Genomic DNA, 144,179 nt, shown 5'->3' on the forward strand with positions numbered 1-144,179 from the left:
TGGAGGCGCGCCATGACCCTCAAGGGCAAGTCGCAGTCCGTATAGTCAGTTTTAGCCATGTTAGATTTTGAATGATGGGAACTTAAACCTAAGGGCTCGAGATCAATCCTACAACCCGATTTAGTAGAATTCGAGGTCCCATAGGCTAGGACTCGGTCTAGAAGCCTTTATTCCCTCGTTATGGACGAGATTCTATATTTGGTTATGAATAGGTTACAGCTAGGGGCTCAAAATCAGGATGGTGCTCGAGGGTCGTTTTTATTTTACATTACACTCGGACTTGAGGTAAGAAAACAACATCCAATACATGATGTACATGATTAGGGCTTGGCTCGAATGTTTAATATAGATTTGAATAGGGCTTGGGCCCCTGTAAATGTGCATGATTATGATTATGCCTGTGCATGATGAATGCTATGTATTTGGATATTTATTATATAATGAATGCCTGTCTGCATTACCTGATTTAGAAAGGCTTGACTTATGAGTCAAGGACGACAATAGTGGTGAGTGTTGGTCGAAAAACATTGACCTATGAGTCAAGGACAGCAATATCGCTGGTCGAAAAGCATTGACTTATAAGCGCCAGGTATGTTGGGCCACCTCCAAGGTTTGATATACCAATGATAGGGCAATGGGCCTCGTGGTGACTTATTAGTCCCATATCCTAGGGCGCTGAGCCCCAGTATGATTTATTAATCAAATACTTTGGGCAATTGGCCTCGGTATGATTCATTAATCATTTAATTAGGGCAGTTGGCCCCATATGACGCTGTAGTCATTTATATGAATGGTATGCATTCATGAGTAGGGTTATTACTGCTAGGCATGATTATTATGACTTGGTAACATGTTATTGACTGCTTATGAGGGTGTTTACGTTTTCTTGATGGGCCTTGGCTCACGTGTTCTATGTGGGGAAGGTAAGGGGAAAGGGAAGCTGGGCCAGCCATGAGTATGAGAGCTTCGATGGCAACGTGTACATATGAAGCCGCTTGACCACCATGGCCAAGGTTGTTGAAAGAAACTAGGGTTAAACCCTTTTTTTTTCTGCTTAGGTCGGTAGGTTGTAACTTTTGAATTGTAATTCCCCTTTTGGAACTGTAAACAAATTTGTAAACATTTATTATGGGATCCCATGCACAACTTAACATTTTAACGAATATCTATTCCTTTTGACCAAAATATTTAACCTTAAATCGTTAATCATGTTTAGTTGCACGTTTATGGCCAAATGACTCATTTAGCGAGTTTAGCACTATTTAAAATACATAGGGTAATGGTCTTGGCTAACCAGGGCATTACACAGGGGAGACAATTCATACTGCCAAAACTCCATTCTTGTATAAATAGTCTTTATGTAATGTTAAAGGGAAGTTGGACTGTAGAACAACCAACAACATAAGTTCGTCGAAAAATATGAATCTTCAAGCTTAAATATCAATAAAATGACTAAGTGGATGTAGGTCATCTTATTGGGGCCGAACCACTATAAAATACAGTGTTATTTATTTATCATATCTCTATCCTTGAATCCATGCTCTAATTCTCTCAAGTTGACAAAAAATGGTGTCAACATTGGGGTAAAAACAATTTAAATTCTCGACCCTCGAGTACAATTGTAGATAATTTATTGAATGGTTTGTTTGCTCTATTTACTTCACTTAGCTTTTCAGTTAACACATTTTTACATACAGTGTTTAATAATAATGCAAATTGGACTTACAAAATGTGTAAGGTTTTTCTAATTTTTTTTAACGTAATGTAGCATTATGCAAAATTCAATTTATTACCTTGTTTTATCCACCGTATGTGGGCCTAAGTATAGGAGGTTTAGGTCTTTTCTGCTCAAGTTTGGGCAAATTGAGACTTATGCTTGAGTCTAGGTGACTCGAGTCTTGAAAGCTCATAATAATTTTGGCAATCTAGAACTTAGTGTTGCTCAGCGGGCACTTGGTCCTCGAAAAGTAAATTTGAGTTCTTTAGCTTGTGTGCCCAGTCTAGGAGACTTAGGTCTTTTGTAACGTCCCAAATTACCTCATAAGGCTTAGGGCCTTGACTAGGGGGCAGGATGGAAAATTATGTGTTTATGTGATATATATGTTTATCATTATATGATTATGTGAGTTATATTATCATACGACTTATATGCATGTTTAGGTGTATTAAATATGCATGTGGGATTATTTTTGATTAAAATGGAAATTTTTGTAATTTGGCTCGTTATGGGTATATTTGGCATATATGTGATATATGTGCGGGACCACATCATTATGTGGGTATATTTGGGTTACTCGGCACGAGACGGTCCTAGAGCGCAAGTTAGCAGGAAAGTAACAACGGGACCAATAGTTGAGTCAAGGGGTATTTTGGGTATTTAGTACATTACCGAGATATTGGGTAATGGGAATAAATATTTGAGGATATATTTGGAGTTAGTGAGATCAGGAGGGAATTATGGGGATTTTGACTATTTTGCCCTCGGGATCGTTTTTGGGTACCCCGAGCCTTAGGATTTGCTTAAGGTTACTTAAGCTCGAAGTAACCTCTCAGAACTATAAAACTTAGAAAATAGTCTTGTTCTCTCTCCCATTCTCTCACTTGACATCCGTTAGAATTTTCGAAGGAAACTTTAGTTTTAGGGCTAGGATTCAAGCAAGGTTAGAGTCATATCAATTCTAGGGAAGATTAGAAGCTTGATAGCCGGATGATTTTGCTGGGAAACTACTTAATTAGAGGTAATCCAAGCTTTAAGTTCTGAGTTTTGAGTTTCTTAAGTTTGATAGGATTTTTGTGGTTTGATGAGTTTTGATTCGTTTGTAATTCAAATTTTGTTACCTGGGATGTACTGATGATGCTATTGAATTACGAGCTTGGGTACTGTTTAGATAGGATTTTTGAGGGATTTGGCTTGAGGAAAATGGAGAAACATCAGAGTTTTCATGTCGAGTAGCGGTCCTGTTCTTGGGGCACCGTGGCTCAAATTGGTTGAAGGAGAAGCAGATGCCTCAAGGTTTTTGGCGCTCAGGTGCCTGTTAGGGCGCTCCACAGCGTAGGTGCAGGTAGGGATGAGGCTTATGCCTCTAAATTGAATGGGCCGTGGTTCAAATTCTTGGGGGGCTACGACGCTAAAGGGATTTTTGGCCTTTGGGAGGTTTTGAATGCAGGAACTCAAACCTAAGGGATCAGGATCGATCCTACTACCCGGTTTAGTAGGATTCGATGTCCCGGAGGCTAGGACTCGGTTCGGAAGCCTTTATTTACTCGTCATTGACCAGATTCTATACTTGGTTGAGACTAGGTATTGCTAGAGGCTCGGAACCAGGATCGTGCTTGAGGGTCGTTCATTCCTAACTAGTACTTGGACCAAAGGTAAGAAAACTGCACCCGGTATGTGATACATATGATTATGGCTTGGCCTGAATTGTTGAATAGGGCATGAATGCTTGAGAATGCGCATGATTATTATTTTTCATGTGATTGTTGATTAGGCATGCTGAATGCTTTGTATTTGGATATATAATAAATGATATATGCTTGTCTGCATTACCTAATTGAGAAAGGCTTGACTTATGAGTCAAGGACGATATTAGCGCGCTGAGCGTTGGTCGAAAAGTATTGGATTATAAGTCAAGGGATATAATAGTGTGTTGAACGCTGGTAGTTTTGGATAGGCTAACCAGAATCGCATCATACGCTTGACCGACATATTGGTCGTAGGAAACTAAAGCGCCAAATACGCTGGGCCAGATCTAAGTCTGGTTATATAGAGGATAGGGAAATGTGCCTCGGGGTGACTTATTAGTCCCATATCCTAGGGCTGGGCCCTGGACATGACTTATGAGTCAAGAGCGGCATTAGCAAACTGAGTGCTGGTTGAAAATCGTTGACTTATAAGTTAAGGATGGCAATAGTGTAGAGCGCTGGTTTAAAAACATTGACTTATAAGTCAAGGGTGGAAATATTACACTGAGTGCTGGTTGATATGGTTATGCCTTATTAGGAGCGTAAGATACGCTTGATCGACCTATTGGTCGTGGGAAATAATGTATGCTGGGCCAACTCCAAGGCTGGTTATATAGAGGCTGGTATTTATAGGAGGTTGATCCCTGGGTAAGGGTTGGGGTCATCCCGTGACCTTTTTGATCCCTCAAATCATATATGTTACATCAATGATTTATATTTACATTTTATATTACAGTGAAGTGGGGTCTAATCAAAAGGTAAAGACGAGTAATGGGCCGCATGGCCCAAATCAGACGTGGGATGTCTAAACACGCACATTTATACTACATAACCGAGAATTCAGGAATAGAACAGACACGTGATGTCTGGTATTCGCACGTTTATATTGCGTGGTTGACTTTATAAATATCTGAGGGTATATCAGACCTCTGATGCACCACGAGCTTAATGTGGCGCTAGCCCGTTGCTTCTATTATGTCGACACAATGGCTCTAAGCAAGGAGCAACTAAATGATCCATCAGCTCTGGTTAGTTGTTTAGGGGACCGTAACAAACAGCCCCAGGTGGACGGTTGACACATGGCAGATCGATCTAGGCCCTTTTCTAGCTTGCCAAAGTGCGTGCGGATATTCAGGGTGCGCATTTGCCCCCCAAGCCCCTGCTCGTGACCTATGACATCATCTTTGATCTTTACAGTGGGGGCTTTTAAACTTCCTTTCCGACTTCCCATGTCCTGCCCACCACTTGGGTGTCGGACACGTGGAACGCCGTGGTTGGCGCCTCTTCGGATTTCAAGGATTGTATTAAATGGCCTAGCCACCTTTTTGCCGCCGTTTTGTCTTTCGAGTTACTACCTTCGTATCTTGCATTAATCTGATCAGACGATCCTCATTTCCTCATGCCTTTTATGTATATATAAGGTTGGCAGTCTTCAGTACTAGTCACCCTTCATTTGAAAATTTTCCCTTATTTTCTCTCTAATGAGTTTCACAAGCTCTTCTCCTTCTTCTGGTCATAATCCCAGAAATCTCCACGTTCTTGCCACAAGAACCTTTAAGAGGTCCAACCCCAAGGATTCCACTAGGGCTCCTATTCCTACGTTGTCAGCAACTCTCATTCGGAATATACTTTGTAAGTTCTCTATCCGTTGTATGTTTTGATTTCACCATTTTCTTTTGTTATGCAAATCTAATTCTCATAGTCGTAAACAATAGGGTGTTTTTGGCTGGTTTTTGGGGCATAAGCTCTGATTCTAAGCATATTGAGTATACCTAGAAACATGTTTAGGAATGCGATGTTTCACAACTAGGTAATTTATGGGTAACCTTCTGGTCAACTTTCTGGGTAAATTTAGGAAATGCCTATTTGGAAAATGGAAGGTGAGAGGTTTTTTGGGCATAAAACCGGGTAGCTTAGGGGTCACGCTTCCCAGGTGGTTTTCCCCTCAAAACTTCTCCTCCAAGGCAAGCAATAACCTGATCCTCCCATCACAAGGATCCCTGGGTATTAGGGATTCGTTGGAAACTCGGGCGCGTGGCTATGGCAGCGCGTGGCATCACACCCCGCGGGCTGAGATTACCTTAGCCCGCATATGAAAAACCCCTCTTCTCGCGCTGCTTATATTTTCTTAGCTTTTAGGTCACCCACTAAGTTTTATTTTTCTCGTTCTTGTTCGCTAGGCGATCAGATGGGGCCCAAGAAGAATGTGCCCAAGAAAAATGTGACCAGCTCGTCGTCCTAGCAATCCAGCAGGGGAAAAGAGGTTGCGGTTGAATCCCCCATCCTTCCGTTCGGTCCCATGGTGAAGAAGGAGGTCGAGGTGGGACTTGACGCTTACTTCGAGGCGGAATGGATAGTCTCGAAGATCACGACCCAAGGGAGGGTCAATAAGATTATGCTCTCCCATAACATCGAGATTGGCACTGGCGCTCTTATCGCCCCACCTCCCTTTGAGGGGGAGAGGAGCTGCGCACCACTTGAGGAGGAATTTGCGGCCTGGAGTGATAAGCACTTGAGGGCCGGGGCCTTCCTCCCCCTCGACTAGTACTTTGCCGACTTCCTCAACTACGTGAAGCTGGCGCCATTTCAACTCCCCCCAAACTCATACCGTTTGCTGGTCAGGCTGAGATATCTTTTCCTGCAACAGATGTGGGAGGTCCCCACCCCTTTGGATATCCTCAATTTTTTTGCCTCAAGGCCAACCCAGATCAACGAGGATGAGGCGACAGGTTCTACTACCTGACCCGCTTCCCGAACTCTCCTTCGGTCATCGAACTGCCCAGCCATCCCAATGACTTCAAAGACCAGTTCTTTTTGTCGAATGGGTTTCGCAACTTCGAACACCATTACTTCAACCGTCCTCGTAAGTTTTCTCTCTATTTTCAGCTCGCAAAATCATCATATTATTTTATTCCTTCTTTTCGCGTGTATACTGACTGGAGCATCACCGTGCAGCCATTTTTTCGAGGACGGCCAAATCAGTGACCCTTGGGGGTCAATACGATACTTTGGCGGGGCTTCCGCCTAGTGAGAAGGACTACCGCCAGCTCGTGTCTGATGAGATGATGCTTGCGTGTAAGTTAATTTCTGTGGGCCAGACTCTGGCCTTGAGGAGGACGCGGGCTAACTACCTAGTAGCTCGCGAGATGGTGCCTACCCCCGAGGGGGATGCCACAGACGGCGACGGCGATGGCGACAAGCAGGATGAAGAAAATGAGGTGCCGCTCGTGTGAAGAAGGTGAGCTCCTGAGGCTGCTCGAGGCCTCGATGTGGATCAGGCTCAATCGGGGGCATCGGCCGACCCCTCCGGCCAAGGTAACCCATACCTGTTTAGGGATCTAGACAGGGCTGCCGCAGACCTTAGGCTTGTTAGGTTTAACCCAAACCAGCTCGTACACCGTCACCCAGACGACCCGGATCATAGCATAACCCTGCTCCAGTGTGTAGATCAACTAGTATTACGCCATGACATGGGCCATCCTAGGGGCACCGTAGTAGTAGACAACACCTTGTCCTTTAGGTCGGCCTTTTTTGAGGAGTACGGGACCAACCTTAGGGGGGAAACCTTCCTCCGGACTATCTGGGCCATTGGTCAAGAGACCCCGGCTGACCAAGAAGACTCCTGTCTCCGGGACAACCTCCAAGTTCCCCGCCAATGGGAGAAGTCAGATCCCCGCAGCCACAGAGAATATGCCTCCACCTCTCCCGCGACCTCCAGCCCCTACTGGGGAACAGGAGGCACCAGATGGAACTCCGTCAGTCCCCGCTCCCATCGTGCGTATCCCGGTTAAAGCCCAAGACCTGGAGAAAATCATAGACACCTTCTGAGGGATGGTCTATGAGATCGCATGCTACACGGTGGAGCATTATTATAAGGCCAACCCGAGGGACTTGAGGGAGATCGAGGCGAGGAGCCCCGAGAATGTCATAGAGTCCGCGATGGGGATGAACCTCACGGTAAGCTTACTTAGTTAAATTCCTTTGCTTTCTTCCCAGCATGTGCCTTACTCTCTTTATTTCTTTGCAGGCGGCTTTGGCTCTACCCCGCAGCACAGCTCAGTCCAGGGCCAGGACTGACGAGCTTAGATGCGAGCTCTAGACTGCTCAGGTCGCTCTTGCATCTGCTCAACAACAAGAGCAAAGTGCCAAGGTTGCCTTGATGGCTACCAAAGAAGGCGAAAAGGCTGCGCAGGCCACCTTGGCCGCTGCGAAGGCCGAGCTCGAGGAGGCTAGGGCTAAGCAGCTGGAGGCCGAGACCGCCACTGTGGCAGAGAGGGCGTCCTCCAGCTCTTCCATGGAGGCCATGCTCTACCATTGCTGGGCCTTCAACCAGGACAGTGACTTCTCTTTTCTGGCCCCCGAGGTGTGGGAGCCATTCCTCGAGATGTTCAAGGCCCGTCTTCAACAGGAGCCGCCTTCAGAGACTGGGGAGACCTCCACTGCCAGCGAGCAAGAAATCGAGGGGGTGACCTCTTCAGAGTGTCCTGGGGAGTCCTAATTTATTATTTTTGTTTAGAGAACCTTTTTCTCTTTTTTTTTTGTAACCTGCCATTTTTGGCTTGACACGAGGTTATTTTCCCCGAGACCATTCGTCTGTAATCTTAAATCTCTACTTTTCACTTAGTCCTTGATCTCGACTATATTTATATATATATATATATTATATACATGCCTATAACTCGTTCATCCAAAACTAAGGGAAGAGACTTTTAGGTCGAGGTAGACATTTAGACTTTGGTCGTGACCAGAATTGATGCTGATTTACATCTTACTTGTTAAACGTCAGGCCCCAGACCTGGTTGTATCCAAAGTTTTAATTTAAAACTTAGTTCGCGTTAGTATGATTGATACCTCATGCTTTTTAGAAAAAACACTGGTTAATCAATTTAACCAACTTCTAAGTTTTAGGACCTGGTTGTGTCTAGGATATTAATTTTAAAACTTAGTTCGCGTTAGTTTTTTTGATACCTTGTGCTTTTTAGAAAAAACACTAGTTAATCAATTTAACCAACTTCTAAGTTTTAGGACCTGGTTGTGTCCAGGATATTTAATTTTAAAACTTAGTTCGCGTTAATTTTATCGATACCTCGTGCTTTTTAGAAAAAACACTGGTTACTCAATTTAAGCAACTTCTAAGTTTTAGGACTTGGTTGTGTCCAGGATATTTAATTTTAAAACTTAGTTCGCGTTAGTTTTATTGATACCTCATGCTTTTTAGAAAAAAACATTGGTTAATCAATTTAACCAACTTCTAAGTTTTATTACCTTCTTCTCGGGATATATGCCCCCCAAGTAATCAGAAGGAGAACTTTCTTGGTTACTTTGAACACGTTCTTTCAAATCTACACGTACACGGAAACATACAACGATATAAGAAATATACTTCTCATTTTTTAATAAAAAAGGGTGGCTTTTATAATTAAGCCTTACAAAAGTACGACTATTGATAATATTTCTTTAGGTGTACAGCGTTCCATGTCCGTGGGACTGTTTCTCCATTAAGCCAAGCTAGTTTAAAGGTCCCTTCCTTCAAAACCTCTATTATTTGATAGGGTCCTTCCTAGTTTGGTCCCAATGCTCTGTCCTTGGGATCCTTACCAGCTAAAAAGAGTCTTCGGAGCACCAGGTCGCCTAAGTTAAAGATGCGTCTCTTGACCCTTGAGTTAAAATAACGAGTGATTTTTTGTTAATAGTGCGCGAGCTGCTGCTGTGAAGCTTCTCATTTTTCGTCAATTAGGTCGAGGGACGCGTTAAGTAATTTATCGTTCTGCTCTTGGCTGAACGCCCGGACTCTGTGCGTAGCTATTTTTGTTTCGACAAGAAGGACAACCTCACTTCCGAAAGTCAGGGAGAAAGGAGTATGCCCCGTCGAAGTTCGGTGTGAGGTCCGGTATGCCCACAGCACCTGAGGGAGTTGTTCAGGCCAAACTCCCTTAGCTTCGTCTAGTCTCTTCTTAAGGCTCGCCTTGAGCGTCTTATTTACAACCTCGACCTATCCATTGGCCTGTGGGTAGGCCACTAAAGAGAAACTCTTAATTATGCCGTGTCTTCCACAGAATTCGGTGAAGAGGTTGTTATCGAACTGGGTTCCGTTATCTGACACGATCTTCTTCGGCAGCCCGGACCAGCACACAATATTCTTCACCACAAAATCGAGGACTCTCTTTGATGTTATTTTCTCCAGGGGCTCCGCTTCTGCCCACTTCGTGAAGTAGTCAATAGCTACTACTGCATAGCGAACTCCTCCTTTTCCCGTGGGTAGGGCACCAACTAAGTCAATACCCCAGACCACAAACGGCCATGAGGATGAGATCATCTTCAGTTTGACTGGTAGAGATCGGGTGACCATGGCAAACCGCTAGCACTTGTCACACCTTTGGACGTAAGAAATCGAGTCCTTTGATAGTGTGGGCCAATAATATCCTTGCCTCAATATCTTCAAGGCCAGGCTTTTCCCCCTAGCGTGATCCCCACAAAAGCCTTCATGCACCTCCTACAGAATAGTTTTGGCCTCACCTGACAGGACACATCGCAGAAGAGGCAAAGAAAGACCACGTCGGTACAACATCCCGTCTACGATTGTATACCTCAGAGCTTGGTAAAGTATCCTCCTCGCGTCATTTCGCTCTTCAGGTAACTTTCTTGTTGTAAGGTATTCGACTATGGGAGTTATCCAGGTTGGCTTGGCGTCGATCATCTCGACCTCTCTCTTGTATTCTCCTCTACGCTTGGCCTTTCTAAGAATTCCACTGGTGTCAGGCTCAAGGTTTCGGCCTCCCTGGAGGTGGTGAGTTTTGCTAGAGCATCCACATTGGTGTTCTGCTCCCGAGGGATCTGTTCGACTAGGCTGAACTCAAATGCGGATAAATTCTTCTTTACCTTGGCCAGGTAGGCCACCATCTTGGTTTCCCACGCTTGGTATTCCCCTGACACATGGTTTACCACGATGGATGGCCCTGGCCTTCAGCTCTCAAGCCACCCTTAGCCCAGCCAATAAAGCTTCATACTCAGCCTCGTTGTTGGACGCTTCGAATCCGAATCATAATGCGGAGTGGAAACGATGTCCTTTTAGGGATATCAAAATTATTCCAGCTCCGGACCCGTTCTCATTAGATGAATCGTCCACAAAGACCTTTCACAAGGCCTGCACCAGTTCTTCCACCGGTTCCTCTTAGAATCCAGTGCACTCTGCCATGAAGTCAGCCAGAGCTTGGATTTTGATCAAAGTTCGTGGTACGTATAGTATCTCAAATTGGCTGAGCTCGATAGCCCACTTCACAAGACGTCTTGACACCTCAGGTTTCTGCAGTACCTGCCTTAAAGGTTGATCGGTTATGACGTGAATTGAATGGGACTAGAAATACGGCCTAAGCTTTCTGGAGGCCGTGATAAGGCATAACGCCATTTTTTCCATCAATGGATATCGAGATTCGGCTCCGAGGAGCCTTTTGCTAATGTAATAGACTGGCTTCTGAGACCGGTCCTCTTCCCGCACTAGCACGGCGCTAGCCGCATCTTCCGTGACAGCTAGGTAAAGAAAAAGAGGCTCTCCTGTTGTTGGTTTAGACAACACGGGCGGCTTAGCTAAATGTGCTTTTAGGTCAAGGAAGGCACGCTTGCACTCATTGGTCCACTCGAACTTTTTATTTCCCCGGAGCAGGTTATAGAATGGCAAACACTTGTCGGTTGATTTGGAAATGTACCGTTAAGGGCTGCCACCCTTCCTGTCAGACTTCGAATGTCTTTTCGCGACTGGGGCGATGGAATTTCGAGTAGCGATCTAATTTTATCGGGGTTCGCTTCTATTCCTCTGGAATTGACTATGAGACCCAGAAATTTTCCTGACGCAACCCTGAAGGTTCATTTTTGGGGATTCAGCCTCATACCATACTTCCTCAAGATCCTAAAACAATCCTTCAGATCGGAAACATGGTTATCGGCAGTTTTTGACTTGACCAACATGTTGTCAATATATACTTCCATGTTTTTACTGATCTGATTAGTGAACATTCTATTGACCAATCTCTGATATGTAGCTCCTGCATTCTTCAGCCCGAAGGGCATGACCTTGTAACAATAAACGTTGGTTGGGGTCATGAAGCTAGTATGCTCCTGATCCACATGATTCATAGCGATCTGGTTATAACCCGAGTATGGATCCATGAAGGACATGAGCTTGTGCCCGGCAGTGGCATCCACCAATTGGTCAATCCTTGGTAGGGGAAGCAATCCTTAGGGCACGCTTTATTCAGGTCGGAAAAGTTGATGCAGGTCCGCCATTTTCTGTTGGGCTTCGGGAATAGAACAGGATTGGCAACCCAGATCGGGTATTTTGCCTCGTGGATAAAGCTGCATTTTAAAAGTCGAGCTACTTCCTCTTCTAGGGCCTCAGCTCGGGTCATGCCCAGGCACCTCTGTTTCTGGGACTTCACAGGCATGTTTTTATCCAAGTTAAGGGTATATATGATGACGCTTGGGCTGATTCCTATCATGCCTTCATGAAACCAGGCAAACACGTCTAGATTTTCTTGTAGAAATTTCAGCAGCTCCGCCTTTCTCTTATTACTAAGGTTCTTCCCGAGCCTAACCACCCTTGAACGGTCTTTAGGATCGATGTTCACCTCTTCGAGCTCTTAGATGGCCTGGAGCTCGAATCTATCTTCGCCTACTCTTGGGTCGATATCATCACTCAAGGTGGTACCTACGCCATTAGCTTTCTGAGGTTTTTCTATCCCAGGATTAGATCTTATTTCTTGAGATTCCTCACTTCCACCCTGAATGGTCATTGTCTGCTGCCCGGGTTATGATTTTCCCTTCATTGAAATGCTATAGCATTTCTTGGCAGCGAGCTAATCACCTCGGATCGTACATACCCCCATAGAGGAGGGGAATTTGACTGCGAGGTGGCAGATAGAAATTATGGCTTCAAATGCCATCAACATAGGCCGACCCAGAATTGCGTTGTACGCGGTGGGACAGCCGATAACTACGAACTCAAGGAGTTTGGAGACAGTTCGGGGTCCCTCTCCCAAGGTTATTGCTAATTCGATTGTCCCTATCGCTGCCGACCCTTCGCCAGAAAACCCATACAACATCACGGAGGTGGCCTTCAGTTTGGCTACTAACAACCCCATTTTTTCTAGCATGGATAAGAACAGCAGGTTCACTGAACTCCCATTATCAACTAGTATTCTCCTAACTCTCTGATTGGCGAGCTGGGCAGTCATGACTAGAGGTTCGTTATGTGGGAACTAGACATGACTAGCGTTTTCTTCGGTAAAACTGATTGGTTGCCTCTCCAATTTCTGCTATTTAGGTAGATGCTGTTCTGGGATAAATTCAATTCCATTATGAGACCTCAGCTCATTGACGTATCTCTTCTGGGAACCTCTACTCGTCCCTGCCAGATGAGGGCCTCTAGAGATGGTGGTTATCTCTCCCCCTATTATGAGAGGAGGGGTATCCTGATTCACCCGGGCCCCGGTCTGGTTTATGGGAGCCTCCAAAGCTTGCTGACTAGTAGGGACTTGATTTCGCGCATACTGAGCCAAAGGTCCGGCTCTGATGAGTGTCTCGATCTCATCTGTCAAATGCCTACAATCATCTGTGTTGTGACCGATGTCATTGTGGAATCGATAGAACTTGGAAGGGTCTCTCTTGGCCTTTTGATTTTTCAAGGGTTCTGGCTTTTTCCAGGGGAGGGGGGCAGAATTTGCTAGGAAAATGTGCTCCCTAGTGTTGGTGAGTTCGGTATAAACCGCGTAGATCGGCTTGAACTTTTCCATGGGCTTGTTCTTCTTTGGACCATGCTGGCCGCCCTCGCCATTCCCCTTTCTCTTGACCCCACCCCCTTGGTTATTCTGGGCAACATTCTGAGTCATTTTCACGACGTCCGTTTCCGCTCCAATCGGTTGGTCAGGGATTTGGCTGGTCCCCGCGATCAAAGCTCGTGCTTCTTCCAAGTTTATCCATTCCTGGGCCTTGTTCAAGAATTCATCCACCGTGCTGGCACCTCTCCTTTGGATTTCTTTCCACATCCCGCCCCTAACAAGGATTCTAGTTCTCATAGCCATGAGTTTGGAACTATCGTCCGCATCCCTAGCTCAGGCTGCAACGTTTGCGAACCTACTCAGATAAGCTTTTAGGGGTTGCTCGGGCAGTTGCTTCACATTCGCTAGGGTGTTTTCTTTGACACGAGCTGCTTGAGAGGCTCGGAATGCCCTCTTGAAGTCGGCAGAGAACTTCTTCCACAAGCTAATCTACTGTTTCTTACATTTCTTGAACCACTGCCTAGCTGGCCCGATCAAAGTCGAAGGGAATATAAGGCATATTAGCTCAGGGCCTATATTATGGGCCCTCATCAGGGTATTGAACATCCCCAAGTGATCCTACGGGTCCCCGTCCCCATCGTATTTGGATAGATGGGGCATCCAGAAACCCGGCGGGTATGTCATGGCTGGGAAGTTGGGGGAAAAGAGCTTGAGCTCGTCTCCCTAGTCATATCCATCTTTGTCCTTTTTTGATAAGAGTTTCTTCATTAGCTCCTCCATCTGAGCTAACCTTTCGAGGGTCTGGTCCTTGATCCCCTGGTTGTTCGAGGGATATTCAACAGCTCCTGTTCCATTGTACGCGTTAGGCGGGTTATTATCCTTCCAAGCTTGAGCTTGGTTTGGTGGGACATTCCCATTGTCACGTATTTCGGAAGGACCATCCTCTCGGTGAGTATAACTTTCATTTATGGTCATATCCCCCCTCTACAAGTTGAGGCGATCTCGAAGGTCGGTCCTCAAGGCGGCCCGAGGGCTTTATGCCGAACATAGATGCTTGCGCAGGTCTCCACCGGATCTGCCACTTCGGTAGCTCTCGGTCCAATAACTCCCATTGGAAAAGCTTAGAGACTCCTATCGAGGGTGAGGATCCAAGACATTTCCACACGCTCGCGGAGGATGGGTAGGAACGACGGGAGGAGGATTCCTTCTACTGCTCTCGCGTGCAGGAATATCTCAAGCAGGACGAGGAGGGGATGTGTATCTTATTGGCGAAGGGGGATGCCTAACTGGTGAAGCGATCCTAGTCCCGTCTGGCCGGATTAAACTAGCTCGCGGTCGCTCTATCCCACCGCCTTCAGCCTCCTACGCCCGACAGTCTGCGCGAGCTTTCCCCAGACCACCTCCGCGAGCTGCCATGAGCCCTTCTGGGTGCGTTCGATGGTGGAGCCGAACTTGGAGTTGAAGTTCTGACTGATCGACTGACTTGCTGATTGGTCCCTAGGTAGTAGGGCGTTACATCTTTTGTGTCCAAGTTTGGGCAACTTAAAACTTGTGCCTGAGCCTAGGCGACTTTGGTCTTGTTTGCTTAAGTTTAGGTAACTTAAGACTTGTGCTCGAGTCTAGGAGACTTGGGTCTTAGAGACCTTTTACCATTTTGGAACTTGGGAACTCACCCTTGCTTCGCAGGCACTTAGTCCTCGGGAAGTAACTTGAGTTCTCCATCCTTAGGTGATTTAGGTTTATTTGTTCCTACAAGCCTTGTGACACTAGGCTTACTCTAGGGCGCCTGTATAGGCTCCTCTAACCGAGTTCCCTAGGTCGTGTTTCTCAGGAACTCTCGCAAGCTTTATGACACTAGGTTTACTCTAAGGCGCCCACAATAGACTCCTTAAATTGAGTATCCTAGGTCATTCTTCACGAGAAGCTATCTTGCAGGGTGACTATCCCGCTTATGCCTCCCAAGTGATCAGAGACTAGTCTATGTTCACTTGTCTAGGGCAGTGAGCGAGTACATCCTCAGGCAGTGAAGAGTAAATAAATAATAACTTAAAAATAAAGGAAATTTTTCTGAATTTCATCTATCGTGTTTTGCATACACGATTTTCATTATGTGCCCATAGGCTACATATGATCCATAAAAAAACTAGAAAATAAATACTGCTTGCATCAGTGGTAGTACATGTGAAGGTGCTCAGAATTCCATGCATAGGGTATCAATTCCCTGTTCAGTCAGGCCAACTTGTATGTTCCAGGACACACGGTGCTCTCGACTTGGTATGGACCTTCCCAGTTAAGGCCCAATACTCCAGCACTTGGATCTCATCTTGCAAGGAAAACTCTACGCAACACAAAATCCTCGACCTCAAATTCCCCTTCCTTCAAATTCCACTTTTTGTTGGTAGGACGCCACACACAGCTGTGAAGCTTCTTAGATCTCCTCAACAAGATCCAATGATTCTTGAAGTAAAGTGTGATTCGTGGTCGGGTCATAAGTTTCTCATTGGTGCGCGAGGATGGTGGCCTAAACTGGGAGCATGGCTTTATATCCATAAGCCATGGAGAATGGCAAATGGTCGGTTGATGTCCTAGCAGTGGTATGATAACTCCATATACTCTAGGAAACTCCTCGAGCCAAGTGCCTTTCGCCTGTTCTAGCCTTTTCTTCAAAGTGGCTTTAAGAGTCTTGTTGACCGCTTCAACTTGTATGTTTGCCTGAGGATGGGAAATGGAAGGGAAGCTCTTCATAACTCCATGCTTTACTTTTAAGTCAGTAAACAACTCACTATCGAATTATAGGCCCTTGTCGGAGACTATCTTCCTCTAGAGCTCGTAGCGAAAAAAATGCTTTTGATGACGAAGTCCAATGCATTTTTGGAGGTGATCATAGTGAGAGGTTCGGCCTCAACCCCCTTGGTGAATTATTCGATTGCCACAATCGTGTACTTTACTCCTTCCTTTCCTGTGGGCAAGGAGACGATTAGTTCGATGCCCCAGATTTCAAAGGACCAGAGACTTGTCATCTGAGTGAGCTCATTTGGAGGAGCCCGGGGGATGTTGGCATACCGATGAAATTTGTCTTATTTTTTGACATAATCCATCAAATTGCTGTTCATCGTGTGCTAGAAGTACGGTCGTCACAAAATATTTTTGGCTAGGTTGATCCCCTCACTGTGGTCACCACAAAAGCTCTCATGCACTTCTTAGAGGATGAACTTGGCTTCTTGCTCGGACACACACCTGAGTAGCAGCAGTGAATATCCACACCTATACAATTTCCTGTCCATGATTACATACCGAGGAGCTTGGTAAAGTAGCTTTCGAGCCACTTTCTTATCCTGCAATAGTTCTCTGGAGATAATGTACTTTGCTATGGGCTCGACCCAATTGTCCAGGGGTTGGAGCATTTCCACTTCCTCGGGCGCTGTGATGCTTGAAGAGGCCAAGTAGTTGATCGGGACCACATTGAGCATTTCCACATCCTTGGTGGTAGCCAGCTTGGCTAGAGAATCAATGTTGGAGTTTAGTTCCCGTTGAACTTGTTGGATGGTAAACCTTTTGAAGCTATGTAGCATATTTTGGGTTTTGGCCAAGTAAGTAGCCATCTTGGTTCCTCGAGCCTGATACTCTCCAAGGACTTGGTTCACAACCAGCTGAGAATCGGTGTATATCTCGAGTCCCTCAGCTTTAAGCTCCAGGGCAACTCGCAATCTAACTATCATGGCCTTTTACTCAACTTCGTTGTTCGAGGCATCGGACCTGAATCTCAGGGCACTGTGAACTATATGTTCCTCTAGGGACACCATGATTAATCCTGCTCCGACCCCGTTCTTATAGAGGACCCATACACATACTGCTTCTGTACTAATCGGAGACTGTTACACTGTGTGTTTAAATTAGAGCTTAAATCATTAAGCAAGGCATTAGGACTTAAAAGTGTAATTAAAGTTAACAAATATTTAAGTGTGTTAAATTTTTTGGCCAAAAGGTATAAACTTTTCCATTGAAACTTAAAATATTTACAAGGGATCCCAAAAATAGTTTAAACGAAAAGCAGTTACAACCACAGTAACAAAAATAACAGGCCTAAGTGGTAAAACTTGACTTATAAAATGTTATATTATTTTATAATATAATGTAATATTATATTATTTTATAATATAATGTTTTAGATTAAATAAATGTGACATAGAGTGTCACATATTGTAACATATAATAGAGAGTTACATTATTTGGATATATGTGAAATATCCAAACATGTAACATATTTGGTGTTACAAATTCATCACAAATTTGTAACTCCTAAATATCACCCATTATTGTGTAGATTTGTTGTTACACATTATTGAGATGAATTTCTTAAAGCCATATGAGAAATGGCTGATAGAGATGTGATTTTAACTCCCATATTGTGTATGGAAGTTACAAAATTAAGTGGGAATAAATTGGAACGTTTTGGAAAAAACTGAAAAACTGTGTTGCTGAAATTGACTGAGGGCCGCGGTGCCTGGAACAAGTGCCGCGGCCCTAATGGCTGACAGCTTCATATAATTTCGGTTTTTATCCAACTTTGAACGATTCCAACAGCCAAGTAACTCCCAAGTCTCTATTTTAATTCCATAAAACACCCAATTAATCATTGGTAACAGCCATGGGGTTGGTGGAATTTGAAATTCAAAAGGTGTCTCTAAACTCTATAAATAGGAGCCTAATGCTCACTTGTAAGACACACCATTTCTATCCACTAAAGCACTTGGCTAGAAACACCTTGAGGCTTGATAATTCCATAAAGCATTTCCAAAATCTGAGAGAGATCCCTTAGTGCTTGAGTTAGGGGGAAATAAGCTTTTGGACAAAGGTTTTAAACCTTGTTCAAGTTGGTGATCCCCAATCCTCTTCACTTAGGTTGTATAAGTGAGAGTTTGTTTGTGGTTTATGTTCTTCCTTTTATTCTATTGTTCTTCTTCTTATTCTCTTGTTTTATTTACTTGTATATTTTGTTTAAGAGTTGTAATCTCTTCATTTAGTCCAAACACTTTATTTTATTTATAACTTTTGTTTTGAGTTGTATTTTACTATTCTCTTCTTCTTCACCATCTTCTTCATTTCCTTTGTTTTATTTGTATTTTCAGTTATAGAGTTGTAACACTTTATTTAATCAATCTTGTCCATTGTAATATTTTGCATAGAGTTGTAACATTATCTTACCATTTCCATTGAGGCAATATTATTTTTCCTAACAGGCCTAAGTGGTAAAACTTGACTTATACCCTAAGTCCCTCAAATATATCCCGACTGTGGCGGCCGAGCAGGCCGAACATGTAAGCGCCGCTCCAAAGTCCTCCAAATCATGACTGGTCAACCTATACCTTTGCCCTTACCTGCACCATGGAGCACCCGTGAGCCAAGACCCAACAAGAAAACTCAACAATGCATAATAATAGCCGCATTAAATATAAGCAACAATTAACATTCTTCATAGATAATTAATGCACTCATTCCAATCATATAAATCATACACATTTCAAAACTTTTAAATATGCTCAATTCAAACACATAAACCATTTACATGGTCCAACCAAGCAGCCTTGCCAAATGGCCCAACCGAGCATGGTGCGTCTGTTAGGAGTGTGTCCTAAAAGCACGTAAAAGACATTTGTTTTTTGTGTGAATAAATAAATACAATGGTTTATTATTATTGTTATATTTAGATTGTTAAATTATTGTTTGAATAATTTTGTAAATATCAGAAAAATTCCATATTCATTATTGAGGATGTGATCTTGTATTAGTACGAGAGAATTAAGATCACATGAATGAATAAAAATAGTCAACAACAACAAATTAAAGTTATGGAATTCTTTGATTGGAGTTGTAAGTACGGTTTACTAAGTATCATAATGATACAAATAATCTAGATTCAGATTATTGATGTGGTAAGACATCTCAGTAAAGGTGCTTTATATAATATGATTATATATTACATGAACCGATATGAATTAAAGTCTTTATCCAAAAACTATTTAACTATAAAGACTTGTAATTCATATCATAACTGTTATCCCCATTTACTGGAAGGGCTTTGGGCCTTCGCCCTGGCCCACGGCCAGAGGACCGACTCGGCATTTGGGCCTGGCCCAAGGTCCCTTGGTTTGAATATCACCCAAGGGGACTGGTACGGACAGGGACTCTAGACTGGACCCGTTTGGAGGGGTCCGGCACGTCCCTCCGGATTCATCTTCATCTTGAACAATCCCAGCGATGTCCAGGCGCCCTGACCGTCGCGGCCTACACATTCCTGTCCCGGAGCCTGGTATGGTCCGGGCCCGAGGTAAATGGAGCGGGCCAAAGGTAAACAGACCTGGGTCACCTCCTCCCCAATTGAAGGGCCAGGCCTCCAGGATCCTGAAACCGCCTCATTTCGCGTGGGCATTGTCCCCCACTTTTCGCCTGCAGAAAAGGTCGCCTCGGGATTGCCCACTGGTGTGTCAGGACTGCGCAGCCAAGTACTCTGACCGGTCTTGTCTCCTGAATCAGCCTCGTGACTCGAAGTGGTCAGAGCCAAAGCGCCGTTTTGTCGAGCGAAGGCTTGTGTCTCAGGTCAACCAATTGGGCCTTAGCTGGTCTGAATTTTGTGTATTGAATACCTTTTTGTATTGGGCCTCCACTAGAAAGGCCCCTTGTACCCATTTCTCTGATGGGCCTGGGTCGGATCCGGCCCAAACCTGGGGTTCCCCTCAGCTTATAAATATAAGCTGTAGAACAACGTACCAGGGAGGAAGAAAAAAAAAAAGAAAAGGTAGAAACTCTGTTGAGATATAGTTAGAAAACTCCATTGTAAAAGCGTCTTATAGCTCTAATATACAGACTCGTGGACTAAGGCTAGTTAACGCCCCAACCACGTAAAAACCTCGTGTCGATCTTCTACTTTCATTATTAGTATCAGTAAATATATCGTTCATTAATATAGTTGCCGGAAATCTCGGTTAACAGTTTGGTGCTTTCATTGAGAGCTGAAGGAAGCTAGCGCCAACGTCAGGCCTTTACTACGATGGTGAACACGCGTCACACCACCTTCGACCCTACCAACCCAGAGCAAGGTAACGGAGACCCGCTGCCTTCTCAGCACATTCCTCAAGACCTGCCTGAAGACGTGCCTCCTCAGACGTCTCACCAAGATGAGTCGTAAGACTACGAGGGTGAGGCAGAATACGAAGTAGAAAACGAAGAAGAGTACTACGAGGAGGAGAACGAGGGGAAGTATCACGATGAAGCCGCAGACCCCGGGATCCCTCGCGACGATCAGCAAGACTCAGAGGTGATTAGACTAAGGCAGCAGATCCTGGATCAGGAAGCCAGGATGGCTGAACAGGCGGAGGCACACCGCCGTGTGCAAGAGTCTCTGCGGGCCCTGCAAGCACTGATGGCCGCGCGGGGCCCGGCAACCAACCCCACGGCTGGCCCGCAACAAGAAACGCAACAACCCGCTCCCCAAGAGCAAGCCAGAGGCCCCAGGGGTGCTAGTCCGATCCGTCCCCCAGAGCCTTTTCCCGACGCAGCTCAGAGAGTCCCGGACAAGGAGCGATGGAGGACCCGGGAGAAGACCACCCCCGTCGAGAAAGCCGGGGCGCGTTCTCAACTGTTACCTAGGAAAGAGAAGGTGCGCCCCGTCCCAGGATGAGGCCACCCAATCGATCCGCAAGGAGCGTGGCCACAGAATGGGCAGCCCCGGCACCCCCCAGGGCCAAGCGGGCGGGAAGTGCTTCGGTCAACAAGAACTGCCGGGACCGATCTTGCCGCGAGGATCGTCACGCTCTCAGCTTTGAGGACGACACTTCCCGGGTAGATTTACGTAACGGACTGAATGCCCGGAAAGAGCGGGCCCGCAAGGAAAAATCCTCCCTCAAGACGACGACCTCAGGAACGACATCAACGACAGGAGGAACGAGAGAATCCCCCTGGAGGATAGCACGGCCAAACAGCTCATGGAGCAAATGGCCGCATTAAAAAAGGTCACTGATTGCTTGGTCCGCAAGCAGGAAGGCGCGGACACTGACTCTGACGAAGAGGATAAAGAGCAGTGCGCGAGGCACATCCTAGATGCCGTACTGCCCAAGGGGTTCAAGATGCCAAGCCTCACCGCCTACACTGGAAACACCGATCCTAGGGATCATCTGTCCCGGTACAACCGACTCATGACCGTGGCTCACGTCAGCGACGATGGAAAATGCCTCTGTTTCTCCATCACGTTGGGCGGTCCCGCCGAAGAGTGGTGGAAAAGGCTTAAACCGGGGTCCATCCAAACATGGTCCGGGCTACAGTTGGCGTTTCGGAAACAGTTCGTGGCCGCCATGAGGATGGACATGCAAATCAGCGCCCTCGCCAATATTAAGCAACTCCTCGCGGAGATATTGAGAGCCTATATCCAGCGCTTCACTGAAGAAGCCTCCAAGACCAAGGTCGATGACGGGCAGCGCCTGGTGGCACTGCAGTCTGGGATCCGGGCCGGGTCCCCACTCTGGGACGACATGCAGCACAGTAAAGCCGCCACTTTCGAAGAATTCATCAGAAGGGCCCAAGGATTCATCAACTGGGAGGAGGCTCAGATCCAGGCCTTCGGATGGCCCCCGGCTCTTCACCCCATCCCTTAGACGATTCCGGGAGGTGCGGGACAGTTCCCTGCGCAGTCCTACGCAACGCCCCCCATAGTCCCAGGGGCGGTCGTCGCGCCCGACATCAGTTACACGCCTACATTATACGACCCTGCCGCTTCGGGGTACGCCCCGGCCCAATCAATGCACTTCTCTGGTTATGGTGTCGCGCCGGCGGGGCACAGTATGGCCCCCGTTGTAGCCCAGCAATCGCAGACCGGAGTAACCGAGGCAAGCGTGAATCCCTCCCGGGGGAAGCGGTCCGGCAAAGGCCAGAGTCGGCCGGAGCTGGCCAAAAAAGGAAAGAGGGGCTACGAGCCCCAATATTCAGAATACACCAACTTGGTGGACACCCGGGAAAACATCTACCTGGCTACAGAAAGAGCGGTCCACTACCGGAAGCCTAGCCCCATGTTTAAGGGGGGAAGGAATCCCAGAGATACCAGCAAACGGTGCGCCTATCACAGGATGTGGGACACACCACCGACGAATGTCGGCAGCTCAAAGATGAGATTGAAAACCTCATCAAGCTGGGGCACCTCCATTAGTGGGTAAGAATGCCCGTGGGCGTTCCGGGCATGTCAGCAAGCCCCGGAAAATCCACGACGCCGGTAACGACTCGTGCATACCCGCCCCAGGGAGGGTATGCACAAGGACCCCCAGCGCAGGCCCCTCAGGGGACCATCGCCGCGCAGGCTCCCGGCCCTGGAATGCCCTATCCTTCCGCAGCAGCACCCTCTCGAGTGGACGGGCACGTGGTGACCATATCGGGCGGACCCCACCTAGGAGGACCTTCGAAGAATGACCAAAAGCGCTATCTGAACGAGCTGGACCACGACCAAGAAGTTTGCGCCTTTGTCCAGGTCCCTGCTCAGCGCCTTAAACTGATGAACCTCCCCATCACGTTCACAGAGGACGACGCCCGCAACGTCCATTTCCCTCACCACGACCCGCTGGTCGTAGATGCTCAAATTGCCAACAAGTTGGTATCCCGCGTGTTGGTGGATGACGGAAGCTCAGTCAACTTGTTGTTCAAACCTACCTTTGCCGCCATTGGCCTGACGGAGACTGATCTGGCGTCCTGCCCGACCCAAATCTTCGGCTTCAACAGAGATGCGCTTCTCCCCATGGGAAAGGTCCAGCTGCCGGTGACGCTGGGGGATGAGTTGCAGCACTCGTTCAAGTTCTGCACCTTTGTTGTGGTGGACTGCCCAACTGCTTACAACGTCATCTTTGGCCGGCCCGCCCTGGTCGAGTTCGGGGCCATCACCTCCATCCGCCATCTATCCATGAAGTTCCCGTGCAGCAACGGAGGAATAGGGACTGTCCGGGGAGACCAAAAAAGTGCTAGAAAGTGTTACCATGTCTCTGCCCATCCCGTATATATGGTCCGGGAAGAGCCCATCGAGCCGACCTGTAACGCCCTACTTCCTTAGAGCCGTTACTAAGTGAGTTTTAAGACAAAACAGTGTGCAAAGAACTCGCTAACCGAGGTTTTGAAACAAAAGTGTGACTAATTAAAAGTTAAGGCTGTAATCTTAGAAAAATGCGTTGTTTCAATAAAACTTATAGTATTAAACATTTGGGATCCCAAAATAAGGTTTGAAAACTATTTACATCTTAAAATAAGTTTACAATTGATCAGTTATAAAAATAACAGATTATTACAGCCATTTTCGAATAAACCCCCAACCAAAGCAGTCGGGCAGGCCAAACATGTACGCGTCGCTTAACGCTCTCCGTACTCATGGTTGGTTGACTCAGACATTGCCCTTACCTGCAACACAGAGCACCCGTGAGCCGAAGCCCAGTAAGAAAACTCATGCAGAACATAACATATGCAATGTATACAGTTTATCATAACAGATGATCCACAAATAAACAAGTCAAGCATTAGACTAAGCAAACACGGCCATGCCGCCCCAGAAACCTTACCAAAGCCCTGGGGTATCGGTTCTCACCGTAAGGATAACTCATGTATCCACCGGGCCCTGCCCTGACTATAGCATCCCATGTGCTAGGTGTTACTTCCGGCCCCGCTGCCGTACCCGGCCTACGCCGTTCTCGGCCCTTGCCGTTCAATTTACTATAATCACACATATAGTATAACACAACAACATTCCAAAAAATATTAATTCATTTAAGTCTACACCCTTAACATGTAATGCAATATAGGGCCATGCCCGGAAATCATCTCATCATGCAATATAGGACCGAGCCCCGCAATCACACTATGGGCCCACGCCCTATCCTACGGGTGATATAGTTTTCTTACCTGTATTCCGAGCCTCCTGATGCACTCACGCCGCGAGCACGGTCCTCTAGCACGAGCCTCTACAATACCCTAGTCACAACACACAAGAAACACCCTCAACACTAATCAAATCCAAAAACCGCTTCCCGGGACCAATCCCACACTCTCGGGACTGCCAAATCCCTAAAACAATTCATCGGAAACACCCCCCGAACCCCCGGAGCAAAAGCTCAACAATGAAAATTTCCAACCCCTGAAAATGGCCTAGCGCCGCGGCGCCCAGCAAGACAGAAAGCCACCCTTGCCTGGACACAGCCTCGCGCCGCGGCGCCCAAGAACAGGGCCGCGGCGCTCCTTCGCGAACCCAGAAAACTGGGTTTTCTCTTGCGTTTCCACCGAGCTAAAACCTTCCCAAATCAAACCAAACCAATACCCAAACCCCAAAATCAATTTCAAACAACAAATAGACCATCTAACAACCCATAAACATCATTAAAGACATCCAAACACACAATCAAATCCCCAAAATCCACATCCTTGATTTCAATTTCAGAAAAATAAAAACTCAAAGTTCAAACTTAAACCATGCTCAAATTTCTTAACCCATAACATAATCAAGCCTTAAATGTGTATAAAATTCCTTACCTCATATGGAGAATCCATCCCTAAGCTTCCTTCATTTCCTAGGTCTCCAATTCAGCTCCTCCACTCATCTTCTTCTTCTTCATGCCCTAGCTTTTCCCTCTCTTTTCTCTTCTCTTCAAACTCTATCAAGACCAAAATGACTAAGCCCCAAACCGTGTACCCCATATAACCCAGCTGCCATTTATCTAATTCCCAACCAAATGACCATTTTGCCCCTCCTTGCCTATCCTTTCCTACCTAAACCTCAATGGCACTTAAGTCCTTTCATTTCTATTTCATTTCTACCATTTTCTTTCTAAAACTTGTTACTCTCAGCAGTAACTAATGGTTAAATCTCCAATAACCATTACCCGCTAAATCTCAACTTAACCATAAAATTCCCGAGGTACCCCTAGGCTCCTCCCGAGCCAGGTATAGAAATCCCGTTGTGACTCTTGAGTTAACTAGTTCTCTAGGACCGTCTCGGCACGTGCATCACAATAATAAAACCACACTCACGTGGTACAATTCACAGAATACAATTATCACATATCAATACAGTTATGCCCAACATGGCCAAAATTACAATTACGCCCTTCTAACACGATCCGGGCCTACATGCATACTAATATACGTAGTCATGCATCTCAGATAAACAAATAGCCAAATAACATGCTTTAAATCATAACCATGCATTTAACCCATAAAATCACACATAAATCCCAACCTGCCCTCCTGGCACACTAATCAAGGCCCTTAAGCCTTATTAGCGATTTTGGGTCGTTACACGACCCTCCGCCCAGTTGAGAAAGTATTCCGGGAAGAGGACGATCTGGACCCGCGAATAGGAGACGAGCGCGTCCTGGAGCCAATGGATGAAATAGAAGAGGTATGCATCAACGAAACCGACCCGGCCAGGGTCATCCAAGTGGGAAAGAGCCTGCCGGCGGACATTCGGGCTGCCATTATCGCCCGAGTCTAGGAAAACCAGGATCTTCTGGCATGGTCCCACTCCGATATGACCGGGATCGACCGCAATATCATCTACCACGCATTAAGTATTGACCCAAACGCGACCCCGGTCTGCCAGAAACGCAGACCTTTGGGGACGGAAAGGGCCGAGGCCCTCAAGCTGGAGGTGGAGAAGTTGTCTTCCATCAATTTCATCCGCGAAGCGGTATACCCCGTATGGCTGGCCAACCCGGTCTTGGTGCCGAAACCTAATGGGACCTAGAGGACTTGCATCGACTTCATGGACCTCAACAAAGCGTGCCCGAAGGACTGTTTCCCGCTCCCCCGAATAGACGAAGTGGTGGACGCTACGTCCGGTTACGAGATCTTAAGTTTCATGGACGCCTACTCGGGCTACAACCAGATCTCCATGCACATGGCGGATCAGGAGCACACCAGTTTCCAAACCGACAAGGGCATCTATTGCTACATAGTCATGAATTTCGGACTCAAAAATGCTGGAGCAACTTACCAGAGGCTCGTCAATCGAATGTTTCGGGCCCAGCTAGGGCGAAACATGGAAGTATACATCGACGATATGTTGGTTAAGTCCAAGACGTCGCGGGACCATTCAGACGATTTGGCAGAGGCTTTCACAGTTATCCGAAAGTACGAGATGAAGCTGAACCCTAAGAAGTGCACTTTCGGCGTAGCTTCCGGGAAGTTCCTGGGCTTCATAGTGAGCTTCCGAGGAATCGAAGCCAACCCAGAGAAGATCAAGGCACTGATCGACATGGCCTCTCTCCGGAAGCACAAGGACATCCAAAGCCTGACGGGGCGAGTGGCCGCCCTGAGCCGTTTCGTTTCTAAGGCCACGGACAAGTGCGTCCCTTTTTTCAACGTCCTTCGGGGAAGCCAGCGGTTCGAGTGGTCACCCGAGCGCAAAGAAGCCTTCCAGAAGCTGAAAGAGCACCTGGCCAAGGCCCCCATCCTGGCAAAGGCAGTCGAAGGAGAGCCTTTGTATCTATACCTGGCCGCGACTGAGCATGCCATCAGCGCCGCATTGGTACGAGAAGAGGAAAGGACACAACTCCCGGTATACTACGTGAGCAAGCGGTTACTAGACGCCAAATCTAGGTACCCACTAATCGAAAAGCTGACTTTCTGCTTATTGATGGCATCCCGGAAGCTTCGACCCTACTTCCAGGCTCACGCCATAAAGGTCTTAACCAACCATCCCCTCTGGCAGGTGTTGCAGAAACCTGAGTCGTCGGGGAGACTCCTGAAGTGGGCAATGGAGCTGAGCCAGTTTGATATATCTTATGTGCCCCAAGTGTCCATTAAGGGATAGGCCCTGGCCGATTTCATCGTCGAATGCTCTGGGGTCCCCCCAGAAGAGAGTGTCCCCGTGGCGCCCGTTTGGAAAGTCTTCGTGGACGGACCCTCGAATGAGAACGGGGCCGGAGCCGGGATCATCTTGGTGTCACCGCAGGGGCACCAGCTACAAAATGCCCTCCGTTTCCAGGTCAAAGCCTCGAACAACGAGGCGGAGCATGAAGTTGTCCTAGCCGGCCTACGTCTGGCCCGGGAAGTAGGGGCAACGAACCTCAAAATTTACAGTGATTCTCAGCTAGTAGTCAGATAGATTTCGGGGGAGTATCAAACCAAGGGAGAACGAATGGTGGCATACGTGACTCAAACGAGGGAGATGCTCCAAACGTTCGCGGCGCATTCCATCCTCCAGATTCCCTGGGAGAAGAACGTGTTTGCGGATACATTAGCAAAGCTGGCAACCGACGCAGAAGCCGAACTGGTACCCGTCAACCATCTCCCCCTCCCAAGCATCAGGGCTCCCACCGTCAATACGGTCGACCACTCCACTTCCTGGATGGGGCCGCTGATCCGATACCTGTCCATCGGGGAGGTTCCGAACGATCGAGCCGCGGCCAGGAAACTCCTATACCAAGCCCCCCGGTACGTCATGATGGACGGGAAACTCTATCGCTGAGGTCTGTCTATGCCTTACCTCAGATGCGTGTCCGGGACTGAGCTGGGACCCATCATGCATAAGGTCCACGAAGGCTTTTGTGGAGATCACACGGCCGGGCCCAGTCTGTCCAAGAAGGTTCTGCGCCAAGGATACTTCTGGCCCACCATGAAGAAAGACTGCATAGACTACGTCCGTAAGTGCGAGCAGTGCCAGAGGTACGCGAAGATCCCTCGGGCCCCCCCGACAGAGATAACCTTGATGAACAGCCCCTGGCCCTTCGCAGTGTGGGGAGTCGATCTCGTGGGATCTCTCCCGACTGGGAAGGGAGGGGTAAAGTATGCCATTGTGGCTGTAGACTATTTCACGAAATGGGTCAAGGCGGAGCCCATGAACACGATCACGTCCAAGAAGGCCTTAGATTTCGTCGTCAACAGCATAGTGTGTCGATATGGCCTCCCCTACAAAATTGTGTCCGACAATGGGAAGCAGTTTGACAGCTTCCACTTCACGAATTTTTGCGAAAGACACGGTATAGTGAAGAGTTTCTCGGCAGTCGCCAGACCGCAAGCGAACGGGCAGGCCGAAGCCGTGAACAAAATCCTAAAAAGGACGCTGAAGAAAAACCTCTAGGCCTGTAAGGGCAAATGGCCCGAGGAACTCCCCCGCGTACTGTGGGCCTACCGGACGACCGAGAGGACGTCAACCGGGCACACCCCTTACTCAATGGTTTATGGATGCGAAGCCGTCATCCCAATTGAAACGGCCATCCCGTCCCATCGACGCGACACATATGATCCTACCCAGAACCATGCCTTGCTCCAGGAATCGCTGGATCTTATCGAGGAGATCCGGGAAGAGTCGCAAGTGCAGTTGAAAATGTACCAGGGCAAGATCGCGCGGCATTTCAACTCCAAAGTCAAGAGTCGCAAGTTCGAAACCGGTGATCTAGTCCTGCGGAGGGTCTTCCCTGCCACTCAGGATCCGGGAGTTAGGGTTCTGGGCCCTAATTGGGAAGGGCCGTATGAGATCCAGCACTAGGTCTGCCTCGGAACGTACCGCTTAAAGCGGCTCGATGGTTTCGAGGTTCCGCGAGCCTGGAATGCAGAGCATCTCCGCAAATACTACCAGTAGTCCTAGAACTCGTCCCAGTTTAGTATTTACGTTGTAAGCAATGTACGCCTCAGGGCTAATTCCCTTTTGAACAATGAAAACGACGTGTAAAACGTCGTAAAGGGCTATTGTCACCAAGAAAATTTACGCCTCAGGGCATATTCCTTTCGAATTTCTTTCCCAAGTGACCCCAGACCCGTCTCCGCTCACTTCCGGGGGGTGTCATCCCAGGCACATCCGAAAAAGAGGACTGAGCCCATGGCTGGTCCCACCCTGGACGAACGATGTCCGGGGGTATATAATAAAAGAGGACTGAGCCCAAGGCCGGTCCCACCCCGGACGAACGATGTCCGGGGGCATATAATAAAAGGGACAAAGCCCAAGGCTCGTCCCGCCCCGGACGAAAAGATGTCTGGGGGTATATTAAAAAAGAGGACCGAGCCCAAGGCCGGTCCTACCCCGGACGAACGATGTCCGGGGGTATATTAAAAAAGGGACCAAGCCCAAGGCTCATCTTGCCCCAGACGAAATGACATCCGGGGATATTAAAAAAGAGGACCGAGCCAAAGGCCGATCCCACCCCGGATGAACGATGTTCGGGGGTATATAATAAAAGGGACCGAGCCCAAGGCCGGTCCCACCCCGGATAAACGATGTCCGGGGGTAAATAATAAAAGGGACCGAGCCCAAGGCCGGTCCCACCCCGGATAAACGATGTCCGTGGGTATATTATAAAAGGGACCAAGCCCAAGGCTCGTCCCGCCCCAGACGAAACGATGTCCGGGGGTATATTAAAAAAGAGGACTGAGCCCAAGCCCGGTCCAACCCCGGACAAACGATGTCCGGGGGTATATAATAAAAGAGGACCAAGCCCAAGGCCGGTCCCACCCCGGACGAACGATATCCCGGGGTATATAATAAAAGGGACAAAGCCCAAGGCCGGTCCCACCCCGGACGAACGATGTCCATGGGTATATAATAAAAGGGACCAAGCACAAGGCTCGTCCCGCCCCAGACGAAACGATGTCTGGGGGTAAATTAATAAAGAGGACCGAGCCCAAGGCCGGTCCCACCCCGGACGAACGATGTCCGGGGGTATATTAAAAAAGGTACCGAGCCCAAGGCTCGTCCTGCCCCAGACGAAATGACGTCCGGGAATATTAAAAAAGAGGACCGAGCCCAAGGCCGGTCCCACCCCGGACGAACGATATCCGGGGGTATATAATAAAAGGGACCGAGCCCAAGGCCGGTCCCACCCCGGATAAAAGATGTCCGGGGATATATAATAAAAGGGACCTAGCCCAAGGCCGGTCCCACCCCGGATAAACGATGTCCGGGGGTATATTATAAAAGGGACCAAGACTAAGGCTCGTCCCGCCCCGGACGAAACGATGTCCGGGGTTATATTAAAAAAGAGGACCGAGCCCAAGGCCGGTCCCACCCCGGACGAACGATGTCCGGGGGTATATAATAAAAGAGGACCAAGCCCAAGGCCGGTCCCACCCCGGACGAACGATGTCCGGGGGTATATAATAAAAGGGACCAAGCCCAAGGCTCGTCCCGCCCCGGACGAAACGATGTCCCGGGGGATATTAAAAAAGAGGACCGAGCCCAAGGCCGGTCCCACCTCGGACGAACGATGTCCGGGGGTATATAATAAAAGGGACCGAGGCCAAGGGCGGTCCGTCCCCGGATAAACGATGTCCGGGGGTATATAATAAAAGGGACCGAGCCCAAGGCCGGTCCCACCCCGGATAAATGATGTCCGGGGGTATATAATAAAAGGGACCAAGCCCAAGGCCCGTCCAGCCCCGGACGAAACGATGTGCGGGGGTATATTAAAAAAGAGGACCGAGCCCAAGGCCGGTCCCACCCCGGACGAACGATGTCCGGGGGTATATAATAAAAGTGGACCGAGCCCAAGGCCGGTCCCACCCCGGACGAACGATGTCCGGGGGTATATAATAAAAGGGACCAAGCCCAAGGCTGGTCCCACCCCGGAGGAACGATGTCCGAGGGTATATAATAAAAGGGACCAAGCCTAAGGCTCGTCCCGCCCCGGACGAAACGATGTCCGGGGGTATATTAAAAAAGAGGACCGAGCCCAAGGCCGGTCCCACACCAGACGAACGATGTTCGAGGGTATATTATATAAAGGACCGAGCCGAAGGCCGGTCCCACCCCGGACGAACGATGGCCGGGGGTATATAATAAAAGGGACCAAGCCCAAGGCTCGTCCCGCCCCGGACGAAACGATGTCTGGGTGTATATTAAGAAAGAGGACCGAGCCCAAGGCCGGTCCCACCCCGGACGAACGATGTCCGGGGGTATATTAAAAAGGGGACCAAGCCCAAGGCGCGTCCCGCCCCGGACGAAACGATGTCCGGGGATATTAAAATAGAGGACCGAGCCCAAGGCCGGTCCCACCCCGGACGAACGATGTCCGGGGGTATATAATAAAAGGGACCGAGCCCAAGGCCGGTCCCACCTCGGACGAACGATGTCCGGGGGTATATAAAAAAAGGGACCGAGCCCAAGGCCGGTCCCACCCCAGACGAACGATGTCCGGGGGTATATAATAAAAGGGACCAAGCCCAAGGCTCGTCCGCCCCCCCGGACGAAACGATGTTCGGGGGTATATTAAAAAAGTGGACCAAGCCCAAGGCCGGTCCTACCCCGGATGAACGATGTCCGGGGGTATATTAAAAAAGGGACCGAGCCCAAGGCCGGTCCCACCCCGGACGAACGATGTCCGTGGGCATATAATAAAAGGGACAAAGCCCAAGGCTCGTCCCGCCCCGGACGAAACGATGTCTGGGGGTATATTAAAAAAGAGGACCGAGCCCAAGGCCGGTCCTACCCCGGACGAACGATGTCCGGGGGTATATTAAAAAAGGGACCAAGCCCAAGGCTCATCTTGCCCCAGACGAAATGACATCCGGGGATATTAAAAAAGAGGACCGAGCCAAAGGCCGGTCCCACCCCGGATGAACGATGTTCGGGGGTATATAATAAAAGGGACCGAGTCCAAGGCCGGTCCCACCCCGGATAAACGATGTCCGGGGGTAAATAATAAAAGCGACCGAGCCCACGGCCGGTCCCACCCCGGATAAACGATGTCCGTGGGTATATTATAAAAGGGACCAAGCCCAAGGCTCGTCCCGCCCCGGACGAAACGATGTCCGGGGGTATATTAAAAAAGAGGACTGAGCCCAAGGCCGGTCCAACCCCGGACAAACGATGTCCGGGGGTATATAATAAAAGAGGACCAAGCCTAAGGCCGGTCCCACCCCGGACGAACGATATCCGGGGGTATATAATAAAAGGGACAAAACCCAAGGCCGGTCCTACCCCGGACGAACGATGTCCGTGGGTATATAATAAAAGGGACCAAGCCCAAGGCTCGTCCCGCCCCAGACGAAACGATGTCTGGGGGTATATTAATAAAGAGGACCGAGCCAAGGCCGGTCCCACCCCGGATGAACGATGTCCGGGGTATATTAAAAAAGGTACCGAGCCCAAGGCTCGTCGTGCCCAAGACGAAATGACGTCCGGGAATATTAAAAAAGAGGACCGAGCCCAAGGCCGGTCCCACCCCGGACGAACGATGTCCGGGGGTATATAATAAAAGGGACCGAGCCCAAGGCCGGTCCCACCCCGGATAAACGATGTCCGGGGATATATAATAAAAGGGACCTAGCCCAAGGCCGGTCCCACCCCGGATAAACGATGTCCGGGGGTATATTATAAAAGGGACCAAGCCTAAGGCTCGTCCCGCCCCGGACGAAACGATGTCCGGGGGTATATTAAAAAAGAGGACCGAGCCCAAGGCCGGTCCGTCCCCGGATAAACGATGTCCGGGGGTATATAATAAAAGAGGACCAAGCCCAAGGCCGGTCCCACCCCGGACGAACGATGTCCGGGGGTATATAATAAAAGGGACCAAGCCCAAGGCTCATCCCGTCCCGGACGAAACGATGTCCCGGGGGATATTAAAAAAGAGGACCGAGCCCAAGGCCGGTCCCACCCCGGACGAACGATGTCCGGGGGTATATAATAAAAGAGGACCGAGCCCAAGGCCGATCCCACCCCGGACGAACGATGTCCGGGGGTATATAATAAAAGTGACCAAGCCCAAGGCTGGTCCCACCCCGGAGGAACGATGTCCGGGGGTATATAATAAAAGGGACCAAGCCTAAGGCTCGTCCCGCCCCGGACGAAACGATGTCCGGGGGTATATTAAAAAAGAGGACCGAGCCCAAGGCCGGTCCCACACCAGACGAACGATGTTCGAGGGTATATTATATAAAGGACCGAGGCGAAGGCCGGTCCCACCCCGGACGAACGATGGCCGGGGGTATATAAGAAAAGGGACCAAGCCCAAGGCTCGTCCCGCCCCGGACGAAACGATGTCTGGGTGTATATTAAGAAAGAGGACCGAGCCCAAGGCCGGTCCCACCCCGGACGAACGATGTCCGGGGGTATATTAAAAAGGGGACCAAGCCCAAGGCTCGTCCCGCCCCGGACGAAACGACGTCCGGGGATATTAAAATAGAGGACCGAGCCTAAGGCCAGTCCCACCCCGGATGAACGATGTCCGGGGGTATATAATAAAAGGGACCGAGCCCAAGGCCGGTCCCACCTTGGACGAACGATGTTCGGGGGTATATAAAAAAAGGGACCGAGCCCAAGGCCGGTCCCACCCCAGACGAACGTTGTCCGGGGGTATATAATAAAAGGGACCAAGCCCAAGGCTCGTCCCCCGCCCTCGCCCGGACGAAACGATGTTCGGGGGTATATTAAAAAAGAGGACCAAGCCCAAGGCCGGTCCTACCCCGGATGAACGATGTCCGGTTGTATATTAAAATAGGGACCGAGCCCAAGGCCGGTCCAACCCCGGACGAACGATGTCCGGGGGCATATATTAAAAGGGACAAAGCCCAAGGCTCGTCCCGCCCCGGACGAAACGATGTCTGAGGGTATATTAAAAAAGAGGAACGAGCCCAAGGCCGGTCCCACACCAGACGAACGATGTTCGAGGGTATATTATATAAAGGACCGAGCCGAAGGCCGGTCCCACCCCGGACGAACGATGGCCGGGGGTATATAATAAAAGGGACCAAGCCAAGGCTCGTCCGCCCCGGACGAAACGATGTCTGGGTGTATATTAAGAAAGAGGACCGAGCCCAAGGCCGGTCCCACCCCGGACGAACGATGTCCGGGGGTATATTAAAAAAGGTACCGAGCCCAAGGCTCGTCGTGCCCAAGACGAAATGACGTCCGGGAATATTAAAAAAGAGGACCGAGCCCAAGGCCGGTCCCACCCCGGACGAACGATGTCCGGGGGTATATAATAAAAGGGACCGAGCCCAAGGCCGGTCCCACCCCGGATAAACGATGTCCGGGGATATATAATAAAAGGGACCTAGCCCAAGGCCGGTCCCACCCCGGATAAACGATGTCCGGGGGTATATTATAAAAGGGACCAAGCCTAAGGCTCGTCCCGCCCCGGACGAAACGATGTCCGGGGGTATATTAAAAAAGAGGACCGAGCCCAAGGCGGTCCGTCCCCGGATAAACGATGTCCGGGGGTATATAATAAAAGAGGACCAAGCCCAAGGCCGGTCCCACCCCGGACGAACGATGTCCGGGGGTATATAATAAAAGGGACCAAGCCCAAGGCTCATCCCGTCCCGGACGAAACGATGTCCCGGGGGATATTAAAAAAGAGGACCGAGCCCAAGGCCGGTCCCACCCCGGACGAACGATGTCCGGGGGTATATAATAAAAGAGGACCGAGCCCAAGGCCGATCCCACCCCGGACGAACGATGTCCGGGGGTATATAATAAAAGGGACAAGGCCCAAGGCTGGTCCCACCCCGGAGGAACGATGTCCGGGGGTATATAATAAAAGGGACCAAGCCTAAGGCTCGTCCCGCCCCGGACGAAACGATCTCCGGGGGTATATTAAAAAAGAGGACCGAGCCCAAGGCCGGTCCCACACCAGACGAACGATGTTCGAGGGTATATTATATAAAGGACCGAGGCGAAGGCCGGTCCCACCTCGGACGAACGATGGCCGGGGGTATATAAGAAAAGGGACCAAGCCCAAGGCTCGTCCCGCCCCGGACGAAACGATGTCTGGGTGTATATTAAGAAAGAGGACCGAGCCCAAGGCCGGTCCCACCCCGGACGAACGATGTCCGGGGGTATATTAAAAAGGGGACCAAGCCCAAGGCTCGTCCAGCCCCGGACGAAACGACGTCCGGGGATATTAAAATAGAGGACCGAGCCTAAGGCCAGTCCCACCCCGGATGAACGATGTCCGGGGGTATATAATAAAAGGGACCGAGCCCAAGGCCGGTCCCACCTTGGACGAACGATGTTCGGGGGTATATAAAAAAAGGGACCGAGCCCAAGGCCGGTCCCACCCCAGACGAACGTTGTCCGGGGGTATATAATAAAAGGGACCAAGCCCAAGGCTCGTCCCCCGCCCTCGCCCGGACGAAACGATGTTCGGGGGTATATTAAAAAAGAGGACCAAGCCCAAGGCCGGTCCTACCCCGGATGAACGATGTCCGGTTGTATATTAAAATAGGGACCGAGCCCAAGGCCGGTCCAACCCCGGACGAACGATGTCCGGGGGCATATAATAAAAGGGACAAAGCCCAAGGCTCGTCCCGCCCCGGACGAAACGATGTCTGAGGGTATATTAAAAAAGAGGAACGAGCCCAAGGCCGGTCCCACACCAGACGAACGATGTTCGAGGGTATATTATATAAAGGACCGAGCCGAAGGCCGGTCCCACCCCGGACGAACGATGGCCGGGGGTATATAATAAAAGGGACCAAGCCCAAGGCTCGTCCCGCCCCGGACGAAACGATGTCTGGGTGTATATTAAGAAAGAGGACCGAGCCCAAGGCCGGTCCCACCCCGGACGAACGATGTCCGGGGGTATATTAAAAAAGGTACCGAGCCCAAGGCTCGTCGTGCCCAAGACGAAATGACGTCCGGGAATATTAAAAAAGAGGACCGAGCCCAAGGCCGGTCCCACCCCGGACGAACGATGTCCGGGGGTATATAATAAAAGGGACCGAGCCCAAGGCCGGTCCCACCCCGGATAAACGATGTCCGGGGATATATAATAAAAGGGACCTAGCCCAAGGCCGGTCCCACCCCGGATAAACGATGTCCGGGGGTATATTATAAAAGGGACCAAGCCTAAGGCTCGTCCCGCCCCGGACGAAACGATGTCCGGGGGTATATTAAAAAAGAGGACCGAGCCCAAGGCCGGTCCCACACCAGACGAACGATGTTCGAGGGTATATTATATAAAGGACCGAGCCGAAGGCCGGTCCCACCCCGGACGAACGATGGCCGGGGGTATATAATAAAAGGGACCAAGCCCAAGGCTCGTCCCGCCCCGGACGAAACGATGTCTGGGTGTATATTAAGAAAGAGGACCGAGCCCAAGGCCGGTCCCACCCCGGACGAACGATGTCCGGGGGTATATTAAAAAGGGGACCAAGCCCAAGGCGCGTCCCGCCCCGGACGAAACGATATCCGGGGATATTAAAATAGAGGACCGAGCCCAAGGCCGGTCCCACCCCGGACGAACGATGTCCGGGGGTATATAATAAAAGGGACCGAGCCCAAGGCCGGTCCCACCTCGGACGAACGATGTCCGGGGGTATATAAAAAAAGGGACCGAGCCCAAGGCCGGTCCCACCCCAGACGAACGATGTCCGGGGGTATATAATAAAAGGGACCAAGCCCAAGGCTCGTCCGCCCCCCCGGACGAAACGATGTTCGGGGGTATATTAAAAAAGTGGACCAAGCCCAAGGCCGGTCCTACCCCGGATGAACGATGGTCGGGGGTATATTAAAAAAGGGACCGAGCCCAAGGCCGGTCCCACCCCGGACGAACGATGTCCGTGGGCATATAATAAAAGGGACAAAGCCCAAGGCTCGTCCCGCCCCGGACGAAACGATGTCTGGGGGTATATTAAAAAAGAGGACCGAGCCCAAGGCCGGTCCTACCCCGGACGAACGATGTCCGGGGGTATATTAAAAAAGGGACCAAGCCCAAGGCTCATCTTGCCCCAGACGAAATGACATCCGGGGATATTAAAAAAGAGGACCGAGCCAAAGGCCGGTCCCACCCCGGATGAACGATGTTCGGGGGTATATAATAAAAGGGACCGAGTCCAAGGCCGGTCCCACCCCGGATAAACGATGTCCGGGGGTAAATAATAAAAGCGACCGAGCCCACGGCCGGTCCCACCCCGGATAAACGATGTCCGTGGGTATATTATAAAAGGGACCAAGCCCAAGGCTCGTCCCGCCCCGGACGAAACGATGTCCGGGGGTATATTAAAAAAGAGGACTGAGCCCAAGGCCGGTCCAACCCCGGACAAACGATGTCCGGGGGTATATAATAAAAGAGGACCAAGCCTAAGGCCGGTCCCACCCCGGACGAACGATATCCGGGGGTATATAATAAAAGGGACAAAACCCAAGGCCGGTCCTACCCCGGACGAACGATGTCCGTGGGTATATAATAAAAGGGACCAAGCCCAAGGCTCGTCCCGCCCCAGACGAAACGATGTCTGGGGGTATATTAATAAAGAGGACCGAGCCCAAGGCCGGTCCCACCCCGGATGAACGATGTCCGGGGGTATATTAAAAAAGGTACCGAGCCCAAGGCTCGTCGTGCCCAAGACGAAATGACGTCCGGGAATATTAAAAAAGAGGACCGAGCCCAAGGCCGGTCCCACCCCGGACGAACGATGTCCGGGGGTATATAATAAAAGGGACCGAGCCCAAGGCCGGTCCCACCCCGGATAAACGATGTCCGGGGATATATAATAAAAGGGACCTAGCCCAAGGCCGGTCCCACCCCGGATAAACGATGTCCGGGGGTATATTATAAAAGGGACCAAGCCTAAGGCTCGTCCCGCCCCGGACGAAACGATGTCCGGGGGTATATTAAAAAAGAGGACCGAGCCCAAGGCCGGTCCGTCCCCGGATAAACGATGTCCGGGGGTATATAATAAAAGAGGACCAAGCCCAATGCCGGTCCCACCCCGGACGAACGATGTCCGGGGGTATATAATAAAAGGGACCAAGCCCAAGGCTCATCCCGTCCCGGACGAAACGATGTCCCGGGGGATATTAAAAAAGAGGACCGAGCCCAAGGCCGGTCCCACCCCGGACGAACGATGTCCGGGGGTATATAATAAAAGAGGACCGAGCCCAAGGCCGATCCCACCCCGGACGAACGATGTCCGGGGGTATATAATAAAAGGGACCAAGCCCAAGGCTGGTCCCACCCCGGAGGAACGATGTCCGGGGGTATATAATAAAAGGGACCAAGCCTAAGGCTCGTCCCGCCCCGGACGAAACGATGTCCGGGGGTATATTAAAAAAGAGGACCGAGCCCAAGGCCGGTCCCACACCAGACGAACGATGTTCGAGGGTATATTATATAAAGGACCGAGGCGAAGGCCGGTCCCACCCCGGACGAACGATGGCCGGGGGTATATAAGAAAAGGGACCAAGTCCAAGGCTCGTCCCGCCCCGGACGAAACGATGTCTGGGTGTATATTAAGAAAGAGGACCGAGCCCAAGGCCGGTCCCACCCCGGACGAACGATGTCCGGGGGTATATTAAAAAGGGGACCAAGCCCAAGGCTCGTCCCGCCCCGGACGAAACGACGTCCGGGGATATTAAAATAGAGGACCGAGCCTAAGGCCAGTCCCACCCCGGATGAACGATGTCCGGGGGTATATAATAAAAGGGACCGAGCCCAAGGCCGGTCCCACCTTGGACGTACGATGTTCGGGGGTATATAAAAAAAGGGACCGAGCCCAAGGCCGGTCCCACCCCAGACGAACGTTGTCCGGGGGTATATAATAAAAGGGACCAAGCCCAAGGCTCGTCCCCCGCCCTCGCCCGGACGAAACGATGTTCGGGGGTATATTAAAAAAGAGGACCAAGCCCAAGGCCGGTCCTACCCCGGATGAACGATGTCCGGTTGTATATTAAAATAGGGACCGAGCCCAAGGCCGGTCCAACCCCGGACGAACGATGTCCGGGGGCATATAATAAAAGGGACAAAGCCCAAGGCTCGTCCCGCCCCGGACGAAACGATGTCTGAGGGTATATTAAAAAAGAGGAACGAGCCCAAGGCCGGTCCCACACCAGACGAACGATGTTCGAGGGTATATTATATAAAGGACCGAGCCGAAGGCCGGTCCCACCCCGGACGAACGATGGCCGGGGGTATATAATAAAAGGGACCAAGCCCAAGGCTCGTCCCGCCCCGGACGAAACGATGTCTGGGTGTATATTAAGAAAGAGGACCGAGCCCAAGGCCGGTCCCACCCCGGACGAACGATGTCCGGGGGTATATTAAAAAAGGTACCGAGCCCAAGGCTCGTCGTGCCCAAGACGAAATGACGTCCGGGAATATTAAAAAAGAGGACCGAGCCCAAGGCCGGTCCCACCCCGGACGAACGATGTCCGGGGGTATATAATAAAAGGGACCGAGCCCAAGGCCGGTCCCACCCCGGATAAACGATGTCCGGGGATATATAATAAAAGGGACCTAGCCCAAGGCCGGTCCCACCCCGGATAAACGATGTCCGGGGGTATATTATAAAAGGGACCAAGCCTAAGGCTCGTCCCGCCCCGGACGAAACGATGTCCGGGGGTATATTAAAAAAGAGGACCGAGCCCAAGGCCGGTCCGTCCCCGGATAAACGATGTCCGGGGGTATATAATAAAAGAGGACCAAGCCCAAGGCCGGTCCCACCCCGGACGAACGATGTCCGGGGGTATATAATAAAAGGGACCAAGCCCAAGGCTCATCCCGTCCCGGACGAAACGATGTCCCGGGGGATATTAAAAAAGAGGACCGAGCCCAAGGCCGGTCCCACCCCGGACGAACGATGTCCGGGGGTATATAATAAAAGAGGACCGAGCCCAAGGCCGATCCCACCCCGGACGAACGATGTCCGGGGGTATATAATAAAAGGGACAAGGCCCAAGGCTGGTCCCACCCCGGAGGAACGATGTCCGGGGGTATATAATAAAAGGGACCAAGCCTAAGGCTCGTCCCGCCCCGGACGAAACGATGTCCGGGGGTATATTAAAAAAGAGGACCGAGCCCAAGGCCGGTCCCACACCAGACGAACGATGTTCGAGGGTATATTATATAAAGGACCGAGGCGAAGGCCGGTCCCACCCCGGACGAACGATGGCCGGGGGTATATAAGAAAAGGGACCAAGCCCAAGGCTCGTCCCGCCCCGGACGAAACGATGTCTGGGTGTATATTAAGAAAGAGGACCGAGCCCAAGGCCGGTCCCACCCCGGACGAACGATGTCCGGGGGTATATTAAAAAGGGGACCAAGCCCAAGGCTCGTCCAGCCCCGGACGAAACGACGTCCGGGGATATTAAAATAGAGGACCGAGCCTAAGGCCAGTCCCACCCCGGATGAACGATGTCCGGGGGTATATAATAAAAGGGACCGAGCCCAAGGCCGGTCCCACCTTGGACGAACGATGTTCGGGGGTATATAAAAAAAGGGACCGAGCCCAAGGCCGGTCCCACCCCAGACGAACGTTGTCCGGGGGTATATAATAAAAGGGACCAAGCCCAAGGCTCGTCCCCCGCCCTCGCCCGGACGAAACGATGTTCGGGGGTATATTAAAAAAGAGGACCAAGCCCAAGGCCGGTCCTACCCCGGATGAACGATGTCCGGTAGTATATTAAAATAGGGACCGAGCCCAAGGCCGGTCCAACCCCGGACGAACGATGTCCGGGGGCATATAATAAAAGGGACAAAGCCCAAGGCTCGTCCCGCCCCGGACGAAACGATGTCTGAGGGTATATTAAAAAAGAGGAACGAGCCCAAGGCCGGTCCCACACCAGACGAACGATGTTCGAGGGTATATTATATAAAGGACCGAGCAGAAGGCCGGTCCCACCCCGGACGAACGATGGCCGGGGGTATATAATAAAAGGGACCAAGCCCAAGGCTCGTCCCGCCCCGGACGAAACGATGTCTGGGTGTATATTAAGAAAGAGGACCGAGCCCAAGGCCGGTCCCACCCCGGACGAACGATGTCCGGGGGTATATTAAAAAGGGGACCAAGCCCAAGGCGCGTCCCGCCCCGGACGAAACGATGTCCGGGGATATTAAAATAGAGGACCGAGCCCAAGGCCGGTCCCACCCCGGACGAACGATGTCCGGGGGTATATAATAAAAGGGACCGAGCCCAAGGCCGGTCCCACCTCGGACGAACGATGTCCGGGGGTATATAAAAAAAGGGACCGAGCCCAAGGCCGGTCCCACCCCAGACGAACGATGTCTGGGGGTATATAATAAAAGGGACCAAGCCCAAGGCTCGTCCGCCCCCCCGGACGAAACGATGTTCGGGGGTATATTAAAAAAGTGGACCAAGCCCAAGGCCGGTCCTACCCCGGATGAACGATGTCCGGGGGTATATTAAAAAAGGGACCGAGCCCAAGGCCGGTCCCACCCCGGACGAACGATGTCCGGGGGCATATAATAAAAGGGACAAAGCCCAAGGCTCGTCCCGCCCCGGACGAAACGATGTCTGGGGGTATATTAAAAAAGAGGACCGAGCCCAAGGCCGGTCCTACCCCGGACGAACGATGTCCGGGGGTATATTAAAAAAGGGACCAAGCCCAAGGCTCATCTTGCCCCAGACGAAATGACATCCGGGGATATTAAAAAAGGAGGACCGAGGCAAAGGCCGGTCCCACCCCGGATGAACGATGTTCGGGGGTATATAATAAAAGGGACCGAGTCCAAGGCCGGTCCCACCCCGGATAAACGATGTCCGGGGGTAAATAATAAAAGGGACCGAGCCCACGGCCGGTCCCACCCCGGATAAACGATGTCCGTGGGTATATTATAAAAGGGACCAAGCCCAAGGCTCGTCCCGCCCCGGACGAAACGATGTCCGGGGGTATATAATAAAAGGGACCGAGCCCAAGGCCGGTCCCACCCCGGATAAACGATGTCCGGGGGTATATTATAAAAGGGACCAAGCCCAAGGCCGGTCCCACCCCGGACGAACGATGTCCGGGGGTATATAATAAAAGAGGACCAAGCCCAAGGCCGGTCCCACCCCGGACGAACGATGTCCGGGGGTATATAATAAAAGGGACCAAGCCCAAGGCTCATCCCGCCCCGGACGAAACGATGTCCCGGGGGATATTAAAAAAGAGGACCGATCCCAAGGCCGGTCCCACCTCGGACGAACGATGTCCGGGGGTATATAATAAAAGGGACTGAGGCCAAGGCCGGTCCGTCCCCGGATAAACGATGTCCGGGGGTATATAATAAAAGGGACCGAGCCCAAGGCCGGTCCCACCCCGGATAAATGTTGTCCGGGGGTATATAATAAAAGGGACCAAGCCCAAGGCTCGTCCCGCCCCGGACGAAACGATCTGCGGGGGTATATTAAAAAAGAGGACCGAGCCCAAGGCCGGTCCCACCCCGGACGAACGATGTCCGGGGGAATATAATAAAAGAGGACCGAGCCCTAGGCCGATCCCACCCCGGACGAACGATGTCCGGGGGTATATAATAAAAGGGACCAAGCCCAAGGCTGGTCCCACCCCGGAGGAACGATGTCCGGGGGTATATAATAAAAGGGACCAAGCCTAAGGCTCGTCCCGCCCCGGACGAAACGATGTCCGGGGGTATATTAAAAAAGAGGACCGAGCCCAAGGCCGGTCCTACCCCGGACGAACGATGTCCGGGGTATATTAAAAAAGGGACCAAGCCCAAGGCTCATCTTGCCCCAGACGAAATGACATCCGGGGATATTAAAAAAGGAGGACCGAGGCAAAGGCCGGTCCCACCCCGGATGAACGATGTTCGGGGGTATATAATAAAAGGGACCGAGTCCAAGGCCGGTCCCACCCCGGATAAACGATGTCCGGGGGTAAATAATAAAAGGGACCGAGCCCACGGCCGGTCCCACCCCGGATAAACGATGTCCGTGGGTATATTATAAAAGGGACCAAGCCCAAGGCTCGTCCCGCCCCGGACGAAACGATGTCCGGGGGTATATAATAAAAGGGACCGAGCCCAAGGCCGGTCCCACCCCGGATAAACGATGTCCGGGGGTATATTATAAAAGGGACCAAGCCCAAGGCCGGTCCCACCCCGGACGAACGATGTCCGGGGGTATATAATAAAAGAGGACCAAGCCCAAGGCCGGTCCCACCCCGGACGAACGATGTCCGGGGGTATATAATAAAAGGGACCAAGCCCAAGGCTCATCCCGCCCCGGACGAAACGATGTCCCGGGGGATATTAAAAAAGAGGACCGATCCCAAGGCCGGTCCCACCTCGGACGAACGATGTCCGGGGGTATATAATAAAAGGGACTGAGGCCAAGGCCGGTCCGTCCCCGGATAAACGATGTCCGGGGGTATATAATAAAAGGGACCGAGCCCAAGGCCGGTCCCACCCCGGATAAATGTTGTCCGGGGGTATATAATAAAAGGGACCAAGCCCAAGGCTCGTCCCGCCCCGGACGAAACGATCTGCGGGGGTATATTAAAAAAGAGGACCGAGCCCAAGGCCGGTCCCACCCCGGACGAACGATGTCCGGGGGAATATAATAAAAGAGGACCGAGCCCTAGGCCGATCCCACCCCGGACGAACGATGTCCGGGGGTATATAATAAAAGGGACCAAGCCCAAGGCTGGTCCCACCCCGGAGGAACGATGTCCGGGGGTATATAATAAAAGGGACCAAGCCTAAGGCTCGTCCCGCCCCGGACGAAACGATGTCCGGGGGTATATTAAAAAAGAGGACCGAGCCCAAGGCCGGTCCCACACCAGACGAACGATGTTCGAGGGTATATGATATAATGGACCGAGTCGAAGGCCGGTCCCACCCCGGACGAACGATGGCCGGGGGTATATAAGAAAAGGGACCAAGCCCAAGGCTCGTCCCGCCCCGGACGAAACGATGTTTGGGTGTATATTAAGAAAGAGGACCGAGCCCAAGGCCGGTCCCACCCCGGACGAACGATGTCCGGGGGTATATTAAAAAGGGGACCAAGCCCAAGGCTCGTCCCGCCCTGGACGAAACGACGTCCGGGGATATTAAAATAGAGGACCGAGCCTAAGGCCGGTCCCACCCCGGATGAACGATGTCCGGGGGTATATAATAAAAGGGACCGAGCCCAAGGCCGGTCCCACCTCGGACGAACGATGTTCGGGGGTATATAAAAAAAGGGACCGAGCCCAAGGCCGGTCCCACCCCAGACGAACGTTGTCCGGGGGTATATCATAAAAGGGACCAAGCCCAAGGCTCGTCCCCCGCCCTTGCCCGGACGAAACGATGTTCGGGGGTATATTAAAAAAGAGGACCAAGCCCAAGGCCGGTCCTACCCCGGAGGAACGATGTCCGGGGGTATATTAAAAAAGGGACCGAGCCCAAGGCCGGTCCCACCCCGGACGAACGATGTCCGGGGGCATATAATAAAAGGGACAAAGCCCAAGGCTCGTCCCGCCCCGGACGAAACGATGTCTGGGGGTATATTAAAAAAGAGGACCGAGCCCAAGGCCGGTCCTACCCCGGACGAACGATGTCCGGGGGTATATTAAAAAAGGGACCAAGCCCAAGGCTCATCTTGCCCCAGACGAAATGACATCCGGGGATATTAAAAAAGGAGGACCGAGGCAAAGGCCGGTCCCACCCCGGATGAACGATGTTCGGGGGTATATAATAAAAGGGACCGAGTCCAAGGCCGGTCCCACCCCGGATAAACGATGTCCGGGGGTAAATAATAAAAGGGACCGAGCCCACGGCCGGTCCCACCCCGGATAAACGATGTCCGTGGGTATATTATAAAAGGGACCAAGCCCAAGGCTCGTCCCGCCCCGGACGAAACGATGTCCGGGGGTATATAATAAAAGGGACCGAGCCCAAGGCCGGTCCCACCCCGGATAAACGATGTCCGGGGGTATATTATAAAAGGGACCAAGCCCAAGGCCGGTCCCACCCCGGACGAACGATGTCCGGGGGTATATAATAAAAGAGGACCAAGCCCAAGGCCGGTCCCACCCCGGACGAACGATGTCCGGGGGTATATAATAAAAGGGACCAAGCCCAAGGCTCATCCCGCCCCGGACGAAACGATGTCCCGGGGGATATTAAAAAAGAGGACCGATCCCAAGGCCGGTCCCACCTCGGACGAACGATGTCCGGGGGTATATAATAAAAGGGACTGAGGCCAAGGCCGGCCGTCCCCGGATAAACGATGTCCGGGGGTATATAATAAAAGGGACCGAGCCCAAGGCCGGTCCCACCCCGGATAAATGTTGTCCGGGGGTATATAATAAAAGGGACCAAGCCAAAGGCTCGTCCCGCCCCGGACGAAACGATCTGCGGGGGTATATTAAAAAAGAGGACCGAGCCCAAGGCCGGTCCCACCCCGGACGAACGATGTCCGGGGGAATATAATAAAAGAGGACCGAGCCCTAGGCCGATCCCACCCCGGACGAACGATGTCCGGGGGTATATAATAAAAGGGACCAAGCCCAAGGCTGGTCCCACCCCGGAGGAACGATGTCCGGGGGTATATAATAAAAGGGACCAAGCCTAAGGCTCGTCCCGCCCCGGACGAAACGATGTCCGGGGGTATATTAAAAAAGAGGACCGAGCCCAAGGCCGGTCCTACCCCGGACGAACGATGTCCGGGGTATATTAAAAAAGGGACCAAGCCCAAGGCTCATCTTGCCCCAGACGAAATGACATCCGGGGATATTAAAAAAGGAGGACCGAGGCAAAGGCCGGTCCCACCCCGGATGAACGATGTTCGGGGGTATATAATAAAAGGGACCGAGTCCAAGGCCGGTCCCACCCCGGATAAACGATGTCCGGGGGTAAATAATAAAAGGGACCGAGCCCACGGCCGGTCCCACCCCGGATAAACGATGTCCGTGGGTATATTATAAAAGGGACCAAGCCCAAGGCTCGTCCCGCCCCGGACGAAACGATGTCCGGGGGTATATAATAAAAGGGACCGAGCCCAAGGCCGGTCCCACCCCGGATAAACGATGTCCGGGGGTATATTATAAAAGGGACCAAGCCCAAGGCCGGTCCCACCCCGGACGAACGATGTCCGGGGGTATATAATAAAAGAGGACCAAGCCCAAGGCCGGTCCCACCCCGGACGAACGATGTCCGGGGGTATATAATAAAAGGGACCAAGCCCAAGGCTCATCCCGCCCCGGACGAAACGATGTCCCGGGGGATATTAAAAAAGAGGACCGATCCCAAGGCCGGTCCCACCTCGGACGAACGATGTCCGGGGGTATATAATAAAAGGGACTGAGGCCAAGGCCGGTCCGTCCCCGGATAAACGATGTCCGGGGGTATATAATAAAAGGGACCGAGCCCAAGGCCGGTCCCACCCCGGATAAATGTTGTCCGGGGGTATATAATAAAAGGGACCAAGCCCAAGGCTCGTCCCGCCCCGGACGAAACGATCTGCGGGGGTATATTAAAAAAGAGGACCGAGCCCAAGGCCGGTCCCACCCCGGACGAACGATGTCCGGGGGAATATAATAAAAGAGGACCGAGCCCTAGGCCGATCCCACCCCGGACGAACGATGTCCGGGGGTATATAATAAAAGGGACCAAGCCCAAGGCTGGTCCCACCCCGGAGGAACGATGTCCAAGGGTATATAATAAAAGGGACCAAGCCTAAGGCTCGTCCCGCCCCGGACGAAACGATGTCCGGGGGTATATTAAAAAAGAGGACCGAGCCCAAGGCCGGTCCCACACCAGACGAACGATGTTCGAGGGTATATGATATAATGGACCGAGTCGAAGGCCGGTCCCACCCCGGACGAACGATGGCCGGGGGTATATAAGAAAAGGGACCAAGCCCAAGGCTCGTCCCGCCCCGGACGAAACGATGTTTGGGTGTATATTAAGAAAGAGGACCGAGCCCAAGGCCGGTCCCACCCCGGACGAACGATGTCCGGGGGTATATTAAAAAGGGGACCAAGCCCAAGGCTCGTCCCGCCCTGGACGAAACGACGTCCGGGGATATTAAAATAGAGGACCGAGCCTAAGGCCGGTCCCACCCCGGATGAACGATGTCCGGGGGTATATAATAAAAGGGACCGAGCCCAAGGCCGGTCCCACCTCGGACGAACGATGTTCGGGGGTATATAAAAAAAGGGACCGAGCCCAAGGCCGGTCCCACCCCAGACGAACGTTGTCCGGGGGTATATCATAAAAGGGACCAAGCCCAAGGCTCGTCCCCCGCCCTTGCCCGGACGAAACGATGTTCGGGGGTATATTAAAAAAGAGGACCAAGCCCAAGGCCGGTCCTACCCCGGAGGAACGATGTCCGGTTGTATATTAAAAAAGGGACCGAGCCCAAGGCCGGTCCCACCCCGGACGAACGATGTCCGGGGGCATATAATAAAAGGGACAAAGCCCAAGGCTCGTCCCGCCCCGGACGAAACGATGTCTGAGGGTATATTAAAAAAGAGGACCGAGCCCAAGGCCGGTCCTACCCCGGAGGAACGATGTCCGGGGGTATATTAAAAAAGGTACCGAGCCCAAGGCTCGTCCTGCCCCAGACGAAATGACGTCCGGGAATATTAAAAAAGAGGACCGAGCCCAAGGCCGGTCCCACCCCGGACGAACGATGTCCGGGGGTATATAATAAAAGGGACCGAGCCCAAGGCCGGTCCCACCCCGGATAAACGATGTCCGGGGATATATAATAAAAGGGACGTAGCCCAAGGCCGGTCCCACCCCGGATAAACAATGTTCGGTGGTATATTATAAAAGGGACCAAGCCTAAGGCTCGTCCCGCCCCGGACGAAACGATGTCCGGGGGTATATTAAAAAAGAGGACCGAGCCCAAGGCCGGTCCAACCCCGGACGAACGATGTCCGGGGGTATATAATAAAAGAGGACCAAGCCCAAGGCCGGTCCCACCTCGGACGAACGATGTCCGGGGGTATATAATAAAAGGGACCAAGCCCAAGGCTCATCCCGCCCCGGACGAAACGATGTCCCGGGGGATATTAAAAAAGAGGACCGAGCCCAAGGCCGGTCCCACCTCGGACGAACGATGTCCGGGGGTATATAATAAAAGGGACTGAGGCCAAGGCCGGTCCGTCCCCGGATAAACGATGTCCGGGGGTATATAATAATAGGGACCGAGCCCAAGGCCGGTCCCACCCCGGATAAAGGATGTCCGGGGGTATATAATAAAAGGGACCAAGCCCAAGGCTCGTCCCGCCCCGGACGAAACGATCTGCGGGGGTATATTAAAAAAGAGGACCGAGCCCAAGGCCGGTCCCACCCCGGACGAACGATGTCCGGGGGTATATAATAAAAGAGGACCGAGCCCAAGGCCGGTCCCACCCCGGAGGAACGATGTCCGGGGGTATATAATAAAAGGGACCAAGCCCAAGGCTGGTCCCACCCCGGAGGAACGATGTCCGGGGGTATATAATAAAAGGGACCAAGCCTAAGGCTCGTCCCGCCCCGGACGAAACGATGTCCGGGGGTATATTAAAAAAGAGGACCGAGCCCAAGGCCGGTCCCACACCAGACGAACGATGTTCGAGGGTATATTATATAAAGGACCGAGCCGAAGGCCGGTCCCACCCCGGACGAACGATGGCCGGGGGTATATAAGAAAAGGGACCAAGCCCAAGGCTCGTCCCGCCCCGGACGAAACGATGTCTGGGTGTATATTAAGAAAGAGGACCGAGCCCAAGGCCGGTCCCACCCCGGACGAACGATGTCCGGGGGTATATTAAAAAGGGGACCAAGCCCAAGGCTCGTCCCGCCCCGGACGAAACGACGTCCGGGGATATTAAAATAGAGGACCGAGCCTAAGGCCAGTCCCACCCCGGATGAACGATGTCCGGGGGTATATAATAAAAGGGACCGAGCCCAAGGCCGGTCCCACCTCGGACGAACGATGTTCGGGGGTATATAAAAAAAGGGACCGAGCCCAAGGCCGGTCCCACCCCAGACGAACGTTGTCCGGGGGTATATAATAAAAGGGACCATGCCCAAGGCTCGTCCCCCGACCTCGCCCGGACGAAACGATGTTCGGGGGTATATTAAAAAAGAGGACGAAGCCCAAGGCCGGTCCTACCCCGGATGAACGATGTCCGGTTGTATATTAAAAAAGGGACCGAGCCCAAGGCCGGTCCAACCCCGGCCGAACGATGTCCGGGGGCATATAATAAAAGGGACAAAGCCCAAAGCTCGTCCCGCCTCGGACGAAACGATGTCTGAGGGTATATTAAAAAAGAGGACCGAGCCCAAGGCCGGTCCCACACCAGACGAACGATGTTCGAGGGTATATTATATAAAGGACCGAGCCGAAGGCTGGTCCCACCCCGGACGAACGATGGCCGGGGGTATATAATAAAAGGGACCAAGCCCAAGGCTCGTCCCGCCCCGGACGAAACGATGTCTGGGTGTATATTAAGAAAGAGGACCGAGCCCAAGGCCGGTCCCACCCCGGACGAACGATGTCCGGGGGTATATTAAAAAGGGGACCAAGCCCAAGGCGCGTCCCGCCCCGGACGAAACGATGTCTGGGGATATTAAAATAGAGGACCGAGCCCAAGGCCGGTCCCACCCCGGACGAACGATGTCCGGGGGTATATAATAAAAGGGACCGAGCCCAAGGCCGGTCCCACCTCGGACGAACGATGTCCGGGGGTATATAAAAAAAGGGACCGAGCCCAAGGCCGGTCCCACCCCAGACGAACGATGTCCGGGGGTATATAATAAAAGGGACCAAGCCCAAGGCTCGTCCGACCCCCCGGACGAAACGATGTTCGGGGGTATATTAAAAAAGTGGACCAAGCCCAAGGCCGGTCCTACCCCGGATGAACGATGTCTGGGGGTATATTAAAAAAGGGACCGAGCCCAAGGCCGGTCCCACCCCGGACGAACGATGTCCGGGGGCATATAATAAAAGGGACAAATCCCAAGGCTCGTCCCGCCCCGGACGAAACGATGTCTGGGGGTATATTAAAAAAGAGGACCGAGCCCAAGGCCGGTCCTACCCCGGACGAACGATGTCCGGGGGTATATTAAAAAAGGGACCAAGCCCAAGGCTCATCTTGCCCCAGACGAAATGACATCCGGGGATATTAAAAAAGGAGGACCGAGCCAAAGGCCGGTCCCACCCCGGATGAACGATGTTCGGGGGTATATAATAAAAGGGACCGAGTCCAAGGCCGGTCCCACCCCGGATAAACGATGTCCGGGGGTAAATAATAAAAGGGATTGAGCCCACGGCCGGTCCCACCCCGTATAAACGATGTCCGTGGGTATATTATAAAAGGGACCAAGCCCAAGGCTCGTCCCGCCCCGGACGAAATGATGTCCGGGGGTATATAATAAAAGGGACCGAGCCCAAGGCCGGTCCCACCCCGGATAAACGATGTCCGGGGATATATAATAAAAGGGACCTAGCCCAAGGCCGATCCCACCCCGGATAAACGATGTCCGGGGGTATATTATAAAAGGGACCAAGCCCAAGGCCGGTCCCACCCCGGACGAACGATGTCCGGGGGTATATAATAAAAGAGGACCAAGCCCAAGGCCGGTCCCACCCCGGACGAACGATGTCCGGGGGTATATAATAAAAGGGACCAAGCCCAAGGCTCATCCCGCCCCGGACGAAACGATGTCCCGGGGGATATTAAAAAAGAGGACCGATCCCAAGGCCGGTCCCACCTCGGACGAACGATGTCCGGGGGTATATAATAAAAGGGACTGAGGCCAAGGCCGGTCCGTCCCCGGATAAACGATGTCCGGGGGTATATAATAAAAGGGACCGAGCCCAAGGCCGGTCCCACCCCGGATAAATGATGTCCGGGGGTATATAATAAAAGGGACCAAGCCCAAGGCTCGTCCCGCCCCGGACGAAACGATCTGCGGGGGTATATTAAAAAAGAGGACTGAGCCCAAGGCCGGTCCCACCCCGGACGAACGATGTCCGGGGGAATATAATAAAAGAGGACCGAGCCCTAGGCCGATCCCACCCCGGACGAACGATGTCCGGGGGTATATAATAAAAGGGACCAAGCCCAAGGCTGGTCCCACCCCGGAGGAACGATGTCCGGGGGTATATAATAAAAGGGACCAAGCCTAAGGCTCGTCCCGCCCCGGACGAAACGATGTCCGGGGGTATATTAAAAAAGAGGACCGAGCCCAAGGCCGGTCCCACACCAGACGAACGATGTTCGAGGGTATATTATATAATGGACCGAGTCGAAGGCCGGTCCCACCCCGGACGAACGATGGCCGGGGGTATATAAGAAAAGGGAACAAGCCCAAGGCTCGTCCTGCCCCGGACGAAACGATGTCTGGGTGTATATTAAGAAAGAGGACCGAGTCCAAGGCCGGTCCCACCCCGGACGAACGATGTCCGGGGGTATATTAAAAAGGGGACCAAGCCCAAGGCTCGTCCCGCCCCGGACGAAACGACGTCCGGGGATATTAAAATAGAGGACCGAGCCTAAGGCCGGTCCCACCCCGGATGAGCGATGTCCGGGGGTATATAATAAAAGGGACCGAGCCCAAGGCCGGTCCCACCTCGGACGAACGATGTTCGGGGGTATATAAAAAAAGGGACCGAGCCCAAGGCCGGTCCCACCCCAGACGAACGTTGTCCGGGGGTATATAATAAAAGGGACCAAGCCCAAGGCTCGTCCCCCGCCCTTGCCCGGACGAAACGATGTTCGGGGGTATATTAAAAAAGAGGACCAAGCCCAAGGCCGGTCCTACCCCGGAGGAACGATGTCCGGTTGTATATTAAAAAAGGGACCGAGCCCAAGGCCGGTCCCACCCCGGACGAACGATGTCCGGGGGCATATAATAAAAGGGACAAAGCCCAAGGCTCGTCCCGCCCCGGACGAAACGATGTCTGAGGGTATATTAAAAAAGAGGACCGAGCCCAAGGCCGGTCCTACCCCGGAGGAATGATGTCCGGGGGTATATTAAAAAAGGTACCGAGCCCAAGGCTCGTCCTGCCCCAGACGAAATGACGTCTGGGAATATTAAAAAAGAGGACCGAGCCCAAGGCCGGTCCCACCCCGGACGAACGATGTCCGGGGGTATATAATAAAAGGGACCGAGCCCAAGGCCGGTCCCACCCCGGATAAACGATGTCCGGGGATATATAATAAAAGGGACCTAGCCCAAGGCCGGTCCCACCCCGGATAAACGATGTCCGGTGGTATATTATAAAAGGGACCAAGCCTAAGGCTCGTCCCGCCCCGGACGAAACGATGTCCGGGGGTATATTAAAAAAGAGGACCGAGCCCAAGGCCGGTCCAACCCCGGACGAACGATGTCCGGGGGTATATAATAAAAGAGGACCAAGCCCAAGGCCGGTCCCACCCCGGACGAACGATGTCCGGGGGTATATAATAAAAGGGACCAAGCCCAAGGCTCATCCCGCCCCGGACGAAACGATGTCCCGGGGGATATTAAAAAAGAGGACCGAGCCCAAGGCCGGTCCCACCTCGGACGAACGATGTCCGGGGGTATATAATAAAAGGGACTGAGGCCAAGGCCGGTCCGTCCCCGGATAAACGATGTCCGGGGGTATATAATAATAGGGACCGAGCCCAAGGCCGGTCCCACCCCGGATAAAGGATGTCCGGGGGTATATAATAAAAGGGACCAAGCCCAAGGCTCGTCCCGCCCCGGACGAAACGATCTGCGGGGGTATATTAAAAAAGAGGACCGAGCCCAAGGCCGGTCCCACCCCGGACGAACGATGTCCGGGGGTATATAATAAAAGAGGACCGAGCCCAAGGCCGGTCCCACCCCGGACGAACGATGTCCGGGGGTATATAATAAAAGGGACCAAGCCCAAGGCTGGTCCCACCCCGGAGGAACGATGTCCGGGGGTATATAATAAAAGGGACCAAGCCTAAGGCTCGTCCCGCCCCGGACGAAACGATGTCCGGGGGTATATTAAAAAAGAGGACCGAGGCCAAGGCCGGTCCCACACCAGACGAACGATGTTCGAGGGTATATTATATAAAGGACCGAGCCGAAGGCCGGTCCCACCCCGGACGAACGATGGCCGGGGGTATATAAGAAAAGGGACCAAGCCCAAGGCTCGTCCCGCCCCGGACGAAACGATGTCTGGGTGTATATTAAGAAAGAGGACCGAGCCCAAGGCCGGTCTCACCCCGGACGAACGATGTCCGGGGGTATATTAAAAAGGGGACCAAGCCCAAGGCTCGTCCCGCCCCGGACGAAACGACGTCCGGGGATATTAAAATAGAGGACCGAGCCTAAGGCCGGTCCCACCCCGGATGAACGATGTCCGGGGGTATATAATAAAAGGGACCGAGCCCAAGGCCGGTCCCACCTCGGACGAACGATGTTCGGGGGTATATAAAAAAAGGGACCGAGCCCAAGGCCGGTCCCACCCCAGACGAACGTTGTCCGGGGGTATATAATAAAAGGGACCAAGCCCAAGGCTCGTCCCCCGCCCCCGCCCGGACGAAACGATGTTCGGGGGTATATTAAAAAAGAGGACCAAGCCCAAGGCCGGTCCTACCCCGGATGAACGATGTCCGGTTGTATATTAACAAAGGGACCGAGCCCAAGGCCGGTCCCACCCCGGACGAACGATGTCCGGGGGCATATAATAAAAGGGACAAAGCCCAAGGCTCGTCCCGCCCCGGACGAAACGATGTCTAAGGGTATATTAAAAAAGAGGACCGAGCCCAAGGCCGGTCCTACCCCGGAGGAACGATGTCCGGGGGTATATTAAAAAAGGTACCGAGCCCAAGGCTCGTCCTGCCCCAGACGAAATGACGTCCGGGAATATTAAAAAAGAGGACCGAGCCCAAGGCCGGTCCCACCCCGGACGAACGATGTCCGGGGGTATATAATAAAAGGGACCGAGCCCAAGGCCGGTCCCACCCCGGATAAAAGATGTCCGGGGAAATATAATAAAAGGGACCTAGCCCAAGGCCGGTCCCACCCCGGATAAACGATGTCCGGGGGTATATTATAAAAGGGACCAAGCCTAAGGCTCGTCCCGCCCCGGACGAAACGATGTCCGGGGGTATATTAAAAAAGAGGACCGAGCCCAAGGCCGGTCCCACCCCGGACGAACGATGTCCGGGGGTATATAATAAAAGAGGACCAAGCCCAAGGCCGGTCCCACCCCGGACGAACGATGTCCGGGGGTATATAATAAAAGGGACCAAGCCCAAGGCTCATCCCGCCCCGGACGAAACGATGTCCCGGGGGATATTAAAAAAGAGGACCGAGCCCAAGGCCGGTCCCACCTCGGACGAACGATGTCCGGGGGTATATAATAAAAGGGACTGAGGCCAAGGCCGGTCCGTCCCCGGATAAACGATGTCCGGGGGTATATAATAATAGGGACCGAGCCCAAGGCTGGTCCCACCCCGGATAAATGATGTCCGGGGGTATATAATAAAAGGGACCAAGCCCAAGGCTCGTCCCGCCCTGGACGAAACGATGTGCTGGGGTATATTAAAAAAGAGGACCGAGCCCAAGGCCGGTCCCACCCCGGACGAACGATGTCCGGGGGTATATAATAAAAGAGGACCGAGCCCAAGGCCGGTCCCACCCCGGACGAACGATGTCCGGGGGTATATAATAAAAGGGACCAACCCCAAGGCCGGTCCCACCCCGGACGAACGATGTCCGGGGGTATATAATAAAAGAGGACCAAGCCCAAGGCCGGTCCCACCCCGGACGAACGATGTCCGGGGGTATATAATAAAAGGGACCAAGCCCAAGGCTCATCACGCCCCGGACGAAACGATGTCCCGGGGGATATTAAAAAAGAGGACCGAGCCCAAGGCCGGTCCCACCTCGGACGAACGATGTCCGGGGGTATATAATAAAAGGGACTGAGGCCAAGGCCGGTCCGTCCCCGGATAAACGATGTCCGGGGGTATATAATAATAGGGACCGAGCCCAAGGCCGGTCCCACCCCGGATAAAGGATGTCCGGGGGTATATAATAAAAGGGACCAAGCCCATGGCTCGTCCCGCCCTGGACGAAACGATGTGCTGGGGTATATTAAAAAAGAGGACCGAGCCCAAGGCCGGTCCCACCCCGGACGAACGATGTCCGGGGGTATATAATAAAAGGGACCAAGCCCAAGGCTCGTCCCGCCCTGGACGAAACGATGTCCGGGGGTATATTAAAAAAGAGGACCGAGCCCAAGGCCGGTCCAACCCCGGACGAACGATGTCCGGGGGTATATAATAAAAGAGGACCAAGCCCAAGGCCGGTCCCACCCCGGACGAACGATGTCCGGGGGTATATAATAAAAGGGACCAAGCCCAAGGCTCATCCCGCCCCGGACGAAACGATGTCCCGGGGGATATTAAAAAAGAGGACCGAGCCCAAGGCCGGTCCCACCTCGGACGAACGATGTCCGGGGGTATATAATAAAAGGGACTGAGGCCAAGGCCGGTCCGTCCCCGGATAAACGATGTCCGGGGGTATATAATAATAGGGACCGAGCCCAAGGCCGGTCCCACCCCGGATAAAGGATGTCCGGGGGTATATAATAAAAGGGACCAAGCCCAAGGCTCGTCCCGCCCCGGACGAAACGATCTGCGGGGGTATATTAAAAAAGAGGACCGAGCCCAAGGCCGGTCCCACCCCGGACGAACGATGTCCGGGGGTATATAATAAAAGAGGACCGAGCCCAAGGCCGGTCCCACCCCGGACGAACGATGTCCGGGGGTATATAATAAAAGGGACCAAGCCCAAGGCTGGTCCCACCCCGGAGGAACGATGTCCGGGGGTATATAATAAAAGGGACCAAGCCTAAGGCTCGTCCCGCCCCGGACGAAACGATGTCCGGGGGTATATTAAAAAAGAGGACCGAGCCCAAGGCCGGTCCCACACCAGACGAACGATGTTCGAGGGTATATTATATAAAGGACCGAGCCGAAGGCCGGTCCCACCCCGGACGAACGATGGCCGGGGGTATATAAGAAAAGGGACCAAGCCCAAGGCTCGTCCCGCCCCGGACGAAACGATGTCTGGGTGTATATTAAGAAAGAGGACCGAGCCCAAGGCCGGTCTCACCCCGGACGAACGATGTCCGGGGGTATATTAAAAAGGGGACCAAGCCCAAGGCTCGTCTCGCCCCGGACGAAACGACGTCCGGGGATATTAAAATAGAGGACCGAGCCTAAGGCCGGTCCCACCCCGGATGAACGATGTCCGGGGGTATATAATAAAAGGGACCGAGCCCAAGGCCGGTCCCACCTCGGACGAACGATGTTCGGGGGTATATAAAAAAAGGGACCGAGCCCAAGGCCGGTCCCACCCCAGACGAACGTTGTCCGGGGGTATATAATAAAAGGGACCAAGCCCAAGGCTCGTCCCCCGCCCCCGCCCGGACGAAACGATGTTCGGGGGTATATTAAAAAAGAGGACCAAGCCCAAGGCCGGTCCTACCCCGGATGAACGATGTCCGGTTGTATATTAAAAAAGGGACCGAGCCCAAGGCCGGTCCCACCCCGGACGAACGATGTCCGGGGGCATATAATAAAAGGGACAAAGCCCAAGGCTCGTCCCGCCCCGGACGAAACGATGTCTAAGGGTATATTAAAAAAGAGGACCGAGCCCAAGGCCGGTCCTACCCCGGAGGAACGATGTCCGGGGGTATATTAAAAAAGGTACCGAGCCCAAGGCTCGTCCTGCCCCAGACGAAATGACGTCCGGGAATATTAAAAAAGAGGACCGAGCCCAAGGCCGGTCCCACCCCGGACGAACGATGTCCGGGGGTATATAATAAAAGGGACCGAGCCCAAGGCCGGTCCCACCCCGGATAAACGATGTCCGGGGAAATATAATAAAAGGGACCTAGCCCAAGGCCGGTCCCACCCCGGATAAACGATGTCCGGGGGTATATTATAAAAGGGACCAAGCCTAAGGCTCGTCCCGCCTCGGACGAAACGATGTCCGGGGGTATATTAAAAAAGAGGACCGAGCCCAAGGCCGGTCCCACCCCGGACGAACGATGTCCGGGGGTATATAATAAAAGAGGACCAAGCCCAAGGCCGGTCCCACCCCGGACGAACGATGTCCGGGGGTATATAATAAAAGGGACCAAGCCCAAGGCTCATCCCGCCCCAGACGAAACGATGTCCCGGGGGATATTAAAAAAGAGGACCGAGCCCAAGGCCGGTCCCACCTCGGACGAACGATGTCCGGGGGTATATAATAAAAGGGACTGAGGCCAAGGCCGGTCCGTCCCCGGATAAACGATGTCCGGGGGTATATAATAATAGGGACCGAGCCCAAGGCCGGTCCCACCCCGGATAAATGATGTCCGGGGGTATATAATAAAAGGGACCAAGCCCAAGGCTCGTCCCGCCCTGGACGAAACGATGTGCTGGGGTATATTAAAAAAGAGGACCGAGCCCAAGGCCGGTCCCACCCCGGACGAACGATGTCCGGGGGTATATAATAAAAGAGGACCGAGCCCAAGGCCGGTCCCACCCCGGACGAACGATGTCCGGGGGTATATAATAAAAGGGACCAACCCCAAGGCCGGTCCCACCCCGGAGGAACGATATCCGGGGGTATATAATAAAAGGGACAAAGCCCAAGGCCGGTCCCACCCCGGACGAACGATGTCCGTGGGTATATAGTAAAAGGGACCAAGCCCGAGGCTCGTCCCGCCCCATACGAAACGATGTCTGGGGGTATATTAATAAAGAGGACCGAGCCCAAGGCCGGTCCCACCCCGGACGAACGATGTCCGGGCGTATATTAAAAAAGGTACCGAGCCCAAGGCTCGTCCTGCCCCAGACGAAATGACGTCCGGGAATATTAGAAAAAGGACCGAGCCCAAGGCCGGTCCCACCCCGGACGAACGATGTCCGGGGGTATATAATAAAAGGGACCGAGCCCAAGGCAGGTCCCACCCCGGACGAACAATGTCTGGGGGTATATAATAAAAGGGACCAAGCCCAAGGCTCGTCCCTCCCCGGATGAAACGATGTCCGGGGGTATATTAAAAAAGAGGACCGTGCCCAAGGTCGGTCCCACCCCGGACGAACGATGTCCGGGGTATATTTAAAAAGGGACCAAGCCCAAGGCTCGTCCCGTCCCGGACGAAACGACGTTCGGGGATATTAAAATAGAGGACCGAGCCTAAGGCCGGTCCCACCCCGGACGAACGATGTCCGGGGGTATATAATAAAAGTGACCGAGCCCAAGGCTGGTCCCACCCAGGACGAACTATGTCCGGGGGTATATAATAAAAGGGACCGAGCCCAAGGCCGGTCCCACCCCGGACGAACGATGTCCGGGGGTATATTATAAAAGGGACCGAGCCCAAGGCCGGTCCCACCCTGGACAAACGATGTCCGAGGGTATATAATCAAAGGGACCTAGCCCAAGGCTCGTCCCGCTCCGGACGAAACGATGTCTGGGGGTATATTAGAAAAGGGACCAAGCCCAAGGCTCGTCCCGCCCCGGAAGAAACGATTTCCGGGGGTATATTAAAAAAGGGACCAAGCCCAAGGCTCGTCCCGCCCGGGTGTTGTCCGGGGAGATAAAGATATCCGATTTACCTTGGGGTAAGGCCGGGGCCTAAAACTGAAAAGGATGAAATGCCCTGTTGAGCCGAGCCCCGGGAGCCCTGGACCAAGCTCCAAGGCTAGAGACTTGGAAAATTTAGTTGGGCCTAGTCCCGGCCGTTGGAACCAGGACTAAAACCCCTGAAATCAGTTAGTCGCGACAACAAATCGAAACCTCCACTGAACAATGGAAGGAAGCTTTCTTAAAAAACAAAAGAAAGTAGCAAGGAGCAAGGTTTTAAGTTTAATTACAAGCCAATAACAATAACAAAAGTACAAGGCCAGGACACGAGCCTACAACGCATTCGCCCGGAGGTCCGCATCCTCCCTCTCCTTGGCCTCGTATTCGGCACGCTTCGATTGTGGATTAGGGAAGATGAGGAGGTTCATGTTCTTATCCTTGCACCAGGCCATATAGATGGCCTCGTCGAAGGTGACATCCATCAAGTTATCGGCCTCCTCCTTCTCCTGACGGGTCGTCTCATGCGCCGCCTTCTCCTGAAGCAGGGAGTCGCCCAGTTCGCAGACTCGGGCATTCAGGGCCAGGATCTCCTCCTTGTCCAGGGCAGACTGTGCCGCGGCCGTCTCCAAGAGCGTCGCCCTTTCATCGGTGACTTTTGTCTTCCGGGACAGCTCCTCTTCCAGCCCAGCCTTGGCGTGGCCAATCTCCTCGCGCTCCGCCTTCAGGCGGGCCACTTCTTCCTAGAGATGGGCCGTTTCCCGGCTGAGGGTCTCCTTGACGGCCTCGCTCTGGTTCACGACCGCCTCCAGCTCCAGCTTGGCCATCTCCATCTTTATGGCAAGCTCGACTACTAGATCGACATTCCTCTGCGACAGTAAATCAACTTGGAGCAAAGAAAAGTTAGATAATAAAGCCACCAACAAATGATGGAAGGAATATAAGTGAGGTGAACATTACCGTGGTGGCTTGGTGGCGGAGAGCCTGAGAGATGAACAGAACGTCCGGGTTGGCTATCGTGGCGTACCTCTTCAGCTGAAGGTTGGACATAGTACTCCCAACCTGATCCAGCAAATCAGAAGCCATGGGGGCGATGCCTGGCCCAGCTTGGGGCGGAAGCCCGCCTCGGCAGCTAGCCAGTCCACGATCGGCTGGGGAGCGCTGAACTCGGCAGGACGGTCAGAGAACTCGACCTGACGATGGATTGTCAGGGCCTTGTAAGCGTCGTCCCTCCAGCACCGGCCATTTTCCCAAGTCCGGTTGATCAGCCGGGACTGTTCGTCCCTTAGGGCGGACTCCCCCTCCTCGAGGAGAGTTGGGCGAAGGGGAAGGGCAGGCACAGCCGGGATCTCTTTCGCGGCTAGTCGACTCTCGCCGTGAGACTCCTCAGCTGTTTCCGACCGCGTCATCCGGGGCCTCTTCCCGAGGTTGCCTTCCCCGGCGTCGACTTCCGGGCCCCTCTTGGCTGAGCTCCGGCTTACGGCTTCGCCCGCTTCCAAATCAATGACCGGGGGTTGGTCCGACGGGACGCTTGCGGTTGGCTCCACGGCCTGGAAGGGAACCACGGCCAGAGCCTCGCCTGGACCGGGCGCTATCCCGGGTGTTTCACTGGTGGGGAGGGGCTCCGTGCCCGCCACAACGTTTGGCCTCCTGGCCGCCTTCTTGGCCGACCTCTCCTTGATGAGCCTCCTCATCTCGTTGGCCGGGTTAGACATATCGGAATCCTCTGCAAAAAGTACAGGAGAAAGAAGTATGATAAGCCAGACAGGAAAACACATCAGTAAAAAAGAACAGCCCGGGACGAACCCTCATCTAAGCCCCGGGCGAGACTCAATTCCCTTAAAGCGAATGAGTGTATACGGTCTCCTACGTCATCCGGGGTTAGAAACCCCCCATACTGGAGGAACCCGAACAGGAACATTACGATCCCTGATCCTACGGGGACGGGAGATGAAGGCCTCTAGTAACGACCCAAATTCACTAATAAGGCTTAAGGGCCTTGATTAGAATGCCGGGAGGGCATGATGGGAATTATGTGTGATTTTTATGATTAAGATGCATGATTATGATTTAGGCATGTTATATGATTATGTGAATTATATTATGTGAAAATTATGATGTGTGAATTGTACCGCGAGGGTTCTGTGTTACCAACGTGATGCACGTGCCGAGACGGACCTAGGAACTAGATAGTGGTAACTGGTGATTTGGTAACCTGCGTAACTGTTAGTAACCATAGAGAGTAACAGGTTTTATGGGAAAGTGGTAGAATTGCAAAGCTGGTGAAAAGACAAGTATGGCCTTGAGGTTAAGTTAGGAAAGGGTATTAGTGGAAGGGTAGAGTAGACATTTGGTAGGATGGATGATTATCAGCTAAAGGGGGAAAAATCATATACGTATAATATTTGGGGAGATGGGTTTATGCTGAAATTAGAAACCTAGAGGAAGAGCAAACTTAAGAGGAACAAGGGAGAGACTGAATTTAACTTTTGGAAGGAGAATCAAGAGTGATTGAAGTTGTCAAGCAGGCTTAGACCAAGAATACTCAGAGGTAAGATTTTGATTATGCTATATCTAAGTTTTAAGTCTGAATTTTAGTTAAGGAAGGTGAATTGAGGCAAGTTGGTGGCTGGTTTTATGTAATTTCAGAATTGGGAATCAAAGGGGAAGGAGGTCAAGAGCTGGAGGTTGAATCCATCACTTAAGGTAAGGTCTCTGAATGTTTATTAGGCTTGTTTTTTTTGTTAAGGTATAGGGAGTTTGAAGTGTGGGTTGTGTTTGAGTTCAAGCTGTTCATAATTGTTCTGGTTTGAGTTGTTAAGTGTGAAATTCAAGAGTGACTTTTAGGATTTAAGGTGTGAGTGAGCTTGGGTATGATGTCTTTGGGTTGTTGTGAGGTTTGTTAGGGGTTTAGAGTTGGTTTTGGGACTTAGGATGGAGTTTGGGGTGATTTGGAGAGGTTGGAGCTCGGGAAAATGCGAAGGAAAAACCCAGAATTCTGGGTTGCGAAGGCGTGCCGCGGCACGGGTTTTGTGTGCCGCGGCTTGGAGGCTCTGACTGGTGGGTGCTGCGGCACAAGGATGTGGTGCTGCGGCACAAGGTTAATTTCAGGGTATCACATTTGGCAATTTTTGGGCCTTTGCTCCGGGGGTTCGGGGGATGTCTTCGGGGTGTATTCTAAGGTTTTGGGGGTTCCGAGAGTGTGGGTTAGGTTCCGGGAAGGTAATCTTGGATTGGTTAATGAAAAAGAATATTATTTGTGTTGTGATTAGGACTTTGGAGAGGCTCGGGGTAGAGGACCGTGCTTGCGGCTACGTGGCATCGAAAATCGGTGAATTGAAAGGTAAGAACACTGCACCCGAATGTATGGTTGTGAATGGGACTAAGTGCTCCCGAGAGGTGTATTGTGTCATCGTTGGTATTATGCCAAGGGACACGTATAAGCGGTCTAAGAGTACCGTTCATGATTTTAGCGCACGGGGCGCGAATTGGCCACTGGGAGCCAGAAACATTAGGATAACAGAGGGAGCAGCCTGTGGGCGCTAGCCCTGGTTATCGTCTGTGCATTATGTTTTATGAGATGAGATCCTTAGTATGTGGTATGCTTGAATGATGATATACTTGAAATTTATGAGATGCTATATGAGTAAATGACTTGATTGCTAGTTGTTCATGCTCTGTTATTGCTGTGTTTTCTTGCTGGGCCTTGGCTCACGGGTGCTTCGTGGTGCAGGTAAGGGTAAGGGCAAGTTGGACCAGGCCTGAGGTGGAGAGCTCCGAGGTGTAATGTACATAGCCAGCCGTTCGATCACCATGGTCGAGGAGTGTGTCAGGACATAGACTACCTAACTGCTCATTTTGCCTTAGTACGACCGCTAATGTATTTGAACCTTGTAAATTTTGTAAATGACCTTTGAAACTGTCATTTTTGGGATCCCATGTAACGAAACAATGTTTAGTAATGAAAATGTAACTTTTGAGACCAAAACACTTTTAACCCTAGATCCTTTACTGTTTCAGTAACACGTTTTTACTTTAATGACTTGGTTAGCAAGTCTGGCACTTTATAAACACACAGTGTAACGGTCTTGGCTGTCCAGGGCGTTACACCTCTTCTCCCCATCAGCCCCAAACGCGGGACCCGACGGCTCTAGCCTATCCCTAGCTAAGTCCCCGACTTGGGGAGCATAAGTTAAGATTACAGGGGAGTTACCTCGCCTCGATACACTAGCCCCGGGAGTCCCGGCGTTTGGTAGGGCGTCTTCGAAAAGCTCCTCCAGCTCTTCCGAGGTGGCCTCTTCCGCCGGAAGCTGATTCTTCTTACGCTGGGCTACGGTGGCCCGCGCCGCTCTCACCACCTCGGCGATGCGGTCGAGGGCCAGCTGCTCCCGGACCTCGGTGTCCTTCTCGCACGGGATGCCCCGGAAGGTCGGGACGACAATGGTTTGGGTGGCTGCAAGCAACCCTAGTAGCAGGAGGTTGCCATCATTGACATAGCCCCCAACGTCCAGCTCCTCCGCGGTCAGCTTGGCACAGAACCTCCTCCTTTCCAGGAGAAACTCGGTAAGGGGGGTTTGAATGAAGGGACCTGCGACCCGGAAGATACGATAAGAGGTGGAAGCAAAGGATGAATAAAAGAGAGGGTCCGGAGGAATACTTACCCACTCGCTGGAAGTTCAGCAGCAGTGTGGGGTTCTTGTCAATAAGGAACCCGGATGTCATGAACCAGTAATGCCGGACATCCGGGGGGTGCTTCCAGGTGCTGTTGGGAGCAGGGTAGCCACTCCGCAGCTGCAGCCTGTAAAAGTCGTCCAAGCTCTTGTCCTTAACATTGACTTGCGGAACCAACTTGTAGAAGTACAAGACTTCCGCCGGAGTAGGCTCCGCGATATCCTTCGCGACACAGAACACCTTCCACCCAGCAAGCAGGCGGTACGCTTGCGGGAGCAGTTGGAAAGGTGCGATCCCCACATATGTCAGGAACTGCACGTAGTCATGAAGCGGGAGAGTAGCTCCCGCGCTAATATGTCTGGCGCTCCAAGCCCCGAATCTATCCACGGACGTATGCGCCCGTTCCTCTAGCCTAGCCATGCGATTGTGGAAGAGGCCCGGAGTCGTTTCAATGCCCAGCTTCGTCTCCAGGAGCAGCATCATCCGGTAGTTCCGGAACGAGTTGGCCGTTACGTCCATTTTCCACCTGTTTCCTGTGGGCGTCTTGGATCCGGGAGCGACTACAGGGGCCCTATTGACCTCTTCTTCGGAATGGAGTGTAACGCCTGTGGCCATAACTGACGATCTGGGAACAAAGAAAGAAAAAACCAAGCAGTCAGTACCTAAACCCAAAAGAGTCGGTCAAGGTACAGGGAGTATCCTAAGGACTGCTTGGAGTCCCGTCGGATCAGGCCCGAGACCCCGACGAGCCCCGGGACCCTGATCGGGAGAGAAAACTACTAAGGTCCGTCCCTTGCCCGGGAAGCATCCGAGTACGGTGCAACCCAAACCAGGCAACCTTCCTAGCGAATTCTAACGCACAGAGCCTAGACGCATGCATCTAGAGAGCATAAATTCACAAAGTTGGTAACAGAGATAAAAAAAAGGGAGACTTACTGTGTGATGTCGACCGCTGAGGCTGGTGGCTGTCTGACCGTAAGGATGGCAGAACCTCGTTCTTGAAGTGGCACAACCGGTACAGTAGTTCTTCGACGGGACAAACCCGAGAAGCGCCGTCAGGTTGAAGGACGAAGGTTGAGGCTCTGGGAAACAGGCGGTGGCGCAGAACTAGCAAGCGACAGAATATTTCATCGGCGAGGTCGGACATGCAAAGCTCTAATAAGCGTTCGGGTTTTTTCTTAAGCTGGTTCGAAAATAGAAAAGTGCCGAATGTTGTTCTCTGGGAGTCTTTATATCAGCCCCCAAATTCGGGCCCACGATCCAACGGTCAGGTGCCTCTTCATCCGACGATCAAGAATCGCGCATGGGGCATTTATGGGTCCTTTTGGTCTGGATCCTCGACGTCAAAAATCCGACGGCCCAGGAGTGGCGGATGCCAAAGGACGCCCCATCCTACGGTCTGCCTCTTTCTAGGGACATTAATGATGACTCCCCCCGTGCGGATGTGACGCCTCGGGACGTGCGCTGACACCCTAGTCTAGGCCTAGCGGCCTTTGGGAGGCATAGGCGACTCTTCGGGGCCCTTGCAGCGATTGCATGGCGACACGTGTGTCCTTTTTCTTAAAGCGGGCCAAGGGTAAACGTCCTCGGATCACGATTAAAGATCCAGGCTAAGCAACCTGCCACTGCCACGGCCTTTTGGCCAGGCCTCTTAGCTCGAGCAGAAACTGGGGAGGCAACTTGGCGAGCGCCGCGAGGGTGGTGCAACCCTCCTCCCGGCAAGCCCGGGTGAAGGCTTGGGGGGTAAATGTTATCCCCATTTCCTGGAAGGGCTTTGGGCCTTCGCCCTGGCCCACAGTCAGAGGACCGACTCGGCATTTGGGCCTAGCCCAAGGTCCCTTGGTTTTAATATCACCCAAGGGGACTGGTACGGAAAGGGACTCTAGACTGGGCCAGTTTGGAGGGGTCCGGGACGTCCCTCCGGATTCATCTTCATCTTGAACGGTCCCGGCGATGTCCAGAGGGCCCGGACCGTCGCGGCCTACACATTCCTGTCCCGGAGCCTGGTATGGTCCAGGCCCGAGGTAGATGGAGCGGGCCAAAGGTAAACAGACCTGGGTCACCTCCTCCCCAATTGAAGGGCCAGGCCTCCAGGATCCTGAAACCGCCTCATTTCGCGTGGGCATTGTCCCCCACTTTTCGCCTGCAGAAAAGGTCGCCTCGGGATTGCCCACTGGTGTGTCAGGACTGCGCAGCCAAGTACTCTGACCGGTTTTGTCTCCTGAATCAGCCTCGTGACTCGAAGTGGTCAGAGCCAAAGCGTCGTTTTGTCGAGCAAAGGCTTGTGTCTCAGGTCAACCAATTGGGCCTTAGCTGGTCTGAATTTTGTGTATTGTATACCTTTTTGTATTGGGCCTCCACTAGAAAGGCCCCTTGTACCCATTTCTCTGATGGGCCCAGGTCGGATTCGGCCCAGACCCGAGGTTCCCCTCAGCTTATAAATATAAGCTGTAGAACAACGTACCAGGGAGGAAGAAAAAGAAAAGAAAAGGTAGAAACTCTGTTGAGAAATAGTTAGAAAACTCCATTGTAAAAGCTTCTTATAGCTCTAATATACAAACTCGTGGACTAAGGCTCGTTAACGCCCCAACCACGTAAAAACCTCGTGTCGATCTTCTACTTTCATTATTAGTATCAGTAAATATATCGTTCATTAATATAGTTGCCAAAAATCTCGGTTAACAATAACCGATGATCATTTATAGATCAACCTAAATCCTGAGTGTTCATGAAATCCTGTTCATGTTTGTTAAATCTTTTGATTCATTCGTTAAGGTCTCTTCAAAGAATGTGGCTAATGACTTTTGTTTTGGAGATTTAATATCATGGATGGCTAGGAACATGTATCAACAATACATAATCTAATCTTTCCTAACGGATCGTATATTAGTTCCCTTAAGGGTTAATTCTGGAACTGAATGATTTTGAGCTCAAATCTATAATTAGATTATAGATTAATTATTCACTAGTGAATTAATGATACTTAAGGAATAAGAAGTAAATTAGAAAGGTAAAATGGTAATTCTTCCATTCCAATTTATGAACTAATTAATTAGAGGGTTGAACTATTGAAAGATGGTTATATCAATGGACGACTTAAGAAAAGATTTTTGTAAAAGTATATCTATAACATAAAGAGGGCAATTATGAATTTATAGTGGAGAAATATCAGAATTAATAAATTAACTATTATAATTAAAGAGTTTAATTATTTAGTTTCAATTTATTGGAGCTTAATGTTATAGTTCCATGGTCCCCGAAATGGCTCAAACAAACACTGACAAAGGTAAATACAAAAATGGGCAAAAATGACTTATGTGATAAGTAAAATATTTTTCTATGTATCAAACATAATTATTGTATAGTTATGTGTAATTAATTAATTAAGAATTAATTAATTAAGAATTAATTAATTATTTGATTTAACAAAAATATAATTAATTTTGAATTAATTTATTTTTGGGATTTTTGGTATTTAAATAATAATAAAAATTGGGAAAAATCACATGCCATCACTGGCATGTGGTACACGTGTAGCACAGTGCATAGTCACTGTGCTACACGCATAAGAGACTGAACAGTTTCTTGGTTCCACAATTTTAGTTATTTAAATATTAAATAAATAATGAGATATTGTAATATGATTAAAATATTATTATTTAAACAAAATCTGATAATTGATTAGTTATTTTTAAATTGTTTAAAATAACTTATATTTTATATATTGGATATATTAAAGATAGGATATCAGTTTTTCAGAACGTAACTTTTCAGGGATAGAAAAATATCTAGAAATCTCTCTCAGAGAAAGAGAACAGTGAAATATACAAAAGTCATTGTTCTTCACAAAAACCTAGGTCCAAACTTTATCAGATCTCATGTGTTGAGAACATCTGATAAATAGATTTTGCCTATTATTTTGTATAGCCATCCCACACTCGTTCTTTGTGTGCTGAGAACATTTTGGAAGATCTTGGTGTGAGATCTCAAGGATTTTGCCATACAAAAAGATAGCAGCAAGGAAGGATCTAAGGTAATTTTTCTATTAATGTCTTTGATTCAATATATATATATATATGCATGTGAAGAAGTAGATCTAGAAATCTTATGGGATTAAATTAACAATTTGATTGTTGTTCCGCTGCGCATAATCTCTAATTTGATCAATAAAAACCAATAGTGTCTCCTGGCACCAAGCTTACGATCCATGTCGGGCAAATGTGTATTGCATCCTCAACTTGACCCCACCTTCAAGGCCCACATTTTGCACGATTTCCAAATATAGTTTGTACCAACCATCCACAGACAAATCAATGCAAATAAGCATAGCAATCAACATATGCATGAAGGGAAACTCAACCCTAACAAATTCATATATATGGTTATAACCATATCCCAATATAACAAAGCCAACAACTTGATCTATGTTCATATTCTAGTTTTCTTACTTGGATTCTAGCAATGGCGATCCCAAGTGTGATTCCGTTCAAGCGTCTTTAGCCAAACATAAAAAAAACCGATCGAAATTGATTAACACCAAGATTAGTTAACAATTCTGACTCCAAAATAATGACATATAAACTTTGATCTGGTTTTAGGACTGTATATCTTTTCACAAGCATTCCAACCATATAAAGAACGTCCAAATCCGACATCGGGGTCACAAGTTATGTTCTAATTATGAAACCCAAAAATCGTGATGTAAAACAGGGTTGGCACCTAAAGAAAACCTATTTTGAGTTATGGAGCCCTCCTAAGGGGTCGCGACACCACTCAAGTCAGAGAGCTTTTTGGAGCATGAAAGAGATACATTTGTGTCGCGACGCTCACCCACTTGAGCCATGACGACACTGTGATAAAACCCATAAATTCTGCGTTTTTCTTGCAATTTCTTAACCCCATTTCGACCCAAAGATCACAAAAGTTGACCTCAATTATATACCAAACCCAAAACTATGCACCTAAACCTATTCAAAACTTCACATACACCACATAGGCACCAATTAAACATACATTACCTAATTATGAATACAAATTGGGATTCTAGTGTTCTAAAGCCCCATCCTGGGGTATTAATGCATCGAGGCTCACCAAAACTTTTTAGATGATCCTCTCGTAGCCCATACCTGTAGTGTCTGACATCTGGCATCTACTCTAGGTCTGAGGACGAGAATCCTATACCTGAGGAATGGGCGAGTGAAGAGAGCCTCTCAGGACATGACCTCACCTGGAGACATCCTTGCCTCGAGGATAGGCCTCAAGGTGTGGCCTCACTCGGAGACATCAATGACTTGAAGATTGGCTCAGGATGTGGCCTCACCTGGAGACATCCTCGCCTCGAGGGCAGAGCTCGGGGCATGGCCTCACTTGGAGACATCCACGATCTGGCCAGATTGGATTTCCTGGAAGAGCTCGCACTTTGAGAATTGGATGACCTGACTTGTTGATAATTGCTACTAATTGCCATGAGTCGGGTGGCGAAAATACGGACAACAACGTGAATTGGGAAAACCTTTGTAACACCCTACTAATCAGGGACCATAATGACGTGTGTTTAAAATAGTGTTGGACTCGCTAAACGTGTCATTTGAACTAAAACATGTGATTATAACTAATAGTTCAGGTATTAAAGGTTTTGGTCAAAGGAATAAACATTTCCATTAAAAACTTTAGTCTTTACATGTGATCCCAAAATAAAAGTTTAAAAGTCATTTACAACTCAATCATTACAAAATAAGCCAATCTAAGCGGCAAAATAGAATCCAACCCTAGCTCCTCTGTGATGTCTCGGTCGTGGCAGTCGAGTAGACTGCATATGTACACACCGCCCCTAATTGTAATGCCTTGGGTAGCCAAGGTCATTACACTGTGTGTTTATAAAGGTGCAAGACATGCTAATCAAGTCATTTAGTTAGAAACGTGTTACTGAAGCTATAATTGAACTAGGGTTAAAAGATTTTGGTCATAAAAGATACATTTCATTTAAATAAACATTTCATACATGAGATCCCAAAAGAAATAGAGTTTAAGGACAGTTTACGAAATTCCAGGAAATATACAACTACTGGCCACTCTAAGGGAAAAATAGACATTTTAGGTTCTCTTGTCCCTGCACCAATCCTCGGTCGTGGCGGCCAATCAGCTGACTATGTACATTCAGCCCCAGAGCTCTCCAACTCAGGACTGGTCCACCTTGCCCTTGCCTTTACCTGCACCACGTAGCACCCTTGAGCCGAGATCCAACAAGAAAACTATAATGCATAACATAAGCGACAACCAACAGATAAATAATTCACAAATCATCAATTAGATATACAACATGTCATATTTCTCACATAGACAATGATACCAACCTACAAGCCAATAATCAGTTATTCAGATAACAAACTCATCACAATCATCAGTTTAAACAACAATAAACATATCACACAAAAATCCAGGGTCGATGCCCTTAGGCTGTACCCTCTGATTATCCCACTGTCTACGACTCGCTTAGGCCGAGCTTAGTGATAATGAACTTAACCTAAACTACCAGTGGCTGAGCCACGCCCTGTGTGCAAATATTGATTCTGGCACTCTTAGGCCGTTTATCACATGTCCCCATGGCATAATACCATCTTATGACATTACATACAAATATAGGGAACGCTTAGTCCCAACATAATCACATAACCGGGTGCAGTTTCTTACCTTTGATTCTGAATGCTTTGGTTACTTGAAACGATCCTCGAGCACGATCCCGTCAAAGCCCTAGCGTACACCTAGTCACAAACATAACATAGAACCTTCATTAACATTCAATTCCATAACATAACCTCGGGACCAATCCTGAGCCCTCGGGAAGTCCCAATTCCACCAAACGGGGTGGTGGAATCAAACCCCGAGCCCTCGAGCGAAAATCCTAAGAAAATACCCAAAAATCTATTTCTGAAGGCAAGGTAGCGCTATAATGCCACAAGGTGGGTGCTACAACGCTACAAGCAGAGGCAAAATCCCCCTGAAAACTCAAGCATAGCGCTGTAGCACTCTACTGCTAGCGCTTCAGCGCTATTGACAGCACAAAAGATCCCCTGAGTTTTTCCTTCGAATTTCCCCGAGCCAAAACTCCCTAAAACCCCTTCAAACCTCAATCACACTTAACCAAACTTCAAATTAAGCCTACCATCCACTGCATCTCATCCCACATGGCCCAACAACATAAAACCTGGCCACATGCATCATTAAACACAGAAAAACAAGAATTGAGTTTGAAACCCAAGAACTAATAAAAAAAACCAGAAACAACCCAGAAAGTCAAACGATCAAGTCTAGAATTGTTACCTTTAATGGAGAATTCGACCCTAGGTTTACCTCTATACTTTTCCAACCTTTAACTCGTCAGTTCCCAAAGCTCAAATCCCTTAATTTCCATCCAAACTTCAAGTTCAGAAATCAATCTCATCAAAACTCAAAAATCTCAAGAACAACCTCAAACCTTACTTAATTTGATAATTAATTCCAGCTAACCCTCTTCAATTACTTCAAGGATCAAAGTTCAAAGAATTAGCTTAGACTCTCTCTGAGTTTACCGCTTTAAATTCCACAAGAAATGGCGAGGAAGACAACCATTCATGAGAGAGAATGAGATATAGGTCAGGAACTCTGTTTTTCCTTCTTTCTTTCTTCCTTTTCTTTCCTTCAGCTTCTAACACATTCTACAAATCCCACTAAGTCTAAAAAGGCAGAAAGACCTTTAACCTCTTTTTAACCATCAAATGACCATTTTACCCTCCCATTAAAACCTAAGCCTTTAAACATTTTAACGGCATTTTGGTCATTTGTTCCCAATTCTCGCTAATTCTCAAGTGTTCCTAGTATTTACCACTTAATTCCCGTCACCTAATTAATCACCAATTATTTTCCCCAATGTCAAAAAGTCTCCAATATATTTCCCAAATTCCCAGAAATACCTCCAAGCTCTCCCCCGAGCCGGGTATAAATCCCCACCGTGACTATTTCGCTAAACCGCTCACTAGGATTGCCTCGAGCCACCAGCTACAAATATATCCACATAGTAATGTGGTCTTAACAACTTATCACAAATAATTACATTTATGCCCTCAACAGGCCAAAATTACAAATATGCCCCTATAAGCTAAGCAGGGCCTACATGCATACTAATACTCATGATCATGCATCTCATATATCTATATATAATCATATAAGCATGCTCATCACATAATCATGCATTTAACCATTTAAATCACACATAAACCAATTATGCCCTCCCGGTGCGCTAATCAAGGCCCTTAAGCCTTATTAGTAATTTTTAGTCGTTGCACTAATGCTCTCCAACTCATGGCTGGCCAAGCTTCTCATTACCCTTACCAACACCATATAGCACCCATGAACCAAGGCTCAATAAGAAAACTTACTTAAAAAAATTTAGATAGTCAACAGAATATAAACAACATGCTTAGTAGTAATAACTGTAACCCAGCAGACACATTATACAAGTATGCGACCACATATTCACACAAGTGTGTATTGTACTTCTATTTATTCAAGTGGCATCTGAGCCAGACAAGTGCATAATACACTCCCAGGGTGTCCTAGCCATAGCGACCTGCGCTCTGCACATATAGTGCCAACCACGACTTGTAGGTCGAACTTTCCAATCAGGAATAATCATACATATAACATATTCATCATATAAATAAATATAATGCACTCCAGTATGCTTAATCAGATATGCACAGAAATAATTATAATCATGCTCATTAATAGGGGCCCGAGCCCTAACGATATCTACATTTAACAACTAGGCCAAGCCCAAACCACATATCTCATGTATCGGGTGCAGTTTTCTTACCTTGAGCTTTGTGCGAATAAAGAAAAGACCCTGAGCACTATCCCTGACCCGAGCCTTGTGGAAATCTTATTCATAATACATGTATACATTCATTAGGAATCAACCCCAGATCCTGAGTTCCAATCAGGACTCTAACTCGCATATAATCATGCATATCGTCACATAATAATGCAATTAATTTAGTTATTGCCCTCCTGGCCCCCTAATAGGGAAGTAGGGGTGGTACAATTATCCCTTCGTTAAAGAAATTTCATTGAAATTTTACCTAAACAACTCGAGATATTGATCTCGCATATTTGACTCCAATTCCAAGGTCGCCTCCTAGACCTTGCTGTTCCTCCATAATACCTTAAACAAAGGTATGGTTTTATTCGTTAGGACCTTGTCCTTCCTATCTAATATATGGACTTGCTGCTCCTCATAAAATAAGCCCGCCTATAGCTCCAGATCTTCATAAATCAGTACATGAGCCTCATCAGACACGTACTTTCAAAGCATCGAAATATGAAGTATATTATGCCGATGACAATGTCGGAGGTAATGCCAATCTATAGGCCACCTGACCAATCCTCTCTAGGATCTCAAAAGGTACTACAAATCTAAGGCTCAACTTGCCCTTCTTCCCAAATCTTTTCACCCATTTCAGTACTGAAACTCTAAGGAAGACATAGTCTCCTACTTGGAACTCTACGTTCCTGCGCTTTGAATCTGAATAGCTCTTCTGTCTACTCTATGATGTGAGCATCCGAGCTCTAATCTTTTCAATGGCCTCATTGGTCCTCTAAACTTTTTCAGGACCTAAGTATTTATGTTCACCCATATCATCCCAGTGAATGGGCGATCTACACTTCCTACCATACAACATCTCATAAGGAGCCACTCCAATGGTCGCCTGATAACTGTTGTCGTAGGCAAAACTCTATTAGAGTGTTGACGTGGTTTTTCACCAATGGTGGATTAAGAAATCTAATGGGGATATTAGTGCTAAATTGTAAACTGTAACAAAAAAATAAGAACCCTCTCATACACACACAACTTTTATGTGGTTCAGTGGTTAAAATTCACCTAGTCTATGAGACAATATTATTGCTTTTCTCTCACAATTTCTGTAGAGTTTTTGAAATAAAAAAAACCTTTCCTCTTCTCTGTCCATTATCCTTGATATTTATAGGAGAGTTTCCTGGACAGGTTTGGGTATCCGAGTGATTAAATAAGGTGTACATTTAATAAAGATTATTCCCTTTTACATTGGGATATGATTTGATAACAGAATAGAATATACTCTTGCTATCTCGGATTATAAATGATAGATATACAATATAGTCTGGGCATTAATGAGCGTATAAGGAGCCTTCGAATCTCTTGGGATCCTTCAGTATGCGTTCTTACCAGATTCCATGAGTTGGATATCTCACCCGAGATGGTGTTTAAAGACTATCTAAACCTTAGTTCGTATTAAGCTTAGAGCGCCCAAATATGGGTCTGGCCACTATAAGTCTCAAATTGGAATGTTATCCTAAGAGGCGGTTTGATAGCAACCTGTACGTTGTGTACGAATTGGATTCAGTCTCAAGCTGCTCACATCATTGTTAACCATATATCTTACTTGGCTATTTTTCCACATATTCATCTGTCAGCTGTACTCGAGCTGAGTAATTGAACTTGTGCTAATTTTAGTGTACAACATTTTCCCCCAAGCTCCTGCTCGTGTTTGATGTTGTCACTTTCTTACATGCACAGTAGGGGCTTTTAGGCTTTTGCCATGTAAAATTGTGCATGCCCACTACTAGAGTACTCGACACGTGGCTGCCTGTAAATGTCGTCCATTTGGGTTTCGAGGACTGTGGCAACTGTCCTGTCAACTTTTTGCAGCCATATGGTTCATTTAATCTTGGCCTTTGGAACTCGAGATAACCCAATCGATGGCCCAAATTAATTCCCGTAGTTTATGTATAAATAGGGTGATCAGACCTGAACCCTCACCACCTTTGCATTAAAAAAGTTTCCATTTCAAAAGAAAAATTTCCCTTTTTCTTCTCCAACTTCTCCCAAAAACCCTTCATCATCTTTCAGATTTTCAAAAGCTTTCAGGGAGCTTCCTGTGGACATATCGACACTTTCTTTGAACCAATTGTATAAACTATAAGTATTTCCTCACCTAGTATGAATTTTTCAATTCTTTGCTTTCCAATGAGTTTTCTATTTTTTTTTTTGTGAAAAACATCCTTTGCTCAATGTCGATTAGGTTACGTCTGAGAAGTAGGGTTCAATTTAGGCTAAATGAATGATACTAGGCTTATTTAGAAATGAGGATTTCATAAAACTGGGCAAATTTTTTTGGGTTTTTCAAAGAAAATTCTACTGGTAAATCGATTTGAATACCTGTTGGGGATGTAGAAGCCGAAGGGATTTTAGGATTTGTCCTGGGTAGCTTAAAGTTATGATTCCTTGACGATTTTGCAATAAACCATTATCAAAAGAAAAGTAGTGGGTCTGACGAGTCTGACACCCAAATTCTAGAGTATCAGCGAATTTAAGAAATCAAAGCGCGTGGCTTAGGACCATGCATTGAGGCTAGGACACAACTTAACTCATATAAATTTTCAGATCCCAAAAGTAACCCACTTAAACCCTCAGATTTCCGTACCTCCACAACCGTAGCTAGTAATCATCTTAGGTTGCCACTAATAGGCCGCGTTGTAATCAGGCGATCTAAATTATGCCCCCACAAAGAAAAACACTACGAGCTCCTCTGCTCAGAGCAAAGACAAGGGCAAGCAGTTCGCCTTTGACTCTCCCATCTCTCATTTCAGCCCTATGGTGGAGAAGGAAATCATGGTCAACCCCAACGCATTCTTCGAGGCTGAGCACATAGTATCCCAGATCACGACTCAGGGGAAAGTTAACAAGTTCCTACTGAGTCATGGGATTGAGATGGGAGATGATGGCCTCCATGCCCGACCTGTGCTAGAAGGAGAGAGGAGCTGCGCCCCTCTCCAAGACGACTATGGAGCTTGGAGTGATGAGCACTTGAAAGCAAATGCCTTCCTCCCGTTGGACCAGTTTTTTGTAGACATCCTAACTATGTCAAACTGGCTCTGTTCCAGCTCCCACAAAACTCATACAGACTTTTTGCGGGGTTAAAGTATTTGTTTCTGAGGCACGGGTGGGAGGTCCCCAATCTGGCGACATTATGTACTTCTTTTGCCTCAAGGCCAGTCCCGACCAGAAAGGGCGAGGTTATGGTTTTTATTACCTCACTCGTTTTCCCAACTCAGCATCCATCATCGTCCTCCCAAACAACCCAAATGACTATAAAGACTTGTTCTTTATGTCAAATGGGTCAAAAACTGCAAACACTGATACTTCAACCGTCCTCGTAAGTCTTCTATCTTTATGAATTCAACACGTGAAATTTTATCACATTCACACATATTTTTTATTTTGATTGAGTTCTTTCCTTGTGCAGCTATATTTGTGAGGACAGAGCGATCTGAGACCCTTTGTAACGCCCCACGTCACTATGGCTGCTTCCTTGAATGACGATTAGCCCTACAAACCAACAAGATTCTTTCCGGCATGCTTTGTTCTCACTCGTATGCTTCCTGGGAAAGCTTTCAAGGAGGCCACCCATCATGAGACTACTCCAAGTCTAGCACGCTTAACTTTGGAGTTCTCAAGTGATGGGTTACCAAAAGGAAGATGCATCTTGTTGGCATAGGAAGTACCCATCAATCCATTTAAGCCCTCTTCAACTATGCAGTCCCATACCTACATAGTCTTAGAATCATCACACTTGACCTTCCCTAGGCAATGTGGGATTGCACAACTTTACCCGGTCTTTCCCCTGCAGATCACATGATTCTGACTGTTAGAATCACCCTTTCTTAAGGGTCTGACGTCCCCGTTGGCAAAACTTTTGGTTGGGTCATGGCTCTGATACCATTTGTAACGCCCCACATCACTATGGCTACTTCTTGGAAGCATGGTCGACCCTGCAAATCAACACGAGTCTTTCCAGCGTGCTTTGTCCTCACTCGCACGCTTCTTGGGAAAACTTCCAAGGAGGTCACCCATCATAAGACTACTCTAGGTCAAGCACTCTTAACTTTAGAGTTCTCAAGTGATGGGCTACCGAAAAGAAGATGCATCTTGTTGGCATAGGTAGTACCCATCAATCAATTTAATCCCTCTTCAACTATGTGGTCCCATACCTACACAGTCTTAGAATCAACACACTTGACCTTCCCCAGGCAATGTGGGATTGCACAACTTTTACTCGGTCTTTCCTCCTACGGATCATGGGATTCTGACTGTCACACCCTTGGGGGTCAATATGAGACCTTGTCTAGTCTTCCTCTGATGGAGAAAGATTATCGTCAGGTTGTGAATGACACCACCATGGTGGCCAGCAACCTGATCAGCAAGGTCCAGACACTGGCTTTCAGGACTTGAGTTCCTCTTCTATCATCCCTGAGCTCCCCCCTCCTCAAGAAGCCTTGCCAGCCAATGAAGACATCGGAGAGGAGGATGACGTGCCATCGCTGGTGCAAAAAAGGCGAGCTCCTGAGGATAATTAGGGGTCTGACCCAGAATGAGCTGCGTCTGGGGCAATAGTTGAACCCTCTGACCAAGGTAACCCATACCCATACAGAGAGTTAGATCAGGCTGCAACCAGTTATAGATTAATTCAATTCAACCCTAACCAGTTCATTAGTCATCATCATATCGATCCAGACCTAAACACAACCTTCCTCCATTGTGTGGACCATTTGGTGGTACGCTATGACCACAACAACCCCAAAGGTACCATCGTGGTTGACAACGCTATCAATTTTAGGTCCACCATTTTTGAAGAGTATGGTACAAACCGTAGGACTTGGACTTCCCTGTGTCAAGGTGTATATGCCCTTGGTTTTAGGTACTATGTAGATGAGTCCAGCCCCGAGGAAGGACTTGAACCCCCTAGGAACCAGGGGGTCATAATTTTAGTTTCTCCCCCACCTCCATTAATCCAAGAGTTAGAGGGTGTGCGCAACCCGGTCAATAACCCCGAGTTGATTGTAATAGATTCCTCCCCTAGCCTGGAGGGTAGAGTGTTATATTATTTTATAATATAATGTAATATTATATTATAATATAATGTTTTAGATTAAATAAATGTGACAAAGTGTGTCACATATTGTAACATATAATAGAGAGTTACAATATTTAGATATATGAGATATATCCATATAATGTAACATATTTGGTGTTACAAATTTGTAACTTCCAAATATTACCCTTTATTGTGTAAAATTGTTGTTACACAATATTGAGATGAATTTCATAAAGCCATATGTGATATGACTGTTAGAGATATGATTTTAACCCCAATAATGTGTTTTGGGAGTTACAAAATCATTTGGGAGGGTTTGGAACCGTTTGGAAAAACAACACATTTTTTGTGCTGAAATTTGTCGGTGGCCGCGACCACCAACATTCAGTGGCCGTGGCCTGTGGGTCAGAGACCAGTGGACGTAGCCACTAATGTCTCTGGCCGCAGCCATAAACCAAAAAGCTGACCAATTTTCAGTTTTTTCAATCTTTGTTGAACGGCTCAAAAAACCCAAATAACTCCCAAATCTCTTTTTTAATTCCATATTAATCCAATTAAACATTGGTAACAGCCATGGGGGTTGGTGGAATTTGAAATTCAAAGGGTTTCTCTAAACTCTATAAATAGGAGCCTATAGCTCACTTGTAAGACACAACATTTCTATCCATAGAGCACTTGGCTAGAAACACCTTGAGGCTTGATAATTCCAGAATGCATTTCCTATAATCTATGAGAGATCCCTTAGTGCTTGAGTTAGGGGGAAATAAGCTTTTGGACAAAGGTTTCAAACCTTGTTCAAGTTAGTGATCCCCAACACTCTTCACTTTGGTAGTGTGAGTGAGAGTTGCTTCTATTTAGTTTGTTTGTTCTTTCTTTCTATTTTATTTCTCTTCATCTTCATATTCTTCCCTTTTGTTTATTTGTATTTCTAGTTTTGAGTTGTAATCTTCTTTTTTTTATTTCAAACATTTTACTTTACTTGTAACATTTTGCTTTGAGTTGTATTTTCACCATTCTATTCTTCTTCTCTTCTTCTTGTTCTTTAGTTTATTTGTATTTTGAGTTATAGAGTTGTAATCTTATTCAATCAACAATTATTTATTTGTAATATATTGCATAGAGTTGTAATATTATTATCAATTTCCAATGAGGCAATTTATATTTTCCTAACATAGGGTTCTTGCTCTTTCTCTTGTGTTTATAATACTTTGAATAATTACTTCTTTAATCTAAATCTTCTGTTTGCTCTTTTTCAGGTGAAGAGATGGAGCTGCCAGAAGCCCCGGGTTTGAGGGGTGCTTTTAAGGCTGGTGAGGTCAGAGCTAGTTCCGTGGTGAAGAGGGCCATAGTGACAAAGAAAACAACTCCAAAGACTAGGGGTACCACCGTGTCTCCGGCTAAAGACAAAGGTGCCAACTTCACCCAAGAGTAGCCATAGAAGAAACTCCCTTCAGCTCTGGTAACAACAATATTGATTCAGCAAGCTCCTCCTCCCCTTCCTGGACATGTACCTCCCATAAATCCTCAAGTGATCCAAGGCGAGGCTTCCGCCGTCTAGATCCCAGTCGAGCCACTCGACCTGGAAAAGATCCCCGAGGCTTTTTGGGGTACTGTGTATGAGGTGGCAAGCCATATGGTCGGCCATGCCTACAGAGCCCACGCCAGAAACTTAAGGGCTATAGAAGAGCGTACTTCTAATGACATCCTTGAATCTACCATGGGGATGAACCTCACCATGAGTCGTTCTCACTCTCCTAACTTTTTCTCTCTGTAGTTTTTTTTTATAAACTATTCTTGACTTGCCTCATTCTATTGCGATCCGAGCTGGCTCAATTTTGAGGAATTTCTCGGGTTAAAGCTAGGGATGATAAGCTCTGAGCTGCCCTAGCGCCACTCAAGAGGGTGAATAGACTGCCAAAGCTTCCCTGGTTTCCTCCCAAGAGAGTGAGCTGTCTGCAAAAGCTGCCCTGTCTGCCTTCTAGAATCAAGTCGTGGTGGTGAGCCGTTGCATGGACCAGCTTCAGGCCGAAAATGAAGAACTCAAGAAGAAGCTGAATGAGGTCGAGGCCAAGGCCAAGGCGGAAGCTGTGGAGTCATCGACTCAAATGGAGTAGATGCTTTACCGTTGGTGGGATTTCAACCAGGACGGGAACTTCTCCTTTATGCAGCCCGAGTTGTGGGAACCATATCTTGCCAACTTCAAGATTCAGTTCTCACAGGAACCCTCGGAGACCGTCGAAGCCTCTGAAGTTGTTAAGGGAGATGGTGAGGAGGTGACTTCTCTGGAGCGAGCTGACGGGCCTCAGTGACTTATTACTTTTTTTTTTTCAAGCTTTTGTAATTAAGTCCCTTGGGACAAAAACAATTTCCTTCGGGCTTAGGTCGAGGTTTTTTCTCCTCGAGATGATAATATATTTTTGAATATTCATCTAACATATGATCTATTTGTATTCCCCCTAGTTTTATTGTTTTCTCATGTTTATGAATCCTTAGATTCTTGTATATTCAAAATCTTAGTGGTTGACTTTAGATCGAGATATATTTTATCGATATCTTAGTTGTATCTAAGATTTTGCTCACTTATTTGCGTTATACCTGTTAAGAATCAGGCCTCGGACCTGGTTATGTCCAATTTTTTTTAATAAGCTTAATATCATTGTACGTGTTAGGAATCAGGCCTCAGACCTGGTTATATCTAAGGTTTTAGAGATTTCTCAAAATTAATTCGCGTTTGGTCTTCTAAAAATTTGAGCTACCTCCCAGACAACCATATCATATACACGTTCTTGGTTGCTTTTACAAAGTGAGCTCGTGATAATAAAATGATAAAAATGGTTATTTAATAATCCAACTATTATTGAATTGAAATGACTTTTATAAATAAGCCTTGCATAAACAGTAATTCTGAAAACATTAAAGACAGCAAAATTATTGATAATACTTTTTTTTAAGTGTAGGGCATTCCAGGTCCATGGGACTATTTCTCCACTCAACCGAGCTAGCTTGAAAGTTCCTTCACGTAAGATCTCCATGATCTGATATGGTCCTTCCCAGTTCCGCCATAACACTCCGTCTTTGGGATCTTTATTTGCTAAAAAGACCCTTTAGAGAACCACATCGCCTAATCCGAGTCTGCGCCCCTTAACCTTTGTATTGAAATAACGAGTGATCTTTTGTTGATAATGGGTGAGCTGTAATTTTGATGCCTCTCATTTTTCCTCGATTAGATTGAGGGATGCACTATGTAGCTCGTGGTTATGATCCTGATCAAAGGTCTTTTGTCTGTGGGTCCTCACCATCGCCTAAATTAGGAGCACTTCCAAAGGTTAAGGAAAAAGGGGTATGTCTCGTGGAGGTTCTGTGTGAGGTCCGGTAGGCCCAGAGTACTTGTGGGAGCTGCTCGGGCCATAATCCCTTGGCCTCATCTAGTATATTCTTCAAGCTTTCCTTCAGGGTTTTGTTTATGGCCTCGACTTGCCCATTGGCTTGTGGGTACGCTACCGATGAGAAACTCTTGGTTATGGCATATTTTTCACAAAAGTTTGTGAAGAGATCACTATCGAACTGAGTTCTACTGTCTGATACGATCTTTTTAGGGAGTCCAAATCGACATATGATATTCTTCACAATAAAATCCAGGACTCTCTTCGAGGTGATAGTTGCCAAAGGTTCAGCCTCTACCCACTTCGTGAAATAATTGATTGCGACCACTGTATAATGAACTCCTCCTTTTCCTGTTGGCATGGAACCAATTAAGTCAATTCCCCATGATGCAAATGGCCAAGGGGATGAGATCATGGTTAGCTCAACTGGAGCTGCTTGGGAAACTATGGTCAAGTGTTGGAATTTGTCACAATTTTGAACATACGAGATCGAGTCCTTTGTCAAAGTGGGCCAAAAATAACCCTGTCTCAGTACCTATAGAGGTAGGTTTTTCCCCCCAGCATGGTATCCATAAAAGCCTTCGTGTATTTCTTGCAAAATAGTCTGTGCTTCGTCGGCCAGAATACATCACATGAGGGGCAACGAATGCCCTTGTCGATATAGGATCCCCTCAATCATAACATACCGTAGAGCTTGATACAACAACTTTCTCGCGTCCTTCCTATCACCAGGCAACCTTTCAGTTGTGAGGTACTCCACTATGGGAGTCACCCAGGTCGGTTTTATGTCAGTCATTCAACCTCAACCATTTCTGCTGTTATACTTGCGCTTTCTAAGAAATCTTCGGGAACTACATTCAATGTATCTGCCTCTTTGGTGGTAGTGAGTCGAGCCAGAGCTTCAGCGTTGGAATTTTGCTCGCGGGGTACTTGCTCAAGGGAGCTAAACTCGAACTCAGACAACCCGCCCTTTACCATAGCCAAATAGGCCACCATCTTCATGCCTCAAACTTGGTATTCCCCCAATATCTGATTTACCACGAGTTGAGAATCTCTACAACATTGGATGGATTTTGCCTTGAGCTCTTTCGTCACTCTTAGCCCTGTCAAGAAGTCCTCATATTCCACTTCGTTTTTGGATACTTCAAATCTGAACCTGAGAGCTGTATCGAACCGATGTCCTTTAGGTGAGATTAAGATTATCCCAGCCCCCATTCCATTTTTGTTTTGACAGTCCATCAACGAAGATTTTCAATAATTCCTGCACCGGCTCCTTTATCAGCTCATCCTGAAAACCTGTGCACTCAGCCACAAAATCAGCAAGGGCTTGGCTCTTGATTTCTGTTCCTGGCATGTATAATATCTCGAATTTGCTATGTTCGATGGCCCACTTAAATATAAGTCTCGACGTTTTAGGATTTTGCAAAACCTACCTTAAAGGTTGGTTGGTTAAGACATGAATAGAATGGGAGTAGATGTATGGCTTGAGCTTCCTTGAAGTCAAAATGAGATAGAACGCGAGCTTTTCTATCAATGGGTATCGTGATTCAGCTCCAAAAAGCCTCTTACTTACATAATATACGGGTTTCTACGCCTGATTTTCTTCTCGAACTAACACAACACTAACTGTGTTTTCTGTCACGGCCAGGTAAAGAAACAGACATTCTCCGAATGTCGGTTTTGATAGTACGGGGGGTTCAGTTAGGTGCATTTTTAGGTCGTGGAATGCCTATTCGCATTCTTCGGTCCATTCATTTTTCTTGTTTCCCCTGAGCAAGTTGTGGTAGACACTTGTCAGTGGATTTTGAAACGAAGCGGTTTGAAGTTGCCACCTTTCCAGTAAGGCTTTGTACTTCCTTAGTTGACCTGGGAGAAGACATTTCTAACAATGACCTGATTTTTTCTGGATTCTCCTCTATCCCCCTTGTGTTGACTATAAACCCCATAAACTTTCCTGACGCAACTCCGAAAGTGCACTTCTGGGGATTCAACTTCATGCCGTACTTTCTCAATATGCAAAACATTCTTCGAGGTTGGATACATGGTTATTGGTAGTGTTTGATTTGACAAGCATATCATCGACATACGCCTCCATGTTTCTCCCAATTTGGTTAGCGAACATTTTGTTGACCAACCGTTGGTATGTAGCTCTGATATTTTTTAGCCCGAATGGCATAACTTTGTAGCAATATACGTTACGATTGGTCATGAAATTGGTATGCTCTTGGTCTGTAGGGTTCATCGCAATATAGTTATATCTAGAATACGTGTCCATGAAATACATGAGCTCGTGACCGGACGTGGCATCCACCAACTAATCAATTATTGGAAGTGGGAAACAATCCCTGGGACAAGCCTTGTTGAGGTCGGAGAAATCGATACAAGTTTTCCACTTACTATTTGGCTTTGGGACCAACATGGGGTTAGCAAACCAGATCATGTATTTTGCTTCCCTGATAAATTTGCATTTAAGTAGGCAAGCTACTTCTTCCTCTAATGCATTATTATACTTCGAATTATTCCCACCATATCCTCATGCGACCAGGCAGAAACATCCAGATTCTTCCTTAGGAATTCGAACAGCTCCTTCTTCCTTCTGACTTAAATTTTGTTTTTCCAACTTTGACTACTCTTGAAGGTTCTTCTGGGTCGATGTTTATTTCCTCGACCTCTTTTGTTGCTTTAAGCTCAAATACGTCTTCGCCTACCCATGGATCAATGTTGTCCCGTTGGGTGGCCTCATCGTTTCCTTCTTGAGGTTCTTCCGTCCTATGGGTAACTTCCATTTCACGAGACTCCTCGTTTCCTTCACCTATAACCATCACCTGCTACCCGGGTAGTGATTTTCCTTTCATAGCAATGCTGTAGCATTCTCTGGCGGCAAGCTGGTCTCCTCTTACTGTGCATATTCCTAAGGTTGAGGGGAACTTCATTGGCAGGTGTCGGATCGAGGTGATGGCTTCAAAAGCCATAGTGCGGGTTGTCCCAAAATTGTGTTATACACGGCCAAAAAATTGATAACCACGAACTCAAGTGTTTTAGAGACAATTTGTGACTCTTCTCCCAATGTAACCACCAGTCCGATCATCCCTATGGCTGCCGTTCCTTCACTTGAAAATCTGTACAGAGTCATTGAGGTCACCTTCAAATCGGTTACGGACAATCCCATCTTTTCTAGGGTGGACCTAAACAACACATTTACGAAATTTCCATTATCCACCAATATTCTCCGTACCCTCCGGTAAACGAGCTGCACGGTTACGACCAGCGAGTCATTATGTAGGAATTGAACCTGGCTAGCATCCTCTTTCGTGAAAATGATTGTTTGTTTTTCCAACTGTTGTTGTTTCGATAATTGTTGCTCTGGGACAGAATCCACACCATTATGAGTTTTCAACTCATTAATATACCTCTTTTGGGCCCTGCTGCTCGTGCCTGCCAAATGAGGTGCTCCAGAAATAGTTATTATATCTCCTCCTACTACCGGGGGAGGGTCGAACTGATTCATCTAAGCTCTAGGCTGATCTGTCGGGGCTTTCGGAGCTGGATGAGGATTCTACCCGGCAGGTTGATTGAGAACTACTCAATTTCAAATGTATTGGGCTAATGGTCCAGCACGAATGAGAGTCTCAATATCATCTTTTAGCTATTGGCAATCATCGGTGTTATGATTGATGTCATTGTGGAATCGAAAAAACTTTGAGGGGTCTCTTTTTTCCCTCTGATTCCTTAATGGTTCTGGCTTCATCCACGAGAGGTGATTAGAATTTGCTAGGAAGATATGTTCCCGGGTGTCCATTAGGTTGGTGTAGGTGGCATAAATGGGCTTGAAATTTTTGATAGACTTGTTCTTCTTCCTGCTATACTGATCGCCCTCACCATTTCCATTCCTCTTGTTGTTTCCCACTTGGTTATTCTGGGTAATGGGTTGAGTCGTAGCTCCAACATCCGTCACCACTCCAGCAGGTTGGATAGGGGCCTGGTTGGTTCCTGCGATATCATATTGTGCCTCTTCCAAGTTTATCCACTCTTGAGCTCGGGCCAAAAATTCATCTACACTTTTAACTCCTTTTTGTTGGAGTTCTTTCCATAGGTCGCCTCCCACCAAGATTCCAGTCCTCATTGCCATGAGCTTGGAGCTATCATCAACATCCCTATCTCGTGCTGCAACATTGGCGAATTTCTCAAATATGATTTCAGTGAATCACCAGGTTGCTGTTTTACATTGACCTCTACACGAGCTGCCTGTGAAGCTCAGAATGCTCTCTTAAACTCGGAAGAAAACTTCTTCCACGAGCTTATTGAATGCTTTTTGTATTTTTTAAACCACTGTCTGGAAGGTCCGACCAGAGTCATGGGGAATAAGATACACCTTAGATCTAGCCTGACATTGTGGGCCATCATCATTGTGTTGAACATCACAAGGTGATCGGATGGGTCTGTATTTCGATCAAATGTTGACATGTTTGGCATCCTAAAGTCGATAGGATATGTAGCTACCGCAATGTTTTGAGTGAAAGGTTCGAGCTCTTCATCTGAGCCACAATCATCTGCCCCCTTTCCAGATAAGAGCCTTTTCATCTGTTCCTCGAACAAGGCCAGTTGCTCAAGGGTTAGGTCCTTGGTCTCTAGGTTAGCTAGGGGCTGTTCAGCAGGTCCCATCCTATTGTATGTGTTTGATGGGTTATTGTCCCTCCAAGTTCGAGCTTGGTTAGGTGGGACATTCCCATTGTCGCATACGATAGGCGGACCTCCCTTATGTCGAGTATAACTAACATCCTCATTACGAGCTGGATACCTTATTTGTGAGTTCAAATGATCGCGCAGGTCAGGCTGTGGATCATACCGCGAACTTTGTGTTGAGCTCAGGTGATTCCTCAGGTCGCTTTCAGACCTACCTCCACACTGGCTCCCCATCCAATAACTTCCATCTGCAAAGCATTTGGATCGTGACTGAGATTGAGGACCTGAATTCTCAGCACATTCCCGTGGGGCGTAAGTGTCTACTAACAGGGGAGGATTTCTCCTACTGTTCCCATGAGCTGGAGCATCTCGTTGTGGGCGAGGTGGTGTAGGATGTCTAACCGGTGATGGCGGATGCCTTATTGGTGAGGCTATCATTGTTCCATCAGGATGAACTAAATTAGCTCGCCTCGACTCTACCCCAATTTCCCGAGTTCTCTATGCCTTGGATTCTGATCAGTGCACAGGAGGATTCGCTGAAGCATTTTGCTTCAATGGACTTGTCCCAGCCCGCCCTGGTGGGTTGTTGTGGGCACTCCTGGGAATCTGTGAAGAAGGCACATAGCTGGGGGTCGTAGTTTTGATCGACCGACTGACATGCTGGTGATGACTAGTGGGCTGAGCACTCTGGTGGTCTCTCTTTGAAGGGACAAAGCTCAGGGTAGCGGTCCTAACAGAAATACTAGGTTTAGACCAGTTATTCCTGGGGGACTTATGAGACCCACTTTGCCTCTTTCTGACATTAACGTCGGTGCAAGAGGGGGTAACCGTAACGCCCTACTTCCTTAGATCCGTTACTAGTGAGTTTAAAACGTGCAATTAACTCGCTAATCCAGGTTTTAAGACAAAAGTGTAGCTAAACCTTAAACAAAGTCACATAATTTAAAAATATATCCATCACCGAAGAGTATAAGTGTTTAACATTTGGGATCCCAAAATACTATTTAGAAATATTTACAACTAAAAAATATAAATAAAGTCGGCTAAACGACAAAATTTATGTTTAATACAAACATTTCCCAAAAATACCCCCGGCCATGGCAACCAGGCACGCCAAACATGTTCGCATCGCCTCACGCTATCCGTACTCATGGTTGGTCGACTTTCCCCTTGCCCTTACTTGTGCCATAGAGCACTCGTGAGCCGAAGTCTAGTAAGAAAACTCACACAAGAAAATAACATATGCATTTCTTTCATTCAACATATAATCAAACCACCAACAGGCTAAACACATACGACCACGCCATCCCAAGTGCTTTACCAGGCCTTGGGTTCACGGTCTACATCGTGAGGATATCCTAGGTATCCTATAGTGTCTCACCCTGACAACTCGCACTCTGCATGCTAAACGCTGCTCCCGGCCCCCTTGCCATATTCGGCCTTCGTCGTTCCCGGCCCGAGCCATTCTCGGCCTTCGCCGTTCCTGACTCTTGCTATTCACTCATATAGCATAACTAAAAAAATACTTAAACACGTATAAACAGAATCAATGGGGATACACCTTGCAACATAATCATATAGGGCCGTGCCCTGCAACATAAACTATAGGGCCTCGCCTTGCTCTACGGGTTCAACAGTTTTCTTACCAATGTTCCGAGCTTTCTAAGCACCGATGTCCCGAGCACAGTCTCTTAGTCCGAGCCTCATTGAAAACCTAGTCACAATGCATCAACAACATCCATCCATCATGTTCTAATCCATTAAATAGCTTTGGGTCATAATTCTAGTCTTCAGGACCTTGAATTCTACCAATCCGGGTGATAAAATCCATCCCGAGCCTTAACTTTTGGATTCCCAAGCCTAAAACCTCCTTGAAGCCCAAAAACACACTAAGTGTCGCAGCTGCGAAGATTAATAAATCTATGAGCTTGATTTGGGATGTTAAGACAATGATAACAGGTGTTAATGAGTATTAGAAGTTGGATACTTCAGTTTAGGGAAAAATATACAAGTGGTGGTAGTTGGGAATGATGACCCATGTGAAGGTTAAAATTTTGGAATGGTCCAAGGTGGCAGGGCCGCTCCAATGTATTGGATCTTCGATGGTATTTGAGCAGTAGAGAGGGCCATGTGACTTGAGATCTGTGGAATGAGGTATCGAGCGTGAATGCTGCAGGGCAAGGGATGCAAAAGATAGTACTTCTATTGGTAGAATTCAGTAAGGACAGATTCTTGATTATCGAGGTAGAGGGACTCCAGATAGTGCTATGACACCTAGTTAGTGATAGAAAAAGGGTTCTGATTGCAAAGGTAGTTGTCAGACTGGTGACAAGAACCAGTGAGGTTATTTGGTATGCACCTAAGGCAGAGGATGTTACCTGAAAGGATGTCAGAGGAAGGCACAACTCCTACATGAGATAGCTCAATGTGTTAGGGTGGTCTTTCTTATGGTGAGGAAAAGGAAGACTGGGACGCCTTGCTACATCTGAAGCTCGAGGCTAGTTTCTTGAAATTGACTAGTGGGTTAGATAGTTATGATTTTGGTTACATAAAGAGCTGGAAGAGTTCAGTGTTGAGTACCTTTCAAGAAGGGTTCAGGCATAGGAGGTATGCCTTAAGGGCACAGTGCGAAAGGCTAAAGAAAGTAGTATTTATTGGGGAGGAATTAGAAACTTCTAGCAGAGGATTTGAGATACAAGTAACTAATAGATTTGTGGTGAGAGCAATAGAGCTCGTTGTATGAAAGCTTCAACATGAGTCAGAGTGAGAGAATTAATTTGCTAAGAGATAACCATGGATTGTAGGGGATATCACCTGGAAGCTAATAATTTGACTGAATGGGAACTAAGTTGGCTAGTAGGAATTTAGATGGGTATAGAGAAGGAATGGGTACACTTCAGGACTGGACTACGAACAGGTTTGATATTAGAAGCATTATGGAAGACGGTTATAGCTCGACATAAAGAATTACTGAGGCAGCCGAAGAAGTTTGACCTTGAATCAGATAGAGCATTGTATAGCGGTAATTTTGGTATCGTCGGTTAGGAATGAAAAATTTTAAGGCTGGGTACAAGACGGGATAATGTCTCCAGGAATTGATCTATGATCTGGTTATTACCAGCTGGGTATCAAGGAAAGAGACATTTTAGGAATTTTTACTTGTACCGAGTAGAGTGTGAGGAGTGGGTGACAAAGATTCCAAATTGGTTTAAGCTTCAGCAGCACGGGTAGGTTCTTCAAGCAGAGAATATAAGAGCGGTATGGACCAGTTCCTTCCAAGTTCACGAGCGATGTATATCAGACTACTCCTAGACAGAAATGAAAAGCGAACGACTATTATGCTAAAGACGTTAGTGCTAAGGAAGCAGGGTTACAGGTAAGGTTCCACGAAGTGTCAGGTTGGGTTTCGCCAGGGGTACTCAGGGTGGAGCTGCAAGAAGAAGGGACAGGTATGAGAAGATTTGATTTGGAGCCACGAAGAAGCTAATGAAGAACATCTGGAGAATAGGAAGCATAACAAGATTGGCAAGCGCGTCATCTATCATATAGGTATCTCCATGGAAAACTATACCAGAGATGGGAGAAACAATAAAAACTTAAAGTTAGACTGAATTGGTAGTGTCAAATCAGAGTTCAGAAGACAAGGTAAGGATTGATTGGGACTTGGTGATGCAGGAATATGTGTAATATGGCTAGGTGTAGAGGGATAGTGTAAAGGACCTAACCTATGATAAGGATATGAAACTGTGAGGGTGTATCACAGGTTGGGCACGTCCAGGCTCAGACTGACGCGGGGATGGGTCGAGCCTCGCGGGAGGTAAAAGGATGGGAACATGGTTGATATCCATGGGACGTTAAGTTAACAATTTGTGCATAACGTAAGGTACCTGAGTGTCTGGTCATTAGTAAGAAAGATAATCTTGAAACTAAAATCTAATGGAATGCAATAAATGGATGGTTGATGTTAGAAGTCCTCGACTGTATGAGGAGGAGATTTAATTAGAGACGGATCTCTAACCTAAAGGATATGTGTCAGTTAAATAGGAAGGCCATGGATTACAGCGGAATGGGTAAGGTAATGAATGAGATTGATATGGTATCAGTGTGTGGTGATGAACTCATATGCTTTCTTTGGATAATGGGTTCCAGAAGTGATGGATTTGTGGAAGCAGGGAAGAACCCTACGAGTATTATATAAGTTAAGGTACAAGGACCGAATGAATGGTCCAAGGAGAGTTTGGTGTGGATATGGGAATTATAAGTGAGTATCGTTTCATCTCCTAGGGTTTGTTGTACCGGGAGGTTTTAGCTGATGGAAGAATCTGGGATACTTGGATATTGAAGGGTAAGGTGATATGACGGTGGGTCATAGGAATGGACCACATTAAACTGTAAATAAGGTGATTGAACAGGAAAGAAATTGTAACTCAGCTGAATAATTTAGTGAATGTGGTTCATATGAACTGATTATGAAGTAGAACATTAATAATGTTAAATTGAGACCCTATACTTTTCTGAGTTTTGGAAAGGAACCAGAGAGCGAAGAAAATAGAACGTGAGTCTGGAAGTACTGGTTGATCGCAGATAAGATAGCAATCTGAGGGTTTAACAGTTATGTTAAGGGGTTAGGTATCGAATGTGCAACATTTGGGATATCAAGGAAAGTATATTCTTTGACAAGACAATCATGGTATTGGATGCTGGAATACAACTAAAAATGACATGGCATAGAACCTCGTAAGATAAAAGCAAGGAATACCATGCGAAGTAAAGGATTGGGAGATAGTGGATACTGCGATTCGGTATGGTTTCGGAGGAAAAAAAACCAAAGAGGATGTTGGAAATTTTTAAGGCAGGGATGTCTGCCTAATTGGAGACATATAGGAACCTGTAAATCATTAACTCTTGAGCATGAGATTCCAGGATTGAACAAGGGTTTGGCCGAGGGCCTATGAGCTGATCTTACTCTGGTAAGGGTGATGATTTATAAGTATTTCTGTTAATGAGAATAGATTAATGAAGATGTCGTTGATAATTAACAGACTTTGGAGTTACAGCGGATCTGGTGTGCGAGTAAAAGTTAAAGGAAGTATAGTTATCAGTTGAGATCATATGAACGATATGGTTCCTCATGTTTGAGTATTATCAAAGCTTAAGAGTAAAGGCATTAGTTCTTGGGAATTTTAGTCAGAGGTATGAGGTATACCGTCTGAAATGTTCAAGTAAATTTCGAGGACGAAATTATTATATGGAGGGGATAGTTGTAACGACCCAAAATTACTAAGAAGGCTTAAGGGCCTTGATTAGTGTGCCGGGAGGTCATAATCGGAGGTTAAGAGAATTAATGGTAGAAAGCATGAATATGGGTATTGGATAAGTAATGCGGGCCCTGTTTGGCTGGTAAGGGCTTAATCATAATTTTGGCCCTTAGGGCATAAATGTGAATGTGTGTGATAAATTGTTGAGACCCCATTATTATGTGGGCAGATTGATAAATATATATATATATATATACGTGTGCAGGTGTGTGCATTTGTAACTATCGGCACGAGGTGATCCTAGGGAGCAGGTAGCAGGAAAAGTCACAACGGGGCTTAATAGTTGACTTTGGATAAGTCAGGGATATTGTAGGTATCGGGTAGTTATTTAGACTATCAGGTTATGAAAATAAATATATGGAGATATATTCGAGGTTAGAAAGTCTAGGCGGGAATATTAGGGAATTTTACTGTTTTGGCCTCGGGGACAGTTCCAGCACCCCGAGCCTTGGGAATTAACTTAGCAGATAAGTTAAACTTAAGGAAACCCTTAGAGGAAAATAAACCGACTATTTTCAGCTCTATACTCTACTCTCTCTCTCTCTTAAGGAAAAACAAGGCAAAGGAACACTGAAATCTAAAGGGAAACAAGTTGGGAATTTCTGGAAATTGAGGCTAGATCTTTGGGGCTTAGTTCAAGAATTATCCAAGGAATAGAATCAACACCAAGGTAAGCTATGAGTGTGTTTATGGTAGTTAAATTCTGTGATTATGCTGGGTTTTGAAGTGATTGTAGATTTTGACATTTAAGGGTTCAATTAAGGTTTGGAGCTTGGGAGTTAGCTCAGCTTTACTTGGGGGATTGATTCTGCAGCAAAGGTGAGTTTGGAATTAAGGTTTTAATGTTTGAATTTTTGAGATTTTCTGACTGGTTTTGAAGTTCTTGGGTGTGAGAGTTTCATAAATTAAAATGAGGTGTTGAGGGGTTTTAGCCTAGATTTCTACTGGGTTTTACTGATTGGAAGCATGCTAGAGTGTTGGGACAATTGAGTTGTGTTAATGGGATTGTTCATAATGGGTTTGGATGTTAGAAATGGTGGAAATTCTGGGTTTGAAGGGAAGGGCCGCGACTCTGTTCTAGAGCGCTGCGACCCTAGGATGAAGAAGAGCCAGGAAGGCTCGGCCAAGGGGGGAGCGCCGCGGCGCCCAAGGTAAGGGCCGCGGCGCGTGTCTTCTTTCAGGGAGGGCCTTGGTTCTATTTTGAGGGCAGGGCCGCGACTAAGCTTTAGGGGCCGCAGCCCTTAGACGCATACTTGAACGTTCAAGGTTTTAAAGTATGGGGATCGAGCCTAGGGTGCTCGGGATCAATCTCACCACTGTGCTTGGTGGGATTCGACTTCTCGGAAGTTAGTTTTGTACATGAAAACCTATATGTGAATATTAATGGAATCCATTATCTTGGTTGTGACTAGGTAATAAGCTAGGGCTCGGGAGTAGATCATGCTTGGGGGTCGTCCTTTCTAATTAAAGCACCTGGAATCAAGGTAAGAAAACTGCACCTGTGTATGTGGATAGGATGGGACTAAGTGCTCCCTATATTTGAATGTATTGTTATGTGATTATAATAAACCATGTAAATATGTTGGGACTAAGAGTTCCCTATAATCGTATGAATGTCATAAGGTGGTATTATGCCTCGGGGACATGTGGTAACAGCCTAAGGGTGCCGAAATCCACACTTGCGCATATGGCACGGCTCGGACACTGGTATCCGAGGACAACTTATTAATCACTGAGCTCGGTTAAGCTGGCCGGAGTCAGTAGGCATGTCACTAGAGTTGGCCTAAGCGAGCCAAAGGCAGTGAGTTAAATAGAGGGTGCGGCCTGCGGGCATTGACCCTAGTTATTGCTTGATATGTGTTTATTGTGGATTATTGTTTGTGACTTAATGAGTATCTGGAGCTGGATTAATGGTTATTGATCAGTGTGTTGCCTTGAGTGAATTCTATGGCTCGATGGAACCAAATAGTGCTTTGTGGTTATTTGACTATGCTCTGAGAACTGTTAACTGTTAAAACTGTTATGTTATGATATTACGTTTTCTTGCTGGGCTTCGGCTCACGGGTGCTACATGGTGCAGGTAAGGCAAGCTGGCCATGGGTTGGAGAGCTCTGGGGGCGAGGTGTACATTGTCAGCTGCTCGGCCACCACGGTCGAGGATTTGTTCAGGAACGGGAACCTAAAACGTGTAGTTTTCCATTAGAGTGGCTTGGTCATTTATTTGTAATTAAGAATTTTGTATTTACGTTATTTAAACCCTGATTTGGGATCCCATGTAGCAAACATCCGTTTTAGCAAAGTTTAACCATTTATAACCAAAATCCTTTTTAACCTAATCTTTTGGTGTCGTTAGATACACAGTTCGAACTAAATGACTTGATTAGCAAGTCTTGCACTATTTCAAACACACAGTGTAATGGTCTTGTTTATCCAGGGCGTTACAGTTTTTGAGTGATTCCTCAATTTATTTTATTTAACTTAAGTCTCTAAGGTTATCTCAAAGGCTCAGGGTACCCAAAAATGTCCCCGACGGCAAAGTGGTCAATTTTCCCCAATATTCCCTCCTAAACATTCTAACTTCAAATATATCTCCAAATATTTATTTTCATAACTCGTTAACCCAATAAAACATCTAATGCCCGAAATACCCCTAGACTCGCCCTGAGTCGGGTATTCGATCCCATGGTGACTTTTTAGCTAAACCGCTCCCTAGGACTGTCTTGGGTCGTGCAACATAAATATATCGCAAACATATATCACAATTATTACATTTATGCCCTCAATGGGCTAAAATTACATACATGCCCTTAATAACCAAATGGGGCCCACATGCATATTTAATTCACCTAAACATGCACCTCTAATCACATACTCATCAAAATTCACATAATATAGTAATAAATCACTTGTTGCCCTCCAGGCATGCTAATAAAGGCCCTAAGCCTTATTAGCAAATTTGGGATGCTATAGTAACTGAGCCAAGTCCTCCTTGATCTATCTATTTTCCCTAGTGAGATGGCTCCTTAATTGGGCATTTTCCATCTTGATGGTAGTAAAATATCATGGATTAGGATTTGGTGGGAGCGACGTTGAACTCCCAGCGTCGTCTTGACCCACCGGTTATTTTCCAAGACATTGTTGAACATCTGGGCTCCTTTCAGCAGGAACAACGGTATGATGGGCCTCTTGCCCACCATGCTGTTCCATCTCATTGTCATGCATCGATCGAGTAAGCACCATGATGAATGTTGACTGAAACTTGCGAAGCACTAATTTCCTCTCAATGAAAGCACCAAACTGTTGGCACAGTTTTTTTTCCAATGGTAGATTAAGAAATATAATGGGGATATTAGTGCTAAATTGTAAATTGTAACAAAAAAATAAGAACCCTCTCGTACACACACAACTTTTACGTGGTTCAATGGTTAAAATCCACCTAGTCAACGAGATAGTATTATTGCTTTTCTCTCACAATTTTTGCAGAGTTTTTGTAATACAAAAAAGGCCCTCCCCTTCCCTGTCCATTATCCCTGATATTTATATGGGAATTTCCTAGACAAGTTTGGGTAACCGCATGAATAAATAAGGTATACATTTAATACAGATTATTTCCTTTTACATAGGGATATGATTTGATAACAGAATAGAATATACTCCTGCTATCTCGCATAATAAATGATACTCCTATAGTCTGGGCATTAATGAGCGTTTAAGGAGGCTCCAAATCTCTTGGGATCCTTCAGTATGCATTCTGGCCAGAGATTCACGAGCTAGATATCTCACCCTAGTTGGTGTTTAAAGACTATCTGAACCTTAGTTCATATTAAGGCTAGAGCACCCAAATGTGCGTTTTGCCACTATAAGTCTCAAACTGGAATGTTATCCTAAGAGGCGGTTTGATAGCAACCTGTACGTTGTGTACAAACTAGATTGAGTCTCGAGCTGTTCACATCATTGTTAACCAAATATCTTACTTGGCTATTTTTCCACATATTCATATGCCAGCTGTACTTGAGTTGAGTAATTGAACCTGTGCTAAGTTTAGAGTACAACATAGAGGAAAATACTTACTCCAAGACCCTTCAAAGTCCAAAACACATGCCTGAAACATGTCTTCCAATATCTGAATCATGCTCTCAAACTGACCATCTGTCTGAGGATAATAAGCTGTACTAAATTTCAACTATGTACCCATAGCTTTCTGTAGAGTTCCCCAAAACTTGGAAGTAAATGTAGTGTCCTGATGTGACAAAATCGAATTCGGAGCCCCATGGAGATGTACTATCTCTCTCACAAAGAGATCTGCATATTGGTCCACTATATAAGTTGTCCTCACTGGTAAAAAGTGAGCTAATTTGGTGTATCGGTCTACAATAACCCAGACCGAATCATATTGACCCACCGTCCTGGGCAACCCAACCACAAAATCCATTGTGATGTCCTCCCACTTCCACTCTAGGATATCCAATGGTTGTAATAGCCCCCCTGGTCTCTGATGTTCAGCCTTGACCTGCTAATACGTCAAGCACTTAGCCACATACTCAGTTACATCCCTCTTCATCCTAGGCCACCAACATAAAGTCTTCAAATCATGATACATCTTTGTGGTGCCTGGATACAAAGAGTATGGGGTAGTATGAGATTCATCCATAATCTCCCGTCTTATGAAAGTATCCATCATAACACATATTCGACCTTTGTATCTTAGTACACCCATATTTGATACTGTATAGTCCCTAGATACTTTAGCTTGGACATCTGCTCTAATCTTCATCAGTTGTGGCTCTTTCAACTGACTTTCCTTTATTTTCTCTAGAAGAGTAGACTGTAGGGTAATGTTGGCTAATTAGCCCACCACTAACTCTATCCTTGCTCTAGTCATATCCATTTCCAACTCCTTGGATAAATGCCTTGAACTATACAATTGTCCCGAACTTTTTTGAATTAAGGAATCTGCCACCACGTTGGCTTTCCCGGGATGATAAAGGATTCCACAGTCATAATCCTTCACCAGTTCTAACCAACGCCTTTGCCTCATGTTGAAATCCTTCTATGTAAAGAAGTACTTTAAACTCTTGTGGTCAATGTATATCTCACACTTCTTACCATAAAGGTAATGCCTCCATACCTTTAATGCAAAGACCAGAACTGCTAATTCCTTATCGTGCATAGGGTGCCTTTGTTCATATTCTTTCAATTGACGTGATTCATAAACAATCACCTTCCCTCCCTGCATAAGGACACAACCTAACCCTTGTCTTGAGGCATCGTATTAAACCATGAAGTTTTCTTGATATTTTTGTAAGCTCAAAATTGGAACAGTAATCAGACGCCACTTCAACTCCTGGAAGTTGTTCTCACATTTGCCTGACCACACAAACTTCTAGCTCTTGCATGTCAACTCCGTCAATGGGTTAGCTATCATTGAGAACCCTTCCACAAATCTCCTATAATAACCGGCCAATCCAAGGAAGCTCCTGATCTTTGAGGCATTCCTTAGCCATTGCCAATCTCTGGCTGCCTCTATCTTAGTTGGATCCACCTTGATTCCATCTCTACAAATAATGTGACAAAGGAAACTTACCTGAGGTAACCGGTGTTGGAAAAACAACCAGAGTACACAAGGGAATAGGCGTGGTGGGCCCATTGTTTACGAAAATAAAATTTTTCCATATCTCATATGAACAATTTATATGATCATGAAAACATCCAGACATAAACATGAACATACAATATTATTAGTCATGCAACATATATATAAATATACATTATATTTATATATATATCATATAAACATATACATAAATATTTAACAATATTATTATTTACCTCTTGAAGCCTATCAAGTGTCTTTGAGTCTTTTCGTATATTTATCGATCTTCATATCCAATGCTTTGAGTACTCAAACCACGATCTTCCGAAGTGTTCTCTACACCTCAAGATGTATGTGGGCAAATAGAAAACATGGGTTTTTAATATAGGAATCACAAGTATTTCTCAACACATGAGAATCATGTATTGTTTCTCTTTTTTTATTGTCTATATTCTTTTGTATTCTATATTCTTCTTCCTTTTATTCTATATCATATACATAGAGAATATTGTATTATCTCACTATTCCTAATAATAATAACATAATGATGATAAGAATTGATTTAGGTAAATATCTAACTTACAAAATTTGAAAATATCTATTTTCAAATTATTAATTAATTAAATAAATAAAATAAAAACAACACTGATACAATATCAGTGCAGTGGTACATGCATGGCACAGTCCTTGAACTGTGTCATGTGTGAACTGCTATATTCCATTTTCAGGGATTTTGTATTTTTCTTTTATTTATTTATTTAACTAAGATCAATATTCCACAAAATAAGATATTTATCTTTTTAAGGAAAATATGACAACCATATTTCAAATTTCACAATTCAAATTGATGAACTTCATTATCATTATCTTTTAAAATTCTATAAATCAAAAACTATTTTGGACTTACCAATTTTATTCTCTTGCACTCAAATAAAATAATTAATTTAAAAAATTAATATATATATATGAATTTTGAAATTATATATTTAAATTAATAAAAATATTTTTGAAAATTTAATAATTAATTCTAAATTAATTATTTAATCTCAATTATCATATAATTGTATACTTGACCCAAAAAATATCTCAAATTTCCAAATTATAATTTTACCCTTGTATCAACTCTTACCTTGATATGGTGTTGATAGAGTCACCCTGGGGACCTATAGACCTATAATAGCAAGCTCTAATAAACATTAGATTATTATTCAAAGCTCTTTGATTAAATAATCATATATATTAATCTCATGATTACTCCACTATAAATATGAGATTGAACTTGTTGACGCGGTTTTTCGCCAACAGATAATTATATGAATAAATAGGATGGATTAGTGCTGATTGATAAACTGTAATATGAAAATGATAGTATTCTAGGATGTGAGAATTAATTGCAAGGAAACAATAGTCACTCCTTTTTTACGTGGTTCAGAGGTTAAAATCCCCTTAGTCCACCAGTCGATATTATTGATATCTCCTCACTATTTCTTACAAAGTGTTTTTTTACAAGAATAAGCCAACCCCTTGCACTATCCAAGGTTTCAGTATTTATAGGAGATTGATCTCTGAGTAGGTATTGGGGTCATCCTGTGACCTCTTCATCCATCAAATCATTTATGTGACATCGATGATTAATTCCTAAACCTTGCAATGAAGTGTGGTATAATCAATACGTAAGGATGGATAATGGGCCGCATGGCCCAAATCAGGCGTGGGATGTCTGAACATGCACGTTTATACTGCGTGTCAGAGAATTCAGGAATAGAATAGACACGTGACGTCTGGGATATGCACGCTTATATTGCGTGGTTGACTTTACAAGGATTCGGGGGTGTCAGGCCTCTGATGCACTACAAGCTTAAGGTGGTGCTAGCTCGTGGCTCTCATCATGTCAACACAATGGCTCTAAGGAATAGCTAAATGATTAACCAACTTGGGCTGGTCAAATTAGGGGATGGTAACAAACAGCTCTGGATGGACGGTTGACACGTGGCAGACCAAGTTAGGCCCTTTTCTAGCTCGCCGAAGTGTGCGGATTTTCAGGGCGTACATTTTCCTCCCAAGCCCCTGCTCGTGACTTATGACATCACCTCTGATCTTCACAGCAGGGGATTTTAAACTTCCCTTTCGACTCTTCATGTCCTGCCCACTACATTGGTACTGGACACGTGGAACGCCGTGGTTGGCGACTGTTCGGATTCCGAGAATTGCATTAAATGGCCCAGCCACCTTTCTACTGTCGTTTTGCCTCCCGAGTTATGACCCTCGTATCTCGCATTAATTTGATGGGACGGTTCTTGCTTCCTCATGCCTCTTACATATATATAAGGTGGGCAATCTTCAGTACTAGTCACTCTTCGCTTGAATTTTTTTTCTTCTCATTTTCTCTTTTTGAGTTTCAAAAGTTCTTCTTCTTCCGGTCATAATCCTAGAGATCCCCACATTCTCGCCATAAGAGTCTCTCAGAAGTCCAGCTTTAAGGATTCAACCAGGATTCCTACCCTTACGCTTTCTGCAATTTTCACTCAGAAAAATACACTATAAGTTCCCTGTCCGTTTGCATGTTTCGATTTCCCTGTTTCTTTGATAGGCAAATTTATTTCTTAGTCGTAAACAATAGGTTGTTTCTGGTTGGTCTTTGGCGCATAGGTTCCAATTCTAGGCATATTGATTACACTTAGAAACACGTCTAGGAATGTGATGTTCATAACTAGGGGACTTCTGGGTAACTTTCTGGGTTATTTTCAGGGTAAAATTAGGAAATGCCTAATTGGAATATGGAAGGTGAGAGGCTTTTAGGGTGCAAAACTGGGTAGCTTAGGGGTCACGCTTCCTAGGTGGTTATGCTCTCAAAACTTCCCTTCCAAGGCAAGCAATAATCTACCCCTCCCGACACAAAGATCCCTGGAGATCAGGGATCCGTTGGAAACGTGGGTGCGTGACTATGGCAACACGTGGCTTCACACACCACGGGCTGAGGTTACCTGAGCCCGTGTAGGAAAATCGCTTATTCTCGCGCTCTTTTTTTTTCTTACGTTTTAGGTCGCCTATTAAGCTTTTCCTCATTCTTGTTTGCTAGGTGATCCGATGGGACCCAGAAAGAACGTGTCCAAGAAAAGTGCGGCCGGTTCGTCATCCCAGCAGTCCAACAAAGGGAAGGAGATCGAGGTGGAGTCTCCCACCCCCCAATTTGGTCCCACAGTGGAGAAGGAGGTCGAGGTGGGACCTGACTGACGCTTTCTTTGAGGCGGAGAGGATAGCCTCGAAGATCACGACCCAAGGGAGGGTCAATAAGATTATGCTGTCCCATAACATCGAGATTGGGACTGGCGTTCTTATCGCCGCTTGAGGAGGAATTCGCGGCCTGGAGTGATGAGCATATGAGGGTCAGGGCCTTCCTCCCCCTCGATCAATACTTCGCCGACTTCATCAACTATGTGAAGATGGTGCCATTTCAACTCCCCCCGAACTCATACTATCTGCTGGCTGGGCTGATGTATCTTTTCCTGCAACAGATGTGGGAGGTCCCCACCCCTACAGACATCCTTTACTTCTTCTGCCTCAAGGCTAGCTTGGATCAACGGGGACGAGGCGACGGGTTCTACTACCTGACCTGCTTCCCGAATTCTCCTCCAGTCATCGAACTTCCTAGCAATCTCAACGACTTCAAAGACCAGTTCTTTATGTCGAACGGGTTTTGCAACTACGAACATAATTATTTCAATCGTCCTCGTGAGGCGACGGGTTCTACTACCTGACCTGCTTCCCGAATTCTCCTCCAGTCATCGAACTTCCTAGCAATCCCAACGACTTCAAAGACCAGTTCTTTATGTCGAACGGGTTTTGCAACTGCGAACATAATTATTTCAACCGTCCTCGTAAGTTCTCTCTATTCTCAGCTCGCAAAATCACCATATTGTTTTGTTTCTTTTCGTGCGTACTGACTTGAACATCATCATGCTGCCATTTTTGCGAGGATGGCCAAATCAGTGACCCTTGGGGGTCAATACGATACTTTGGCGAGGCTTTTGTAAAGTGAGAAAGAATACCGCCAGATCGTGTCTGATGAGACAATGCTGGCGTGTAAGTTAATTTCTGCGGGCCAGACTCTGGCCTTGAGGAGGACGCGGGCTAACCACCCAGCAGCTTGCGAGCTGGTGCATATCCCCGAGGGGGATGCCGCAGATGGTGACGGCGACGAGCAGGACAAAGAAGATGAGGTGCCGCTCGTGCGATGAAGACGAGCTCCCAAGGCTGCTCGAGGCCTCGAAGTGGACTGGGTTTAGTCGGGAACAACAGCCGGCCCCTCCGGCCTAGGTAACCCATACCCGTTTAGGGTCCTAGACAGGGCTGCTGCAGACCTAAGGCTTGTTAGGCTTAACCCAAACCAGCTCGTACATCGTCATCAAGATGACCCAGACCTTAACATAACCCTACGCTAGTGTGTAGATCAACTAGTGTTACGCCATGATATGGGCCGTCCTAGGGGCACCGTAGTAGTAGACAACATCTTGTCCTTTAGGTCGGCCTTCTTTGAGGAGTACAGGACCAACCTTAGGTCGTGGCCCTCCCTTCTGGAGGGTGTAGCTGCTCTAGGGCTTAGAAAATATGTAGAGGAGTCCAATCCTGAGGCGGATTCGGACCCAGAGCCCCCTCTTATCCGTGAAGTAATAAACTTAGACTCCACTATAGAAGTTCCGAGGTCGGAGGTCGTGGCAATAGATTCCTTCTCTAGCTCGAGGGTAAGACTTTTTCAATACACCTTTAGATTTCTCTTGTAATAAAATAACCTTACATATATACTAACGTTCCTTTATTTTTATTTCAGGTGAGGAGATGGCACAGCCCGGAGACAACGCCCTGTGATCCATCTTCTAGGGGGGGAATCCTCCTTCCAGACCGTTCGGGCCACTGGTCAAGAGACCCCGGCTGTCCAAGAAGACTCCTGCCTCCGGGACCACCTCCAAGTCTCCCGCCAAGGGGAGGAGCGAGGTCCCTGCAGCCACAGAGAATATGCCCCCACCTCCCCCGCGACCTCCAGCCCCTTCTCGAAAACAGGAGGCACCAGTAGGAACCCCGCCAGTCCCCCCTCCCATCGTGCGCATCCCGGTTAATGCCTAGGACCTGGAGAAAATCCCCGAGACCTTTCGAGGGACGGTCTATGAGACCGCGAACTATACAGTGGAGCATTATTACAAGGCCACCCCAAGGGACTTGAGGGAGATCGAGGCGTGGAGCCCCGAGAATGTCATGGAGTCCGCGCTGGGGATGAACCTCACAGTAAATTTACTTAGTTAAATTTCTTTGCTTTCTTCCTAGCACGTGACTTACTATCTATGTCCTTGCAGGCGACTTTGGCTCTACACCACAGCATAGCTCGGTCCAGGGCCAAGATTGACGAGCTCAGGGGCGAGCTCGAGACTTTTTAGGCCGCTCTTGCGTCTGCCCAACAGCAAGAGCAAAGCGCCAAGGTTGCCTTGACAGCTACCAAAGAAAGTGAAAAGGCTGCACAGGCTGCCTTGGCCACTGCGAAGGCCGAGCTCGAGGAGGCCAAGGCTAAGCAGTTAGAGGCCGAGGCCGCCACCGTGGCAGAGAGGGCGTCCTCCAGCTCCTCCATGAAGGCCATGCTCTACCATTGCTTGGCCTTAAACCAAGATGGCGACTTCTCCTTTCTGGCGCCCGAGGTGTGGGAGCCATTCCTTGAGAAGTTCAAGGCCTGTCTTCAACAACAGTCGCCTTCTGAGACTGGGGAGACTTCCGCTGCCGACGAGCAACAGACCGAGGGGGTGACCTCATCGGAGCGACCTGGGGGGCTTAGTACTTTTGTATTTTTCTTTTTTTATTTACCTGTAAAAATCTACCATGAGGTTTTTCCTCCTCGAGACAATTGATTTCAATTACCCTGAATTTTATTTCAATCTACTTTATTTATTATTACTCTTATTTTTTTTTATGTGTCTGGTAAAAGCTTAGTTCGTGTTAGCTTATTGACCGTTTTTCTTTGAGATTGCAAACTATTGCCAGTCTATTTGAACCAACTTCTAAGTTTTAAGGCCTGGTTGTGTCCAGGGTATTAATTTAAAAACTTAGTTCGCGTTAGTTTTATCGACACCTCGTGCTCTTTAGGAAAAACACGGGTTAATCAATTTAACTAACTTCTATGTTTTAGGACCTGGTTGTATCCAGGATATTAATTTAAAAACTTAGTTCGCGTTAGTTTTATCGACACCTCGTGCTCTCTAGGAAAAACACTAGTTAATCAATTTAACTAACTTCTAAGTTTTAGGACCTGGTTAGGTCCAAGATATTAATTTAAAAAACTTAGTTCACGTTAGTTTTATCAACACCTCGTGCTCCTTAGGAAAAACACTGGTTAATCAATTTAACTAACTTCTAAGTTTTAGGACCTGGTTAGGTCCAGGATATTAATTTAAAAAACTTAGTTCGCGTTAATTTTATTGACACCTCGTGCTGTTTAGGAAAAACACTGGTTAATCAATTTAACTAACTTCTAAGTTTTAGGACCTGGTTGTATCCAGGATATTAATTTAAAAACTTAGTTCGCATTAGTTTTACCGACACCTCGTGCTCTTTAGGAAAAACAATGGTTAATTAATTTAACTAACTTCTATGTTTTAGGACCTGGTCGTATCTAGGATATTAATTTAAAAACTTAGTTCACGTTAGTTTTATCGACACCTCGTGCTCTCTAGGAAAAACACTAGTTAATCAATTTAACTAACTTCTAAGTTTTAGGACCTGGTTAGGTCCAAGATATTAATTTAAAAAACTTAGTTCACGTTAGTTTTATCGACACCTCGTGCTCTTTAGGAAAATCACTAGTTAATCAATTTAACTAACTTCTACGTTTTAGGACCTGGTCGTATCCAGGATATTAATTTAAAAACTTAGTTCGCGTTAGTTTTATTGACACCTTGTGCTCTTTAGGAAAAACACTGGTTAATCAATTTAACCAACTTCTAAGTTTTAGGACCTGGTTAGGTCCAGGATATTAATTTAAAAACTTAGTTCGTGTTAGTTTTATCGACACCTCGTGCTCTTTAGGAAAAATACTGGTTAATCAATTTAACTAACTTCTAAGTTTTAGGACCTGGTTGTGTCCATGATATTAATTTAAAAACTTAGTTTGCATTAGTTTTATCAACACCTCGTGCTCTTTAGGAAAAACACTAGTTCAATTTAACTAACTTCTAAGTTTTAGGACTTGGTTAGGATCAGGATATACGCCCCCCAAGTAAGTAGAAAAAGATCTTTCTCGGTTACTTTGAACATGCTCTTTTAAGCCTATACCCGATACAAGAAATATACTTCTCATTTTTTAATAAAACAAGGTGGCTTTTATAATTAAGCCTTACAAAAGCACGACTATTGATAGTATTTCTTTAGGTGCACAGCATTTCATGTCCTTGGGACTGTTTCCCCATTAAATCGAGCGAGCTTAAAGATTCCTTCCTTCACAACCTCTATTATTTGATAGGGTCCTTCCTAGTTTGATCCCAAAACTCCGTCCTTGGGATCCTTACCAGCTAAAAGGAGCCTTCGGAGCACCAGGTCGCCTAAGTTAAAGACACGTTTCTTGACCCTTGAGTTGAAATACCGAGTGATTTTTTGTTGATAATGCGCGAGATGCAATTGCGAATCTTCTCATTTTTTGTCAATTAGGTCAAGGGACGCGCTAAGCAATTTATCGTTCTGGTCTTGGTTGAACGCCCGAACTCTGTGCGAGGCTATCTTTGTTTCGACAAGAAGGACGGCTTCACTTTCGAAGGTCAAGGAGAAAGGAGTATGCCCCGTCGAAGTTCGGTGTGAGGTTCAGTATGCCCATAGCACCTGGGGGAGCTGTTCAGGCCAAACTCCCTTAGCGTCATCCAGCCTCTTCTTAAGGCTTGTTTTGAGCGTCTTGTTCACAGCCTTGACCTGCCCATTAGCTTGGGGGTAGGCCACGGAGGAAAAACTTTTAACTATGTCGTGCCTTTCGCAGAATTCAGTGAAGAGGTCGCTATCAAACTGGGTTCCGTTATCCGACATGATCTTCTTTGGTAGCCCGAATCGACAGACAATATTCTTAACCACAAAATCAAGGACCATCTTTGATGTTATTGTTGCCAAGGGCTCTACTTCTTCCCATTTCATGAAGTCGTCAATAGCCACCACCGCATAGAGAACTCCTCCTTTTCCCGTGGGCAGGGCACCAACTAAGTCAATTCCCCAGACCGCAAACGGCCACGGGGACGAGATCATCTTCAGCTCGAATGGCGGAGCTCGGGTGATCGTGGCGAACCGTTGGCACTTGTCACACTTTTGGACGTAAGAATTTGAATCCTTTGATAGAGTGGGCCAATAATATCCTTGCCTCAATATCTTCAAGGCCAGGCTTTGCCCCCCAGCGTGATCCCAACAAAAGCCTTCATGCACCTCCTACAGAATATCCTTAGCCTCTTCTGGCAGAACACATTGCATAAGAGGCAAAGAAAGGCCACGTCGGTACAAGGTCTCGTCTACAATTGTATACCTCGGGGCTTGATAAATTATTCTCCTCACAGCGCTTCGCTCTTCAGGTAATTTTCCTGTTGTAAGGTGTTCGATTATGGGAGTCATCCAGGTTGGCCTGGCGTCGATCATCTCGACCTCTCTCACAGTCTCATCTACGCTTGGCCTTTCCAAGAATTCCACTGGTATTAAACCTAAGGTTTCGGCTTCCCTGGAGGTGGCGAGCTTTGCTAAGGCATCGACATTGGCGTTCTGCTTCCGAGGGATCTGTTCGACTATGCTATATTCAAATGCGGACAACTCCTACTTTACCTTGGCCAGGTAGGCCGCCATCTTGGTTCCCCACGCCTGGTATTCTCCTGATACCTGGTTAACCACGAGCTGGGAATCGCTATAGCATTGGATGGCCCTGGCCTTCAGCTCTTGGGCCACCTTTGCCCAGCCAACAAAGCTTCGTATTCGACCTCGTTGTTGGATGCTTCAAATCTGAATCGTAACGTGGAGTGGAAACGGTGTCCCTCTGAGGATATCAAAATGATTCCAGCTCCAGACCCATTCTCATTAGATGAGCCATCCAAAAAGACTTTCCACAAGGCATGCACCGGTTCTTCCATCGGTTCCTCTTGAAATCCAGTGCAGTCTACCACGAAATCAGCCAGAGCTTGGCTTTTGATTGCAGTTCGCGGTACATAGAGTATCTTGAATTGGCTGAGCTCAATGGCCCACTTCAAAAGACGTCCCGATGCCTCAGGTTTCTTCAATACCTGCCTTAAAGGTTGATCGGTTATGACGTGGACTAATTGTGACTGGAAATACAACCTGAGCTTTCTGGAGGCCGTGATGAGGCAAAATGCCATTTTTTCCATCAATGGATATTGAGATTCAACTCTGAACAACCTTTTGCTAATATAATAGACCGGCTTCTGAGACCGGTCCTCTTCCCGAAAAAGCACGACTCTAGCCGCATCTTCCGTGATAGCTAGGTAAAGAAAAAGAGGCTCTCCTGCTGTTGGTTTAGACAACACGAGTGGCTCAGCTAAATGTGATTTTAGGTCGAGGAAAGCACGCTCACACTCACCGGTCCACTCAAACTTTTTATTTCCCCAGAGCAGGTTATAGAATGGCAAACACTTGTCGGTTGATTTGGAAATGAACCGATTAAGGGCTGCCACCCTTCCCGTCAGATTTTGGACGTCCTTTCGTGATCGGGGTGATGGCATTTCAAGTAGCGATATGATTTTATCAGGGTTCGCATCTATTCCTCGGGTGTTGACTATGAAACCCAGAAATTTTCCTGACGCAACCCCGAAGGTACATTTTTGGGGATTCAGCCTCATACCATATTTCCTTAAGATCTCAAAACATTCCTTCAGGTCGGGAACATGGTTATCAACTATTTTTGACTTGACCAACATGTCATCAACATATACTTCCAAGTTTTTCCCAATCTGATTAGCGAACATTCTGTTGACAAATCTCTGATATGTAGCTCCCGCATTCTTCAGCCCGAAGGGCATGACCTTGTAACAATAAACGTTGGTCGGGGTCATGAAGCTAGTGTGTTCCTGGTCCACAGGGTTCATGGCGATCTGGTTATAGCCTGAGTATGCATCCATGAAGGACATGAGCTCGTGCCCTGTAGTGGCATCGACCAATTGGTCAATTCTTGGCAAGGGGAAGCAATCTTTGGGGCATGCTTTATTCAAAACAGAAAAGTCGATGCAGGTCCGCCACTTCCCGTTGGGCTTCGGGAACAAAACAAGATTGGCGACCCAGATCGGTATTTCACTTATCGGATAAAGCTGCATTTTAAAAGTCGAGCTACTTCTTCTTCTAGGGCCTCAGCTCGGGTTGTGCCCAGGCGCCTCTATTTTTGGGACTTCGCAGGCATGTTTTTGTCCAAGTTAAGGGTATGCATGATGACGCTTAGGCTGATCCCTATCATGTCTTCATGAGACCAGGGAACACGTCTAGATTTTCTTATAGAAATTTCAGCAGCTCCACCTTTCTCTCATTACAAAGGTTTTTCCCGAGCCTAACCACCCTCAAAGGGTCTCTAGGATCGATGTTCACCTCTTTGAGCTCTTTGATGGCCTGGAGTTCGGATCTATCTTCGCCTATCCTTGGGTTGATATCATCACTCATGGTGATACCTACGCCATCGGCCTCCTGAGGTTTTTCTATCCCAGGAATAGATCTTACTTCTTGAGATTCCTCGCTTCCGCCCTTGATGGTCATCATCTGCTGCCCGGGTTGTGATTTTCGCTTCATGGAAATCCTATAACATTCCCTGGCAGCGAGTTGATCACCTCGGACCATACATATCCTCGTAGAGGAGAGGAATTTGACTGCGAGGTGGCGAATAAAAGTTATGGCTTCAAGTGCCATTAACGTAGGCCGGCCCAGAATTGCGTTGTATGCAGTGGGACAGTCGATAACCATGAACTCGAGGAGTTTTGAGATAGTTCGGGGTCCCTCTCCCAAGGTTAATACTAACTCGATCGTTCCTATCGCTACGGACCCTTCTCCAGAAAACCCATACAATATCATGGAGGTGGCCTTCAGTTCGGCTACACACAACCCCATTTTTTCTAGCGTGGACCAGAACATCAGGTTCACCGAACTCCCATTATCAACCAGCATCCTCCTAACTCTTTGATTGGCGAGTTGTGCAGTTATCACCAGAGGATCGTTATGTGGAAAATGAACATGACTAGCGTCCTCTTCGGTAAAACTGATTGGTTGCCTCTCCAATCGCCGCTGTTTGGGTAGATGCTGCTCTGGAATAAATTCAACTCCGCTATGAGACTTCAGCTCATTGACGTACCTCTTCTGGGCACCTCTGCTTGTGCTTGCCAGTTGAGGGCCTCCAAAGATGGTGGTTATCTCTCCTCCTATTATAGGAGGAGGGGTATCCTGATTTACCTGGGCCCCGGGTTAATTTATCGGAGCTTCCGGGGCTGGCTGACTAGTAGGAACCCGATTCCGCGCATACTTAGCCAAAGGTCCGACTCTAATGAGTGTCTCTATCTCATCCTTCAAGTGCCTAAAATCGTGAGTGTTGTGGCCAATGTCATTGTGGAATCGACAGAACTTGGACGGCTCCCTCTTGGCCTTATGATGTTTCAAAGGCTCTGGTTTTTTCCAGGGAAGGCGGGCAGAATTTGCTAGGAAAATGTGTTCCCTAGTGTTGTGGCCAATGTCATTCTTCTTTGGGCCGTACTGGCCGCCCTTGCCGCTCCCCTTTCTCTTGCCTCCACCCCATTGGTTATTCTAAGCAACGGTTTGAGTCGTTTTCACGACATCCGTTTCTGCTCCAACGGGCTGATCAAGGGTTTGGCTGGTTCCCGCGACCGATGCTCGCGCCTCTTCCAGGTTTATCCATTACTGTGCCTTGTTCAGGAATTCATCCATGCTGCTGACACCTCTTCTTTGGATTTCTTTCCACAACCCGCCCCCAACGAGGATTCCAGTCCTGAAAGCCATGAGCTTGGAACTATCATCCGCGTCCCTAGCTCGGGCCACAACGTTTGCGAACCTGCTCTAGTAAGCTTTTAAGGGTTCCCTGGGTTATTGCTTCACGTTCGCCAGGGTGTCAGCTTTGACGCAGGCCGCTTGAGAAGCTCAGAATGCCCTCTTGAAATCGGCAGAAAAATTCTTCCACGAGCTAATGGACTGCTTTTTACCCTGCTTGAACCACTGTCTAGCTGGCCCGATTAAGGTGGAAGGGAAAATCAAGCATCTCAGCTCGGGGCTAATATTATGGGCCATCATCAGGGTATTGAACATACCCAGGTGATCCGACGGGTCCCTGTCCCCATCGAATTTGGACAGATGGGGCATCTGGAAACCCAACATGTACGTCGTGGCCTTTATGCTGGGGGCAAGAAGCTCGAGATCGTCCCCCGAGTCATACTCGTCCTTGTCCTTTTCTGACAAGAGTTTCTTGATTAGCTCCTCCATCTGAGCTAACCGTTCTAGGGTCTGGTCCTTAGTCCTTTGGTTGTTCTGGGGTCGTTCAATAGCTCCAGTTCCATTGTATGCGTTAGGCGAGTTATTGTCCCTCCAAGCTTGAGCTTGGTTTGGCGGGACATTCCCACTGCCATGTACTTCGGAAAGACCATCCTCTCAGCGAGCATGACTGTCATTTCTAGCCGGATCCCCCCTCTGCGAGTTGAGGCGATCTTGAGGGTTGGCCCTCGAGGTGGCTCTAAGGCTTTGCGCCGAACTTAAATGGTTACTTAGGTCTCCTCCGGATCTACCACTTTGGTGGCTCTCGGTCCAATAGCTCCTGTTGGAAAAGCTTGGAGCCTGCTGCCAGGGGTGAGGATCCGGAACATTCCCGCATTCTCATGGGTGATGGGCAGGAACGGTGGGAGGAGGATTCCTTCTGCTACCCCCGTGCGCCGGAATATCTCGAGCAGGACGAGGGGGAGATGGGTATCTTATCGGTGAAGGGGGGTGCCTAATTGGTGAAGCGATCCTCGTCTCGTCCAGTCGGATTAAACTAGCTCGCGGTCAATCTACTCTGTCGTCTCCAGCTTCCTGTGCCTGGCGGTTTGATTGCGACACGGGAGGGCTGGCCGGAGCAGGTTGTCTGTGCGAGCTTTCCCCGAACCTCCTTCGCGAGTTACCACGAGCCCTTCAGGGCGGGTTTGATGGTGGAGCCGAACAAGGAGTTGTGGGTCTGGCTGTTCGGCTGAATTGCTGATTGGCCCTGGGAAACTCCTCAAACATAGTGTTGATGCTCATAATCTCATCAAGAGAAAATATAAGGCCGTCTAAGGCGCCCCATGCGCGAGGCCAAGAGGGGCCGCGAGGACGACTACGGCGCCCCATGCGCGAGGCCAAGAGGGGCCGCGAGGCCGTCTACGGCGCCCCATGCGCGAGGCCAAGAGGGGCTGCGAGGCCGTCGACGGCATCCCATGCGCGAGGCCAAGAGGGGCCGCGAGGCCATCTACGGCATCCCATGCGCAAGGCCAAGGAAGGAGTCGCGAGGCCGTCTAAGGCGTCCCATGCGCGAGGCCATGAGGGGCCGCGAGGCCGTCTACGGTGCCCCATGCGCGAGGCCAAGAGGGGGTCGCGAGGCTGTCTAAGGCGCCCCATGCGCGAGGCCATGAGGGGGTCACGAGGCCGTCTAAGGCGTCCCATGCGCGGGGCCATGAGGGGCCGCGAGGCCGTCTACGGCGCCCCATGCGCGAGGCCATAAGGGGGTCGCGAGGCCGTCTAAGGCGTCCCATGCGCGAGGCCATGAGGGGCCGCGAGGCCGTCTACGGCGCCCCATGCGCGAGGCCAAGAGGGGGTCGCGAGGCCGTCTACGGCGTCCCATGCGCGAGGCCAAGAGGGGGTCGCGAGGCCGTCTAAGGCGCCCCGTGCGCGAGGCCAAGAGGGGGTCGCGAGGCCGTCTAAGGCGCCCCATGCGCGAGGCCATAAGGGGGTCGCGAGGCCGTCTAAGGCGTCCCATGCGCGAGGCCATGAGGGGCCGCGAGGCCGTCTACGGCGCCCCATGCGCGAGGCCAAGAGGGGGTCGCGAGGCCGTCTAAGGCGCCCCATGCGCAAGGCCATGAGGGGGTCGCGAGGCCGTCCAAGGTGTCCCATGCGCGAGGCCATGAGGGGCCGCGAGGCCGTCTACGGCGCCCCATGCGCGGGGCCAAGAGGGGGTCGCGAGGCCGTCTACGGCGTCCCATGCGCAAGGCCAATAGGGGCCACGGGGCCGTCTACGGCGCCCCATGCGCGAGGCCGTGCAAGGTCTCGCGCGCGCACGCCCCAGGAGGTCCATCAGCCCATAATCTTCTCAGGAGGCCGACGCCCCATGACTTAACGTGTATGGGCCCAAGACCCCTATTCAACGCCACGGCCAATACGGACACCGAAGATCCCCTTTTTCACACTTCAAAGTCCCTATGCTTAGTGTGAGTCAAAGAAGACATGTTTGTACGACCAGGTACCAGGTACGGATGCCAGTACCAGTGAGGATCGTGGTCCGTACGTCTACGGCCATAGGTCAGAGCCGACACCACTACCTCCTGCGCCAACACGCCTGCTACCACGCCTCAGGAAGGGGTACAGACAAGTAGTGGAGACATCCTCCTGACACCTGCTCCTGTACGGGATGTACAGCCACAACCTCTGAAGCCACTTCCCTAGTACAGTACGTTTGTACCTCTTGGTCCCCTGGACCACTATGTACCTAAGGCCGTTAGAGCCTACTATAAATTGAATTCCAAGGCCACCTGAAGGGGGGTTGGAAATTTTACTGTAGCAGAGACATTAGTGTGAATGAGATACTGAATTCTCCATTGCTGTTATTCCATTGTTCTTGAGTCATTGTTCAAGTTTTCATAGCTTTCGAATTAGCAATTTCAATTCGATAATTTTTCCAACTTAACTTCGTTGACGAGTTCTCACCGTCAACAGTTTGGCGCCGTCTGTGGGAACGTTAGTTTTAAGCTACTGTTCCACCATTATTTCCGACAAGAAGAAGATGCCGAGACGCTCGAAGCGACTAAGGGAGACGCAGGAGGTCGAAGTTCACTTAAACGGAGTCCAGCTGAAGGCCTCCATGAAGGACGCTCCTCCACCCAGGGACGTGGAGCCCCCGAAAGACCCTGAGGTTCAAGGAGGAGATAGGGTGGCCTCGTCACCGGCTGCTCCACCTGGGGGGAGTCCTCCCAGAGCACCACCGGTGCACGTTGATGATTTCCCTCCTCCGAAACCACCGCGGGCACCGAACTCCGGCCGGCAAGACCCGGGCCCTTCTACCCATAGGCCAGACAAACACCCCCGGGTCCACTCCGTGAGCTCGAGTTCAAAGTCCCGATTTTACGAAGAGGAGATACGTGAGCTCCACCGTAAAAACCAAAGGTTAGAAACTACCTTGGAGAACATGCAAGAGGTCCTTAACGGCCTACTGCAGGGTAAATCCAGCATAACCTTGCCCAAGGGAAAGGAGAAGGGCAAGGGTGGGGTGGAGACCACTGTGCCAGTAGATGATGGAAGAACCCGACACTCGACTAGCAACACCCCCCGCACGAAGCAACGTGATCACCCCGAACCGCCTAAGCAGGCCCAAAAGCCAACGCCGAGAACCACTGTTGCCCCTCGACGCGAGGATGAGGTCACCTCCAAAAGAACGCCCCCAGACTTGCGGGAGGAGATCAATAGGAAAAGGGCAGGCAAAGGGACCACACCCCCTGAGGCGCCTCGAGAAGGCAAGGGAAAGGCGGGTCTTAGCCCGTCCACTCTAAGAGACTCCCTCAGCAAAAGGAGGCAAGACTTAGACACAGAGATGCGGAGTTTGCGGAGCAAGATTGTCACCGCGTCGGGTGGCCAGGCCTTTGAGGAAGAATTCGACCACGAGTCACCCTTCGTGCGAGAAATTCAGGCAATCCGGCTCCCTGCCAATTTTAAGGAGCCCAACATGACCCCTTACGAAGGGAGCACGGATCCAAAGTACCACCTGGATGCGTTTAACGATCTCATGAAATTGAGGGGGATTGGAAGTGGTGCCAGGTGCCATTGCTTCGCTGTTACTCTGAAAGGACCCGCCTACAAATGGTTCAAAAGGCTAAGGCCGGGGTCCATCAGGTCCTGGCAGCAGTTCTCTGACGAGTTCCTCCAGCAGCACCATGCCGTGCGGGACTACACGATGCTAGGCACCAGCTTAGCCAATGTGAAGCAAGGGGAAAAGGAGAGCCTAAAAAGCTACATTCACTGGTTCAATATGGAGGCCGCGAAAGTGGGGAGCCTGACGCGCCGGGAGTTAAAAATGGCCATTACTGCTGGGGTACTCCCAGGGAGCAAGTTGTGGGACAACATGCTGAAGAGGGAAGTCACCGACTTGGACGACTTCTGTGAAAGAGCACAGAAGTACATCCGTGTGGAGGATGGCCACGCAAACCTGAAGGCCGGAAAGGAGGAGTCCCATGCAAAGCCCCCAATTAACGACGGGCCGAATATAGCTAAGAAGAAGAGGACGTATGAGGGGTCGAGAGATGACCAGTAGAGGAAAACCAAACGAGGGGGTGATCATAGGCCAGCGACCTATACTTACTATACGAACCTCACTGACACCAGGGAGCATATTTACGTCACCAACGAAGATCGAGTGCCCTTCAAGAAGCCCCCACCAATGAGAAAGGATCAGTCCAAGAGGGACCCCAGTAAATACTGCCAATACCACAAAGACATTGGACACACCACGGCAGAGTGCATCCACTTAAAAGAGGAAATTGAGGAGCTCATCCGCCGGGGGCACCTAGGCCGTTATGTCAAGAAAGAAAGGCAAAGGCCAGAAAACGAGCCCAGAGCACCCCAGGCACAGGAACGAGCCCCAGAAATACAAGGGGAGGTCCGCACCATTTTTGGAGGCCCAGGATTTGGAGGAGATTCTCGGAAGGGACGAGATAAATATGCAAGGGAGGCTCGACGAAGTCCGCCCCCCTATGTCATGAGTTTAGAACAGCGACCCCCGAAGAGTTTCAAGGGGGAAAACGACTCAATAACGTTCACTGAGGAAGATGCACGGGAGGTACACTTCCCCCACAATGATCCGCTGGTGCTGACAGTCCAGTTGGCAAATATGCGTGTGCATCGAGTCCTGGTGGACAACGGGAGCTCAGTGGACATCCTATATCGCCCGGCTTTGGAAAAAATGGGACTGGGCATTCGTCACCTAAAGCCTTGCCAGTCGTCACTATACGGATTCACAGGGGATTCAGTGCAACCCCTTGGGATGATTGAGTTGACACTTACCATGGGGGAGCAGCCCCGCCAAACCAAAATTATGTCTAACTTTGTTGTGGTAGATTGCGCATCAGCTTTCAACGCGGTATTAGGGAGGCCCTCCCTGAGAGAATTGAAAGCCATAACTTCAATATATCACTTAGTTGTCAAGTTCCCGACCCCAGGAGGGATTGTGAGTATGAAAGGAGAACAGAAGGAAGCAAGGGAGTGTTACAACACCTCACTCCGCACGCCTGCAAAGCCACGTGAGCCGATGGCCATGGTGGTACACGAGGCGATAAGCATGCCCACAGGGGGTCCGCAGGAACTGGACCCTCGGGTCGTGGATGAGGCAAGAGCAGAACCGGTAGAAGAAGTAGAGGAGGCTACGGTGACGGAGGAGCCTTTAAGGAAATTGAAGATAGGGAGAAGCCTACAAGGTGGCGTGAAGGAAGAATTGATAAGATTTTTGAAGGAAAATCTGGACGTGTTTGCATGGAGTCATGAGGACATGGTGGGCATAGACCCCAGCGTAATGTGCCACCACCTGAACATCTCCCCAGGAGCAAGGCCCGTCAGGCAGAAGAGGCGGGCGCTCGATCCAACAAGGTACGCAGCGTTAAAGGAAGAGGTTGACAAATTGAAGGCCAACGGGTTCATCCGTGAGTCTTTCTATCCTGTGTGGGTATCAAACCCAGTACTCGTGCCGAAGCCAAACGGGAAGTGGAGGACTTGCGTCGATTTCACGAATTTGAATAAAGCTTGTCCTAAGGACAGCTTCCCACTCCCCAGGATAGATCAGTTAGTAGACGCAACAGCGGGGCATGAGTTACTAAGATTTATGGACTCCTACTCGGGATACAACCAAATCCCAATGAACCCTGCAGATGAGGAACACACGTCATTCATTACAGACAAAGGGCTCTACTGTTATAAGGTGATGCCCTTCGGGCTCAAAAACGCGGGAGCCACCTATCAAAGGCTGGTGAATAAAATGTTCGCAAATCAGATAGGGAGGAATATGGAAGTGTATGTGGATGACATGCTGGTGAAGACCAAAGTAGCTGCAGAACTCAACAAAGACCTTGGTGAGATGTTTGACACGCTCAGGAAATATCGGATGAAACTGAACCCAGCCAAATGCACCTTCGGGGTATCCTCGGGAAAATTCTTGGGCTTCATGGTCAACTCCAGAGGAATCGAGGCCAACCCCGACAAGATAAAGGCGCTCATAGAAATGAGCCCGCCGAAGAATAAGAAGGAGGTACAATGCCTAACAGGAAGGGTGGCGGCCCTTAACAGGTTCATCTCAAGGTCCACCGACAAGTGCCTCCCATTCTTTGACATCCTCAAAGGGAGCAAAAAGTTCGCTTGGGATGAAAGATGTGAGGAAGCCTTTGTCAGGTTGAAAGAGCACCTGGGGAAGCCGCCCCTGTTAGCAAAGCCAGAGAAGGGCGAGAAGCTGTACCTATACTTGGCGGTGTCGGAGCATGCCATCAGCGCAGCCTTAGTTAAGGGAGAGAAGAAGCAACAACAGCCCGTATACTATATCAGCAAGCGTCTGGTGGACGCAGAGAGCCGGTATCCAGAGATCGAAAAACTGGCCTATGCACTAGTAGTGGCGTCGAGGAAGTTGAAGCCTTACTTCCATGCGCATACGATTGATGTCTTAACGGATAGTCCTTTGAGACAAGTCTTACATAAGCCAGAGACCTCAGGGAGGCTAATGAAATGGTCGATTGAGCTAAGTCAGTTTGATATTGTCTACACCCCAAGGGCCTCCATCAATGGGCAGGTGCTGGCAGATTTCATAGTAGAATTCACCCATCAGCCGAATGAAGGACAGAGTGAAGGAGGGGCGCAGCCTGTTGTGGAGGATGAACTGGGAAATGTAGAGAAGTGGAGTTTGCATGTTGATGGGGCGTCAAATGAAGGAGGATCAGGAGCGGGCATCATGATGACTGGGCCCGAGGGACACAGAATGTACTGCGCAATCCGGTTTGGGTTCGAGGCCTCCAATAATGAGGCGGAGTACGAGGCGCTCTTAGCTGGCCTGCGCCTAGCCCAGGAATTGAAAGTAACGCGCCTCCATATTTTCAGTGACTCGCAATTGGTGGTATGCCAAATAAAGGGGGAGTACCAGGCAAGGGGGCCCAAGATGGCAGCATATTTAGAGAAGGTGAAGGGCTACTTGGGGCGAATGGTGGCATATACTATAGAGCAAATCCCCAGAGAAAAGAACACCCATGCCGATGCACTTGCAAAGCTGGCATCCACCAAGGATGGTGACGTCTTGGAATCAATACCCGTGGAGTACTTGCCAAAGCCCAGCATCGGAGGCGTAGATGTGCACATGATCAGCGTCCCAAAGAAATCATGGACCGAGCCAATCAAGAAGTACCTGGAGGAAGGAGTCTTGCCTGCGGATAAAAACGAATCTCGGAGGTTGGTGTACAAGGCCGCGAGGTACGCCTTGGTAGATGGGGTCCTTTACAAAAGAGGATTCTCCATGCCTCTCCTGCGGTGTGTAGAAGGAGAGGAGGCGTTGAAGGTGTTACAAGAGATCCATGAGGGAGAGTGCGGCAACCACGAAAGTGGACCCTCCACGGCTAGGAAGGTCGTAAGACAAGGATACTACTGGCCTTCCATGGAGAAAGACGCGCAGGACTTTGCCACGAAATGTGACAAGTGCCAGAGGCACTCCAATTACTCTCGAAGACCCCCGAGCGAACTGACCAGCATGCCCAGCCCCTGGCCCTTCGCCATCTGGGGGATAGACCTAATCGGCGCTCTTCCTACAGGTAGAGGTGGAGCAAAGTACGCGGTGGTGGCAGTAGATTATTTCACCAAGTGGGTAGAAGCGGAACCCCTTGTGAAAATAACCGCTAAGCACATCACCTCTTTTGTCAACAAATTCATTGTGTGCCGGTATGGGGTACCCTACAAAATTATTTCCGACAATGGTACCCAATTTGAAGGAGGAGCCTTCGATGAATATTGTAAGAAAAGAAGTATAAGGAGGAGCTTCTCCGCAGTGGTACACCCCCAGGCCAATGGGCAAGTGGAGGCCATCAACAGGGTCCTAAAGAAGAACCTAAAGACAAAGCTGGAGAAGATGAAAGGAGCCTGGGCAGATGAGCTACCAAATGTGCTGTGGGCTTACAGAACCACCCCACGCACGACGACTGGGGAGTCCCCATTCTCCTTGGCCTATGGATGCGAGGCTGTGCTCCCAGTCGAAATGCGAGTCATATCCCACAGGGTGCAGGCGTATGAAGACGAAGCCAACCACACAGCCCTGACCGAAAGCTTAGACCTCCTGGAGGAAAAGAGAGAAAAAGCCCAGATGAGGGTGGCCGTATACCAGCAACGCGCCGCAAGGTACTACAATTCGAGGGTGCGAGAGAGAACTTTCAGAGTCGGCGACCTGGTGCTGAGGAAGGTGCTCCCAAACACACGAGACCCAGGTGCAGGAGTGCTGGGGGCAAATTGGGAGGGACCCTACCAAGTCGCTCAGTGCATCCCCCAAAACACTTACAAGCTGGCGCGCATGGACGACACCATCGTACCCCGGGCATGGAACGCGGAACACCTGAGGAAGTACTACCAGTAAGACACCCGTGCCCATGGATAAAAGCACAAGTGTGGCACGCTGCCTTGATATGGTAGGAAGAAATCAAAGAGGTTACCTAGATAACCTCCTAAGTAGGCGTGAGCCATTTTATTTTGCTTTATGTGAAAATCACCTATGTACCGTTGCAACTACGTGTATGAAACCATTATGTTACGAATATAATGAATGAAACCACGTATTATAAGTAAAACTGTCAGCCTCTTCGTGTGTTATTTTTTCTTCAATACCAGGGCATCAGCCAAAGTGTCCGCCGAAATAAATTTCACCAAATACTTGGGGGGCAGGACAGGGGGCGATAACACAGCTAGCAAGGGAGGCCTGAAAAGGACCCTCTAACGGAGGGTCTTGGAAAGGACCCCTCGCCCTCCTAAAAAAGAGGCTCCTAAAAAAGACCCTCTGAGAAGGGATCTTGAAAAGGGCCCTCGATTAGGAGTAGCCTAAAAACGACCCCCTATGCATCAGGAGGACCCGAGAAGGACCGTAGCCCTAAAAAGGACCGTTCAATGGGAGTTCCTAGAAGGACCCCTTATATCGGGGCCCTAGACGAAGTTCCTAAACATAGAAAGTAGTAAAAAGACCTTGCAAGGCCTCCCCTGAGTTTACGAGGATTAGCTACCCTCGTGAACATCAAGGAGGCCAAAAGGCCTTACGAAAGAAAAATATATATATAGTGACAACACTAATAAGTCTGGAGCGGCCACCAAGCCGCCCAGCCAAAAAGGGTCCCAAAAGAGACCCTTGCCGAAATAGTACTATGCAAAAGGACGAGAGGGACGCCTCTCGCAAAGAAATAATAAGCGCGTGCAAGAAAAACCCAAAAGGATAGCTAAGACCCAAGGGGTCAAAATATCCTTACAAAAACCGCCAAGAGGCACCAAAAGAGGTCCCAGTGAACCCTCTCACATGGGATCCAAAGGACCTCCAGCCTGACAAATAAAAGAAGGGAACCAACCAAACCGCGTCATACAGGCATAAAAGGGCCTCAAATGCAGTAGAACAAGAAATAAACAACAACATCACATGTATTCATACATAAAAAAGAAAGGAGTTCTCAAGACAATACAAGGGTTACTAACAGAAAAGTAGCACTAGTAATGACGTTACAAAATAAAAATAAAAACAAAAAAAAGGAGCGAAACTAGTTCAAGGCCTCCTGTAGTGGGCACTCCACCAGGCCGCTCGGGCAACAGCTTGCTCGCCAAAAGAGGAGAAGTCGAAGTTGGGATCCTGCTTCCACACATTGTAAAGAGCCCGGTCTATAGACTTGCGCTCGATTACAGCCTTCTCCGCCTCCAAGGAAGCGACTTTCTCCTGAGCCGACTGTAGTTCAGTCCTAAGGGCCTCAACTTCAGTCCCCTGTCGAACAACCATCTCATGCGACCCGGATGCAGCGATCTTGGCCTCCTTGAGCTCGCGCTCCAAACATTTAGCCTTGCCCTTCAGCACCTTGATCTTAGCTTTCAGCTGCTCATTCTTCGAGTCCGACTTGGTGTACTTAGTCCGGGCTTTTGACAATTGGACCTTGGTTGCGCTAAGCTCATTTTCGAGCTCCTGGACCTGGACTATGAGGCCGTCCCTCTCAGTGGTAGATGCGGAAAGGATGCTAGTTGAGTCAGCATGTCGAAGAGACACGATATAGACCTGCACAAGAAAACCAATGGCATCAGCAATAAGTAACAAAAAGAAGAACACAGGTGCATCTATGCATAATACTAATCAACACAAAGTGAAAAGCCTCACCCAGGCCGCAGCACGCCTTAGCATCTCCCCGAGGTCTGATTGAGTCACGTTCCCTAGGCCCCTCCAGTCGGAGACAGGGAGACTCTCAGCTATTGGAACGAAACGCTGCCCATAAACTGAGGCCATCCTGGTCACCCAAGCCTCTGCCCCCACGCTAGGAGCATCTGGTTGGACTGGGACAGACGACCCACTCGCCGAGGCAGGAGGAGGCGCAGCAGAAGAGAAAAATTGAGACTCTGGTGCATCGGCAGGGAGCTCCGCGAGCCCGACGAAATCAGCAGCCGGTATGCCGAGATCATGATGAATTGGAGGGAAGGCATCGCCGCCACCGCGACCAGGAGAGGCGTAGCATCCTGCAGCGGCCTGCGGGCCTAGAGGGTGAAAGGCCGTGTCCTGGTCATGGGAGTCATGAGGAGGATGTCCCCTGGGGGACAGAGGGGCATCCTCCATCTCCACCTCAGCCTCATCTTCGTGCAGTGATGGCCCAGCCGGCGTAGCCACAACCTTCTTAGACCCGGTGATTGACCATAGGAACTTGGGGTTAGAGACCGGAGACAATTGGTGGCGATTGAGATTCGTCATGGTAAATAGGACTGCTGCTTTCTTCAGGGCGGGGTCTGCTGCAATGAGTCTGTTTATCGCCTCCGCCTCCGACCCGATGACCGAGGGATCAGCAAATTGCCCTGCAAGAACCGCACCAATATCAGTACAAGCGAGAGTGCAAAATGGTGAGTTCTAATAAGAAAAAGAAAAAGACTGGATACTTACTAGGTTCAGCGCGAAAGCCTTCACGAACTGAAAGAGGCCCCTGTACCCAGAAAAAATCCTGTTTCCAGGACCCTGGGTTAGACACTGAGCCATCTATCAAGGGTAGCTCACTATTGGCCTTCTGCAAGTAATAGAAGCCCTTGGAATTGTGCACCCCAATAAGGTTGTACAAGGAATGCACCTCTTGCGCCGTCGGGGCGCGTTGCTCATTATTCTTGAACCAAAGAAAGAGGCAACTTAAAGTCAACCAACTGTTGGGCGACAGTTGGAGAGGGGCCAAATCAAAATAGTTGAGAACCGCCACAAAGAACGGGTGTAGAGGAACGGTGCCACCCGCCTTCATAATCTGCTCACTCAAAGCCACAAAGCCCTTCTCAGGGCGGTCGGCCCGGCAGGTCTCCTGAGGAACATGCAAGGCGTATTCTGGAGGAGTTCGGTAGCGCTTCACGATGGTCTTCAGTTTGTTCGAAGACATATGGGACACTAGGCTGGACGCCAGTAGGGGGGCGTCGTCTTCTTCCTGGACGGACACCTGTCTGCGTACCTTCGACATATCTGCAAAATCAAAAGAAACATGTGAGGAAGAGGCAGAGCACTTAACCCTCCATTTTCTCTTCCTAGCAAGGGTTTTCCATCGAGGGAGCGATGGCGGAAGCGCTAAGCCAGGATCAACGGAGACTAGGGGCTGAGGAGAGGAGTTGATAGCCCCGTGATCGTCATCAGGCGAAGGGGGAGTGGGAGGTTCTGGCGGAATGTGTCCCTCCATAAACTCTAACTCCCACCGCAATTCAAAAAGAGCCGTCCTAAGACGCGCTATATGGTCGCTAAGGCCTGGGGGTGAAGGTCCTCCGTCTCCCCTCGACACCGAGTCAATTTTGCTCTCTACCACCCAAATTTTATGCCTAAGATCAGCCATGCACTCGAGGTGGCGAATGCGGGCCTGCCTCAAAGACTCATAGTCCTGGTAAGGGCTGCCCTCAGGGGACTCAGGATCTGAAGACAGGTCGACAAACTCAGCCCTTGAGGGTATGTCGGACGGGCCCTCACTGGCCATGAAACCGCGTCCCAACAGCAAAAAGGGGGTCACGTTTAAACAAGGGGAAGACTACAAAACACAAAGGAACAGGCTTAATACCCCTAGGTGCAAATGCCCTAAATGGATTACTACATGGTACATGTATAAAAAGAAAGAGGAGGGGCGTGCGTGTGGTCAAAACAAGCTCGGGCTAACGTACCCCATCCCAAGTGTTGTTGGTCTGAATCCGATAAAATAAGTAAATAAACAGGAGAAGAAAAGAAAATATACCTCAAGCAATTGAAAGAACGAAGTCGGAGTCCAAGGAAGGTTGGGAGGCGAAAAGCACCAAAGCGTTGAAAATGCGCGTCTGCAAGAGTTAATCAGAAAAGTGTGTTAGCCCAAAAATGTACACACCAAGAAATTAGCAAAAAATTAAAAAAAAAATTAAAAAAAAAAATGATGAATGATGATGATGGAAAAATGGAAAAGTGATGAAATTGTAGAGAAAGTGTAGTTGTGGGGGGTTGAACCCTTTACCTTTTGGGAGGAGCAAGGGTCTAACTACCACTAAGCCAAGGAGGTAAGATGTAAAATATTAAGCCATGCATGACGGCCTATTTATAGGAACCAAGATGAATAGTCTACAAGAGCACCTAAAGGCCCTCTCCTATACTAGGGGGGCAAGTGTTGATGCTCATAATCTCATCAAGAGAAAATATAAGGCCGTCTAAGGCGTCCCATGCGCGAGGCCAAGAGGGGCCGCGAGGCCGACTACGGCGCCCCATGCGCGAGGCCAAGAGGGGCCGCGAGGCCGTCTACGGCGCCCCATGCGCGAGGCCAAGAGGGGCCGCGAGGCCGTCTACGGCATCCCATGCGCGAGGCGAAGAGGGGCCGCGAGGCCGTCTACAGCATCCCATGCGCAAGGCCAAGGAAGGAGTCGCGAGGCCGTCTAAGGCGTCCCATGCGCGAGGCCGTCTGCGGTGCCCCATGCGCGAGGCCAAGAGGGGGTCGCGAGGCCGTCTAAGGCGCCCCATGCGCGAGGCCATGAGGGGGTCGCGAGGCCGTCTAAGGCGTCCCATGCGCGGGGCCATGAGGGGCCGCGAGGCCGTCTACGGCGCCCCATGCGCGAGGCCATGAGGGGGTCGCGAGGCCGTCTAAGGCGTCCCATGCGCGAGGCCATGAGGGGCCGCGAGGCCGTCTACGGCGCCCCATGCGCGAGGCCAAGAGGGGGTCGCGAGGCCGTCTACGGCGTCCCATGCGCGAGGCCAAGAGGGGGTCGCGAGGCCGTCTAAGGCGCCCCGTGCGCGAGGCCAAGAGGGGGTCGCGAGGCCGTCTAAGGCGCCCCATGCGCGAGGCCATAAGGGGGTCGCGAGGCCGTCTAAGGCGTCCCATGCGCGAGGCCATGAGGGGCCGCGAGGCCGTCTACGGCGCCACATGCGCGAGGCCAAGAGGGGGTCGCGAGGCCGTCTAAGGCGCCCCTTGCGCAAGGCCATGAGGGGGTCGCGAGGCCGTCCAAGGTGTCCCATGCGCGAGGCCATGAGGGGCCGCGAGGCCGTCTACGGCGCCCCATGCGCGAGGCCAAGAGGGGGTCGCGAGGCCGTCTACGGCGTCCCATGCGTAAGGCCAATAGGGGCCACGGGGCCGTCTACGGCGCCCCATGCGCGAGGCCGTGCAAGGTCTCGCGCGCGCACGCCCTGGGAGGTCCATCAGCCCATAATCTTCTCAGGAGGCCGACGCCCCATGACTTAACGTGTATGGGCCCAAGACCCCTATTCAACGCCACGGCCAATACGGACACCGAAGATCCCCTTTTTCACACTTCAAAGTCCCTATGCTTAGTGTGAGTCAAAGGAGACATGTTTGTACGACCAGGTACCAGGTACGGATGCCAGTACCAGTGAGGATCGTGGTCCGTACGTCTACGGCCATAGGTCAGAGCCGACACCACTACCTCCTGCGCCAACACGCTTGCTACCACGCCTCAGGAAGGGTTACAGACAAGTAGTGGAGACATCCTCCTGACACCTGCTCCTGTACGGGATGTACAGCCACAACCTCTGAAGCCACTTCCCTAGTACAGTACGTTTGTACCTCTTGGTCCCCTGGACCACTATGTACCTAAGGCCGTTAGAGCCTACTATAAATTGAATTCCAAGGCCACCTGAAGGGGGGTTGGAAATTTTACTGTAGCAGAGACATTAGTGTGAATGAGATACTGAATTCTCCATTGCTGTTATTCCATTGTTCTTGAGTCATTGTTCAAGTTTTCATAGCTTTCGAATTAGCAATTTCAATTCGATAATTTTTCCAACTTAACTTCGTTGACGAGTTCTCACCGTCAACACATAGCTTCCTGGTTATGGTGTGACATGGGTGCAGAACTCGGGGTTAAGGTTCTGAGTGATCGACTGGGTCTGGGCCGACTATCCCTGCGGGACTTGTGAGTCCCGCTTTGCCTCTTTTTGACGTTAACGCCAGTTGTAAGAGGAGTAGTCAGGCCAAGACTTCCTCGATTTTCTTACTTGCTCTGGATAGGTGACTCCTCAACTATATGTTCTCCATTTCTATCGTCGTCAGGTAACCAAGGCTCGGATTTGGCAGTCGGGGCGCCGAACTCCTGGTGTCGTCCTTGCCCATCGGCTGCTGGACCTCTAGGTTTGGTTCGTTGGATATGGCGGCATGATGGGACTCTTGCCCATCATGTTGATCCGCCTCGTTACCATGCCTCCAACGAGTAACCACCATGATCAAGTTTTTGTGATAGCACTAATCTAAATCCTCTCAATGAAAGTACCAAACTGTTGATGCAGTTTTTCGCCAACAGACAATTATACGAATAAATAGGATGGATTTGTGCTGATTGATAAACCATAATATGAAGATGACAATATTCTAGGATGTGACAATTAATTGCGAGGAAACAATAGTCACTCCTTTTTTAGGTGGTTCGGAGGTTAAAATCCCCTTTGTCCACCAGTCGATAATATTGATATCTCCTCACTATTTCTTACAAAGTGTTTGTTTTACAAGAATAAGCCAACCCCTTGCACTATCCAAGGTTTCACTATTTATAGGAGATTAATCTCTGAGTAAGTATTGGGGTCATCCCGTGACCTCTTCATCCATCAAATCATTTATGTGACATCGATGATTAATTCCTAAACCTTGCAGTGAAGTGTGGTCTAATCAATAGGTAATGATGGATAATGGGCTGCATGGCCCAAATCAGGCATGGGACATCTGAACACGCATGTTTATACTGCGTGTCTGAGAATTCGGGAATAGAATACACACGTGACGTCTGGGATATGCACGTTTATATTGCGTGGTTGACTTTACAAGGATTCGGGGGTGTCAGGCCTCTGATGCACTACAAGCTTAAGGTGGTGCTAGCTCGTGGCTCTCATCATGTCGACATAATGGCTCCAAGGAACAACTAAATGATTAACCATCTCGGGCTGGTCAAATTAGGGGATGGTAACAAACAGCTCCGGATGGACGGTTGACACGTGGCAGACCGAGTTAGGCCCTTTTCTAGCTCGCCAAAGTGTGTGGATATTCAGGTTGTACAGAACTCTTGATAATTATAGACATATATTTACAGAGTAATTTATTATAAATAAAGTGTTCATTGATATAATCATTACTTACAACGTTAATCCTCTATTAATGGTTCAAAATTAAAAGGGAATAAAATTACCGTTTTACCCTTTTAGCTATATCTTCTTCCTAGAGTGTCATTGACTTTACTAGAGAAGGTTGTGTCACAACAAGTTTGCGACATGAGCACTCATAACCTTTTAAGTTCCAAAAGTCAATGCAATAGGGAACGATTATTCAATCTATAAGAAGGTATGGATTCCATATCTATTAAACTATGTCCCCAGCCATTCTGACAAACCTTAATGCATGAATCAAAGGATTAGATGACATATATATGAGTTCATAGCAACCTCGAGATTAAGATCATCGTGTAGATGATCATCGTTTGATGTGTTTGATTAATACTATGAAACGGTGTTTAAACAAGTATTAACAAATCACATCTAGTGAAGTTATATATATCACTATATATAAAGTACCTTCACTAAAGTGTCCTACTACACTAGTGACCCAGATCTAGGTCACTTGTATTCATAATACTAGCGAACTGTACTAGTAGTAATTAATCTAAAGATTCCATAACTTTATTTTACTGTGAACTATTTTAAGTTTATTTTCTTAATCTCGATCCTCTCATACCAATATGAGATTAAGACCACATAGATACTTTGGAATTTTTTGATATTTACATAATATTCTTCACATAATATCAGACATAGTCTATATATATAATAATTCAATTCAATTATTTATTTCATTTATAGTATTTGTCAACTACAATTACTTTAAGCACACTATTCCCAACAATCTCCCACTTGCCCTAAAGCAAATTGAGACATCTCTTTCAATATGTCAATAACATTATCCTGACCGAATTTGTCTAATAAAGTCACTGTAACAATTTTGTAAGAAAGTATTTTTGAAGTTATCCTTAAGATCATTACATCATTATGTAAAATTTTCTTGAATTAAATGATACTTCATTTCATGTGCTTTACCCTCTCATGATTTCTAGTTCTTCTACTATAGTTGTTTCTCCATTACTTTCGTAATGAGATACTAGTTGTTTATTCTAGTTTGAAAACCTTTCCAGAATGATAAAGAACTCAACTAAATTAATTAGCCTATTTAACTGCTCGTAGCTGTTATATTTTGACTTTTGTGGTGAAACATACAAATTTGAAATGTCTAATACATTTCCAGATTAATGCATCTCCTCCATAGTTATGGAAGTTGATTCTGATATCAATATTTGAAGATTTAAAATCAGTTCATCCTCTGTGATTTATGGTCATTGTCTAAATGCACATACATGTAATCTCTATTATATGCAAGATACTCAAAATTAAGTCCTTTATAATTATTCAATGACTCAATCCATCATTGGATTGACAACTGCTGGCTATTCCCACCGTTTAACAAATGTGAATTCGAAAACACAACATTCAATACATTAAACAACCCATCACTGAGTTGTATGAATACTCTCTCATGTCCTTTTCTAGTAAAAGAATAAATGGACAATATTGTTTAGATAATACATCCTCTTGACCGGGAAGGCAAAAAGCCTTTCTTGGATTTTTGTAAACTAAAGCATTTAAGTTTCTTATCTATATAAGTTGCTTAAGACAGTGCCAAATGATTGTTCTTTCAATCTCTATAGAGTTGAAAGTATAGAACATTCTTAGTGTTTCTAAATCTAATATTTAGAAATGTTCAGCTAACCATTTCTTTTCTATTTACGATTTCTCTACATCATCCCCAATGATTAGAACGTTGTCAATATTAAGAATAAGAATCACAATAGAATCTTTCTGGTCAATATCTTTAAATTATTTTTCCATGTCATCCATTCAGTAAAGACTACTTAGACATTCATTTAAATTAATCTTATAATCCAAGCATAAAGCACTGGATAAGAGTATGTAAACAAATTTAAGTTTTGTTACATTAGAAGATATTTATTCGAGTAATAAATTCTTCTTTCTATTCCTAGCCTTAAGCTATTAACCTAACTTTGAAAAGTCTGTACTTTCCTTTGTTCTCCTCTTCGTCTTGAATATCTTGTTTCAAATTGAAGTTCAATGAACTTTAGTTGGATGTTCAAGAATCCAGATGTCATAGAATTCCAAATTCCATTTCTAGATTCATGGTGTTTCAACCATTGTTTTCCGTAAAAACTTTTTCATTTCATACTAGTATGTGAATGAAGTATAGTTAGATTGTGTTACACACAATATAACTATCTTTACATTTGCAATGGAGTAGTTACTAACTAACGCTCCTACTACAACAAAGCTTTACAGAATTTGTGATATTCTTTGGTTTTATCATTGTTAATTATCAATAACTTGCTTACTTGACTTGTACTCATTATTTCTAGTACAACTTAACTAGAAAGTGTTGTAATTATTATAATCATGCTACATTAAAGTAGCATTGAAGAGATACAAATTCTTTTGTAATCTTTTAAGATTATTAAATTGTTTTACTAAATGACTTCATGGAAATTTTTTAATTTATTCACATAACCACTTGTGAATCCCAACTTCTAAATCTTTGATGTTGTACAATCAAACATGAACATAGTATAGCAAGTGTTAAAATTATTGAAATAATAAAGACGATAATGATCACTCATGATCTATTTAATCTTATCTGATATGATTATATTCCATTTCCAAAATACTAATTTTGTTTAGTATTCTAGTTGTGCGTGAGTTGGGTTTGAATTCCAAGTTCACATGCAAATTACTTGAATTCTAAATTCGAGTTTAGACTTCCTTTTTATAAGATCAAACAAGTCTCTAAGTGACTATATTTTGAATGTTGCACGAAAATTTCTAAAAAAATTCTTTGCATTCAATCAAAGTTAAACATATCTTAAATAAATGTCAATAAATATTGACTTATTTGTTATTTCTTTTAGCTTTGAACTTTAAAAGGTTCAACATACATCTCTATGTATTAACTAAATGATTATGTGATAGTTGAGCCTTGATAAGAGAAAGGTCTTTTTGTAACGACCCAAAATCGCTAATAAGGCTTAAAGGCCTTGATTAGTGTGCCAGGAGGGCATGTTGGGATTTATGTGTGATTTTATGAGTTAAATGCATGGTTATGATTTAAAGCGTGTTATGTGACTATTTGATTATTTGAGATGCATGACTATGTATATTAGTATGCATGTAGGCCCGGATTGTGTTAGAAGGACATAATTGTAATTTTGGCCATGTTGGGCATAACTGTATTAATATGTGATGATTGTTGAGACCACAGTGGTATGTGGGTATATCCATGATTAGTAACTTTCGGCACGAGGCGATCCTAGAGCTGGATAGCGGGGAAAAGTCACAACGGGGCATTATGATTGACTTTGGGCAAGTCAAGGAGTATTTTTGGTATTGGGTTATGAAAATAAATAATTGGAGATATATTTGAGGTTAGGATGTCTAGGCAGGAATACTGGGGGATTTTACCATTTTTGCCTCGGGGATATTTTGGTACCCCGAACCTTGAGGTAACCAGCTTAAGTTATAAAAACCAAACAAATAAACCATTTGGAGACTTAGAGAAACCGACCCAGCCTCCACCCTCTCCTCTTCTTCTTTCTTTCCTCTTTCTTTCATGAAATCCACAGAAATCTTAGGAGAAATCAAGCTTGAATTTCTGAATATTGATGGTGGGATTTGGAGGTTTAGCTCAAGAGTTAATCAAGAACAAATCAAGGTAAAGGTAAGCAAGTAATTCTTTTTCTCAAGTTAAATTCTGAGATTTTGTTGGGTTGTGAATGTTTGTGGATTTTGATATTCAAGGTGGAGTTTGAGGCTTGAAACTTTGAAGACAGGTCATGGGATCCTTTGGGAAACGATTCTACAACTGAGGTAAGGTTTAAATTAAAGTTTGATGGTTGAAATTGAGAATTTCCATGGTTGGTTTTGAGTTTTAGGTTTGAAATTTCAGAAATTTGGAATTGGGATCTTGGTGAGTGTTAGGTTGGATTTTTGGTGGAATTATGTTGTTTAAACCATCCTATTGTTGTGATTATTAATTGGTTTTGAATTGGGAGCTTTGGGATGGCTTAAGGTGAGGTTTTAAGCTTGAAAATGGTGGGTTTTTTCTGGGTTCGAAGGGTCGGGCCGCGGCATGGTTCTTGGAGGGCCGCGGCCCTTGAAGGCTAAGATGCGCTGAGGATGGAGGGCGGGCCGCGGCATGGTCCTTGTAGGGTCGCGGCCCTTACCTGTTTCTGGGCAATTTTGTGGCCCTGTTTGGGGGCCATGCCGCGGCATGGTTGGGCCATGCCGCGGCGCTTAAGGAATTTTGGGATTTTGAGAATTTAAGCTTGGGAATTTAACCACGGGTGCTCGGGATTGAATCTCTTTATATTTTTGGTGAAGTTCAATGTTTCGGGGACTAGAACTTGGTTTAGAAACTCATTTGAGATTAATCTTATTGGTATCCATTATCTTGGTTGTGACTAGGTGTTAAGCTAGTGCTCGGGAAGTGGATCGTGCTCGGGGGCCGTCATTTTTTCTATTTAAAGCATTTGGAATTAAGGTAAGAAAACCGCAACACCCGAGATTAGGGCATGGCCCCACTATGTGATTGTAGGGCATGGCCCCAGATTGTACTATGTGCAAATGTTTAACCTTAAATGAATCATGATGTGTGTGAATGATTATTTCGAATGTACTATATGTGTGATTATGATGAAATGAACGGCAAGGGCCGAGTGCGGCGTAGGCTGGGGCGGCCGTGGGGCCGAAAGTAACACACAGCACATGGGATGCTTATATTCAGGGTGGGACCCAAGGGATACATGAGTTATCCTCTCGGTGAGAACCGATACCCCAGGCTTCGGTAAGGCTCTGGGGCGGCATGGCCGTGTTTGCGTAGTCTAATGGTTGACTTGTTTATCTGTGGGCTATCTGATATGATTAACTATATATATATTTGCATATGTTATGTTCTGCATGAGTTTTCTTGCTGGGCTTCGGCTCACGGGTGCTCCGTGTTGCAGGTAGGGCAAAGACTGAGTCAACAAACCATGAGTACGGAGAGCGTGAAGCGACGCGTGCATGTTTGGCCTGCCTGACTGCTTTGGTTGGGGGTTTATTCGAAAATGGCTGTAATAATCTATGATTTTTATGATCAATCAACTGTAAACTCATTTCAAGATGTAAATAGTTTTCAAACCTTATTTTGGGATCCCAAATGTTTAATACTAGAAGTTTTATTGAAACGACGCATTTTTCTAAGATTACAGCCTTAACTTTTATTTAGTCACACTTTTGTTTAAAAACCTCGGTTAGCGAGCTCATTGCACACTGTTTTGTCTTAAAACTCACTTAGTAACGGCTCTAAGGAAGTAGGGCGTTACACTTTTGGTTAACTTTAATTAGCAGACTATATAAACAAGGTGAGAACCAATGAATGGTTCCAAAAAAAGACTGTCTTTTATTTATTTTATGTGTCTAATTAATTACAAGCTAATCTAAAAAATAATTCACATATATGTTTCACTTAATTGTGGTTGGAATAAGATATATTTTTTATTAAATCTATGATTTGCACAATAATGAATAATTCATAATTATCATTTATACTCTTTGATGAAATAGGTGGAACAAATATATTTAAAAAATAACAACTGGATTTATTATTCAAAAGAAATACTAAACTTGTTCATTCATCAAATAAAGGAATCTAAAAACATAGTTTCTAGAAAGGATTCTAGAACTAATTTAAAGAAAGAAGACTTAATACAAAGTTGAAAATGGAAAAACTAATTTCCATGTCAGTTATCTCTTGGTCTATCAATCTGCAATCCTTTTTCTTGTTTCTCTTTCACATTCTTTTCTTTTCTTGAATAATGCGTTCCTGAAATCAAGACAAAAATGTAACGACCCAAAATTACTAATAAGGCTTAAGGGCCTTGATTAGCGTGTCGGGAGAGCATAATTGATTTATGTGTGATTTAAATGATTTAATGCATGATTATGTGATAAGCATGCTTATATGATTATATGGATATATGAAATGCATGTTTATGGGTATTAATATGCGTGTGGACCCTGTTTAGCTTATAAGGGCATATTTGTAATTTTTGGCCCGCTGAGGGCATAAATGTGATTATTTGTGGTAAATTGTTGAGATCACATTATTATGTGGATATATTTGCAACATATGGATTAAGACGGTCCTAGTGAGCGGTTTGGCGAAATAGTCATGACGGGGATTTATACCCAGCTCGGGGGAGCCTTGGGGTATTTTTGGGAGTTTAGGAGAATATATTGGAGATTATTAGATATTGGGTAAATAATTGGTGAGTAATTTGATGATGGGATTTAAGTGGTAAATATTAGGAACACTTGAGGAATTAGTGGGAATTGGAAATAAATGACTTTTATACCCATAGATTAAGTTAAAGGTTAGTTTTGTTGGGAGGGGCAAGTTGGTCATTTTGTTAGTAAAGGGTTATAATCAGATTTTATGTTAGATTATTACAGAAGGTAGTGGAATATTGAAGTAAGAACAACAAGTCATTTTCTCTCTCTCTCCTTAAACGATTTTTCTCTGTCTCCCTTGCTTCCATTTGGGTTTGAAGCCAAGGACTCAAGTGAAGCTTTGGCTAAGTTTGGGTGGGGCTGTGATCTTTGGTTTCCATTTATGTGTTATGTTGATGAGTAGTTTAGAATGATTTTAAACTTTGAGTATAGATTTAATGATGAATATGGTTGAAGGTTTGAGTAGGAAATTTCAGTGGTTATTACTAGAATTCTTGTGGCTGGATTTAGGGGCTGGCTTCTATTTTTGTTGCTGGGAATTATAGGATGAAAAATGTGTGATTATGGGTCTAAATTCATTGGTAGTTTAGTGTGTAAATGAGGGGAAAATTCTATGTAGAACTTAGGTGTTCATGGCTAGGAGACGGAGGAGAAAACCCAGGTTTTCTCTGGGTTCACAGGGCGTGTTGCGACCTAGCCTGGGGGCACTGCGGTGCGTATGGCCTTTCTGGCTGTGGGAGCTCTCTGACTTAGGGGCATGCCGTGACTTGCTTGGCCAAGTCATGACCCGCCTCCCCTTTGGCATGAGAGCTTGCTCTCTGACTTGGGGCAAGTTGCGCTTGCTGAGCCAACTCGCGACCCACCACAGAATTTTGAGCTTAGAGGTGTTCTAAGTGTTGTTAGGGCTCGGGTGTAACGCCCTACTTCCTTAGAGCCATTACTAAGTGAGTTTAGAATGTGCAAATAACAGACAATTCCCTACTATCTATCTCTACTGGAAATGCTCTAATCCATCTCCTAGAGACTACCAGTACCCCAGTTGGCAACAAAGTCTGAAAACCCCTAGCATACAAAACACTAGGTCTACACAGCTGATCTATCACTCTAGCAGACACAATTGAATGAGTAGCTCCCGAATCAATCAATGCAGTATAAGAAGAACCAGCACTAGAAATCTGACCTGTCACAATCGAGGGGCTAGCCTTCGCCTCAGTCGGAGCCAAGGTGAACACTCTGGCAGGAGTGAGACTGTCGCCCTGCTTCAACTCCTCTTTTCTGGCCTGGGGGTAGTCCTTTTTCAAATGATTGATACTCCCACAAGTAAAGCAGACCCGAGGACACTCTCCCTGATGCTACACTCTCCCTGATGTCGTCATCTGCACCGAGGACACACTGGAAAACTCCTCTAGTTGTCACCTCCACCCTGACGGACGCTAAAAGCACCTCATGCCCTCCTATCCGAGCTAAAGGGTACAAAAAAATATGGGGCCTTTCTCTTCTGCTCACTGGAGCCACCACCTCGAATGGATCCAATAAAAGGAGCATCGTCCTCCTAGCATTGCGCCTAACAACGCTTTCTCTCCATATTTGATCCTCAGCCCCCTCAGCTGTAAGGGCCTTGTCCACAACCTGGGCATATGTAGTAGTCTCTAGATCCAAAGTAATCTTAACATCATAGGCGATCATAACATTCAACCCCCGCACAAACCGACCCCTACTAGCTGCATCAGTCGACACCAAATCCGGAGCAAACTTCGCCAACCGGTCAAATCTCAAGGCGTACTCAATAACTGTCAACCAGTTCTGAGTCAGGTTGATGAACTCGTCAACCTTCGCAGCTCGAACTGCAACACTATAATATTTCTCATTGAAGATGTTTCTGAATTCTTCCCATGTCATAACTGTAACAAGTCAATACATCCCACCAGATGCGGGCATCCTCTCTGAACATGTACTGGCACAAGCTACGCTCTCGTTCCCTTCAACTCTCATGAAATCCAGGATGGAGGAAATCATATTCATCCACTGCTCTGCCTGCAGTGGGTCTAAGCCATCCTCAAAGGTGGGAGGATGTTGCTTCCTGAACCTCTCATACAAAGGTTCCCACCTATTCTCCATAACAGGCTGAACTAGCACTGGTGCCACCGCTTGCTGAACTAACAACCCAGTGGCTTGAGGAGGGGCCTGCTGTCTCAGCTGTTGAAGTTCTTCCTCTGTTCGATGTAGTCTCACTTCCATTTCGGCAAACATCTGTTGCCAATTCTATGGGGCAGGTGGAGGGTCCTGACCCTGGTTGTCGTCCTCAGTCTTACTGCCGCGGAGTCTCGATGATTATTGTGGCATCTCAACAATATGCCTACAATCAACGACGCCCCTCATCATGCATGATAACAAAATAAAAAACCACCTCCCAATTCACATCAGCCAACCGTAAACAACAATCCACATAACATACAAGTAACATATAACACTCAACGGGCCATGCCCTGGCATCATGTATATGTTAACTCATTCATCATGCTCTATATAAGATAAGTAGGAAAACATGGCATTTAAGCATATAATCAAGCATACAATTCAATCATAACAAACCAACCCTGAGTCGAGCTTGTCACTGATAGAGAGCGTACATGTTCAGTCAATCTCTAGGAACCATAAACGTTGGCTCACTCCGATACAAGGTTGTAACACCCTACTACCTTAGAGCCGTTACTAAGTGAGTTTAGAATGTGCAAATAACTCAATAATCGAGGTTTTAAGACAAAAGTGTAGCTAAACCATAAACAAAAGTCATACAATTTGAAAATGTAACCATCCATTGAAAATTATAAAGCGTTAAACATCTAAGATCCCAAAATACGGTTTTAGAAATATTTACAACTCAAAAATATAATTAAAGTCGATTAAACGACAAAATTAAGTTTAATACAAACATCTCCCAAAAATAACCCTGGCCGTGGCAGCAAGGCAGGCCAAACATGTACATGTCGCTTTGCGCTCTCCGTACTCATGGTTGGTCGACTTTCCCCTTGCCCTTACCTGCACCATAGAGCACCCGTGAGCTGAAGCCCAGCAAGAAAACTTTGCACAAGCAAATAACTAATGCGTATCTATCAATCAATATATAATAAAATCGCCAATAGGCTAAACACATACGGCCATGCCCTCCCAGGCGCTTTACCAGGCCCTGGGTTTGCGGTCTACACCTTGAGGATATCCCAGGTATCCTATAGGGTCTCACCCAGGAAACTCGCTCTCTGCGTACTTAACGCTGCTCTCGGCCCCATGCCGTACTCGGCCTTCGTCGTTCCCGTCCCTCGCCGTTCTCGGCCTTCGTCGTTCCCGGCCCTCGCCGTTCTCGGCCTTCGCCGTTCCCTGCTCTTGCCGTTCATTCACACATATATGCACACATAGCGTAATTAAAAAAAATACTTAAACACGTATAAACATAATCGATGGGGGCTACGCCATGCAACAAAATCATATAGGGTCATGCCTTGCAACACAAACTATAGGGCCTCGCCCTGCTCTATGGTTACAACAGTTTTCTTACTTGTGTCTTGAGCTTTCTGACCACCGATATCCCAAGCATAGTCCCTTAGTCCAAGCCTCGCTGAGAACCTAGTCACAATGCATCAACAACATCCATCCATCAAGTTCTAATCCATTAAATAACTTTAGATCATAATTCTAGTCTTCTGGACCTTGAATTCTATCAATCCGGGTGATAAAATCGATCCCGAGCCTTAATTTTTGGATTTCCGAGCCTAAAATCTCCTTGAAGCCCAAAAACACACTAAGTGCCACGGCCCCATAAACCCATGCCGCGGCCCGCCTCAACCAGAAACCCCAAACCCAAAATAGGGCATGTGTGCCGCGGCCCAAGCCAAGGTGTGCCGCGCCCCGTCCTTCTTCCTGGCCACCAAAATGTTCTAGAGGGCCGCGACTCAGCAAGAAAGTTGCCATGGCCTAACCCTTCAAACCCAAAAAAATCCTCCATTTTCTCCACCAAAACCAAGCCAATTTACCCCAAAATCAACCCAACAATTCAAGCTAATCATCACAGAAGTTCTACTGTTGTCTTGGCAACAAAACCTAACAAGAGTTAACCCTAAACCTCATCTAAAACTCAAGAATGATTCTTCACCTAACTCACATGCATAACTCTGAAACACGAGCAGCGATTCGACATAATTAATCAAGTTTAAAAGCTTACCTTTGTGCTTAATTAAATCTCTAAATTAATCCCCTAAGTTCTAGGCTTCTAGCCCCCAAAGTTCCAGCTTGAATCCTTAGTCTCTGGTTAGTTTTTCACCAAAATCTCCAAGCTTCTGAGAGAGCAGAGAGAGCCGGGAGAAAGAGAGAGAGAGCCGGTTTCCAAGTTTCTGAATACTTTCTCAATTGTGTTTTATTTAACTTAAGTCTCTAAGGTTACGTCAAAGGCTCGGGGTACCAAAAACGTCCCCGAAGGCAAAATGGTGAATTTCCCCAATATTCTCTCCTAAATGTTCTAACTTCAAATAGATCTCCAAATATTTATTTTCATAATCTGATAACCCAATAAAATATCTAATACCCGAAATAGCCCTCGACGAGCCCTGAGTCAGGTATACGACCCTGTTGTTACTTTTTAGCTAAACCGCTCCTTAGGACTGTCTTGAATAGTGCAACACAGATATATCCCAAATATATCATAATAATCACATTTTTGCCCTCACCGGGCTAAAATTACAAACATGCCCCTAATAACCAAACGGGGCCTACATGCATATTTAATTCACCTAAACATGCATTTCTAATCACATAATCATCAAATTCACATATTATAATAATAAATCAATTATTGCCCTCCAGGCATGCTAATGAAGGCTCAAAGCCTTATTAGAAAATTTGGGACGCTACATCGGGGGTTCGAACCTAGGGGCTTGAGACAATTTCTGCTAACCAGTTTAGTAAAAACTGAGGTCCCGGAGGCTAGTTTTGTTTCCTAGGTATTTTATTTCTGATTGGAAGTTGTTATATATCAATGACTCTTGTGACTAGGATTGTCGCCAAGGCTAGAAGCTAGGGATCGTGCTCGGAACCAGTTCACCTTCTCCGCTCGGAATCAAAGGTAAGAAAACTGTACTCGGTTATGTGGCTATGATGGGACTCAGAGTTCCCTATACTTGTATGCAATGTTGTATGATGGTATTATGCCATGTGAGCATGAGATAAACGACCTAAGAGTGTCAGAATTAATATTGGTGCAGCCTAAGGGCGTCGACCCTGGGTATTGTATGATATGTTTGCTGTTGTTAATCTGATGATTGTGGCATGTTAATTATCTGGATGATAGATTGCTGATTTGTTGATTGATATCACTGATTATGTGATCGATGTGGTAGTTGAGTATTTGCTTAATGAATTATGAATTGTTTGATTACTTTTATTGGTTATATGTTCTGTATATGGTTTTCTTGTTGGGCCTTGGCTCACGGGTGCTACGTGGTGCAGGTAAAGGCAAGGGTAAGCTGGACCAACCATGATTTGGAGAGCTCTGGGGGCAGAATGTACATAGTCGGCTGCTCGATTGCCATGGTCGAGGGATGATACAGGGAAAATAGACCCTAAAATGCCAATTTTTCCATTAGAGTGGTTGGTTAATGTACATAACCTTTGGAAATTGTGTAAACTGTTCTTTAACCCTATTTTTGGGATCGCGTGTATCAAATGCTTATCTAAATGAAATTTATCTTTTATGACCAAAATCTTTTAACCCTAGTTCAATAATGGTTTTAGTGGCATATTTTCAGCTAAACGACTTGATTAGCAAGTCTTGCACCTTTATAAACACATAGTGCAACAGTCTTGGTTATCCAGGACGTTACAAAAAATGTGGTTTGTTGCATAAAAATTTGAATAAACTATTCAAATATATTAAAAGGAGATGACCAAATCATATTTACCCTTTCTTCTTGGATACTTCTTAAGTGATCAAAATAATATCTTTTGATCTTTTCCCATATCTCGTATGTATATCTAAGGTTCACATATCTCGATTTAATATGGTTAGGCATAGTCTTTATTATGCAATGACGAACCAAATAATCACATCTCATCCAATCTGCATATTTTTGATGACTATCATAATCAAATAAAGTTGATGGCTCATTTGGAGGCACAACAATGATTGCATCATACACTTTTAGTTCACTTAGAACTATGTGTATGTTTTTGTACCAAACATCAAGATTGTTGAAGTCTAAATGAAAAACACTTAGGCAGCCGTCACGAGGATTCACTGGTTCTTTATTATTTTGAGGTTCTTGATCAGGATTAAGAGAGTTAACCATTGTTGCTAGAAATAAATAAATAAAAACATATAATAAATACTAGATTTTATTTGGAAAAGTAAACATGATGCATGAATGAAACATATAAAAACACGTAAAATATATACTAATCCACGATAAATTAATTTGAAAATTAATGGACCGCCTTGGGGTAGGTCAGACTAACTCCAAATTAATTTGGAGACAAATCTCAATTTCATAAGTGAAAACTTAAAAATGTTTTTTTTTTCTCTTTTGACTTATGAAATACCGCTAGTTTGGTCAAGATGCACTAGTCGTGCTCGAAAGCCTAGATACACCTTTAGAGTGTAACCCATTATTTTCAATCAATGACTTAACTCAAGAGTGTGCCTTAGGGTCAGCCAAACTTGAATACATCAATAATTATATTCTCATAAGAGAAGTCAACCTTGAGATGAAATAAACATATTCAGAAGCTTTTCCTTAGGGAGGCCGCAAACGGAGGCGACATGAGGCCCTTCCTATGCCTCTCGGTGTTCAACCAATAATGGAGACCATGAGATTTACTGCCATAACTCCCTCTCCCTCTCACTATTTAGGAAAAGTTTGTTATAAAAATAAATTTAATTATTTTTGCCAAATGATATTCTAAGAATTACTAATCCAATTAAGCAAAACAAAACAAAATTATGCCCTTAATTCTAATTTTTTTTAATTAAGAGAATATCATTTTTATTTTAACAAAAAAAATTTCATTAAAAGAAATTAAACAACTTTTAATTTTTATTTACCATCTTAACTAATTAAGACTAAATATTTTTTTATATGATTTATCATATATAAACATATAAGAAAAAAATATAGGACGTTCCTAATAACATGTTTTTACACGAATCTAATGCATGCTAATTGCATACTATATGGGTATATGAATGACATGTTATAATGCATGAGAAAATGTTAAACACTTTAATCACATTCAAACATTTATAATAAATAAATAAAAGCAGGTATGGTAACTTTTGGGTATTTCTAGGAAAATTACAACACTTGCAAAAAATACATGAAAATATAACCTAGACTATTTAAGGCCCAATTAAGAGCACTTTGATCTCGAACCTTAAGATACAGTCTTGTTGAGCAAATGCCACCCTTTTTCATATCCATTTTGAATTATGCAACTTTTTAATTATTTTAAACACACTTTTAAAATAATTAAACTTTGGGTTTTAACAACCAAAAAGTTTCTAAGGCCCAATTTGAATTTGGGTAATCTAATTAAAAAATAAAATAAAATATTTTAATTTTAATAAATTAAAATTCTAGATAATTTTGATGATTTTTTTTAATTATGGACGATATAAATTAGAATATTTTTAATTAAGGAAAATAATAAATATTATTTCAATTAAAGAAATTTCTAAATTAAAACTATTTTAATTCAAATTCTAAATTTTAATTAAATCAATAATTAAAACAATTATGATAACTACACATTAGAGTTTGTAAGATACAAAACCTAGGTGTGTACCAAGAGGTGTGGCCGTAGTGGGTGGTCCGACGGTGGAGGAGGTTGGGGCGCACAGGGTGCACGGTAGGGGTGTGCGAGGTTGGCATAGACCGACGCATAGGGGTGCGGACTGGCACAGGGGTGTAGGCTGGCACAGGCAGGTGCGCAGGGGTGTGGGCTAGCGCAAGCAGGTGCACATGGGTGCGGGCTGGCACTGGGGCATGGCTCGGGGCTCGGGCTCGGGCCATCTCTTGAATTTTACCCAGAATTTTTAAAAGAAAAAATTAGAAAATTCCTATGCCCCTAAAATTGGCTTACATATTTCATCTAGAAATTTTAAGAACAATTCCTAAACCCAAAAGCACCATGATAAACAACCCTTAAGTATCTATCATAATGAAAATAAATCCATTAAATTATATATCACATATAATACAAAAATGCGCATAATCACACACATCAATTAATAATATGTATAGATTAATGACATGTTCTAGTACCAATTGTTGGAAAAAAAATCAGAGTGTGCAAGGGAATGGGGTGGTGGGCCCTTTGTTTACAACAATAAAATTTTTCCAGCTCTCATATAAATAGTTTATATGATCACGAAAACATCCAGACAGAAACAGTAACATACAATATTATTAATCATGCAACATATATATAAATATACAATATATTTATATATATCATATAAACATATACATAAATATTCAAGAACATGAGTATTTACCTCTTGAAGCCTATCTAGTGTCCTTAAGTGTTTTCTTATATTTATCGATCTTCCTATCCAACCCTTTAAGTGCTCAAACCATGATCTTCCGGAGTGTTCTCTAGACCTCAAGATGTGTGTGGGAACATAGAGAACATGAGTTTGTAATTTAGGAATCACAAGTATTTCTCAACACATGAGAATTGTGTATTGTTTCTCTCTTGTATTCTCTATATTCTTCTGTATTGTATATTCTTCTTCCTTTTATTCTATATCATATATATAGAGATAATTGTATTACCTTATTATTCTTAATAATAATAGTAATATAATAATAATGATAGGAATTGATTTAGGTAAATATCTAACTTACCAAAATTAAAAATATCTATTTTTAAATTATTAATTAATTAAATAAATAAAATAAAAACAACACTGATACAATATCAATGTAGTGGTACACGCATGACACAGTCCTTGGACTATGTCATGCGTGAACTGCTATATTCCCTTTTCAGGGATATTACATTTACTAAAATCAATATTCCACAAAATAAGGTATTTATCTTTTTTAGGAAAAAATGACAACTGTATTTCAAAATATAAATTTTAAATTCAAAATTCAAATTGATGATCATCATTATCATCATCTTCTAAAAATCAATAAATCAAAAACTATTTTTGACTTAACAATTTTATTTTCTCCCACTCAAATAAAATAATTAATTAAAAAAATTAATAAACATATTTTCAAAAATTTAGTAATTAATTATTTAATTTCAATTATCATATAATTGTATACTTAAGCCGAAGAATAAAATTCTTCTCAAATTTCCAAATTACAGTTTTACCCCTGTATACTATCTTACCTTGATATGGTATTGATAGAGCCACCCTTGGGACCTATGGACCAATAATATAAGGCTCCAATAAATATTAGATTATTAATCGAAACTCTTTGATTAAATAATCATATTTTTTTTAATCTTATTATTACATCACTATAAATATGAGAATGAACTCTTGATAATTATAGACATATATTTACAAAGTACTTTATTAAAGAATAAATGTCCATTGATATAAGCATTTCATACAACATTAATCCTCTATTAATGGTTCATAATTAAAAGGGAATAAAATTACCAATTTACCCTTTTAGCTATATCTTGTTCCTAGAGTACCATTGACTTTACTAGTAAAGGTTGTGTCTGTAACGCCCTGGGTAGCCAAGACCGTTACACTGTGTGTTTATAAAGGTGCAAGACTTGCTAATCAAGTCGTTTATTTAGAAACGTGTTACTGAAACCAAATTGAACTAGGGTTAAAAGATTTTGGTCATAAAAGACGCATTTCATTTAAATAAACATTTTATACATGGGATCCCAAAAGAAATAAAGTTTAAAGGACAGTTTACAAAATTCCAGGATATATGTACAAATAGTAGCCACTCTGGGGGCAAAACAGACATTTAGGCTTCTCCCGTCCTATACCCTCGTCGGCCGTGGAGGCCGATCAGTTGACGATGTACATTCGGCCTCAAAGCTCTCCAACTCAGAACTGATCCACCTTGCCCTTGCCTTTACTTGCACCACGTAGCACCTGTGAGCCAAGGCCCAGCAAGAAGACTATAATATAGAGTATAAACGATAAACAATAGTTAGATATTTCATGAATCATCAATCAGATATAAACAGTTCATATTGCTCATGTAAACAGTGATATCAATTTACAAGCCAACATTCAGTTTAACACCAATAAACATTTCACACAATATCTAGGGTCGACACCCTTAGGATGCACCCTCTATCTAAGTCACTGTCTTTGGCTCACTTAGGCCAAGCCTAGTGTTCAACCCACTGATTCTGGCTTGCTTAGGCCAAGCTCAGTGATTATTTAATTAACCTTAGCTACTAGTGGTCGAGCCACGTCCTGTGCACAAATATTGATTCTGGCACTCTTAGGCTATTTATCACATGTCCCCATGGCATAATACCACCTATGACATCAGATACAAGTAAAGGGAGCTTTGAATAGTGAAATCGACCTTCAAGCACGATCCCGTCCGAGCCCTAGCGTACACTTAGTCACAGACATAAATTAGACTCATCATTAAACTTCAATTCCATATCCTAACATCGGGACCAATACCGAGCCCTCGAGAAGCCCTAATTCCACCAAACGGGGTGGTGGAACCAAACCCCGAGCCCCCTGGCAAAAACCCTAAGAAAATAACCAAAAACCCACTTCTGAAGGCAGGGTAGCGCTACAACGCCACCAAGTGGGTGCTAAAGTGCTACAAGCAAAGCCTAAAGTCTCCAGAAAACCCAAGCCTAGCGCTGTAGCGCCCTAAGGCTAGCGCTACAACGCTACTTACAGCCCCTTCAGCACATTGAGTTTTCTCCTTCGATTTTCCTCGAGCCAAAACTCCCTAAAACCTCTCCAAACCTCAACCACATACCAAATTGAGCCTACCATCCCCTACATCTCATCCCACATAACCCAACAACATAAAACTTAGCCACATGCACCTATCAAACAAAGAAAACAAGACTTGACCTCAAAATTCAAGAAATCATCAGAAAAATCCAAAGATATCGCAGCAAGTCAGGTGATCAAGTTCAGAATTCCTTACCTTTAGTAGAGAGTCCAATCCTAGGTTGCCCTTAGTATCCTTCTAGCCTTAAGCTCCTCAATCCTTCAAGCTTAATTCCTCTAATTTCCACCCAAAGTTCAAGTTTAGAAATCCATTCCAACAAAACTCAGAAACTCAAGAACATCCTTTAAACTTTACCTTAATTGAGTGACTAACTCCTGCTAAATCCTCTAGCTTTATCAGGGACCCTAGCCCCAAGCTCCAGCCCAAGCTTTCCCTGAGTTAAAGCTTCAAAAATCCTCAAGAGATGGTGAAGAGTGGCAAACCGAGTGGAGGAAAAAGGGTAAGCTCAAGTGTTCTGTTTTTCTTTCTTTCCTTCTTCTTTTCTTTTCTTATAACTTCTACTGCTTTCTAAACATTCCACTAAGTCTATAAAGGCTGAATATCACGTACCCTTTTTTTTTTTAAAATCAAATGACCATTTTTCCCTCCCATTAAAACCTAAGCCTTTAAACATTCTAACGGTATTTGGGTCATTTGTTTCCAATTCCCACTAATTCCTTGAGTGTCCCTAATAATTATTGTTTACTTCCCTAAACCTAACTAATCACCAATTATTTTCCTCAATGTCAAATAATCTCCAATCTATTTCCCAAATTCCCAGAAATACCCCCAGGCTCCCCCGAGCCGGGTATAAATCCCCACCGTGACTTTTCCGCTAAACCGCTCACTAGGATCACCTCGAGTCACAAGCTACAAATATATCCACATAATAATGTGGTCTCAACAATTAATCACAAATAATTACATTTATGCCCTCATCAGGCCAAAATTACGAATATGCCCTTATAATCAAATCAGGGCCTACATGCATACTAATACCCATAATCATGCATCTCATATATCCAAATAATCATATAAGCCATCTTATCACATAATCATGCATTTAACCATTTAAATTACACATAATCCAGTTATGCCCTCTCGGCACACTAATCAAGGCCCTTAAGCCTTATTAATAATTTTGGGTCGATACAACTATCCCCTCCTAATGAGAATTTTGTCCTCGAAATTTACCTGAATAACTCGGGATACTGATCCCACATTGCTGACTTAAGCTCCCAGGTCGCCTCCTCGACCCTACTATTCCTCCATAACACTTTGACCAGAGGAATCGTCTTATTCTGTAGGACTTTATCATTCCGATCCCAAATCTGAACCGGTCGCTCGTCATAGGATAAATCTGTCTGCAATTCCAGGTCTTCATACTTCAACACAAGTGTCGTATCTGAGACGTACTTCCGGAGAATACGTCATGAACTCCCGACAACGACGGTGGCAAAGCTAACCTGTAAGCTACCTGTCCGATCCTTTCCAGGATCTCAAAAGGTCCGATGAATCTAGGGCTCAACTTGCCCTTCTTCCCAAATGTAACGACCTAAATTCGCTAATAAGGCTTAAGGACCTTGATTAGTGTGCCGGGAGGGCATAAATGGGATTTGAGTGAATAATACTTATTTGAATGTGATATTATGTGATTAATAGCGCTTAAATGACATTATATGATAATTGGTGATATTATGTGATAATATGAAATAGACATGTGGTATATGTGAGAACCACATTATTATGTGGATAATTCTGCAGCCGGCGACTCGAGGCGATCCTAGGGCTAGATAGCGGGAAAAGTCACAACGGGGCATTATAATTGACTTTGGGCAAGTCAAGGTGTAACTCCCTACTACCTTAGAGCCGTTACTAAGTGAGTTTAAAATGGAAATTGTGCAACTAACTGACTCTATGAGGTTTCTAAAATCAAAGGTGTGACTAAACCAGAAGTTAAGTCTGTAATCTTTGAAAATGCTTAGTTTCATTGAAAACATTAAGTATCAAACATCTGGGATCCCAAAAATAAGGTTTACAAAATATTTACAACTCAAAAATAGATTTACACTTGGTTAACTATCAAAAGAACAAGTTAATACAGCCATATTAAAAAATGCCCCTAACCAAAGCAGTCGGGCAGGCCGAACATGTACGCGCCGCCCCCACGCTCTCCATACTCATGGCTAGTTGACTTTTTCTTTGCCTTTACCTGCAACACGGAGCACCCATGAGCCAAAGCCCAGCAAGAAAACTCAAACAGTATATAGCATATGCATATTATACAGTTAACACATAATCCACAGATAAACAAGTCAACCATCAGACCAAGCAAACTCGGCCATGCCGCCCCAGAAGCCTTACCAAAGCCTGGGGTCTCGGTCCTCACCGTAAGGATACCCCATGTATCCATTGGGTCCTACCCTAACTATAAGCACTCCATGTGCTAAGTGTTACTTCTGGCCCCACTGGCGTTCTCGACCTTCGCCGCTCTCGGCCTTGCCGCTCTCGGCCTTAGCCGTTAATTTCACTATAATTACACATATCGTACAACTCGAAATAATCCTTCAAACATAAATAATTCAATTAAGGTTATACCCTAGCATGTAATACAATCTAGGGACATGCCTGCAATAACACTATGGGCCCATGCCCTATTCTCAGGTGCTACAGTTTTCTTACCTTTCAATTCGATAGCTTTAATCACTTGACTCCTCGAGCACGATCCCACTCGAGCCCTAGCGCTCACCTAAACACAATTCATAGGTCAAAATCATCACCAAACCTCAAGTCCAAAACCTAGCCTCGGGACCAATCCCGAGCCCCCCGGGAAGTCCTAGATCCACAAAA

The sequence above is a fragment of the Humulus lupulus genome, chromosome 8, assembly GCF_963169125.1.
Source record: "Humulus lupulus chromosome 8, drHumLupu1.1, whole genome shotgun sequence".
Taxonomy (NCBI): domain Eukaryota; kingdom Viridiplantae; phylum Streptophyta; class Magnoliopsida; order Rosales; family Cannabaceae; genus Humulus; species Humulus lupulus.